The sequence below is a fragment of the Rhinoderma darwinii genome, chromosome 12 (genome assembly GCF_050947455.1).
Source record: "Rhinoderma darwinii isolate aRhiDar2 chromosome 12, aRhiDar2.hap1, whole genome shotgun sequence".
NCBI classification, from domain to species: domain Eukaryota; kingdom Metazoa; phylum Chordata; class Amphibia; order Anura; family Rhinodermatidae; genus Rhinoderma; species Rhinoderma darwinii.
This window is the reverse complement of record NC_134698.1, coordinates 77991376-78109888: the sequence shown is the minus strand read 5'-3', so window position 1 is coordinate 78109888 and position 118513 is coordinate 77991376. Positions and strand designations below refer to the sequence as shown.

Genomic DNA, 118513 nt, shown 5'->3' with positions numbered 1-118513 from the left:
TTCTTGTATAGAGGGGCAGTATTATAGTAGTTATATTCTTGCATATAGGAGGCAGTATTATAGTAGTTATATTCTTGTATATAGGGGGCAGTATTATAGTAGTTATATTCTTGTATATAGGAGCAGTATTATAGTAGTTATATTCTTGTATATAGGAGGCCGTATTATAGTAGTTATATTCTTGTATATAGGGGGCAGTATTATAGTAGTTATATTCTTGCATATAGGAGGCAGTATTATAGTAGTTATATTCTTGTATATAGGGGGCAGTATTATAGTAGTTATATTCTTGTATATAGGGGGCAGTATTATAGTAGTTATATTCTTGTATATAGGGGGCAGTATTATAGTAGTTATATTCTTGTATATAGGGGGCAGTATTATAGTAGTTATATTCTTGTATATAGGGGCAGTATTATAGTAGTTATATTCTTGTATATAGGAGCAGTATTATAGTAGTTATATTCTTGTATATAGGGGGCAGTATTATAGTAGTTATATTCTTGTATATAGGAGACAGTATTATAGTAGTTATATTCTTGTATATAGGAGCAGTATTATAGTAGTTATATTCTTGTATATAGGGGGCAGTATTATAGTAGTTATATTCTTGTATATAGGGGCAGTATTATAGTAGTTATATTCTTGTATATAGGAGCAGTATTATAGTAGTTATATTCTTGTATATAGGGAGCAGTATTATAGTAGTTATATTCTTGTATATAGGGGCAGTATTATAGTAGTTATATTCTTGTATATAGGAGCAGTATTATAGTAGTTATATTCTTGTATATAGGGGTAGTATTATAGTAGTTATATTCTTGTATATAGGGGGCAGTATTATAGTAGTTATATTCTTGTATATAGGGGGCAGTATTATAGTAGTTATATTCTTGTATATAGGGGCAGTATTATAGTAGTTATATTCTTGTATATAGGGGTAGTATTATAGTAGTTATATTCTTGTATATAGGGGGCAGTATTATAGTAGGTATATTCTTGTATATAGGAGCAGTATTATAGTAGTTATATTCTTGTATATAGGGGGCAGTATTATAGTAGTTATATTCTTGTATATAGGGGCAGTATTATAGTAGTTATATTCTTGTATATAGGAGCAGTATTATAGTAGTTATATTCTTGTATATAGGGAGCAGTATTATAGTAGTTATATTCTTGTATATAGGGGCAGTATTATAGTAGTTATATTCTTGTATATAGGAGCAGTATTATAGTAGTTATATTCTTGTATATAGGGAGCAGTATTATAGTAGTTATATTCTTGTATATAGGGGGCAGTATTATAGTAGTTATATTCTTGTATATAGGGGGCAGTATTATAGTAGTTATATTCTTGTATATAGGGAGCAGTATTATAGTAGTTATATTCTTGTATATAGGGGCAGTATTATAGTAGTTATATTCTTGTATATAGGGGGCAGTATTATAGTAGTTATATTCTTGTATATAGGAGGCAGTATTATAGTAGTTATATTCTTGTATATAGGGGCAGTATTATAGTAGTTATATTCTTGTATATAGGAGCAGTATTATAGTAGTTATATTCTTGTATATAGGGAGCAGTATTATAGTAGTTATATTCTTGTATATAGGGGCAGTATTATAGTAGTTATATTCTTGTATATAGGGGCAGTATTATAGTAGTTATATTCTTGTATATAGGGGCAGTATTATAGTAGTTATATTCTTGTATATAGGGGCAGTATTATAGTAGTTATATTCTTGTATATAGGGGCAGTATTATAGTAGTTATATTCTTATATATAGGGGCAGTATTATAGTAGTTATATTCTTGTATATAGGGGTAGTATTATAGTAGTTATATTCTTGTATATAGGGGGCAGTATTATAGTAGTTATATTCTTGTATATAGGGGCAGTATTATAGTAGTTATATTCTTATATATAGGGGCAGTATTATAGTAGTTATATTCTTGTATATAGGGGTAGTATTATAGTAGTTATATTCTTTTATATAGGGGGCAGTATTATAGTAGTTATATTCTTGTATATAGGGGCAGTATTATAGTAGTTATATTCTTGTATATAGGGGTAGTATTATAGTAGTTATATTCTTGTATATAGGGGGCAGTATTTTAGTAGTTATATTCTTGTATATAAGGGGCAGTATTATAGTAGTTATATTCTTGTATATAGGGGTAGTATTATAGTAGTTATATTCTTGTATATAGGGGGCAGTATTTTAGTAGTTATATTCTTGTATATAAGGGGCAGTATTATAGTAGTTATATTCTTGTATATAGGAGGCAGTATTATAGTAGTTATATTCTTGTATATAGGAGCAGTATTATAGTAGTTATATTCTTGTATATAGGAGCAGTATTATAGTAGTTATATTCTTGTACACAGGGGGCAGTATTATAGTAGTTATATTCTTGTATATAGGGGCAGTATTATAGTAGTTATATTCTTGTATATAGAAGCAGTATTATAGTAGTTATATTCTTGTATATAGGAGCAGTATTATAGTAGTTATATTCTTGTATATAGGAGCAGTATTATAGTAGTTATATTCTTGTATATAGGAGCAGTATTATAGTAGTTATATTCTTGTATATAGGGTGCAGTATTATAGTAGTTACATTCTTGTATATAGGGGGCAGTATTATAGTAGTTATATTCTTGTATATAGGAGCAGTATTATAGTAGTTATATTCTTGTATATAGGGGCAGTATTATAGTAGTTATATTCTTGTATATAGGAGCAGTATTATAGTAGTTATATTCTTGTATATAGGAGCAGTATTATAGTAGTTATATTCTTGTACACAGGGGGCAGTATTATAGTAGTTATATTCTTGTATATAGGGGCAGTATTATAGTAGTTATATTCTTGTATATAGGAGCAGTATTATAGTAGTTATATTCTTGTATATAGGGGGCAGTATTATAGTAGTTATATTCTTGTACATAGGGAGCACTTTGGTGAGCCAGATATTCTTCCTCCTTAGGGCTTGGCCAGACGTGGCGGAATTCCCAATATACATCAACCTGTAAAAAAAAAATAGAAGTTCATACTTACCGAGAACTCCCTGCTTCTTCCTCCAGTCCGGCCTCCCAGGATGACGTTTTAGTCTAAGTGACGGCTGCAGCCAATCACAGGCTGCAGCCAATCACAGGCTGCAGCCAATCACAGGCCAATCACAGGCTGCAGCCAATCACAGGCCAATCACAGGCTGCAGCGGTCACATGGACTGCTGCGTCATCCAGGGAGGTAGGGCTGGATGCCGAAAGAGGGACGCGTCACCAAGACAACGGCCGGTAAGTATGAAATTCTTTTACTTTCACTAGGGAAAGTGCTGTTCCTTCTCTCTATCCTGCACTGATAGAGAGAAGGGAAGTACTTTCACCTCAATACGCAGCGGCCAGTCCGCATCAATTTAATGCCCATTTTGGGCAGATCCGCAACAGAATCTGCAACGCAGATTCTGTGCGGCATTGATGCGGACAGTTGCGGAAGAAATACGCCACGTCTGGGCCATGCCCTTAGAGCTCATGCAAACTGTGTTATTAAGCTGTGGGTAACATTGAGTACAGCAGAAATCACCTCCCAATCGTATCCATCTAGCCCTATTTTTTTTTTACTTGTGAGTCCTGACTCTATGGGTATGTTCACACGAGGTCATCACGTCCGTAATTGACGGACGTATTTCGGCCGCAAGTACCGGACCGAACACAGTGCAGGGAGCCGGGCTCCTAGCACCATAGTTATATACGACGCTAGGAGTCCCTGCCTCTCCGTGGAACTACTGTCCCGTACTGAAAACATGATTACAGTACGGGACAGTTGTCCTGCAGAGAGGCAGGGACTCCTAGCGTCGTACATAAGTATGATGCTTGGAGCCCGGCTCCCTGCCCTGTGTTCGGTCCGGGACTTGCGGCCAAAATACGTCCGTCAATTACGGACGTAATGACCTCGTGTGAACATACCCTATCACTCATACCTGTGCGGACTGGAATTGCTCTTTACGCGCCAAAGTTCTTAACTAATAATATTTTTTTTACCTTGTCATTCTTATCTATTTATTTTAAATTGCATTTTTTGACTGTATTTCACAGTGAGCACATAATATTTTCAGATATTTTTGTACTTTGTATTACGACACTGTTTTAGATGCCGGGTGCAGGTCAAGTCCTGACGTTAAATGCACACGTTTGGTAGATACCATTTGGGGGGGAAAAAGCTAGAAAATTCAATTAAGTGAATTGGGCATTTATTTTGGCTCACGGCGGGGATCGCGGGTGCGGTGACATGTTGGTTTGAGGTTTTGGAGCTGTGTGGAAAATTAAATTACATTTCTGAACCCGTGAGCTGACATCCATACCTCTGCTTACTGGGAAGGACGCAGAAGTCACTATGATGCATAGCGGCACATTACCTTATAGGTAGAAAATGTACTTTCAGTGAAAGATGTTTCTAATGCTAAAAAATATTTATATTTGTATTGCAATAAATATTTTTTTTTAAAAACAATCATTTTTTGGATTTCTCCCCATTTGTGGTATACAGATTTATGGAAAATGTAGGCCCTGTTCACACAGAGTAATTTGTAGGCAGAAAAAATCTGCCTCAAAATTCTATTTAGGAATTTTGAGGCAGATTTTGACATGCCTGGACTCTTTTTCCGCAGTTTTCGCACCGTTTTTCGCCCACGTCCATTGAGGACCGCGGGCAAAAACCACAGTGAAAAATGCGGCAAGAAAGTACATCCTGCTTTTTTTTCCAGCGAGCGGCTAAGAGGCGCTCAGGTAAAGTACGCCTCCGCCTCTGATTGAAATGAATGGGAGGCGGTTTTAGCCGTTGTTTGCCGCTAATTCCGACGCGGTTTTTGCATTAAAATCATCACCAAAAAGCTCTGCGTTAACTAAGCAGGGATTTATTTCAAAAGCTAAAATTTCATTTTTGTTTTTTTAAATGTATGACCTCAAATAGTTATTTTCCCACTCACTTTTATATTTATTTCTTAGATAAGCTGTTGTGAACTTTGGAGAAGTAAAATTCTGTTAAATATAAACGTAATTGAAGTAATTTATTTCAGTAAAACCAGGTTTAATTAAATTGGAGAATGCGTTGGAAAGATTAAAGAGTTTCGTAATTTGCCAGCTGGCAGCGTTGGCAAATAACATAGTGGTGCAGCGCCGTAAAGGTTCAGGCTAAAGACTGTACAATACAGTCGGCCCTTTTGTGATATAAGCTGAGGCGGCCATTTTCCGTCATATTCCCACCATGCAGGAGTCAGGCTGCATACAGTGGTGTCAGCCATTTTGTAACATAAATTGAGCCAGCCATTTTATTTCATGTTCGCATCATACAGGAGTGAGGCTTCATACAGTGGAGTCAGCCATTGTTTGATACAACAATATACAGAAGTCATCCATTTTATAATATAGATGGAGAAAGCAATTTAGTATTGTTTTCTGACATAGGAATTAAAGTGGTTTCGCAAGTGAATGGGGCAGAGGCGGTGCTATTTCTGAAAAAAAAGGAGACCCTCTTTTTCAAATCTTGTACAACCCCTCCATTGAATCAGTCAGCTGTTTAGTTATACGACTGGACAGCCATTTTACTTAATCCTACAAAAGCTATAGACATAATGGAGGGAGATTCATCAGTTGCCCATAGCAACCAATCAGATAACTTCTTTCATTTTCAAAAGGAAAGTAAGAGCTGGAATCTGATTGGTTGCTATGGGCATAATGGAGGGAGATTCATCAGTTGCCCATAACAACCAATCAGATAACTTCTTTCATTTTCAAAAGGAAAGTAAGAGCTGGAATCTGATTGGTTGATATGGGCAACTGTTCCATTTTCCTTTGCATCAGTTTTAATACATCTCCCCTAATATGCTCATGCACACAATACTATGATAGGCCACATTGTAAAGGGTCTTTGGGCTATTCATGGTCCGTGGGCAAATATTATCTATAATGTATTTCTGTTACTCCATTTTTTTATTATTGGGTTGTGCCACCTATTATTTGCATATGGTTAACCATTAAAGCTCTGGCCTGGAAGCAGTTATTCACCTCTGTAGTTCTATACTGCCCCCTAGAGGACATGGGGTAAAGGCAACAACCTCCTAACCTTTTTTTGATGCCCCCATAAATATTAAAGGGGTTATCCAGGATTTTAAAATTGATGGCCTATCTTTAGTAGGGGTCCGACACTTCCGAATCAACCGTTTGAAGGGGCTGTGGCGCTTATATGAGCGCTGCGACCCCTTTATTGTATACATGGACTTCATTTTTGTTCGCACTTGCACACGACGTTTCTTTCGTGTCGGCGGTGCACGGTATATGGCAGCGTTGTCATATTTACCATGCATACAATTTCAGTTGCTCTATCATTCTGGATTATCATCATGTTACACTCGACAAATTGTTTTTAATCAGTAGCCAAGCGATGAGCGATGATAAGTGCAATGAAGATTCGAAGATTGATGATGCTCAAAGATGGACGCCAGGCGCATTAATCATCATCGATCGCTTTACTGACACATTCCTGGTTTAGTCCATCAAATATTTACTTCAAAAACATTCACATTCATATTTTAAAAAAAACATTCAGACACCGTCTACTGTCAAGTTGTTATATCTGTAGCTTGGAAAGCTGGGTAATGTTAACCTGACCTCCATTGAAGTTATTACCACCTATTCTGAATGGCAAACCTGCCTATTGTGCATTCATCTTGCCCTGCTGCAGATTTTCCGTTCAGTACTTTAGAAAAGCTGTGCGATATGGGTTCTGTTACACCTCCTGGAAGGGTATTCACCCAGCTTTACCACACGACTGAATGGCAAATTTGTGTAGCTGGAGATATATCGCTGCATAACGAGGACAATTTGCTTTTCTGGAGCCTAGGAAAGCTGGGTGGCAAACCCAATGGTAGTTGTAATAGTGACCATATTAGTTGGCACCCAGCTTTCCCAAAAACTGATATAACTAGGAAACTGCTGAATAGAATTAGAAGAGTTTTTTTCACTTTCTCGTTCCCTGACATCTGCTACTATGTAACTATAGTTACAATTACGTTAATTTTCTCTATACGATATAGTCGGCGCCGCTCATTATTTACCAGGCGTTTCACATTGGCGGGTGGGGAGACGTTATTAACAGTTCCATTATAGCACTTTGGCAAAACTAATGTCAGCCAAAATAAACATGTTATTGCCAGCGTTCTCCCGGACAGATGCTGCGGAGCACGGAGCGCTCTGTACCTCAGCAAAAACGTATAAAAACTCAGCAGCACAATCCAGACGACTTCTGAGGAACACAAATAAACCTTGTGAAATATTAATATCATCAGTAATAATATCAGTGCCAAGATAGAACAGGCGGTGGATTGAAAGTGCCCCATTATTTCCAACTACATAGTGGGAGTGGGCCTTTAAGACTTCAATACGCAGCTATGTAAGGCCTCATGCACACCGCGGGACAAACGTAGTCCCTATGTTTCCATATTACAAAGCCTGGGACTCTGTGTGCTGCCGTCGCAATGCTGCCAGTAGACCTTGCCCACGAATATGGCATTCAATAGAGCGTGCCTTATAAAATTGGAGTTATACCGAGTAACAGTAGGGGGAGCTAGTGGGGGAGAGGAACAGCCGCCACTTGCCCACTTATATGGTGGGGCCTACTGCCAGAGACGTCGCTAGCACCGGGCATAAGCCTCGGTTTTTTGACCCGGCGCCCCAGGGACCACCACTTTCAACTGCGTCTGCAGATACAGTATAATACAATTGAGCTCTTATAGGCTACAGGCCACTTCAGGTCTGCAGCCCATGAGAAGCCAGGAGAGGACCCATGTGCATGCCAGTGTAATGAAGTGATGTCATGACATCAGGGATGCCATGCCAGCGTCTCCTGGGCTGCAGACCTAAAGGGACTGAGAAGCTCCGTTCGGCACGGTAACAGGGCCAGGTGAGTATTCGTTTTTTTTATTGGGCTATTCCTGTGTAAGGAATACTAAGGGGATGCCCTTACTGAATGGAGGACAGGATTACTGAGTTTGGGGCACTATGAGGGCAGCATTACTGAGTGGGGGCAGCATTACTGAGTGGGGGCAGCATTACTGAGTGGGAGCAATATGTATCACCAATAATGAGTAAAGGCACTAAGGGGCACCTTACTGCGTGTGGTCAGCATTACCAGGTGAGGGGCACAATAACTGCGTGGAGGGCACTAAGGGGCACCAACACAGGGGGTCACTTTTACTGATTGCGCAGGCATTATTACTGTGGGGGCACACAGGGGTCATCATTACTATGTCGGGCACACACAGATGACATTATTTCCATGTGGTGCACTAAAGGAGGCAGAAAACTCTGCAGAGATGAGTCATGGCTGGGAGAAGTCATTATGGCGGCTTGGGCCCAGATAGAGAAGAAAAGAGACATGGAAAGACGCCATTTAGAGAAGACGTCACCTGTGAGTTGCTCGATTTCACTGCACTGTATTCAATTTTCACCTTATAGAACGGGTATCTGTCAATTATTTTGCGCTATACCACCATACATAGAAGTGAGCTGCTGTATCTAAGCCTGCCATGTTATAAAAGTTTGTCTTGGGGTTGGACATCATTCACATATGATTGTCGTTTTTAAGCGATTGCCGGCTGAGGAACACCATTTGGGCGCAGTGAAAGAAGCTGGCTATGCTATCATGGGAGCCAGTTTTATTTCCGATCATTATATAATAGCGAGAGGACCAGCACCCCAATGGGGACATTGAGTAAAATTGTCCGCCCGAATGGGTCATCTCTGTTGAGCTTGCAGCTGCTGAACGGATTATCTCAGAGAATGAAACCTGATAAGGGAGATAAGCGACGTGTTGTTATCTTATCTCTCAGTTGAATGATACATTGTGCCCTGCAGTCCACCTTGCCCAGCAGGTATGGAATGGGGACAATAGCCCACCCCTCCCCCATTATCTCCCCAATCAAATAAACCTAATGTATATTCACGAAATTCATTTAGACAGTCCCAAATTCTTGTGCTAAGTAGTTAAGGTAATTAATCGCGTCAATAGGGCTCTTCAGTACTTTGTCATATAAGGTAATCACTTTGCATGGGATATGGTAGAACCTGGAGGTAATGGAGAATCCTGATTGACCAGCGAGAGGACACAATGGGTCTTGAATGAACTAATTAAGTAACTCACAAATGTGGGAGTCATTTACGGTTTGTTTTTCTTCATTACACATTGTAGAATTGCCGTTCTGCATGTGTACCATGGGATACATTTGGGTATTTTGGTGTTTATATATTAGGGCTGCCATAGAAAGGAAGATGTTGGTGAGTTATCTATTCATCATGGAACCCAGCAGATGGCACCTGTTCAAGAACCACATGTGGGCCACCTTGAAATAGAGCACCTCGCTCATAGTCCCGGAGCATCATTAGTAGGACTAGGAGACAGGTGGTGGAAGAGTCTTGTGACTTGGTTGGGTCTTCATCAGGCCAGACTGGGCTTAAAGGTGCCCGTACAAATTAGATGAAAGTTGGGCAAACAACTCAATAAAAAGTATGGCCACCTTAATATATAGAATATATAGAATCTTTCATTTGATATGTCGTGGAGACATAGTAGAAGAGAAGCGACGATCCTTGGTCTTGGAGAACTAGAATAAGGAGGCAAGAGCACCAGGGCCCCTTCATTTTAGCAATTGGGGGTGGTGGTCCCCACTCATGGACATGTCTCTATGACTTGTCATAAGATAGATTTGTTGACCGAAAGATCTTGACTCTATGGAGGGGTTACTACTCTCACCGGAGAAGAGGACCCGTATGAAACATAGGAATCTCCCCGTTCTTCATTCCAGAAAACCCGCAAGTGGGCATGGTCTTCCCTTGGTAGTGGTCATCGGAGTAATCAAGGACTGATAGTGGGGGCACTGTAGGAATGTTCGGAACAGGTGCGGGAGCGGAGTCTGAACTAAGTCAGGGGTGGATACCGGGAGAGGGGACAATGATGCGACATGTCAGAGGAGAAGACGGAGACATAACCAGGAGATGGGCCTGGAGATGGATTAAACCATTGTCTTCAAGAGCGAAGACAATGGTTTAACCCACAGACAAGGCGAAGGTCAGTATCAAGGTCAAGATGTAGGACTAAAAAGCTATTTATAAGGAATGTACGGCTGTCATGGAGGCCCGACCTGGCTGGCGGCTGTGAGCAGGGAAGCGGTGGCTGCAATCGGGAGATCGGCACAGGAGCGGGATGAGGTCAGTGCAGGAGGTAGGGAGAGGAGAAACATCTCTGGTGCCACATATCTTGGGAAAGTCATAGAATTGGACAGGAAAGATCCAACAAGACATTGGGTTAAAATTATGGTAGAACAATAAACATTAGATCGCCAACTTATCCAATCTGTGAGATCTGACACAAATTTTTTCAAGTCTATTGCCAACCTAAGGACCACCATTTTTATGAATCCCCTCCATGTGATCCAGTTGTTTGCAGAAGGTCCATTTCAGACACAAAAAGTGCCACGGACTCCTTAAGGACAACTTTGGTTTCTAGAAGAGTTGATTTTTGGTCTTATAGCTGTGTAGTGATGTAAAGCCGTGTTTGTGTAGGTGAGAGGGTCTGTTTGCGGACAGTTTACAATGTTCTTCCCACCGTACACAGAGATGATCCCTCCAGCAAACAAGTCAGATACAAAGTCCTTAAACGTTGATAACGACACCCGGTCCCATTTGCTTGCATATTGATGGACAGTGATGGTTCCTGCACATTCTGGGGTAATCTGTCCCATCTTTCAAGGGCTTTACAAACAATACAATATCAGAAGCAACTTAACCAACATTTGCTCGAAAAAGGTCACGATGTCAGTGAAAAAGGTCACGACGTCAGTGAGATACGACAACAGAAAATTCATGTTCTGTAAAGATGGCCACTGAAGAACCATGGGAATCGACAATTTTATGGGACTTGTTTTCAAGTCTTGATTCGTTGAGCATCTTGGAGTAACCATTGAGTATTTGGTGGTCAACTTCCTACCATATACCCTGTTAGGACATATGTGGCAATCAAGGGGGTCCCCCAATCTGTGCATTACATTCATGTCCATTGATTTCACCATATATTTTGGATAAGGGTAAAGCTGGTATTAGATATTTAGTGTTGGATCCATCAACAGTTTCGGTTGGATCCATCAACATTCTTATCTGTACAGGGGCTGCCCAACACTTGCCTTATGTCGAAGGAAACTTAAATTAGACAGGTTGGACTTTTCTTTCCTTCGCAACTGTTTGCACCAGTGTCCGGCAGCCCCTTATCTCTAAAGACTTGACACTCCTTCAGCCAAGCCGAATGTCTTGTGGTGTCTTTATGGCCAACATAGCGCCCCCCCCCCCCCATCTCATCTGCTGCTTCTCCTCATCTCAACAGGTTCCTGTCACCCCATCGCTCCCCTTTTTTCTTCCACTAGGTCCGTTTGCGATAAAGTAGAGAACGCTCCACGCTGTGTCTTTCATCTCAGTCATTCGTTTTCCGGCTGCACATAAACCCCGGCTAATCTGATAAGGAATTCATGCATAATCTCAGTTAGATGACTGTAGTTGTAGCTTTGGGCATAATATGTTCCAACCTGACTCATAGATTTTAATTAGATTTACCTGGAAGATTGTGCATATGTCTCTTTAATTTCCACCTATAAGTATAGACCTCCCTCCACCATGGGATAATGAGATTTATTTTTTTTTGCATGGTAAACATATGCTAAGGGTATAAGGGAGTATACAGTCATTTCACTACAAGAGGTTGGAGAAACCTCTTCCATAATGTAGATTTATAGTATGGCTCATGGTTAATGAATAGAATGCCAGTGAGACAGTGAAGACTGACACTTACACATGAAAAGCAGCAGGATGGAGGGAGACAGTATAATGTCACTCTACATTACTATGCAGATTTTTACAGAACTCAAAGTTTGGGTAGAGCTGCTATCGGTACTGTAATAGTGAGAGTGGTTGTCATCCTGAATTTATTGCAGGGTCGCCAGCTCATGTATTCTATTTGGAGTCTTGGCATATACTGATATAAAGAGATTGCATGTTTTGCATTTTCTTTGCAGTATCCCTTATATAAAGGAATACCTGGGTGGCAGATTAACGTTGACCATTTCCCTTTAAAAAAAACATAAGCATCAGCAGACATGATTGGTCTCCCCTTACCTCAATGACCCTTGCTGCACTTTGACCCTAAGGGTTGCGGCCTCAAAAAATCCAGGTGTTCCTTTTCTCAGAGCGGACAAGAAGATTCGGACTGGTCACTCGCAGCATGAACGAAATGCAACAATCAGTCCCACACGTCAATCATGATTTATATATAAATAATTTATCCAACAACATTTAGAAAAAAAAAACATTGGTCTGCCGTTATACACATGTGACGCCGCTTATCTCCAGGAACAAATGTCAAGTAGGTGAAAATCCAACCCATCCTACCCCTGTCCTTATAGACATGTGACTATGGCCAATGTATTCTGGGCGAGATAGCACAGGGTCATACAGCTATAAATAGATTGCCCCCTAGTGGTGTAAACAAGCATCAACATTTTTTAGGTTCACTTTAAATATCTCACGAGCCCTTGACTTTACATTCCTTTAGCGTTTAACCATCTGTTGGGTGTTAAAAAGTGAAATTTTTACATTTTCTACAGATTCTTTAAAGACAGTGAAGCAGAGCGGCAGCGATGGCGACTGATACTTCACAGACCTGACGTCATCTAATATAGACCAATCAATCACATCAAAGAGACAAAACGCATATCGTACAGAAACGCAGTCCGCTATATGTGACAAGATAGAGAATGTTTGGAATTGACCAACTGGGACATCAGAAAGTTATCAGCTTTATAGTATATATAGTATATTGTCATAACATAGTCAAATCAACCATATGTTCAATGTACAGCGCCATCTAGAGGCTAACATTTTAAGAAGAATTATAGCTGCCATATACTTTAGAATTTTGTCTGCAAAATCCAAATATAGATTGTCCAGGATTAAAAAACTCTGGCTGCTGTCCTCCAGAAACAGCGCCACACCTGTCCATGGGTTGTGTCTGGTATTACATCTTCTATTGAAGTCAATGGGGCTAAGCTGCAATGCCAGACACAAACTGCGGACAGGCGTGGCACTGTTTTTGGAGGAAAGCAGACATGTTTTTCTAATCATGGATAACTCCTTTTTCCTTGAAATAAGCGGCGCCAGATGTGCCAAGCCAAACAAGCACATATGCCTGGGCTGTAATATGGGCATATAAATTCAATATTATGGCCACAAGTCCTGGACCCTCTATGGTGATCTAAGTTCAGCTCAGGAAAAACAGACTGGTTAGGGGACTGGGGGTTGCGGCCATAAACTGACATTAATGTTATGTATTATGTAGATAATGGCCCACATTTTCTCCTTGACTTGGAGATAGATTTAGCCAGTTTTAGCAAATGTGGCCCATTGATTGGGAGTATTATTTAGGCATTGTAGGGCGGCATTATTTAGGCATTGTAGGGCGGCATTATTCAGGCATTGTATGGTGGTATTATTTAGGCATTGTATGGCGGTATTATTTAGGCATTGTATGGCGGTATTATTTAGGCATTGTATGGCGGTATTATTTAGTCATTGTATGGTGATATTATTTAGGCATTGTATGGCGGTATTATTTAGTCATTGTATGGTGATATTATTTAGGCATTGTATGGCGGTATTATTTAGGCATTGTAGGGCGGCATTATTTAGGCATTGTAAGGCGGTATTATTTAGGCATTGTATGGCTGTATTATTTAGGCATTGTATGGCGGTATTATTCAGGCATTGTATGGTGGTATTATTTAGGCATTGTATGGCGGTATTATTTAGGCATTGTATGGCGGTATTATTTAGTCATTGTATGGTGATATTATTTAGGCATTGTATGGCGGTATTATTTAGTCATTGTATGGTGATATTATTTAGGCATTGTATGGCGGTATTATTTAGTCATTGTATGGTGATATTATTTAGGCATTGTATGGCGGTATTATTTAGTCATTGTATGGTGATATTATTTAGGCATTGTATGGCGGTATTATTTAGTCATTGTATGGTGATATTATTTAGGCATTGTATGGCGGTATTATTTAGTCATTGTATGGTGATATTATTTAGGCATTGTATGGCGGTATTATTCAGGCATTGTATGGTGGTATTATTTAGGCATTGTATGGCGGTATTATTTAGGCATTGTAAGGCGGTATTATTTAGGCATTGTATTGCTGTATTATTTAGGCATTGTATGGCGGTATTATTCAGGCATTGTATGGTGATATTATTTAGGCATTGTATGGCGGTATTATTTAGGCATTGTATGGCGGTATTATTCAGGCATTGTATGGCGGTATTATTTAGGCATTGTATGGTGATATTATTTAGGCATTGTATGACTGTATTATTTAGGCATTGTATGGCGGTATTATTTAGGCATTGTATTGCTGTATTATTTAGGCATTGTATGGTGGTATTATTCAGGCATTGTGTGGTAGTATTATTTAGGCATTGTATGGTGGTATTATTCAGGCATTGTATAGTGATATTATTTAGGCATTGTATGGTGGTATTATTCAGGCATTGTATAGTGATATTATTTAGGCATTGTATGACTGTATTATTTAGGCATTGTATGACTGTATTATTTAGGCATTGTATGGTGGTATTATTTAGGCATTGTATTGCTGTATTATTTAGGCATTGTATGGTGGTATTATTTAGGCATTGTATGGTGGTATTATTTAGGCATTGTATGGCGGTATTATTCAGGCATTGTATAGTGATATTATTTAGGCATTGTATGACTGTATTATTTAGGCATTGTATGACTGTATTATTTAGGCATTGTATGGTGGTATTATTTAGGCATTGTATTGCTGTATTATTCAGGCATTGTATGGTGGTATTATTTAGGCATTGTATGGTGGTATTATTTAGGCATTGTATGGTGGTATTATTCAGGCATTGTATGGTGGTATTATTTAGGCATTGTATGGTGGTATTATTTAGGCATTGTAGGGCGGTATTATTTAATCATTATATGGCGGTATTATTTCGACAATGTTATATTTGGTCATTGAATGCCAATATTTTGTGGATAATATATGGCAGTTTTAAGTGGGCCCTATATGGCATTTTTATTTGGATACTATATTGAGGTATTATTTCGGCATTGTATGGCAGTATTATTTTATTTATGCAGTTTTTGCAATTATAAGAAAAACTATCTATAAAACCGGCTGATAGAAATAGAATAGAAAGATGGAAACTGATAAAGAAGCCATTTAAGAGCTGCGAGTCTTATTGCGCACATTGAGGGCACAAGTGCTATTTTAGGGTACACTCATCGCCCTGGGCAGCACCAATTATATATATATAGCCTAGCGTCAGTGACAACTCAACCCCAACTATGATGTGTAGACTGGTCTCTGCATTGTAGTTGTATCAGCTGAAGTCTCACAGGCAAATATTGACAAGGCAAACGCTTGTCAGGTGTGAGGATCCCCAGGCGACTGTATATATTCATATCATCCCACTGTCAGAGCTGGGGAACACAAACAAACAATGGGGTCAAGGCAAGTAACATGTGACAAGTCAAACCCGGCTGGAGAGATGACATTTATAGGCTATAGCTGGGAAAATGAAAGACAAAAAATGTGAAAAAATATGTTGTTCCATAGGTGGCAGTAGATAGCTGGGAGTATTTGACTAGCGTATGACCTCACCTGTGTTCTCTGTCTTCATCTCTTGTTAGATTGTGTGTGTCTTTTTAAGTAGGAAGGAATCTTTTTAAGCCAATCCAAATATGAGATTGATTACAGCAGCAGGAGAGGAGTGTGCTGATCTTGTGGGGGGCAGTGACTTGTCCACTCATGTGATGATGTTAGTGAGGACAGGGCTGCATGCAGCGTTTTTTTACTTTTCACCAAGTGAGCGTTGTAAAGTAAAGTGTATGACGCTGACCAATCATTATCATACACTTCTCTTCATTCCAGGCCAGCTTGATCCACAGCACAGTGTGATCTCGTGATATCACGCTGTGACGTCAATTCATCCCGCAAGTCCTTCACCGGAGCGATGGAAGACTGAACAGACATCGCCTCCAGCCGCTGCATATTCAGATAAACGTCCTGGCACGGCTGGAGGCGATGTCTGTTCACTCTTCCGTCGCTCCGGTGAAGGACCTGCGGGAGGAAGTGACGTCACAGCATGATCTCGCGAGATCACGCTGTGCTGTGGATCAAGCTGGGCTGGAATGAAGAGAAGTGTATGACGCTAACATTTTTTTTACAACGCCCACTTGTTGAAAAGTTTTTTTAAAAAAACGCCCAGTTGGGCATAACTTGGTCAAGAATAAACGTTTTTTAAAAAACAAAAAAAACAAAACAAACAGTAGTTATCTACATTAAAGCGCCTATTAGATTAGGAGATAGGGCAGTGATAAACTGGTGACGGCCTCTTTAAGGGGGTTTTACACTGGGCAATTATCGGGCAGATAATTAGTTCATATAACGGCTCCTTCCTCATAATTGCTCTGTGTAAACAGGGGAATGATCAGCAGATGAATGAGCAAACGCTGGATCATCTGCTGGTCGTATCGTTTTAAAAAAGTTAAATATTATCGTTGTCGGCGGCACATCTTGGTGTGTAAACAGGGAGACGCGCTGCCGACATGATGATAATGTATGGCGGCGAGCGATCGGAGTAATGACCGCTCGTCCCCATCCAGAGCTCCGTGTGACAGGAGGAAACGAGCGCCGATCAACGAACGCTTATCGGCCGGTGTAAAAGGGCCTTTATAGAAAGTCACAGACTGATGATGAGTATTTCAGCAGAGTGTGGTGACTTTGCAGGAGACAGTGACTTGTGCATTCATGCAATGATATTCATGAGGATAGGGCTGCATGTGACAGGGGGCAATGTCATAATGTGAGGAGGAGGATGGAGACAAGTATGAGGTCGCTGACTGAGTTGCATAGCATAAGGAGCAGTGTCCCCCAGCAGAACAGAGTATTTCTGAAGAGGAGTGTATTGATTTTGTTAAAGACAGTGACTTGCCCATTCATGCGCTAGGTCTGCATGTGACAGGGGCAGTGTCATGATGTAAGGAGGGGGATGGAAACAAGTGGGAGGTCACTGACTGAGTTGCATAGTATATGGAACAGGCTCCCGAGCAGGGCAGAGTATTTCAGGAAAGGAGTGTGCAGATGTTGTGGGGGGCTGTGATCTGTCTGCTAATGTGATGATGTTAATAAGGATAGGGTATGCGTGACAGGAGCAATGAAAGGTGGGAGGTGAGTAATAACGAGTAGTAGGCTTCCCAGCACAGAGTATTTCAGGAGAGGAGTGTGATGACCTGTGCAGTCATGTGATTGTTATTGTCAGGATAACATAGGACAGTGTCATCATGTGATGTAATGAATGGACACGAGTGAGAGGTCACACATTAATAAAGAAGGAGCAGTGTCCAAAACAGCGCAGAGTATTTCAGGACAGTTACAGACTTAGAGTCTACAAAGTCGTAAAACACATCATAAAGGTCTCATCCCTGCATGGTCAAATTCCAGTGTGCCATGTTTGCCAGACTGGTTTTACCCGGGCTCCTTCATGGGTGGCTGGCGCAGATATTCACCTTTCGCTGCAGGTGAAAGAAAAGAAGTTTTTTAAAGGAGCAGAATAAATGTGCAGACACAGGACCGGGCATCTCGCCGTCTCTGCCTCTTCTCACCCACACGTCCATGATTGGCCAGGAAGGTGTTGTAGTCTCTGATGTCCGCACACGAGGAGGGTGATTCATCCCGGCAACACCCAACTTTCCTGGCAGATCTTCACTTGGAATATTAGTTCTGAATATTTTATTGGCCCCGGGAACATTTGGTTTGGAGAAAAATTAACCCCCCGGTGACAGCGATGATCTCATGGCGTCAAATCTGTCTGTAAGAAACATTTACCTAAGGTTCCTTGAAAGTCTAAGACGTGGGACGTCTTCATCAATGGACCCACCATCTACTGCCGGGAGTGAAGTGATCGCTAGGAAAGTCATCCCTCTGATCAGAAACAAATAATTATTAGGGAACAAGTAACGAAAACAAGAGAAATGCATCAGAAAACGGCATCTTGTTCTTTTCATGTCAAACTGATAGGAGTCCAGGAAGCTGAGATCTGGGGAGCTGTTTGCTGGGGTTCTGATATTGTAGAGCTGATATATAGCTGGCCCTCTACCTGACAGTGATATGCCCACAATGTCTGCCACCGGCAGCGCAACATGTATAGCCAAGTATGCCAACTCCCCCGAAATGTCCCAGAAGAGCAACCAAATCTCCCTGGTGCAGCGTCCTGGGGAACGAGGAGAGGGGAGTATGGTCTGGGGTCTGTAATTATTTAGGAGGTCTTGGGTCTGTATTAGGGGGGTCTGGACTTGTGTCTATTTCTTTAGGGGGTCTGTATTGGTTTTGGGGCTCTGGTCTGTAATTGTTTAGGTGGTCTGGTGTCTGTTTAGGGGGTCTGTATTTATTAAGGTGTCTGGTGGTCAGGGGTCTGTATTTCTTTAGGGGTTTGGTGCCTGTTTGTTTAGGTTGTCTGGGGTATGTATTTGTTTAGGGGCTCTGGTCTTGGGTCTGTAATTAGGGGGTCAGTATTTATTTAAGGTGGTCTGCTGTCAATTTGTTTAGGTAGTCTGGGGTCTGTATTTGTTTAGGGGGTCTGGTCTGGGGTCTCTAATTATTTAGGGGGTTTGGTCTGGTCTGGAATCTGCATTTGTTTAGGCGGTCTGGGGTCTGTATTAGTTTAGGGGTCTGGTCTGGGGTCTGTATTAGTTTAGGGGGTCTGGTCTGGGGTCTGTATTAGTTTAGGGGTCTGGTCTGGGGTCTGTATTAGTTTAGGGGTCTGGTCTGGGTCTGTATTAGTTAAGGGGTCTGGTCTGGGGTCTGTATTAGTTTAGGGGGTCTGGTCTGGGGTCTGTATTAATTTAGGGGGTCTGGTCTGGGGTCTGTATTAGTTTAGGGGTTCTGGTGTCTGTATTAGTGTAGGGGATCTGGTCTGGGATCTGTATTAGTTTAGGGGGTCTAGTTTGGGGTCTGTATTAGTTTAGGGGTTCTGGTGTCTGTATTAGTGTAGGGGATCTGGTCTGGGATCTGTATTAGTTTAGGGGGTCTAGTTTGGGGTCTGTATTAGTGTAGGGGGTCTGGTCTGGGGTCTGTATTAGTTTAGAGGTCTGTATTAGTTTAGGAGTCTGATCTGGGGTCTGTATTAGTTTAGGGGGTCTGGTCTGGGGTCTGTATTAGTTTAGGGGGTCTGGTCTGGGGTCTCTATTTGTTTAGGTGGTCTGGGGGTCTGTATTAGTCTAAGGGGTCTGGTCTGGGGTCTATTTATTTAGGAGGTCCTGATCTGGGGTCTATAAAACTTGGTCTAGTCTAAGGTCTGTATGATGAAGGGGTCAGACGCACTACTTGTAATACAAATGCCTTAGTTTGGGGCGTGCTCTATATAAATGGGATTAATAAATCGATTCTCCATGTTGTCATTTCTGGAAAGTTGGCAAGTATGTGTATGTCCAGCACCCCAACATGCGCCACCCACATTCCCCAATAGGTGCATGCAGCCCCCTAAATGCATGCCACCAGCTTACCCAACATATGCCACCAGCAGCACTAATGTACATCCAGCTAAATGCTAAAACCTCAACGTGGCACCGCATCCCCCGACACGTGCCCGCAGCCGTATGATGTGTTTTACAGATGTGTATTTCGCAGGTCACTGTTGGTGGTTGATGTCATGAATTACGACGTGTGGAGAGAAAGGCGGATGCGTGTTCCAGCGTGACAACGGTTGTAAAAGCACGTCAACAGCAAATACAACCTGCAGCCCATGATGTTAATGCTGGATTGAAGTCAATAAAAGGAAAAGACGAAACACCCAAAAAATGCAACGGTACATTAATAAATCTCATTCACTAACATTGCACAGAAAGCAGCAGCACAACCAGTGTGTGAACCCCGGCCTAAACCTAATACACAACATCAGTGGCAGACCATAGAAGAAGACACACCAGAGCTATAGGGCCTGTGTGGGAGGGGCCTGTGGTAGGAGGGGCCTGGCACATAAGGGCTTCCCCTACTTACTGCTACCTGCAGCCACCACTAGGGGGAGTTCACCGCACACAGATTTATACATCTCCCATTACGTCCAATACTAGCTGTCTAAATCCATATGCACTGAGCTCCCTCTAGTGGTGACTTAATGCAGCCAGAATTATCTCATTGATCAAATTCTGTTTGCTGTCAGTGAATAGAAAGTTTAAGGGGGAATTCACACTAAGTTTTTTGCCGCGGAATCCGCGTCGGAAACCATGCCAGAAAAAGGCCAAAAAATGCCTCCCATTAATTTCAATGGGTGTCGGAGGCGTTTTTTCCCCGCAAGGGGTAAAAACCGCTCGTGGGAAAAAGAAGCGACATCACCTATCTACAGGCGTTTACATCTCTGACCTCCTTCAATGGGAGGCAGAGAAAGTGGTTTTCGCTGCGTTTTTTGCCTGCGACGCTCAATGGCCGTGGCCGAAAAACGCTGTGAAAAACGCGGCAAACAGCGTGCAGGCAAATCAAAATCTGCCTCAATATTCCTGAAGGAATTTTGAGGCAGATTTTTCCGCCTGCAAAAAACTCTGTGTGAACAGGGCCTAATTGTTTAAATTCTGAGCCTAAAAACCTGTTCTGAACTAGTCCTGCTTGTGCAACTGAAACTTTGCTACAGTGTATCAGTTAAGGTATGTGTTTAAGTAAATGTATGTATGTACTACTAGTTCTTAAATTGCCCATACATATAAGAGTAATGTGATCTGTCGACATTGTAATATGTATAGGAGACATCCCAATTTTAACCTGAGACGGCTGTTACCAGAAATGTCGTGGTTTTTGAGCCTGCAAGTTAATGGGGAGGTCGGGGGAGATATATGTTGGCCAAACAAGTGCTATCCTATGTGTATGGGCGCTGCCAGTCCAGTAAAGATTCAATTTACTGGTACTGTGGACGATGCTACAGAACGGTCCAGGACCAGAAAGGGTTAATGCCGCTTGCTCATTGGACTGAGACATCAAAGCCAAGATACTAATTCTCTGTAATTGTTTAACCAGCAGCTGTTAGGGAAAACGTATTACTCCATCACCTAGCAATTACCTGCAGGACGGCTTCTGGCCACGGTGATCTTCCACGCGACCCCAGGCTGACATGACGCAGAAATTTATTGACCGAGCAAATCATAGACTTGGGTGACCAGAAACCAACAATAAGTTCTTGGGTAACACAATCCCCTTGGGCCAGTATACAAATGAACAACCAAAAGAGAGCACAATATTTTAAGGAACACTCCATGAAAAACGGATCCACTGTGTTAGGCTTTATTCAGGGTATGTTCACACGGCAGCGTCCATAACGGCCGAAATTACGGGGCTGTTTTCAGGAGGAAACATCCCCGTAATTTCAGCCGTAACGGCATGTGCAGGCGCTTGAACGCCGCGTCCATTACGGACGTAATTGGCGCTGCTTTTCATTGGAGTCAATGAATAACGGCTCCAATTACGCCCCAAGAAGTGACAAGTCAGTTCTTTGACGCGGGCGTCTATTTACACGCCGTCTTTTGACAGCGACGCGTAAATATACGCCTCGTGTGAACAGACAAACGTCAGCCCATTGCTTTCAATGGGCAGATGTTTGTCAACACATTCAAGCCGTAATTTCGGACGTAATTCGGGGGTTAATACGCCCGATTTACATCCGTAATTAGTGTGTGTGAACATACCCTCAGACGAACGGGAATTACGTCCGTGCAACGCGCGTGATTTTCACGCGCGTCGCACGGACTTATATTAGTCTATGGGGCCGTGCGGACATGTGCGTGATTTTTACTCAGCGTGAGTCCGCTGAAAAAAAGTCACGACATGTCCGTTCTTTCGGCGTTTTGCGCGAATCACGCACCCATTGAAGTCAATGGGTGCGTGAAAACCACGCATGCCGCACGGAAGCACTTCCGTGGGACGCGCGTGATTCGCGCAACAGCTGTCAAAAGGATGAATGTAAACAGAAAAGCACCACGTGCTTTTCTGTTTACAAACATCCAAATGGAGTGTCATAATGATGGCGGCTGCGCGAAAATCACGCAGCCGCGCACCATATGCTGCCGCCACACGGAGCTGGTAAGTGGTTTATGCGCACGCAAAACGCCGCGTTTTTGCGTGCGCAGAAACGTCACGCTCGTGTGAATCCAGCCTAAGGGTCAGTGCACACTACGGTATTACAGCTCCGTAGTATAGCGCCGTAGCGACTCTGCGTGTGCTATACACTACAGTATACATTATACCTATTGCAGGGGCTGAGGGGGCGGTGCCTGACACAAGAATTTAAAGAACACAAAAGAGAGAATTCCTGTGTCATGCTCCGCCCCCTTTGGCCCTGCACTAGATATAACACAGTGTATCAGTTTTACTCAGAGTTTTCCTTTAAAGATGTTAGGCTGTGGTTACACTAAATACTTAGAAGTCTAGCTTGTGGGATCTCGGGTCAAAGCAGACTCTGTGCCAGGCCCCTGAATGTCACCAGTAATTTATAGCACCGCTTATCTCTTATGTGGCAGATGACTTGCCAATGGTGAGGTGATGGCTGCAGGTCAAGTATACAAAGTATTACACAGCACCTACTGAAGTCAATGGGTGTCCATGTAATGCTGAATCCTCCATAACAAGAACCAGTCCCTGCTCGGACTAATGGAGGGTGGTCCTTGGTTGGGGACCTCTTTCCTCTATGATGCCCATAAATCCTGAGTGTATAGACCTAAAATAAATAATAACGTGAGAAGGATTACAGATATCAGCTGCTGTGCATGGTAAACATTGGGAACTTTTAGGAAAAAAATGTTATGAGAAGAGTTCTCTGTTTTTAAACGTTCTAATATACTTTGTGTTTCAAGATCTCTGCTTGCTGTCAGTAAATGAAAACATTCTTGTTTACGTCCAGAGGCTGTAAAACCATCCTGGCCAAGTCCTGATTCGTTCGTTATTTAGGCTATCCCTTCTCCTGTCCTGGATTCCAACTGTTAACTATACTTATACATTGTAACAAACCCATTAGCTGTGTGAGCAGGACTAGGTCAAGGCAGATTTAAAGTCTCTGAATGTAAACAAGAATGTTCCCATCCACAAAGAGCAAGCAGAGATCTTCAGAATGGTGAGGAATTGAAACACAATGTATATATGTTAGAATGTTGTAAAACTTTTGAGTATCCAAAGATAGACACAATTTCATTTGTATCATTCATACTGTTTTGGTTAGTCTATAATAACATACAGCAGTAATTGCGTTACAGGGTACTAGAGGTAGCCAATGCAAAATGAGAGGATACAGCTCACCTGCAGGTCTGATATGGTACTGCAATATGTACGGTAACAGGTAACTGTAGCTTATATCCTCCTTTACCTGGAATAGGTACCGTAATTTACCAAGGTCGTTATATTTAACGTCTTGTCTTGAACCCATGACCTTGTCCACCTCGGCCTGGACCATGTGCATGCAATGAAAAGAGTATTGACTGTGCTGTCATTTCTGCCAATTGCAGTACCACTATTCACCACCGTTATTCTTGCACACAATTTGCATAGACTTCAATGTAACAGCGCCCCCAGCTCTATTTCTATAAAGTGATCATTCACTTACCTGTCTAGGAAATAATCATGGATAAATTCATTATTTTTGGTCAGCTTTAGTATTATTGGATTATGGCCCCAAAAAATTATGTGTAGTAAAAAAACAATATTCCATCGTTGGAAAAAAAAGAAAATGCATGTAACAATTTAAAAGTGTAATAAATATAACATGAAATTCGTCTTAAAGGGGAACTTTGAAAAAATGGGGACCTTATAGTCCTTGATATCCCCTCAGCTCTATCTGTGCCTCCCAAGTGGTACTTTTTGACATGTTTAATGAGTAGAATTGTGCCCACTAGTGTCATGGGGATACAGGATCTGCCTATTCTGGTGACGCGGTCACTTTAAAAAGCGCAGAACACCTTGAAGAAAATTGTTTCATGAAGGAATCATAATTAGAGAAGTGATTTGGTTCATAGTTTATCATTAAAATGCTCAGATGACTTAAAGCAGTGGTCTCCAACCCTTGCCTCACCAACTTTTACGAAACTACAACTCTCAGTATGCAGCATGCTGGGAGTTGTGGTTTCAAATTAGCTCAAAAGTCACCGGGTAGAGACCACTTTGGCATCTGGAAAATCTGCTTTATCATACATTAATATCTTCTTCACTGTGAGACAATAAATAGGTAAGAATCGGCTGCTGACTGTCAGTAAATTTACTTACAGCAAAGTAATAGGCAAATTTCTATACGTCAGTATCAAAACAACATGGAGTATATTTAAAGAGCCCCCTTAAATTGTAAAATAAATGTTTACCCCTCTGGGGGTTCCAGGGATCTGGGCGTACTTTACGTGGAAAAACCTTTAAATTAAAGAAATCCCAGTGCTTGATTTGGAGCGCTGCGCTACTGACCACAACAACTCCGGTACATAAACCTTTATGGAAACCATTGTGTCTATATACAATGTTAACAGCAGAATTCTGCAATTTAAAAAGTCCTGCAAACAGATGGAGAATGAAATGAATAGCTTGAAAAGATGAAATCCCCAATTTAGCAGTATGGTGCTGCCATCTTTTGGTCAATAGAGGAACTGCACCAATTTAAAAATGTATATGAAGTATCTAAGACAGTGATTCTCAAAAACGGAGCCGCGGACTAATAACGGGCCACGGATCATTTGGTACCGGACCGGTGGCCGCAGGGAATTTCGAGGAAAAACCGGACAAAACTGTGCTGCAGTTTTTCGCTTTTAATGTCTGCTGCGGAAAACTGCGGAGCATTTAGCCGGCCAGGAGGAAGAAACACAGACTTCTGGGTAAGTATACGTTTTATTTGTTTGTATGTTTTTTCTGAGTTGTGTTTTTACAACTAAACACAACATCTGCTATTTGTTGCGGGTTTTACCTCCCCAATGAATTCAATGGACAAAACCTGCAACAAATAAGCAGCGATTACGCAAATACAAGTGACGCGCTGTGGAATAAAACTCTGCACCGCAGGTCAGTTACTGAGCGGTTCTTACGCAGCGTGTGGAGGAGATTTGTTCTATCTCATCCGCTTTGCTGCTACTGTATTATGCTGCGGGTTTTCCGTAACGAATTCTGTTGTGGAAAGTCCACAGTATTTATGCAACGTGTGAACTGACCCTAACCCCCCACCCACCCCTAGCCGGTCGCTGGAAACATTTTGTGGCATGAAACTGGTCGGTATGCTGATGCACATCCGTAGCCGTCCGTATTTACGGAAGCGCCCATAGGCTTCTATGGGAGAGTCCGTGCCGTGATTACAGACAAGAATAGGAGGGGTTCTATCATTTTTTCAGCACGGACTCCCATCCGTAAAAATGCTGAAATGTGTCCACGGCCAATAGAAATGAATGGGTCCGTAATTACTGATGAAATATACTGTCGTGTGCACGGGGCCTTAGTTGCAATGATGAAATAGTAATCCAAGGTGACGCAAATAGTAAAACTGGCCACCAGCATTACAAACACATCTCAGCAGAGAGGCACAGTCGCTTTAATTATATTACACGGAAAAATGGCGACAATGCGGGCAATGGTGGTTTACCAGCTGGGATTTCTTGGACAGAGCTTCAACTCCTACCTGTTGCTGGGGTAGGTCCACTTTTGAGGAGTTGTCTAGGATTAGAAAAACATGGCTGATTTCTTTTAGCAACAGCGCCATACTAGTCTACAGGTTGTGTGTGGTATTGCAGCTCAGCCCCATTCACTTTAATGGAGCTAAGCTGCCATACCAGACACAACCCATGGACAGATGTGGCGCTGTTTCTAGAAGAAAGAAGATATTTTTTTATAATCCGGTACAACCTCTTAAGACTCAGGCCCTGTCTCTCGCAGCCTGAACTCCATTAGGTAGGAACAGTGGGCTTTTATACTTAAGTGCCGGCCCCTGTATGAGGCACGCAATGTTACCACGCTGTACGTCTTCACCAATGTTCTAGAGCAGTAAAATGTACTCACAGATGGCGTCTGGGCCGTTTCTCCTGGCACCAGCAATAAAAAAGGCCACCATTGCCTGAACAGTGTTAAGAAAGTAGTGAGCTTTGCCGGTGAGGACCTGCCATCTCATAAAATGTGACCACAGGTCCTGTGCACATAATAGCACAACACATAATAATGCAGCCTGGCCACTAGGTGGCAGTATAGCAATGGAAATATGCACATTATAAAGCGATGCTCCTTCTACAGGATCTGTATCTGTGAAGAAAGAACATTCAGAGCAACAAAAATCAATAGAACATCTTCCCTGCTCCAGATTCTATGTCTTTCTTCCCTGTTGATACCCGTCTCACATACTTCTTGCTTTTCCTCTTTGCTGGTCCTGTTACTTCCCACAATGCCCCCGTAACAGTGTCAGTCACATGGATATTGCCAGTCAGTGAGCCCCCATTAATATTACCAGCCACAGTGCCCACATTAAAGGGGTTATCCAGTCCATAAAATTTGATGGTCTATCCTCAGGATAGGCCGTCCATAGCGGATGGGTTGGGGTTCCACTGCTGGGACCACCACCGATCAGCTGTTTTGAAGGGGGAGCAGCGCTGGTACGGGCACTACGGCCCCTTCAAAACAGCTGATCAGTGGGGGTCCTGGCAGTCGGACCCCAACCGATCAGATATTGATGGCCTATCCGAAAGACAGGCCATCAATTTTTAGGGACCGGACAACCCCTTTAATGAGATCCTAAATACCCCCTAGTGGCGACTGCAGGCAGCCAATATCTCATCTTTTATACTTATTCTCTACAGGGGATTTGGAGCTCTGTATCAGAAAAATGGAGGTTAAAACGGTATAAAGGCATAATAATAAATGAATTAGCACAGAATTTTGGACCTAAAACGATATGATGATAAAAGACGGAGATTCACTTTTAGGTTGTATGCTGATATGGTAGGGGATCCATTGAAATTGCGCTATTTGCACTCCCTATAGCATCTCAGGCTTTGTGCCTTGCACCTCATCTGTCTGCAGAACACTGACTCTGTCCTCTATGGGCTCGTCTACACTCTGCGCAATTGCGGCATTTTTTTTCGCCCGGAATTGCGGATGGAAAAAAGCAGCAGAAAACAGTAAGAGCACAGTGGGTGAGATTTAACAAATCTCATCCACACGCTGTGTCAAATTTCCGACCAGAATTTGACCTGCGATGCATACGTTTCGGACCGCAGCACATCAATTCCTGCTGCGGAAAGTGGCCAGAAAAGCTGCGTTTTTCAGAGGAGATGTCACCGTCTCCTTGCATTGTGAGAAACGCAGCAAAATACGCACCATTTTCTGCCATAAAAACCACAGGAAATGGTGCGTTTTTTCCACAGCGGAAAGTCTGATACTTTCAACGGAATCGCTGCAGAAATTTTCTGCAGCAATTCCGTTGTGTGTGGACGAGCCCTATGTCCTCCAATACTGATCCTCATATAAATAGGAAATATAAAGCACTGAACAGCCAAATCTCACCTGGCATCAATGACCTGCTGCAAGGAATGGCGCACAATCCACCCAACTACAGGTCACCTTTCCGCTCACCACCTTCTTATTTTTAGATTCCCCATCAGTAACACAATTACTCATCTCCTTCATTTTTATCACTTTCACGTCTAGTAACCCAAACAACACCTCCCACTGCGTCCAATCGTCTCTCGCGTCAAACATGATTCTCCCTCCGAGAAGCGAATCTCATTTACGCTTTATTACCTTCATTTGTTCAGCAAGAAAAACAAATTAGATGCAGTGAGCGCTGAGCTGGCGGCGAGGATCCTGTCATGTTCCCTGTGTTGTTACTTTTCTACTTTCATTACTTCTGATGGATGATACAAGCTGCGGGAATGTGGTCGTTACCCAGATACTGGGCACAACCCTGGGGAGGCACAGACAGGAGCCGGGGCATGCAGGCTTAAATGGTCACTAACCTTTCAACAAACTTTGCATAAATTAATAGTACAACCAAATCTAAGAAACTTTGTAATATATCTTATTAGAGAAAAATGCATCTTTCTCCAATTATTAAGCACTGCCCCCCCCCCCCCCTCACTGATTATTCACTCTTAAGTCACTTAATTCTATTGAGAGGGGAGGAGTAGAGCAGGATCAGAGTGAGAGGGAGAGAGACTCTCCTGCAGCTTCTAGTAAGTATTCTATCTCCCAACAGTGCTGGATTCTCAGCTACACTGGTCAGTACTGCTCTATAATGTCCTCCATGCTACTGCTTCTGAGGGTGTGCTACAAAGAGATTGGGAAGCAGGGATTGTCTTCTCTATGTGTACAGAGTATTGCAGACATGATAGCAGTTAGGCTTCCTGTAATCTGGACCTCCCCCCCTATAGCAGCAGTCTGGCTGTGTAGTCTGAATACCCCTATAACAGCAGTCTTTGTAGTCCGGACCTCCCCGTATAACAGCAGTCTGGCTGTGTAGTCTGGAGCCCCCCTACGATAGCAGTCTTGCTGTGTAATCTGGACCTCCCCCTATAACAGCAGTCTGGCTGTGTAGTCTGGACATCCCCCTATAACAGCAGTCTGCCTGTGTAGTCTGGACCTCCCCCTATAACAGCAGTCTGGCTGTGTAGTCTGGACCTCCCCCTATAAGAGCAGTCCGGTTGTGTAGTTTGGGCCTCCCCCTATAAGAGCAGTCCGGCTGTGTAGTTTGGGCCTCCCCCTATAAGAGCAGTCTGGCTGTGTAATCTGGACCTCCCCCTATAACAGCAGTCTGGCTGTGTAGTCTGGACCTCCCCCTATAACAGCAGTCCGGCTGTGTAGTCTGGACCTCCCCCTATAACAGCAGTCTGGCTCTGTAGTCTGGACCTCCCCCTATAACAGCAGTCCGGCTGTGTAGTCTGGACCTCCCCCTAAAACTAAGTCCTGGGCATCCGGTGACATGTTGTCCCAGTTTGTCCATGGTGTCCAAGATGTTGTACCCCAGTCAGTTCCTGGTAGTCATGAAAAACAATGTACCTCTCATTTGACAGCCTTTACCTTCTTAAAGATCAGTCTTAACCAATTGCTACATTACGTTCAGCAAATACAGCGCCTACAAATGAGGCAGGGCTAGATCTTGAGGATGATATTGCAACCCTTACCCCTTCTAGGACAAAGCCCCTTAATATAGGGAACCCCTAAGATGTCCTAGGAAACCCCCACCCCAATGTGCTGCTCAAGGGGCCTCCATACATAATTTTGCACTAAGCCCTATCAGCCAATCAGAAGGGACCAAAGGACCGTTAGGACGGAACTTCCCCACCCACTAACAAAGTACTGGGAACAAATTAAAGGGGATTTAAGTGAGGCCTACTGTGATTGGCCAACAGGGCTCAGTGAGACTTGTGGTTTTTACTATTTGTATATAGTGTACATGAACTTGCCCACAGTGAAAAGTGTTTTATTGGTGTCTGTAAGGTGTGAGGAGGGCAATGTGACCCCGGTAAGAGTTAGGGTGAGCTCTGGGCCCCGCTTCTCCCTAGACACTGCACCGAAAAAACGGAAAGGGGCAACTGAACCGAAGGTCTTGGTGCCCATTTCTCTGTCCTAGGAAGGGGGTGTAGTGGGGTAAACCAGCATTGGGAGGAGGGGCTGTATTTTGATTTATGCTTAGGATCCCCGTCTCCTCTATGTATGTGCCCCCTCAGAGTCGTAGCTGGAAGCTCACAGGACCTGGATATAAAGCAGCGGGGCAGACATCAGAGGAGCGGAGGCAGATGATGGAGGAGGAGTCGCTCAGATTATAGATGATGGGATTATGATTACAATGAGCAGACACGTCATTATCATTAACACATCGGCATAATCTGGAGACACCCCCAGTGTAAACCATCCCCCGCTGCTCGTATTGTCCCATCGCAGCACGGAAATGTCAGAGAACTGCAAAATAATAAGACCCGGGATCTCTGTCACGATAAAGAGCAATAATATAAAGACATGGAGGTCATCATCATGTGCGATACTGTGTGCTGAGCCAGTGTATCTAAGCCTCTCATGTGTGATACTGTGTGCTGAGCCAGTGTATCTAAGCCTCTCATGTGTGATACTGTGTGCTGAGCCAGTGTATCTAAGCCTCTCATGTGTGATACTGTGTGCTGAGCCAGTGTATCTAAGCCTCTCATGTGTGATACTGTGTGCTGAGCCAGTGTATCTAAGCCTCTCATGTGTGATACTGTGTGCTGAGCCAGTGTATCTAAGGGCATGGCCCCACGTGGCGGTTTTCCTCCGCAGCTGTCCGCATCAATGCCGCACAGAATCTGCGTTGCAGATTCTGCGGCGGATCTGCCCAAAATGTGCAGTAAATTGATGCGGACTAGCTGCTGCGGACTGCGGTAAAAGTTCTTCCCTTCTCTCTATTATCAGTGCAGGATAGAGAGAAGGGACAGCACTTTCCCTAGTGAAAGTAAAAGAATTTCATACTTAACGGCCGTTGTCTTGGTGACGCGTCCCTCTTTCGGCATCCAGCCCGACCTCCCTGGATGACGTGGCAGTCTATGTGACCGCTGCAGCCTGTGCTTGGCCTGTGATTGGCTGCAGCCGTCACTTAGACTGAAACGTCATCCTGGGAAGCCGGACTGGAGACAGAGGCAGGGAGTTCTCGGTAAGTATGAACTTCTATTTTTTTTACAGGTTGATGTATATTGGGATCGGTAGTCACTGTCCAGGGGGCAGAAACAGTTACTGCCGATCGCTTAACTCTTTCAGCACCCTGGACAGTGACTATTTACTGACGTCTCCTAGCAACGCTCCCGTAATTCCGGGAGCCCCATTGACTTCCTCAGTCTGGCTGTAGACCTAGAAATACATAGGTCCAGCCAGAATGAAGAAATGTCATGTCAAAAAAGCAAGACGCATCCGCAGCACACATAACATGTGCATGACAGCTGCGGACTTCATTGCGGAATTTAGAATCTCCATTGAAGTCAATGGAGAAATTCCGCCATGAGTCCACAACCAGTCCGCCACACATCCGCAACATCCATTGTATGCTGCGGACACCAAATTCCGCACCGCAGCCTATGCTCCGCAGCGGAATTTTCCGCCTCGTCTAAACGAACACTACTAAAAAGAAGTGGAAGGCAATGGAGAAACGGCTCCGCTGCGGATTAACGCTGCGGAGTGTCCGCAGCGGAATTCAAGAGCAATTCCGCCACGTGGGGCTTTGCCCTTAGCCTCTCATGTGTGATACTGTGTGCTGAGCCAGTGTATCTAAGCCTCTCATGTGTGATACTGTGTGCTGAGCCAGTGTATCTAAGCCTCTCATGTGTGATACTGTCTCCTGAGATGTGTATCTAATCCTATTATGTCTGATACGGTCTACTGAGCTGGTGTATCTAATCCTATCACATGTGAGACTGTCTAATGAGCCAGTGTATCTAAGCCTATCATGTCTGATATCTAATCTTATCATGTGATACTGTCTGCTGAGCTGGTGTATCTAATCCTATCATATGTGAGACTGTCTAATGAGCCTGTGTATCTAAGCCTATCATGTCTGATACTGCCTGCCCTGCTGTGTATCTAATCCTATCATGTGTGATACTGTCTAATGAGCCAGTGTATCTAAGCCTATCATGTCTGATACTGTCTACTGAGCTGGTGTATCTAATCCTATCATATGTGAGACTGTCTTCTGAACACAGTATCTAATCCCATCATCTGTGATACTGTCTTATTAGCCAGTGTATCTAATCCTATCATGTGTGAAACTGTCTTCTGAGCTGTGTATCTAATCCTATAATGTGTGATACTGTCTGCTTGGCTGCTGTATCTAAGCCTCTCATGTGTGATGCTGGGTGATGAAGATTGGGGTGACGTCCATTACTGGGTGATGAAGATCGGGGTGATGTCCATTACTGGGGGATGAAGATCGGGGTGACATCCATTACTGGGTGATGAAGATCAGGGTGACGTCCATTACCGGGTGTTCAAGATCGGGGTGACGTCCATTACCGGGTGATGAAGATCAGGGTGACGTCCATTACCGGGTGTTCAAGATCGGGGTGACGTCCATTACCGGGTGATGAAGATCAGGGTGACGTCCATTACCGGGTGTTCAAGATCGGGGTGACGTCCATTACCGGGTGATGAAGATCAGGGTGACGTCCATTACCGGGTGTTCAAGATAGGGATGACGTCCATTACTGGGTGTCTCCTGCGGTCAGTAACGTGCAGTCTCCTTATCTATAAGGAGGATACATTTCTAAGACTCGGAGGAGATTAGTAACCGTGTCCATTATCCCAGCATGAGAACGCAGGGCCGGAGTATCCGCCTCATCCCTCCCATCAATCAAGTAAAGGCCCTATTACACCGGCCGATTATCTGCCGATGCAGCGAGCGCCGATCAACTGGACATCGGCGCTGGTTTTCTCCTGTCACGCGGAGCTATGGATGGGGACGAGCGCTCGTTACTCCTATCGCTCGTCCCTATACATTATGATCATGTCGGCAGTGCGTCTCCATTTACACACCAAGATGCGCTGCCGACAACCGGAATATTTCACTTTTTTTAAAACAATACGACCGGCGGATGATCCGGTGTTTGCTCGTTCATCTGCTGATCGTTCACACAGGACGACTATCGGCAACGAGCCTCCTATAAACGCTCGTCTGCCCGACAATCGCCCAGTGTAAAACCCCCTTATGCATCGCCTGACTGTACACTATCTATATGTGGAGGAGCTTTTATTATACTTTAAATATACAGAACCTTAACATCCCTTCCCCTGTAATATAAATTCCTCGATCCCGTTTCTTCTGTTAAAGGAACACTCCAGGATAAACTGATCATTAGTGCAGGACCTGAGGGGCGGAGCATGACACAGGGAGTCTCTCTTTGGTGTTCTTTGAATCTCTGTGTCAGGCTCCGCCCCCTCAGTCCCTGCTGTAAGCGTAACACAGTGTATCATGGAGTGTTCCTTTAAACATTTTATTGAACCATTTCACTTATCTAGATTCCTGGGAAAGCTGGGTAACATCTATTATGGCCACCATTACAGGGGTTGCCACACATCATACCCATAGCCCTGAATGGTAAATCTGCCTAGCTATGCAGCCAAATGGAAGCTAGGGATATATCGCTACATAACTAAGTAAATATGCTGTTCAGAGTCTGGGAAAGCTGGGTGACAACTCCCTTTGTTGATGATGATATCACTTTGCACAGACAGAGAAGAACATCTGTCCAGGGCCGCCGCAGCGGATATCGGGTCCACAACTTGTTAATGAATATTTAGGATCGGTCTTAAAAGGCCCCACCACTATTAATATTACATGTGTGTCTGCCGACTAATGGGAAATGGAAAATCCAAGGGGAGGGGAGATCAAATTATATCATCCAATCCCGTCCCTCCCTGCGACGAGTATCGTCCTTATCTCTTTTTTTTCTTGGAACGACGAGTCCGGACTACAGCTGTTTGTCAGGCAGAGAACACACAGCGTTACGCTGAAGCTCTGAACATTTCCTCTGAATTCCTGCAGCGCCCATTCCCGGGATGTCGGACAGTGAAGGGCCGGCCGTGAGTAAGTCACATTTATTTTTACCTACACCGGCCGCACAGTTTCATATTTCACAGCCATATAACTATATGTTGGCCGGGCAGAGGCCTGGAGGCAGCGGGGCAAGGAAACGAGCGGGCGGGACAGTGAGCAAAAATAAAATTAAGAAAAGAACGGGGCCCCTTTAAGAGCCATAGACAGCAGCATGATCAACTATATTGATCATAATCATCCGTATTTCGGGGCTGTGTCTTGTTCTGGGGTGCGGAATATATGAAAATCACGCACGTAGCAGCGTCCACAAATCATGTCCGCGTGCGGTCAGCGCGGACTAAAAATTGTTAGCGTGAGTTTGCAGGTTATATTACAGATTAGACCACAAGACTGCGTCACCATTAACATCGATTATTAACGGTCCTGCGGTTTTTCAGTAAATCTGCAGTATCACAAGCACAATCGCGTGGCCGTTAACTATATACTGACCAAATATCAATTTCATACAGTCCGTAAATAATACTGCCACACACTAGTGCCAACTAACAGCATTATACAGTGCCCACATAATAATGCAATTTAAAACCTACATAATGACACACAGTGCCAACATAATACTGCCATACAGTGTACACATAATACTGCCATACAGTGCCAACATAATAGTGCCATACAGTGCCAACATAATACTACCATATTGTATGCGCATAACAGTTCCATACAGTGCCCACATAATACTGCCATGCAGTGTACACATAATAGTGCCATGCTGTGTACACATAACATTTCCACTCAGTGCCCACATAATACTGCCATGATGTGTACAAATAACAGCGCCATACAGTGCCCATATAATACTGCCAAATAGAGCCTACATAATGCCACTCAGTGCCCACATAATGCTGCCGTATAAAGCCTACATAGTGCCACACAGAGAGCACCTAAGAATGCCCAAACAAGGGAGACCACATGCCATAGGGACAGGGTGGTGGACAGGGGGTTGATGATGTCAGGGGGTCTTCAGGGCATTTGAAGTTAAAAGGGTTTAATACGGTATTGTAGCATGTGTAAATGATACCGCATTGTTTTGCACCCCCTTCCCATATTGCACTTTTTGGGTTCATTTAGAGGGTGCATTTCCATTCTCTAGTTTACCAGTAGTGCCCAGGACAAATGCCCCTATGTACAGGGTCCGCCTTGGTCTTATCTTTACAAAGTGGGGGTGATCATTTTGGCCAACGCAATGTTTGCAATTTGGTGCCCAATACCCGATCCAAAGGGTCCAGGACTACAGGCGCTGCTGTGTTGGTCACATCCACAGATCAGAAAGAACTGGAGGATTCACTTTTTGTAAATTAACATTTCTCATTGTACAGTGATTGGTTATCCAACTTTCTCCTAGACGTCATGTTTTATTTCTTAAGGGGACCCCTCACCTCTCCTGACATGTCTATTTCACTAAATACTCCATCTAATAACATTTCTAAAGCATCTTTTCTGCGTTGTGCCGTTCCTCTGTTATTCCGCTTAGAAATTTATCACTAAATTGACAACTGGGTGTTACTATTCCCCTTGTCAAAGAGGTGTGTCCCTACACAGTCTCACTCTGCCAGCCCTGATTGGACAGTGTCATTCTGTGTAGGACACACCCCCAACTGGCAACACCCAGTTATCTATTTATTCATACATTTCTAGGAGGAATAACAGAGGGACGGAACAACATAGGGTTCCAAGAAAAGCTGCTCCAGAATTGTTATTTCATGGGAAATTGTATTATTTACTAAAACAGACATCTCGGGAGAGGTCACATGTCCTCTTTAACATCTCTGATTGCTGTCACTCAATGGGAACATTCAGAGGCAGGAAACCTGTACAGACGTAATACTTCTCACAGCTGAGGGTTTGCTTTTATTCTATTGAGTCTAGATTCTATAAGGGAAACATATCAGCAGCGCAAACCTGTCTCCTATCCTGATAGTTTGCTACAATGTATCAGTGCAGGTAAAATGGAGTTAATGCTGTATAGCTGACAGAGGAGTGCCTAGAGTAGATACAATTGTAAGGGTTTGTTCACACGGCTTATTTTCGTCCATTTTTCGGGCCATAATCGCCCGAAAAACAACCGGAAAGTCGGAAGCAGAATGCCTCCAAACATCTGCCCATTGATTTCAATGGAAAAAACGGCGTTCTCTTCCGACAGGCCGTTTTTTTACGCGGCCGTTTTGAAAAACGGGCGCTTAAAAAAACACCCGCGAAAAACAAGTGCATGTCACTTCTTGAGCTGTTTTTGGAGCTGTTTTTCATTGACTCTATAGAAAAACAGCTCCAAAAACGGGCGTAAAAAATGCAGCGAAAAACGTGAGTTGCTAAAAAAAAGTCTGAAAATCAGGAGCTGTTTTCGAGGGAAAATAGCTCTGTATTTTCAGACGTATAAGCGTGTGAACATAGCCTTATTGTGTAGCCAAGGACACACTATTGTCCACTGTTATCAGCTGGTACGGGCTGGGAGGATGACTACTCTTTCCCTCGCTGGCAATCATTTTCAGGGCGTCTACTGTTTCTCTCCACAATGACACCTGTATATGTGGCCTCTACAAACCTTCCTGATCAAATTGTCTATGCAAATCTTGGCTGCTATTTTGCAAACCAACATGAAGCTTCTAAATGTATAAAACCTGTTATGGAACGTTAAAGGAAAACTGACAGCAGCCGCCCCTATTGTAATCCTGACACCCCACCTCTGACAGCAGCCGCCCCTATTGTAATCTTGACACTCCACCTCTGACAGCAGCCGCCCCTATTGTAATCCTGACACCCCACCTCTGACAGCAGCGGCCCCTATTGTAATCCTGACACCCCACCTCTGACAGCAGCCGCCCCTATTGTAATCTTGACACTCCACCTCTGACAGCAGCCGCCCCTATTGTAATCCTGACACCCCACCTCTGACAGCAGCGGCCCCTATTGTAATCCTGACACCCCACCTCTGACAGCAGCCGCCCCTATTGTAATCCTGACACCCCACCTCTGACAGCAGCCGCCCCTATTGTAATCTTGACACCCCACCTCTGACAGCAGCGGCCCCTATTGTAATCTTGACACCCCACCTCTGACAGCAGCCGCCCCTATTGTAATCTTGACACCCCACCTCTGACAGCAGCGGTCCCTATTGTAATCTTGACACCCTACCTCTGACAGCAGCGGTCCCTATTGTAATCTTGACACCCCACCTCTGACAGCAGCGGCCCCTATTGTAATCTTGACACCCCACCTCTGACAGCAGCGGTCCCTATTGTAATCTTGACACCCCACCTCTGACAGCAGCGGTCCCTATTGTAATCTTGACACCCCACCTCTGACAGCAGCGGTCCCTATTGTAATCTTGACACCCCACCTCTGACAGCAGCGGTCCCTATTGTAATCTTGACACCCCACCTCTGACAGCAGCGGTCCCTATTGTAATCTTGACACCCCACCTCTGACAGCAGCGGTCCCTATTGTAATCTTGACACCCCACCTCTGACAGCAGCGGTCCCTATTGTAATCTTGACACCCCACCTCTGACAGCAGCGGTCCCTATTGTAATCTTGACACCCACCTCTGACAGCAGCGGTCCCTATTGTAATCCTGACACCCCACCTCTGACAGCAGCCGCCCCTATTGTAATCTTGACACCCCACCTCTGACAGCAGCGGTCCCTATTGTAATCTTGACACCCCACCTCTGACAGCAGCGGTCCCTATTGTAATCTTGACACCCCACCTCTGACAGCAGCGGCCCCTATTGTAATCCTGACACCCCACCTCTGACAGCAGCCGCCCCTATTGTAATCTTGACACCCCACCTCTGACAGCAGCGGTCCCTATTGTAATCTTGACACCCCACCTCTGACAGCAGCGGCCCCTATTGTAATCCTGACACCCCACCTCTGACAGCAGCGGTCCCTATTGTAATCCTGACACCCCACCTCTGACAGCAGCCGCCCCTATTGTAATCCTGACACCCCACCTCTGACAGCAGCGGCCCCTATTGTAATCTTGACACCCCACCTCTGACAGCAGCGGCCCCTATTGTAATCCTGACACCCCACCTCTGACAGCAGCGGCCCCTATTGTAATCCTGACACCCCACCTCTGACAGCAGCCGCCCCTATTGTAATCTTGACACTCCACCTCTGACAGCAGCGGTCCCTATTGTAATCTTGACACCCCACCGCTGACAGCAGCGTTCCCTATTGTAATCTTGACACCCCACCTCTGACAGCAGCGGTCCCTTTTGTAATCTTGACACCCCACCTCTGACAGCAGCGGTCCCTATTGTAATCTTGACACTCCACCTCTGACAGCAGCGGCCCTATTGTAATCCTGACACCCCACCTCTGACAGCAGCGGTCCCTATTGTAATCTTGACACCCCACCTCTGACAGCAGCCGCCCCTATTGTAATCTTGACACCCCACCTCTGACAGCAGCGGTCCCTATTGTAATCTTGACACCCCACCTCTGACAGCAGCCGCCCCTATTGTAATCTTGACACTCCACCTCTGACAGCAGCCGCCCCTATTGTAATCCTGACACCCCACCTCTGACAGCAGCGGTCCCTATTGTAATCTTGACACTCCACCTCTGACAGCAGCCGCCCCTATTGTAATCCTGACACCCCACCTCTGACAGCAGCCGCCCCTATTGTAATCCTGACACCCCACCTCTGACAGCAGCCGCCCCTATTGTAATCCTGACACCCCACCTCTGACAGCAGCGGTCCCTATTGTAATCCTGACACCCCACCTCTGACAGCAGCCGCCCCTATTGTAATCCTGACACCCCACCTCTGACAGCAGCGGTCCCTATTGTAATCTTGACACTCCACCTCTGACAGCAGCCGCCCCTATTGTAATCTTGACACCCCACCTCTGACAGCAGCCGCCCCTATTGTAATCTTGACACCCCACCTCTGACAGCAGCGGTCCCTATTGTAATCTTGACACTCCACCTCTGACAGCAGCGGTCCCTATTGTAATCTTGACACCCCACCTCTGACAGCAGCGGCCCCTATTGTAATCTTGACACCCCACCTCTGACAGCAGCGGCCCCTATTGTAATCCTGACACCCCACCTCTGACAGCAGCGGTCCCTATTGTAATCTTGACACCCCACCTCTGACAGCAGCCGCCCCTATTGTAATCTTGACACCCCACCTCTGACAGCAGCGGGGTCCAAAAAAGTCCTGCAGACAGTAATGGACCCTGCAGAATTAGGTCCCCTAGCAGAAAATGAGGCCATATGAAATAATTATAGAGCCGCAGGAGGCAACTCATTCACAGATATTGATTATAATAAACCGTATTTAGCAGCTACTTCTTGTTCTATGATGTGGAGAATGAAATAAATATTCAGTTATTATTCACTACATCCAGGGTTATATCAATGCCGCTGGATAAACATCTGTGGAGCCCCTCCCCAACCCCAGTTTTTTAATAATACTATACAGTGCCCACATAAAGCTGCCACACCCACAGAGTGCCCACATAACACTGCCACATAGTGCCTACATAATAATGCCGCACAGTGCCCACATGATGCTTTTATATAGTGCTTACATAAGAATGCCATACAGTGCCCACATAATATCGCCACATAGTGCCTACATAATAGAGCCATACAGTGCCCACATAATACTGCCACTTAGTGCCTACATAATAGAGCCATACAGTGCCCATATGATACTTCCATATAGAGCTTATATAATAATGCCACACAGTGCCCACATGATGCTTTCATTTAGAGCTTACATAATAATGCTATACAGTGGCCACATAATATCGCCACATAGTGCCTACATAATAATGCTATATAATGACCACGTAATACTGCCACATAATAATGCCAAATAGTGTCCATACTGTACTTCCATAAAGAGTTTACATAATAATGCTATATGCCATAGAGTGCCCACAAAATACTGCCACATAGTGCCTACATAATAGAGCCATACAGTGCCCATATGATACTTCCATATAGAGCTTACATAATAATGCCACACAGTGCCCACATGATGCTTTCATTTAGAGCTTACATAACAATGCTATACAGTGCCCACATAATATTGAAACATAGTGCTTACATGATAATGATATATAGTGGTAACATAATACTGCCACTTAGTGCCTACATAATAAAGTCATACAGTGCCCATATCGTACTTCTATATAGAGCTTACATAATAATGCCATACAGTGCCAACATAATACTGCCGTAGGGGGCTTACATACAAGTGCTATATAGTGCCTAGTTGAACATTTTGGGTAGATTTCCGCGTCCTTGCTAGAGTTTTAAATAATGAAATTAATTTTGGTTATTATTAATAATGCCATATAATCAGACAACCACAGACAGTGTTATTTTCTGCCTGGAAGGACGGATCTGTCTCACTGCTATGATCACTGCGCGCACGTTGGGCTCTGCTGTGAAATAAACACGAGTTACTGACACCTCATCCATCAATTCTATCAAGTAATAACAATCTGCTGATGCTAAAATATAAGATCGGGGATTATTATTTATCACCTATATCCTCCACGATCCAGGGGGATAGGTGTCATGTGATATGCAATGAGTAACAGTGGAAGAGCGCCACCCTCATGCTATAGTAAGAACAGCAAGCAATAGTTAAGCTCAGGTAAGAATATATAATTATACACAAGGGTCTATATACCATAGAAGTAGCCCCTATGGATGCTAATAAGCCTGTGGGGGGCAGCTCTTCCCTATAGGCTGTGTGATCTCCAATCAAGTGAATAGCCCCAAGGATAATGAATGGGGGAAGGTGCAAATAAAGGCCAAAGCAAGGCGTTAAGTGGAGGGGCCCTTTTGATTTGACTATGGGCCCCTCTCCTCCCTCTGCCCAGTCCCTTATCTTTAAAGCAGTGGTGCAGGTTTATAAAATCATGTCTGCTTTATTCCAGAACAGCGCCACACCTGTCCATGGATTGGGTCTGGTATTGCAGGCGAATAAATTCCCTTAGATTTTGGATGTGCTGCCATTTTTCTTTGGTATTGCAGCTTGGCTCTAATGAAGTGTATGGACCTGAGCTGCAATACCACACACAACCTGTGAACAGGTGTGGCGCTGTTTTTAAAAGAAATTAATTTTGATACAATGTGGCAACTTTTAGAATGTACACAGGGATAGCAGAGTTAACAGAACGCCGGGCACCATGTATAATCGCCTGAGATCAGAAACTTCTCCATTAGTGACAATTACTGGAATTCTTGTTAAGAGCTGCAAATCAACCTCCATTAATAATTCAGCGTCCATTCCTCCTGTGGACCCATCTTCCCCGGTTGTTGACACAGCATAGATTTGCTACACGTATTACATTACATTCCCATAAATGATGGATGGAAGGGGCTGGGAATACACCGCCTGTCCTGTGCCACGAGGGTGAATGAGTCCCTGTGTTAGTGCAGGAGGTGGCATGGATGGGGGTGTAAGGCTGGAGTGAAGAATTACAGTAAGTGACGCAGGGCCCAGACTTGTTCCACAAGGAGTCTATTACATAACAGCTTTCTATAATGCCCCCCATATTGTACAGATAGATAAAGTCTAAATATGACAGAGGGGCCCCCAAAATATAAAAGGGACTATGAGTGATCATCAAGAGCAGACGCAACATAATGGCAGAATATACGGCTGCTAAGGGGTCCCTGAATCCACCCGGGTCTCCCATCATGGTGAGGGATTTGTTGCAGAACCAAGAGAGAGGTGATTAATGACAAGCGCTTCAATCTCATTGGGGACAAAGGATTCCCCAAGAACTGTTTGTGCACAAAAGTAGGGATTCACTGATAGATAGATAGATAGATAGATAGATAGATAGATAGATAGATAGATAGATAGATAGATAGATAGATAGATAGATAGATAGATAGATAGATAGATATGAGATAGATAGATAGATAGATAGATACTGATTTGTTCCCTTGCTCTGATACCGTCACTCGCCTTAGACTTCCCTGTTCTGCCCCGTCTGCCTCTTTTGCCCCCTCATGATCTATGGTGATGGGTGTGGGCAGGGCCGGGGGGCACATCTGCCCATATTGAATGCTCTGAACTGATACAATTTGAGGATTTTAGGGCAAATGCCTTTTAATGGTAAAACTTCCTTCTGAATAACTTAAACCCCTTTAAGGATTAACACTTCCATTAGCAGATGACTCGATGGTGTCACCCCCCACAGTTCCCAATCTGTTAGGAGCCTGAGCCGTCCCAGACATCATGTTCTATATGGGAATTAGATGTGACAAATTGTAAGATGGGGACAGCCGTTACTATAAGGTGTCAGCCAAATGAAAAGCACCACTGACTGGACAGATCCTTAATAACTGCTTCCCTGCACAATTATAATTGTTTACCGGGGTCCTAAACTTGTTTTTTTTTTAAAATAAATAAAGTCGTTTATATATGAAATTAAAAAGGGCGTAGTTTCTACTTTGCATCTTTCTCAGCCTGCAGTGTAAAGGATGGGGGTTTTAAATTCTGGTTGCCATGGCTACATCCAGGGACATGTATGTATTTTTTAAGCGCACCTAACATTAGGGGTGTTTCCATCAAAATTGGGCCCAAATTATTTGCTCTTAAATTTCATACTGTATCTTTATATTGGTTTCGTTTTTCTGATACAGAGCTCCAAATCCCCTGCATAGACTCCCTACAGCTGCCACTAGGGGGAGCTTAGCTCATTTGGACAGTTAGGGCTGTATCAATATTTATATAACTGTATGGATACATATTTCCCAAGTGGTGGTTGCAGACTGTCAACACTATATTGTTATTCACTGGCAGCAAGCAGAGATTTTAAAAATAGTCATAAATTGAAAACATGAATATAAGAAACGGTGGCTTAGTGGTTAGCACTGCTCCCTTGCAGCGCTGGAGTCTGAAGTCTTTCCTGCTGCCAATGAGAGTAGCAGTAAGGCCCACTGTCCCTATGATAACACTGATGGGCCAGAGCAAAGAGTGTTGTCATGGGGACACAGGAGGTTGTAATTTCGTTGCTCTCCTGTTTTTCACAGTGATAAGTGATAAGATTACAAACAGTATTTACTTCTCAGAACACAAAAGAAGAACCAACATGATCCGAGATATTTGTCATGCAAATGAGATCAGTGACATTATTTAAATACCCGACCCAACGACCTTGTAATCCTAAACCGCTTGAGTGACATCATCATAATACTGCGGCTTAAAGGGGCATTACTTCGTGGAACAGGTGTGTGATAAGTGACTACCCCAGCTGTAACCATTTACATAACCTCCCTGGGAATACAGGTCTATGAATTCTGTACATGACCCTGCCCGGACCACCATGAAGTCCATTCCTGAAGAGACCTTCCAGGGCGGCCAAGGGGGAGCCCACGAGCCCCGAGCAGGTTACTAGCCATTGTATCTGTATAGTCCACAATGTAGCCCATGTTTCTCACTGGTCCTATGTCATAGTATAGGAATAGACCCTAGAGTCACGTGGGGGAGGGGGGTCCTGCCTAGTATATAATATATACTGTGAGGTCAGGGGTCAGGGCCTCTTGATTGGCTCTTTGCATTATTCAGCTGGGGCTGATGATGAATTGTTACTATTGTTATTTACTATATTTATTATTTTGATTGTAATTTGCAACTTTGTGTATCAGTTCCTCACTGTTTTTACAAGATCTCTGTTTGCGGTCAATGATTGGAAATGCATTTGAGAAGCTAAAGAATACGGGGTACGATTAGCGCTGTGGTCACCACGATTGACGCTTCAAAATCTTGTTAAGTTAAAGCTTTATTTAGACCAGGATCACACACACAGTTTTGATGCAGTTTTTGGATCAGTTCTTTGAGACAAACACAGAAGTGGACACAAAAAAAAGGAAATGCATCAGTCTTTTCTTTACTTCTTTTGTCCTGTATGTTGGATATAGGGAATATTGCACAGTACCACTTCTTTTGTCCTGTATGCTGGATATAGGGAATATTGCACAGTATCACTTCTATTGTTCTGTATGCTGGATATATGGAATATTGCACAGTATCACTTCTTTTGTTCTGTATGTTGGATATGGGGAATATTGCACAGTATCACTTCTTTTGTCCTGTATGCTGGATATAGGGAATATTGCACAGTATCACTTCTTTTGTCCTGTATTCTGGATATAGGGAATATTGCACAGTATCACTTCTTTTGTCCTGTATGCTGGATATAGGGAATATTGCACAGTATCACTTCTTTTGTCCTGTATTCTGGATATATGGAATATTGCACAGTACCACTTCTTTTCTTCTGTATGCTGAATATAGGGAATATTGCACAGTACCACTTCTTTTGTTCTGTATTCTGGATATAGGGAATATTGCACAGTATCACTTCTTTTGTCCTGTATGTTGGATATAGGGAATATTGCACAGTATCACTTCTTTTGTCCTGTATGCTGGATATAGGGAATATTGCACAGTATCACTTCTTTTGTCCTGTATGCTGGATATAGGGAATATTGCACAGTATCACTTCTATTGTTCTGTATTCTGGATATATGGAATATTGCACAGTATCACTTCTTTTGTCCTGTATGCTGGATATAGGGAATATTGCACAGTATCACTTCTTTTGTTCTGTATGTTGGATATAGGGAATATTGCACAGTATCACTTCTTTTGTCCTGTATTCTGGATATATGGAATATTGCACAGTACCACTTCTTTTCTTCTGTATGCTGAATATAGGGAATATTGCACAGTACCACTTCTTTTGTTCTGTATTCTGGATATAGGGAATATTGCACAGTATCACTTCTTTTGTCCTGTATGTTGGATATAGGGAATATTGCACAGTATCACTTCTTTTGTCCTGTATGCTGGATATAGGGAATATTGCACAGTATCACTTCTTTTGTCCTGTATGCTGGATATAGGGAATATTGCACAGTATCACTTCTTTTATCCTGTATGTTGGATATAGGGAATATTGCACAGTATCACTTCTTTTGTCCTGTATTCTGGATATAGGGAATATTGCACAGTATCACTTCTTTTGTCCTGTATGCTGGATATAGGGAATATTGCACAGTATCACTTCTATTGTTCTGTATGCTGGATATAGGGAATATTGCACAGTACCACTTCTTTTGTCCTGTATGCTGGATATAGGGAATATTGCACAGTATCACTTCTTTTGTCCTGTATTCTGGATATAGGGAATATTGCACAGTATCACTTCTTTTGTCCTGTATGCTGGATATAGGGAATATTGCACAGTATCACTTCTATTGTTCTGTATGCTGGATATAGGGAATATTGCACAGTACCACTTCTACTGTTCTGTATGCTGGATATAGGGAATATTGCACAGTATCACTTATTTTGTCCTGTATGCTGCATATAGGGAATATTGCACAGTACCACTTCTATTGTTCTGTATGTTGGATATAGGGAATATTGCACAGTATCACTTCTTTTGTCCTGTATGCTGGATATAGGGAATATTGCACAGTATCACTTCTATTGTTCTGTATGCTGGATATAGTAAATATGATCAAGCTGCAATACCAGACCCAGCCCATGGAAAAGAGTGGTGCTGTTTCTAGGACCTTTTTTTTTAAAATATAGGACAGTTCCTGTTAAATGTTGGTGGTGTCCTGGGGTGGGGTCCGGTCATCACATTTGGACAATCACTTGCACTGAGTATTGAATGACTGCGAATATGTCAGTATTTGAGGTTCTTATCCCAGAGATATATAACAGGAAGGCAGAGCAGATGGCTTATGAGTGAGCGCTAATGTCATTACTGGTTCACCGGGTGATAAGAACGGATTGTACTTCTCTGTTATCTCCGGACTACAACCAGCATCATGCTTCCTTGCCGTCTGTTCTATCCACTTTCCTCAGCACTTGACTCGCGCTTTGACGGTTTTGTAATTAAATCTGATACATTACAATGGGAGAAAGGACTTCACATTTTATTTCTAATAGATGTCTGCAGTCCCCCAGAGCCAAGAGTCCCATTATACTGTATATGGACACGCACCTCACCCTTAATATAGGGGTGACCTTAATTTATGGACCCCCCCCAATTATCCCTCAACATGCTCTAAAAGGAATATTGATCTATAGTTGATACTCTATTTAAAGGGATGTCTTGTTTTATATAAATAAATCTCAATTCCTCACCATTTTCATGATCTCTGCTTGCTGTCAGTGAGTTAAAACAGTCCCTCCTGACCTAGTCCTGTTCACACAATAGATGTTCTTGTTACAATTTATCAGAGTAGTCAATACTCTCCAAGCTAAACAGAAATACAGCAGCAAGCATCTCTTGTCTTAAACTCCAGGAACATTATATATATACATACACACACACGCACATTGTAACAAACTATTAGTCATGTCTGCGGGACTAGGTTAAGGATGGTTTTCAGCCTCTTAATTTAAACAAGCAGGTTTCCATTCACTGATAAGTTACAATGGGCTTTCAGCCAAAATAAGAGTGTTCCATTCACTGACAACAAGGAGAACTTTAATATTAGTGACAATGTATATCAGACAGTTGCATAACTTATACAATGAGTAAGTTTTATTGATATAAGACCGGACAGCACACATCCGATACATGTTGTTGGATATTATATCCAGGTCTGGATGTATACACTAGACGCCAGTAGTCTCCTTATAGCATATGGGGCAAATCAAGAGGGTGGAGTTGTCCTTTATAGACACTGTAATGTATAGATCGGCAGAACAACATAGGTGGAAGTCAGGAATGAATGGAGATGTCCGAAGTCTGTCTACTAGTTGGCAGGAAAATAAAAATGTTTAAAAGGTGCAGTACCCCAAGTAACCACTAGGTACTGCACAAAGACCTATAGTGGCATTATAATGTCCAGTCATTTGTCAATTGAGGACAGGATAAATATATGCCATGCTATCACAGTATTATATGTTACTGTTCTATATATTACTGTATTATATATTACTGCATGTAGTTAACACCTAATATATATATATATATATATATATATATATATATAGTTTAGAAATTATGAAAGTAAAAGGAAGAGTAAGTGACTATAGAAAATTGTCCCCCAATCAATATTACCCCCTCCCCATCCCACCCCAGAATTAACTTCAGTCTCCACCTAGGGCCTATATGAATCCAGCAGGTTATATATATGTAATTATAGATTACAACATTGAAATAAGTGGGTTACAATATATTATCTTTTGTGTTGAATGCCTTATCATGATCAAGATATATGCTTGCTGTCAGTGAATGGGAAATCCTGAGACTGTTTGCTACATTTGTATCCAGTCTTTAAAATCCTCTGTGTGCTACATACATCCACTGTACACATCCCTCTCTGGTTCTGAGGGTTTGCTACCGTGTATTAGTGCAGGTAAAATGTATGGTACCCAGGCTGGCAGGGCTCCCAAAGGATTGCTTAGAGTCGACACTGTAGTAGTGTATAAGTATTTGGTCTGTAAATGTATTAAGTCTCTGGATGAACATAAGAATGCCTCCATTCACCGACAGCAAGCAGAGACTGCAATAGTTCAAACCACTATCAACAGGAAGTCCATGAAAATCTCTGTTGGCTGTGGGTTTAATGGCCCTTTAGACAGAGAGAAGAGCAGCACGTGAGCCATAGCTAAGTGGTTTGCATAGTCCCATTAACATCTCCATTTTGCTTGTCCAATGTGCCGCAGCCCAGCACTGACCAGTTTAGTCGGAAAAACCTGTTTGCATTCGATTGATACAAGTTTATGACGTGACCGGTTTAATGTCTGTAAGTGTCTTATTGACCTTATGTAAGTAGCAATAGACTATGCGAGTGAGTGAAAGCACCTGGATAAATCCCATAAGACAATATAGAGAAAGTAAGGCCGGCTGTTCACCAGCTTCTATGAAACCAGTAAAGAATCTCTCGTTTCATATTTGAGACTTATGAGCAGAAATTCTAAAAGCTTCTTTAGTGTACATTAAAAATGTGAAAACCGTTTCTTAATATCTTTCTTCTAGGCTGAGATATGATGTCTTGAAGTTACAGGCCCAATGCCTGAGGCTGCACTACTGAGAGATGCTGATAAAAATATGTCCTCTGCTAAATCCAAATTAGTATCCATATCAATGTTTACACATATACACACACAAAGCTGTCACTATCTAAGTTGGATTGGATGTAGATATTAATGTAGATGGTGATTTGGATCCACACCTGGTCCCTATGACAACACTACACCTGAAAGAATTCAACAAAGGACATGTTGTCATCAGAATCTCTCAGTAGGGCAGCCCCAGGCTCTGAGCCTGTAAATTCAAGTGATCAGATCTTAGCCTAGAAATAAGATATTAAGGAACGGTTTTCACATTTTTAATATGCATTAAAGGGGCTTAAGGTCTACTATAAGGTGGGTTATTAATTAATTGATAGTAATTAAAGAGGGCCAGTCAGCTCTCCTGTGTGATGGAGTAAAAAGGAGCCGTCTGTTCTTCTAACATGTCTGTTGTAGTAAAAATTTGTATTCCTCATGAAATTACAATTTTTGAGCATCATTACTTAGGACTTTGGGCTGTGCCGTTCCTCAGTTATTCCTCTTGGAAATGTATGAATGAATTGCCAACTGGTCGTTGCCATTCCAGTTGTCAAAGGGACATGTCCCAATGTATTCTGACACTGTCCAATCAGTGTTGCCAGTATTAGACTGTGTAGGTAATCTCTAGTTTTCAATTTATTCATACATTTCCAGGAGGAACAACAGAGGAAAGATACAAAGCAGAGTTCTAAGAAAAGATGCTCCGGAATTGTTATTATAATCGTTAAACCAGACATGTCAAAAGAGCGGATCATCATAATGTCTATAGTAATCACTGGTCCTTTTCCATTGGTTTAGGATTTGTTGCAGCAATGCACATGTTCAATATTTGCAACAACGGGAATCAGGGATTGTCGCTCTGGATACATTGTTAGGTAAAGATTGTACAAACAAGACGTAACTAAGGTAACATGTGAGCGGCAAACAGAAGTATATGTGTAATTGGTCCCTATAGGACTGTAGCTGGCAGTCAGCATAACACACAGCGTCTCTTGTAGGTCACAGGGACAATTACTAAAGGGATCGTCTGGTATTTTAAATAACCTATTCTGCAATAGTAGAGGGGGTCTCACATTCAGGACCCCCATCTATTAGCAAAAAAGAGTGTCTCTCTCTTTGGAGGACTCAGCATGTCCATATATAACACGGACAGCCCATTGATTTAAATGGAGACTGTGTAATGCTTCATTTTCGCTGTGGTGGCGCTGCAGGGAAATTGAACACTTGCTGCTGGATTCAATCGCAGATTATACCTGATCACTGGGGGTCAAAGCAGCGGGACCTGCTGGATTATGCTACAACATTTAGCCAAAGTCACATGGGCCACGTAGGAAATCTAGTACATGGTCTTATAAATGTGTATATGTCGTTATATACTCATTGGTTGGAGACAGTCCCTTTAAGTACAGACAACTGAATGGATTGAATACTTGAAGAGGTTGTCTGGGATTAGATAATAGGCTCTGGTTTTTTTTCAACATGAACAGCGCCTCTCCTGTCCACAGGCTGGGTCTGGTATTGCAGCTCATCCTCTTTCAAGCTAATACCAGACCCAGCTCTTGGACACAAGTGGCACTGACATTTCAGCTCTGGTTGTGACAGTTTTGTACTTGCTGTCATCTTGTAAGGAACTTCTTGTCTTCTATTTCCTGAGCAATGTTAAACAAACAGACGGAAAAGAGAATAAAGCTCCCGCTGTTCTGTAAAGTAACTGACGGGGCCGTCCAAAAATATCCCGTTTTATGAGATGGAGGAGGAATAAAAAGTGCCAAGAACTCAGCTCTGCAAACTGAAGGAATGAAACACAAGGAAGGGATTTTCTCAAGCACAAGGTTGTTGTTTTTTCTATACAAAATCCCTCAATGTGACCTTATGTGTAAATGGTCTGAGAGCCGCTTATAAACATACACAGTGCCTTGTCCTTAAAGGGGGTCTCCACTTTGAACAATCTCTACATGTTAGAACAGTCCCTTGAAAATAAAATGATCACAAAGTATCCCCCTGTTGGGACCCCCGGCGATCAGCTGTAATCTGTGGGGAAACCTAGCAGTAAGTATTCAATTCCAAGCAGCGCCGCCACTGGGCAAATTAAGCATTACACAGAGCCCATTTATATCAATTGTACAAAGCTCCCAATATCCTACATAGAGAATCCTGACTTTTTGCAGCCACCACTAGGGGGAGCTTACTGCATACTGTTTATACATTGATACATTGAGCTCAAGAATAAAACAGTATACAGCAAGCTCCCCCTAGTGGCATCTGCAGGCAACCATAATTTAATCATTTAGCTCTATATCTTTAATCACTTGATCACAGCTTTCTCTTCGTTCAAACAATCAGTTGGGGTCTAAGTTCAGATACATTTACTTCAATGGAGCTGAGCTGCAATACCATACACCACCCATTGGCAGGTGTGGCGCTGTTTCTGGAAGAAAGCAGCCATGTTTTTCTATGTCTGAACTGCTTTAAAGAACAATTCCACCCTAACCTATTCATAAAGGAATACAATATATACATCCAATTATAAATGCAGCAGAGTATTGGAGATGGGAGTTAGCGCTCCAGACTCACAGGGGGCACATACTTCATTAATAAATTAAATTGTGTCCCCTTGAGAAAAGCTCTTAAGGAGGTTGCAGGATTTATACTTATTTCCTGTACAGGTCAAATGAACACAAGTAACAAATGAGGCAGAAGATCTATTGGCCGTCACTTGTACGGCGAGAACGAGATTATCCGGTTACAGTAATATAAGAGCGAATTCTGAATTCTGAGAGCAGATAATGACATCACTGCCGCAGTGTCCTGCACCTCGTCCCATACAAACCATATGTTCATATCTGACAGTGTCAGCCCCCGACTGCAGGACGATGACTAATGTGTAACAAAGATCTGCAGACCCTGACAAAAGTACAAGAATCCTCATACACAAAATGATTATCTGACCTATTATACTAGCGCTCTATTACATAAACTCCATAGATTCACATTGTCATTTTTATTATATTCTTGTACATAGGGGGCAGTATTATAGTAGTTATATTCTTGTATATAGGAGGCAGTAGTATAGTAGTTATATTCTTGTATATAGGAGCAGTATTATAGTAGTTATATTCTTGCATATAGGAGCAGTATTATAGTAGTTATATTCTTGTATATAGGAGCAGTATTATAGTAGTTATATTCTTGTATATAGGGGGCAGTATTATATTAGTTATATTCTTGTATATAGGGGGCAGTATTATAGTAGTTATATTCTTGTATATAGGAATAGTATTATAGTAGTTATATTCTTGTACATAGAGGGCAGTATTATAGTAGTTATATTCTTGTATATAGGGGGCAGTATTATAGTAGTTATATTCTTGTATATAGGGGGCAGTATTATAGTAGCTATATTCTTGTATATAGGGGGCAGTATTATAGTAGTTATATTCTTGTATATAGGGGGCAGTATTATAGTAGCTATATTCTTGTATATAGGGGGCAGTATTATAGTAGTTATATTCTTGTACATAGGGGGCAGTATTATAGTAGTTATATTCTTGTATATAGGAGGCAGTATTATAGTAGTTATATTCTTGTATATAGGGGGCAGTATTATAGTAGTTATATTCTTGTATATAGGGGGCAGTATTATAGTAGTTATATTCTTGTATATAGGAGGCAGTATTATAGTAGTTATATTCTTGTACATAGAGGGCAGTATTATAGTAGTTATATTCTTGTATATAGGGGGCAGTATTATAGTAGTTATATTCTTGTATATGGGGGGCAGTATTATAGTAGTTATATTCTTGTATATAGGGGCAGTATTATAGTAGTTATATTCTTGTATATAGGGGGCAGTATTATAGTAGTTATATTCTTGTACATAGGGGGCAGTATTATAGTAGTTATATTCTTGTATATAGGGGGCAGTATTATAGTAGTTATATTCTTGTATATAGGAGGCAGTATTATAGTAGTTATATTCTTGTATATAGGAGCAGTATTATAGTAGTTATATTCTTGTATATAGGAGCAGTATTATAGGAGTTATATTCTTGTATATAGGGGCAGTATTATAGTAGTTATATTCTTGTATATAGGAGCAGTATTATAGGAGTTATATTCTTGTATATAGGGGCAGTATTATAGTAGTTATATTCTTGTATATAGGGGCAGTATTATAGTAGTTATATTCTTGTACATAGGGGGCAGTATTATAGAAGTTATATTCTTGTATATAGGAGCAGTATTATAGTAGTTATATTCTTGTATATAGGGGGCAGTATTATAGTAGTTATATTCTTGCATATAGGAGCAGTATTATAGTAGTTATATTCTTGTATATAGGGGCAGTATTATAGTAATTATATTCTTGTATATAGGGGGCAGTATTATAGTAGTTATATTCTTGTATATAGGGAGCAGTGTTATAGTAGTTATATTCTTGTATATAGGGAGCAGTATTATAGTAGTTATATTCTTGTATATAGGGACAGTATTATAGTAGTTATATTCTTGTATATAGGATTTGTATTATAGTAGGTATATTCTTGTATATAGGGGCACTATTATAGTAGTTATATTCGTGTATATAGGGGCAGTATTATAGTAGTTATATTCTTGTATATAGGGGCACTATTATAGTAGTTATATTCTTGTATATAGGAGGCAGTATTATAGTAGTTATATTCTTGTATATAGGGGGCAGTATTATAGTAGTTATATTCTTGTATATAGGGGCAGTATTATAGTAGTTATATTCTTGTATATAGGGGGCAGTATTATAGTAGTTATATTCTTGTATATAGGGGCAGTATTATAGTAGTTATATTCTTGTATATAGGGGGCAGTATTATAGTAGTTATATTCTTGTATATAGGGGGCAGTATTATAGTAGTTATATTCTTGTATATAGGGGCAGTATTATAGTAGTTATATTCTTGTATATAGGGAGCAGTATTATAGTAGTTATATTCTTGTATATAGGAGATGTATTATAGTAGTTACAATCTTGTATATAGGAGCAGTATTATAGTAGTTATATTCTTGTATATAGGGGCAGTATTATAGTAGTTATATTCTTGTATATAGTGGCAGTATTATAGTAGTTATATTCTTGTATATAGGAGCAGTATTATAGTAGTTATATTCTTGTATATAGGGGGCAGTATTATAGTCGTTATATTCTTGTATATATGGGGCAGTATTAGGGCATGACCACACGTGGCGGATTTCCTCCGCAACTGTCCGCATCAATGCCGCACAGAATCTGCGTTGCAGATTCTGCTGCGGATCTGCACAAAATGTGCAGTAAATTGATGCGGACTAGCTGCTGCGGACTGCGGGAAAAGTGCTTCCCTTCTCCCTATCAGTGCAGGATAGAGAGAAGGGACAGCACTTTCCCTAGTGAAAGTAAACGAATTTCATACTTACCGGCCGTTGTCTTGGTGACGCGTCCCTCTTTCGGCATCCAGCCCGACCTCCCTGGATGACGCGGCAGTCCATGTGACCGCTGCAGCCTGTGATTGGCTGCAGCCGTCACTTAGACTGAAACGTCATCCTGGGAAGCCGGACTGGAGACAGAAGCAGGGAGTTCTCGGTAAGTATGAACTTCTATTTTTTTTACAGGTTGCTGTATATTGGGATCGGTAGTCACTGTCCCGGGTGCAGAAACAGTTACTGCCGATCGCTTAACTCTTTCAGCACCCTGGACAGTGACTATTTACTGACGTCTCCTAGCAACGCTCCCGTAATTACGGGAGCCCCATTGACTTCCTCAGTCTGGCTGTAGACCTATTAATACATAGGTCCAGCCAGAATGAAGAAATGTCATGTCAAAAAAGCAAGACGCATCCGCAGCCACATAACATGTGCATGACAGCTGCGGACTTCATTGCGGAATTTAGAATCTCGATTGAAGTCAATGGAGAACTTCCGCAATGAGTCCGCAACCAGTCCGCCACACGTCCGCAACATCCATTGTATGCTGCGGACACCAAATTCCGCACCGCAGCCTATGCTCCGCAGCGTAATTGTCAGCCTCGTCTAAACGAACCCTACTAAAAAGAAGTGGAAGGCAATGGAGAAACGGCTCCGCTGCGGATTAACGCTGCGGAGTGTCCGCAGCGGAATTCAAGAGCAATTCCGCCACGTGTGGCTTTGCCCTTATAGTAGTTATATTCTTGTATATAGGAGCAGTATTATAGTAGTTATATTCTTGTATATAGGGGCAGTATTATAGTAGTTATATTCTTGTATATAGGAGGCAGTATTATAGTAGTTATATTCTTGTATATAGGGGGCAGTATTATAGTAGTTATATTCTTGTATATAGGGGCAGTATTATAGTAGTTATATTCTTGTATATAGGGGCAGTATTATAGTAGTTATATTCTTGTATATAGGAGGCAGTATTATAGTAGTTATATTCTTGTATATAGGGGCAGTATTATAGTAGTTATATTCTTGTATATAGGAGCAGTATTATAGTAGTTATATTCTTGTATATAGGAGCAGTATTATAGTAGTTATATTCTTGTATATAGGGGCAGTATTATAGTAGTTATATTCTTGTATATAGGAGGCAGTATTATAGTAGTTATATTCTTGTATATAGGGGGCAGTATTATAGCAGTTATATTCTTGTATATAGGGGGCAGTATTATAGTAGTTATATTCTTGTATATAGGAGCAGTATTATAGTAGTTATATTCTTGTATATAGGGGGTAGTATTATAGTAGTTATATTCTTGTATATAGGAGGCAGTATTATAGTAGTTATATTCTTGTATATAGGGGCAGTATTATAGTAGTTATATTCTTGTATATAGGGAGCAGTATTATAGTAGTTATATTCTTGTATATAGGGGGCAGTATTATAGTAGTTATATTCTTGTATATAGGAGCAGTATTATAGTAGTTATATTCTTGTATATAGGAGCAGTATTATAGTAGTTATATTCTTGTATATATGAGCACTATTATAGTAGTTATATTCTTGTATATAGGGGCAGTATTATTGTAGTTATATTCTTGTATATAGGGGCAGTATTATAGTGGTTATATTCTTGTATATAAGGGGCAGTATTATAGTAGTTATCTTCTTGTATATAGGGGGCAGTATTATAGTAGTTATGTTCTTGTATATAGGGGGCAGTATTATAGTAGTTATATTCTTGTATATAGGAGCAGTATTATAGTAGTTATATTCTTGTATATAGGAGCAGTATTAGGGCGGGTTCACACGTGGCGGAATTTCACTTAAATTCCGCTGCGGACACTCCGCAGCGTTAATCCGCAGCGGTGCCGTTTGTCCATAGACTTACACTTTGATTTAGCAGTGTTCGTTTAGACTAGGCGTAAAATTCCGCTGCGGAGCATAGGCTGCGGAGCGGAATTTGGTGTCCGCAGCATGCTCTGTCTGTTGCGGAGCAGTGGCGGACTCATGGCGGAATTTCTCCATTGACTTCAATGGAGAGTCAAAATTCCGCAATGAAGTCCGCAGATCTTATGTGTGCTGCGGAGCGTATTCGTTTTACTACCATGACATTTCTTCATTCTGGCTGGACCTATGTATTTCTAGGTCTACAGCCAGACTGAGGAAGTCAATGGGGCTCCCGTAATGACGGGAGCGTTGCTAGGAGACGTCTGTAAATAGTCACTGTCCAGGGTGCTGAAAGAGTTAAGCGATCGGCAGTAACTGTTTCTGCACCCGGGACAGTGACTACCGATCTCAATATACATGTATCTGTAAAAAAATAGATAAGTTCATACTTACCGAGAACTCCCTGCGTCTGTCTCCAGTCCGGCCTCCCGGGATGACGTTTCAGTCTAAGTGACGGCTGCAGCCAATCACAGGCCAAGCACAGGCTGCAGCGGTCACATGGACTGGCGCGTCATCCAGGGAGGTCGGGCTGGATGCCGAAAGAGGGACGCGTCACCAAGACAACGGCCGGTAAGTATGAAAATCGTTTACTTTCACTAGGGAAAGTGCTGTCCCTTCTCTCTATCCTGCACTGATAGGGAGAAGGGAAGCACTTTTCCCGCAGTCCGCAGCAGCTAGTCCGCATCAATTTACTGCACATTTTGTGCAGATCCGCAGCAGAATCTGCAACGCAGATTCTGTGCGGCATTGATGCGGACAGTTGCGGAGGAAATCCGCCACGTGTGGTCATGCCCTTATAGTAGTTATATTCTTGTATATAGGAGCAGTATTATAGTAGTTATATTCTTGTATATAGGGGGCAGTATTATAGTAGTTATATTCTTGTATATAGGGGCAGTATTATTGTAGTTATATTCTTGTATATAGGAGCAGTATTATAGTAGTTATATTCTTGTATATATGAGCACTATTATAGTAGTTATATTCTTGTATATAGGGGCAGTATTATAGTAGTTATATTCTTGTATATATGAGCACTATTAGGGTATGTTCACACGGCCTATTTACGGGCGTTTTTGCCCCGAATTACCCCCGAAAATAGCGCCTCAATAGCGCTGACAAACATCTGCCCATTGAAAGCAATGGGCAGACGTTTGTCTGTTCACACGAGGCGTATATTTACGCGCCGCTGTCAAATGACGGCGCGTAAATAGACGCCCGCGTCAAAGAAGTGACCTGTCACTTCTTTGGCCGTAGTTGGAGCCGCTATTCATTGACTCCAATGAATAGCAGCGCTAATTACGGCCGTAATTGACGCGGCGTTCAAGCGCCTGCACATGCCGGTACGGCTGAAATTACGGGGATGTTTTCAGGCTGAAACATCCCCGTAATTTCAGCCGTTACGGACCCCCGCCGTGTGAACATACCCTTATAGTAGTTATCTTCTTGTATATAGGGGCAGTATTATAGTAGTTATATTCTTGTATATAGGGGCAGTATTATAGTAGTTATATTCTTGTATATAGGGGCAGTATTATTGTAGTTATATTCTTGTATATAGGGGCAGTATTATAGTAGTTATATTCTTGTATATAGGAGCAGTATTATAGTAGTTATATTCTTGTATATAGGGGCAGTATTATAGTAGTTATATTCTTGTATATAGGAGCAGTATTATAGTAGTTATATTCTTGTATATATGAGCACTATTATAGTAGTTATCTTCTTGTATATAGGGGCAGTATTATAGTAGTTATGTTCTTGTATATAGGAGCAGTATTATAGTAGTTATATTCTTGTATATAGGAGCAGTATTATAGTAGTTATATTCTTGTATATAGGAGCAGTATTATAGTAGTTATATTCTTGTATATAGGGGGCAGTATTATAGTAGTTATATTCTTGTATATAGGAGGCAGTATTATAGTAGTTACATTCTTGTATATAGGGGGCAGTATTATAGTAGTTATATTCTTGTATATAGGGGCAGTATTATAGTAGTTATATTCTTGTATATAGGGGGCAGTATTATAGTAGTTATATTCTTGTATATAGGGGCAGTATTATAGTAGTTATATTCTTGTATATAGGGGGCAGTATTATAGTAGTTATATTCTTGTATATAGGAGCAGTATTATAGTAGTTATATTCTTGTATATATGAGCACTATTATAGTAGTTATATTCTTGTATATAGGGGCAGTATTATTGTAGTTATATTCTTGTATATAGGGGCAGTATTATAGTAGTTATATTCTTGTATATAGGGGGCAGTATTATAGTAGTTATATTCTTGTATATAGGAGCAGTATTATAGTAGTTATATTCTTGTATATATGAGCACTATTATAGTAGTTATATTCTTGTATATAGGGGCAGTATTATAGTAGTTATATTCTTGTATATAGGAGCAGTATTATAGTAGTTATATTCTTGTATATAGGGGGCAGTATTATAGTAGTTATATTCTTGTATATAGGAGGCAGTATTATAGTAGTTACATTCTTGTATATAGGGGGCAGTATTATAGTAGTTATATTCTTGTATATAGGGGCAGTATTATAGTAGTTATATTCTTGTATATAGGGGGCAGTATTATAGTAGTTATATTCTTGTATATAGGGGCAGTATTATAGTAGTTATATTCTTGTATATAGGGGGCAGTATTATAGTAGTTATATTCTTGTATATAGGAGCAGTATTATAGTAGTTATATTCTTGTATATATGAGCACTATTATAGTAGTTATATTCTTGTATATAGGGGCAGTATTATTGTAGTTATATTCTTGTATATAGGGGCAGTATTATAGTAGTTATATTCTTGTATATAAGGGGCAGTATTATAGTAGTTATATTCTTGTATATAGGGACAGTATTATAGTAGTTATATTCTTGTATATAGGGGGCAGTATTATAGAAGTTATAGTCTTGTATATAGGGGCAGTATTATAGTAGTTATCTTCTTGTATATAGGGGCAGTATTATAGTAGTTATATTCTTGTATATAGGAGCACTATTATAGTAGTTATATTCTTGTATATAGGGGGCAGTATTATAGTAGTTATATTCTTGTATATGGGGAGCAGTATTATAGTAGTTATATTCTTGTATATAGGAGCAGTATTATAGTAGTTATATTCTTGTATATATCGGGGGCAGTATTATAGTAGTTATATTCTTGTATATAGGAGCAGTATTATAGTAGTTATATTCTTGTATATAGGAGCAGTATTATAGTAGTTATATTCTTGTATATAGGGGGCAGTATTATAGTAGTTGTATATAGGGGCAGTATTATAGTAGTTATATTCTTGTATATAAGGGGCAGTATTATAGTAGTTATATTCTTGTATATAGGGAGCAGTATTATAGTAGTTATATTCTTGTATATAGGAGCAGTATTATAGTAGTTATATTCTTGTATATAGGAGCAGTATTATAGTAGTTATATTCTTGTATATAGGGGCAGTATTATAGTAGTTATATTCTTGTATATAGGGGGCAGTATTATAGTAGTTATATTCTTGTATATAGGGGACAGTATTATAGTAGTTATATTCTTGTATATAGGGAGCAGTATTATAGTAGTTGTATTCTTGTGTATAGGGGGCAGTATTATAGTAGTTATATTCTTGTATATAGGGGGCAGTATTATAGTAGTTATATTCTTGTATATAGGGGACAGTATTATAGTAGTTATATTCTTGTATATAGGGAGCAGTATAAAGGCACGTTCAGACGTGGCAGAATTTTTCCACTGCAAATGTTGGTGCAGATTTGGGGCAATTACGCAACAAATCTGCAGAAACATTTGCATATTTGACAGATAATTCAGACGTTGCAGATATCACAGCGGACTTGCCATAAATTTTAGTTTTTGCAATGCAAATGCTGAAATCCGCAGTGAAATTCCACTGCTTCTCCGCAACGTCCGAGCTGCTGCGGAGGGGAAAATCTGCACCGCAGCCTGATTTCCGCAGTTATTTTTCGCAACGTCTGAACTAAGTTTCCTAAAAATGTATAGAAACAAATGTAAAAAACGGCTGCTGCAGAATCCCAGTGCGGTCTGTCGGCAGCGGAATCTAACTGCAATTCCGCCTCGTCTGAACGTGGTCTTATTGTACAGAAATTCCATTGTCTACGCGTCGTATCGGTACAATAAATTGCAGCCCTATAACTTCCTATAATATCCGTCTTCATCAGTCCATATTCATCCGCTGAGCCGGCATCTTCTCCATGCGCCAGGTTTGCAGGGATGAGCTGGCAGTCATAATTAAAGGGGAAGCTCGGTCCCTTGTTAGTGATTAGTGGTTAATGAAAGGGCGAGTTAATTTTCCACACCAGAAACTTTTCTGAACTCTGTAATTGTAGGATAAGCCGTAGTTTCCCAGGCTTTGCCTCGTGGAGCAGACAGCACCCCTGCCCTGGTCCCTAACCCGTTTACTTTACCAGATCACTGGCTTGGGGAGTTTTATTTTGTAAAGGGATCCCAGTCCTGGTCTTGAGTTACTTATGACGGGGAGGACGTAGGCGGATCAGCGGTAGATGCAGTATCATGTAACACCCCAAGTTTCCCAGCACTTGATCAGACGAGATGGAGGGGTGCCATAATTGGGGGTCCTCCTCCGTTCGCCAGGAGACTATTATGGTGTGTGCATCCAACATCGCTCTTATTGATGGCTCCCCTGTAATTAATAGCTAATCAGGAGAGAAAAAGCATTTTAAAAAAGTTTGTTCCTGGAAACCATCAGCAAGCAGGTTTAACTACAATGTGCACCTTCGGACACAAAATGATCTCTTCTGAAATATTAGATATCCTATAGATATGCCATAAATGTCTGTGATAGGAAAACTCCTTTAAGGGTCGAGTCCAGGTGCTGAGTCCTCCACCCATCACTCAAATGAATGGTCTGCAGCACACGCCCCTTCACCCCCACTCAGGAGAGTCTGTAGCCCACAAAGTATGGTGCCGCAACCCCTATAGTCCCCCGACAAACTTCTGGCATGTGTCTACAAAATGTCAAAATATAGGTGCACGTTTACTTTAACCTTCTTGTTGATGGTTTCCAGGTATAAATATTTTTTATGCTTTTTCTCAATAAACTGAAAGAGAACAAGAAAAATGTGAACATTAAAAACATGGCGGATAGATTGTTGCGCACATTTGCTTTAAGCTGGAGGGGGGTCCAAACACAAGAGGGAAGGGTCTGTGAGGCCCTTCCGATCGCGCCTTGCCCTTTTGACCTCTCATGGGAGAAACCAAAACCCTTTTCCTTAGCCTGCTTGTTGATGGTTTCCTGGACACAGATGGTGGACTTCTTATTTGCAGACTACAGAGCTCGTCCACTACACCATATTATATTATAACGTGAATATTTTCCTTCTTTGTGTCGCTGAGCTCCGGCCTCTTGTTCTGTCAGTTGCCCCTCATACCCCGGTGTGGGGCACTTTCTAACTCATCTACCCCCCCCCCCATTTCGGGACTATGTGCTCTCAGGTATAACGAGGGGTTAAGCGGGCGCCCGTCCCTGTGTCTGAAGAGACGTCTCTGAGCCGGGAAGTATGGGCGGGGCTAAGCAAGTTCAAGTCCTCATCCCAAAATCCCGCCTCCCCTCAGTGCGGCGGCGGTTGTGGAGTCGGTGGAGGCTGAAGAGACGACTGGAGCCGGGACGGACGGGGGCAGCGGCTGGGGCTCTGCGCGCTCTTTAGCTTTTCTCACACTCTCATTTTGGGCGCCATGAGAACCCCCTCAGAGCGGTTGTCATGGTAACCGGGGGCGGCTGCAGGCCGGAGACAGCACCCCAGCACCGGGGAGAAGGAGGAGGTTACTGACCCTGCAAGAGGGGGTGGGGGTCGCTAGAGAAGGGGGGGTATAGCAGACATTGCGGGGAATTGGTGAGGAGGATCACCCAGGATGGAGGACGGGTTCTCCAGCTACAGCAGCAGCAGCCTCTACGACACCACCTCCCTCTTCCAGTTCTGTAATGGTGAGTGGCTTTTTTTTTGGGTGGGGGGGCTGCTAACCTTTATCTGTAGAGGTGTTACAACCTGCGGAACTACACATCCCAGCATGCATTGACCGATAGTGGCGGGCCTGTCCACATCTAGGGGCGGCTAGAGCATGCTGGGATTTGTGGTCCCTACTACTTAGCCTCTATATGGAATTTACACCCCTGTGGAACTACAGATCCCAGCATGCCTTGACAGCTAGTGGCGTGCCTTCCCACATCTAGGGGCGGCTAGAGCATGCTGGGATTTGTGGTCCCTACTACTTGGCCTCTATTCGGAATTTATAACCCTGTGGGACTGCAGATCCCAGCATACCTATACAGCTGGAGACATGATGGAACTTCTAGTTCTACAGCAGCTGCTTGTACTAGGGTTGTAAGGTTTTTGTCTCTGTGGGATAGGTGATTTCATAGGCTGCTTTTGGGACTACAGATCCCAGCATCCCTTGTCTGCTGGTGAGGTTGTTCTTCTCTGTCTGAAACTGCTAGAGCATGCTGGGACTTTTAGTTCTTCAGCAGCTGCTAATTCAGGTGGCTTTTACCAAGGTTATATGTTTTGCGCCTTGTATGTGTGTAGGTGATTCATCCATTGTAGACCTCTTATAAGAATTGTCCATGTAGCTTGATGAAAAGTTCTGCAACTTACTGTGTGTTTCAAGTCCTCACATTTTCAAGATCTCTGCTTGCTGTGAATAAATAAGAACCGACTCTCACAGGTTTGTTACAATTGTATCCAGTCTAGCCAATCCCCTGAGATAAACACTCCAGACTGATACATGTAGCAAACTATCAGGACAGGAGAGCGATTTATGCTCCTGATCTGATGGTCTAGACTGGATATAACTGTAGCAAACCATCTGATGTGAGAAGTATTCGATCTGTGCAGGTTTTCAGCATCTGGATGTTAATAACGATGTTCCCATTTACTGACTGCAAGCAGAGATCTTGAAAATGGTGCGTAATTGAACCACAAAAGATGGTAAGTTGCAGACTGACTTTAAGGACCTGCGATGGTGTTGGAGAAGCTCCTTAGTAATGGGGGCACATACTTCATCACCAGAAGAAAGTGCCGTGGCCTTATTTAGGGGTTGTCCAGGGTTAGAAAAACATGTCTTCCTCCTTCCAGCAGCTCGGTCACACCTGTCCATGGGTTCCGTCTGGAATTGTAGCTCTGCTTTAGGTGAATGAGGCTGAGCTGCGATACCACGCACAACCTGTGGACCGATGTGGCACTGTTTATTTATATAGGTTTGAGTCCATGTTTGTGTAAGAAAGTGACCAGATCACCGTGGATTCCAAAAAGCTCCGGGGGCTCGGACTCCAAAGTATCTTGTGAAGAGAACTTGCCTGGCACGACTAAGCCTTGGAGCCCCGTATTAATGAGGATCTGTCATTGGTGCTGCCGACCACTGCTTGCCCTGTATTCTAAACGGCATGAACCTCTTGGTTGATTGGCTAAGATGGATCATGTGGCCATTAACCCGTCACTTGTATGTGAAAGTTGCGGAGCGTTAGCCATGTGATCCCTCTCTGCCAATGCGCAAGCGAGAGATGCGCTGTATTCTAGTAAAAATTGGGAGGAATGTTCTAGGGATGCTGTAGCACCCCAGTTTAAAGGTGTAATCCATTGATGCTGTGTTATGGCAAGAGCTGTGAATGGCGCAATCCTGTGTCGTGCTCCACCCCTTGTACAACTTTTAACCCTTTTAAGTAGGGCATCTAATTGCCACCCTAGTATTAAGGGCCACCTCTCTAAGTATTAATTTATGGTCAGGTGATGACTTTTCGTAGACCAATTATAGTCCTAGGGGCTGTCATGTGACGCGTAAATACATTAGGCTGACCAATCACTGCGGACTGTCGCCTTCAGGCCATCCAGCGCTGCCGCACTCCAGAGGTCAATGAAAACTTCCACCCTCAGGTGACTTTTTCCATTGACTTTTATGGCAAGAAAAAAAAGCAGGTGGCAGTACTGGAATGGTATACAAGTCGCCTCCCCTGGCACCAGGCTGAAGTGGTCTAGCCCTGGCCGTGCTGCGCTTCTGTTACATTGTGCTGCTGGGTGTTAGACGTGTGCGTGGAAGTGATTGCATTTGTTGGTAAACTCTGGCACAATATTGGACTATGATCCTCTGGCGGCGGCAGCGTTGTGTAATAATTAATATTCTGCCAAACACTCAGCTGCGGAGACGGGGGGGGGGGGGGGTGCTTTCACGTTCTGCCAGGATTTTGCACGGTTTGCTGGGATGTCACAGCGCAGACTGTACGTCTCTATAGCACTGACTGGGCGCTCCTGTCACGGCGGGACGCCTCGGAGGACTAATTCCTTCAATGTTACACGTTTATTATTCCTGGTGTCCTATATCCGTGTTAATCACATGCGGCGATGGATCCGGTGTGCGCCAATGTGTGCTAAATATTGTATCAGCCCAGGCATTACTGGGTTAAACCAGGGCTGTCAATGATTAACGGAGACTGCAGGGAATGTCTGGGGTATTAAACAAGGTTCCTATGAGAAGACGTCCTCATTATCTAGCGCCGGCGATCACACACCGCGTTTTTCATCCATTCTTACCCACCTGGAAGAACGGCTGCCGTTAGGACAAACCCCCCTGTTAGAGCGACTCTAACCCCCATGTGCCTAATTCGTTGCAATAAATAATGTGAAATTCCTTTAATCCAGCATCCGATAATTTAGAAAGTCTGATAATCCAGCACTTCTTTTCTTTGGCGCTCAAGTGCATGACGTGACCCCCTTCATTGTTTATCCAGGTATAGCTGCACATACCACCCCTTCGTTCTGCTGATCGGTGGGGGTTGGGGTATTCTCATCTTGGGCACCTATGACATATCCACAGAACTAGAGTCCACCAGTTATAAGCTGCTTTTCTTACTGAAATAAACATAGAGGTAATGCCATGATTCCCATAGACCCACTTTGAACGCTGCTCTGAAGGAGAGGGATGCCCCCAGCCGAGAACCTGGAAAAATCCCCAGAGCCAGGTGACCAATGTGCAGAAAAATCTGCAAACTTTTTGGATAGTTTTCTATTCAGGTCTATGAAACATTTGGCCATTAAGGGGCTCATAAAATGGTCTTTCCTTGCACCCAAAATCCCCCAGTCAGGGGGCCAGGACTTAAAGTGGTTTTCCCATAATCAATATTTATCCCCTATCCGCAGGGGGTCCGACTGCTGGTACCCCTACTGATCAGAAGATTGGGTTTACCTTACCGTTCATGGGGAGCCCCGTAGAATTAGAGCGGTAGTGCACATTCTTGGCCGTTGCTCCATTCATTTCTATGGGGCCGCCGAAGACAGCACTCGGCAGCCCCATAGAAATGAATGGAGCTGTAGCTGAGCATGTGCAGCACCAGGACTGGCAAGGTAAGCCTGTTCTCGTGATTGGTGGAGGTCCCAGGGGTCGGACCCCCACCGATCAGATATTTGTCACCTATCCTGCGGATAAATAATGATTATGGGAAAAACCCTTTATTGTGGGCAAATACTGAGCGTCATGGTCTTGTATGAGTGGAGTGATGAGTAATATAGCAGGGGAGCAGCGGTGGGTATTCATATAGCAGCAGGCAGAATATAGGCTACTATAGAGGGTTGTCTGTATTCTGCTGAAAGGATTTGCTTTCTTTCCTTTTAATATTGGACTTCTCCTATTATGGGACTCTCTACCTTTGTGAATAAGGGGGCGAAGGGAATTGCTGATGTCCCGGGGCAGGGCCGGCCCTCCATCCCTCTTTATTTCTATATCGTCTACCTTCATGATCTTCCTACTTCCTCTATAACGAGTGGTTTATCCAGCCCAGGGCGTTGGTGGAGAGATGTAGAACCCGTGTGGGAGAGTTTATCCAACTTCTTCCTGTGAATGTTTTCTGCAGTCGGGACTCCAATGAATCTGTCGGCCGCCCGCGTTCTACCGGGACTAGATGGGGGTAGGGAGAATTCATATCTGCAAAAAAAAAAGGGGGACAGCTTCATTCTGTATTGTCCCAGCAGCTATAATTTGCCTATTGTCGCTGGAGAAAGGCACTTTCTTCTATTAGAAGTGAGGGGAGTGGCGGACACTGGGATGCTGAGTGGACAAACCAGTTTAGTTAACCCTTTAAGTTGCATGAATGAGCTGCCGTCTGCGGCTGCATTCACATAAGACATTGAATGATCAGGCCGTTTTTAGGTTTTTCCCTCATCGCCTTCCCAGGGCCTTAACTTTTTTTCTTTTTTCCCGTTGACGAGTTGTAGTTTAATTTATTGTACCATATAATGTACTGGGAAACGTCTAAATATTATTTTGTGGGGTGGAATGAAAAAAACCCCCAGTAGTTTCACCATTGTGTTTTGGGTTTCGGTATTAGGGCATGACCACACGTGGCGGATTTCCTCCGCAACTGTCCGCATCAATGCCGCACAGAATCTGCGTTGCAGATTCTGCTGCGGATCTGCACAAAATGTGCAGTAAATTGATGCGGACTAGCTGCTGCGGACTGCGGGAAAAGTACTTCCCTTCTCCCTATCAGTGCAGGATAGAGAGAAGGGACAGCACTTTCCCTTGTGAAAGTCAAAGAAATTCATACTTACCGGCCGTTGTCTTGGTGACGCGTCCCTCCTTCGGCATCCAGCCCGACCTCCCTGGATGACGCGGCAGTCCATGTGACCGCTGCAGCCTGTTATTAGCCTGTGATTGGCTGTAGCCGTCACTTAGACTGAAATGTCATCCTGGGAGGCCGGACTGGAGACAGAAGCAGGGAGTTCTCGGTAAGTATGAACTTCATTTTTTTTTAAAGATAGATGTATATTGGGATCGGTAGTCACTGTCCCGGGTGCAGAAACAGTTACTGCCGATCGCTTAACTCTTTCAGCACCCTGGACAGTGACTATTTACTGACGTCGCCTAGCAACGCTCCCGTCATTACGGGAGCCCCATTGACTTCCTCAGTCTGGCTGTAGACCTAGAAATACATAGGTCCAGCCAGAATGAAGAAATGTCATGGTAGTAAAAACAATACGCTCCGCAGCACACATGACATGTGCATGACAGCTGCGGACTTCATTGCGGAAATTAGAATCTCCATTCAAGTCAATGGAGAAATTCCGCCATGAGTCCGCCACTGCTCCGCAACAGACAGAGCATGCTGCGGACACCAAATTCCGCTCCGCAGCGGAATTTTACGCCTCGTCTAAACGAACACTGCTAAATTAAAGTGTAAGTCAATGGACAAACGGCTCCGCTGCGGATTAACGCTGCGGAGTGTCCGCAGCGGAAGTTAAGTGAAATTCCGCCACGTGTGAACCCAGCCTAACTGCGTTCACCCTGCGGTAAGAATGAAATGTTCACTTTATTCTCCGGGTCAATACGATTACAGCGATGCCAAATTTATATAGTTTGTTTTATATTTGACTACTTTTACAAAATAAAAACATTTTGTTAAAATGTACCTATACTTTCATAAAACTTTTGGACATGTCATAGTGACAAGTCAGAAGTTTTGATTGGTGGGGGTCCGAGCACTGAGACCCACACAGCTTGCTAAAACAAGGCGGCAGAAGCGCTCTGGTGACCTCTCGGACCCCCAACGATCAAAACTTCTGACATGTTAAGGCTTGTCCACATATAACGAAATTGCTACGAAAAATGGTGCGGATTTTGCTGCGTGTTTCTCAATGTTGGGGGATGGTGACGTCTACTCTGAAAAACGCAGCAATTCAGTCCACTTTCCGCAGCAGGAATTGACGTGCTGCGTTACGAAAAATACGCACCGCAGGTCAATTTCTGGTCGGAAATTTTACGCAACGTGGATGAGATTTGTTACATCTCAACAGTTTTTTTTTTTTTTTGTTTGTTTTTTTTTTATACATCATTCACCAGGCAGTTTAAATAATGTTGAATTGTAATTTAGACTTTTACAAACGTGGTGATACCAATTATGTTTACTTATTTTTTACAATACTTTTTGGGGAAAAATGGGAAGCGGGTTTTTATTAAACGTTTAAGATTTTTTTTGTATTTATAAAAAAACACTAACTGTATTTTACTAGTCCCCCTAGGGGACTTCAACCAGTTTTTCTTGGCTCGCTTGCATAATATACTGCAATACTTATGTATTGCAGTATATTCTGTTCTTTACAGGTTCCAATTAACGGGTAACGAAATGTTCCACAAACTGCTGATGTTTCATAGTGACGTGTCAGAAGTTTGAACGTTTAGGAGCACAAAGATGGCAGATCTGGTGGCCTTCGTTAAGCCACCAAGCTGCCGTGATCTCTATCTGCACCCCGCTTTTTAATGGCTTAGATGCCATGGTCACTGTTGACTGCGGCATGAAAGTGGTTTAGCAGCTGGGATCGGAGTTCTTTCCGATCCCAGCAGCTAGAGCGGGGTGTTAGCTGTAATATACAGCTGACACCCGCAGCATATGATGCAAGATCCACCCGTGAGCCCACTCCCTACAATACCTCTCCCCTACGACATATGTGCAATGCTTGGTAGTAAATGGGTTAATGGGGACTCTCCATTCAATTGTATCCAGTATAAATTATCCTCTGTGAGCTGAACAGTCCGATACTACACTGATACATTTTACCTGCACTGATACATTGTATCAGTCTACCAGGGCAGGAAAGGACTGTCTAGACTGGATACAATTGTAGCAAACACTCAGCTGTGAGGAATTTTAGGTCTGTACTGGTTTTCAACCTCTGGATGTAAACAAAATGCTTCCATTCACTGACCGCAACCATAGAACCCTATGGTGATGTAAGGGTGGGCAGGGTATGGAGTGGCAGTAGGTGTACGATTTCTTGAATAGGAAGCGGACCCCGTACTATTTTAATCAGGAGAGTTGCGAGTTGCGAGTGGCGTGCTTTCCTTCAAGATGTCATCAATTCTATCCAGGGAGCTGAGATCTGAGGAGATGTTTGGCGTCCTGTAGAGCTGCTGTAGTCCCGAGCTCCATGTCGATATTATCACAATGACTCATTTTCCCAAATCTGAAATAGCGGCGCATGATGCAGCACGTACACGATTTCTTGCACCCGCCACCATTGGCTAATATTACCAGTGGTCACTCGTGGTATCGGACCGTGATCTTCTGCGCCGTATATCGCCATGGAGCCCGGGCTTTAGCTGCCCCTGTGCCGGCCGGAGGCGGAAGATGTTTCTCCAGGAAAAAAAAATCACTGATGACCCCAACCAGTGTTAACTCCATGTCAGAGGCAGCGCTTGTCCAGGATTAGAAAGACATGGCTACTTCCTTCCAAAAACAGCACCACGCCTGTCTTCTGGTTGTGTGTGGTTTTACAGCTCAGTTCACTTCTAATCAGCTGCAATACCAGATACAACCTGTGGACAGGTGTGGTGCCGTTTTTGGAAGAAATAATATTCTGGATTTGAGTGGAGTCCAGTTCTGGCTTAGATGTTGTTAGTTACGACCTTTTCTTGCCTTCTATTTATTTTTCCTCAGTGTTGGCTGCTTTTTGTTTTTGCTCCGTTATCTTCTAACTATGACGGCATATTAGCTGTATTGTCTATTGGAGTCTAAAGTAGTGAGAAATCCACCTCCTGTTTCATCAGATGCTCCGGCTTCTGCACTGTCCTTCCTCCATGCTTTATACTGCAGTACTTCTCACTCAGATTGGCTGCTGTATATATTCGCACATGTTCAGTGACTTCCACTATAGAGCCGGACATCATAGTATATTGTATAAAAACCTGTGTACGGGGCAAAATGGCTATGGGCATATTTTACGATAAAACGGCTGCATATGAAAGTGGGTTCTATACGAGGGAAACGACTAAATTACTGAGTCAAGGACAATGAGATCTTGGATCCGATGAGACTTAATCAGAGTAATGGCAGCCGGGTCTTTGCTGTATTGATTATGAGTGCGCCACTCTCCGTTATTACTGGTGAGTCAGCAGAGAAGACGGAACTCTATAATTGATATGATGATAAATTTCCAACCATTAAGAGGATTGAACATTCCAGCGATCGCTGTAGTTCTGGTCCTGCGTGGACGATACACATGCATTTATGACGTACACAGCTCTGTGACTCACGGCAGCTCTCCTGGCACTTCTCCGGTGCCACCCGTGCCCTCACATTTATTGCAGCCTTGTAGGACTTTGTCACTGGTTCAACCCCAACACTGCAGCGAAAAACATGACCTGTTCCCTTACCAAACATGTCTCCTCTCCAAGGAGGGGTTAAATATATACAAAAAAAAAATTCTTTAAAGGGGTAACCGCAACCCGTAAGTGTCTGATAGATGTGGATCTGGCTTCACCAGGCAGTATGGGTGTCAGGTACCCCATTCTTGATAATAGGTGCAGGTCCTAGAGCGATCAGACATTTATAGTATATCCCATGGATCTAACATAAATGTCTGAGTAGGGAATACCCCTTTAGGCCTTGTTCACACAGTGCAGATTTGCTGCAGATTTTGCCATAATATGTTCTGGTTCCTACGGGCACCAACTGGTGCAGCATTTGCACCAAGTTCACATTAAAGTCTTTGTCCGCTTTGGGGAACCCATTCCATACATCCCGCACACGGTGGTAATGGAGAAGAGGGAAGTTACTGTTATCGAAGGCTGGGAACATCCTCACCTAGTCCTGCTCACACAGCTGATGTGTTTGTTACAGTGTAGCTAGGCTTTCCTAATCCTCAGGCGAAGATCGTTTGCTGCCCTGTAACTAAATACCCTGGCCAAGGCAAAGGGGCTTGTTGGCACCCCAAAAACCCAGAGCACATCCCCCCCCCCCCCCCCCACCTCTTCTTTGTGCTAAATGCAGCACCAAGTTCTCTCTCCTGTCCTGGACAGCAGGCTGATGGCTTCAACCTACACTGATCCATTGTAACAAACCCATCAGCTGTGTGAAAGTAGCACTAGGCCAGGATAGGTTTTCAGCCTTTGAATGTGAATAGGAAAGTTTTTATTCCATGACAACAAGCAGAAATGTAGAAATTGGTGGGGAAGTAAAACACAAAGTATATTAGAATGTGGTGGAACTTTTCATTATATCATTGAGCTTTTATTTGCAATAAATTACATATAAAGTACATTGTCCTATTTTGGTGCCACTGAAACAAGTCCTCCCCCCTGCGTTATTATATGGCCGGCTCATTGTCCTTGCAGTGATTTCTCCTGATGGTCTTGCCAAGTTGGGCTGGGCACCTGTAGTGTTAGTGCTTGGCATGAGAGCAAGTATCCTGGTACAAGGGATTGCAGATCTGGCCTCCAGTTTGTCATCCGTGTCTGTCTAGATTTGGTACTTGTGACTCCAGCGTTGCAGTAAGGGTATGTGCACACACACTAATTACGTCCGTAATTGACGGACGTATTTCGGCCGCAAGTCCCGGACCGGACACAGTGCAGGGAGCCGGGCTCCTAGCATCATACTTATGTACGATGCTAGGAGTCCCTGCCTCTCCGTGGAACTACTGTCCCGTACTGAAAACATGATTACAGTACGGGACAGTTGTCCTGCAGCGAGGCAGGGACTCCTAGCATCGTATAGAAGTATGATGCTAGGAGCCCGGCTCCCTGCACTGTGTTCGGTCCGGGACTTGCGGCCGAAATACGTCCGTCAATTACGGACGTTATTAGTGTGTGTGCACATACGCTAAGAAGCTCCAGCCTTGTATCTGTATGGAAGTACCAGGATGTCGGCATCAACCAAACTAGTCCCCTAATGAATTTGGACTTGGCGCAAGCATGTATCACAAGCTCACCCGTTTATGGGCGCCGTGTAATACTTCATTTCCCCTGTGGAGGATGACCAGCTGATCGCCGAGGCGGTGTGCTTTGGAGACGATTGTCCAGTTTACGGTCTCCAACATTATAGAATATTTATAGTGCTGCCTTCCTCTATTTAGTATTGTACCAAATCCGCGCATCATACGCCACCCTATGGACTCGGCGACTTTCTGATTGCCAAATGGCGCCATATTCTTAGACAGAAAACTGTTGGCACGGTGCTACTTTTTCATAAGTTTTGATGAGCGGTATTGGGCCCTGGCGTACGTGGTAAACATGTCCATAGGGTAACCATATCCGACAGTGGCCAAAAGACAGCCCTATTGGCCTCCGTCTAGCCGGTATATTGAAAAACGAACCTATTCGATACAACGGAATCCAGTTCAAAAAATGTATACTGCGTTGTTTCCATTTTTTTCACATGGGAGGTTGGCTGAAAGATTCCACTACATGGCATACGGCACTGGCCTATGGTTTAATGTATAAATCATGTGCTTTTTATGACGTCTACGTTAAACGGAACCATTATAGTCAACGGCAACCTCCAAAACACCAGCTGTTGTAAAACTACAATTCCCAGCATCCCGTGACAGCCTTTGGATGGAATATTAAAGCCTTTGGCTGTCAGGGCATGCTGGGAGTTGTAGTTTTATAACATCTGGAGTGCCGATTTGTTGCTGACCCTGATTCGTGGTGACTGATGCCACTGTTGGGGCATCTGTCAAAGCCTCGTTTACGTCGGGAGCTTTTCTTGGTGTATACGGTAAACGGAGACCATAAACCTGATGTACACAAGGCATCGCTACATCTGATGCCAGCCAAGTAGAGGAGATTACACTATAGTGCCAGCAGAGTGCGGTGCCCATGATCACAGATCTAAATATACTGCAGTGTATATATTCTTATTACATTAATGTTGCAATGAGAATTATTTTCGGTCATCCCAAATGTAATGAAAGATGAGCTCAGCACGGGAGAGGCCAAGACCCTGCGGCTCCCTGTGATTTACTGCCATCCGCTGAAGCCAAATTCCTCCCGTGCTATACATAGTACATCTTGCTCTTGTCGCTCTGGTTCAGGGAATGAGTAAATCGTTCCATTCTCTCTGCTGGTGGAAAACTTGAGTTTGGACAAAGATCATAAGACAGATTCCTGTGTCTCATTTATGATCCGTGACCGTGGGGCCGGGTCAGATTGTAAAACGAGCTCTACGGCCAAATGCACACGATGCATATTACGTTCAGATTAGCAGCGCATATTTTACTGTGGCAAATCTGTAGCGCAATACAGTACCAGCAAAGGGTACGATTTTTACATAATCTCTTCTACAACTTTTTCCGCCAGTAGATTGACCTGCGGTGCAGATTTTAAAATTCGCCGCAATTTATTTATCTTGTGTCTCCGCCTCAGCATTGTATCTGACAAATTTGTAAAAACAACAAAACAAAAAACCACCACAGTCTGCAGCATAAAACTGCACCTATTTCCACATCAAAATGTTTAAAAATGCGCCGTTAAATGCAGATTTTACCCTGTGAAATTACCTGCGTTTATCTACCGTTTTGTTGCATATTTTCTGCACCAAATTCGACAATTCGGGCACGTACGCGGCTGCGTACGGCAGATGTGCGATTATAGCTTTACCAATTATATAGAGCCAAATGACCCAATACCTATGTTGTGGCCTCATTAATTTGGTGAAATTCCTGTAATCCGGCATCTGATAACCCAGAAAGTTTTATAATCCGGCACTTTTTACTTTGCACAGACCTTCAGTATAAATGGAGACTGAGCGGTGGGAACTGGTTAGTCAATTCCTCTGAATACAACACCCCTGACATAGTGACCCCCGATATATAAATCCGTATGTGGTTTAGATATGCATGCTGGATGGTCGACATTATTGGCCTTAATTCTTGCATAGATGTCATCAATGTATCTCCAGTTTTCTGTCTTCCTGGATAATTACCAGTTCCAAAAAGTGCAAAATATTTTCCGCTCTTTTCCTAGGAACTAGAACTGTTAAACTATTCAGAAGTCGTGCTGTATAAATGCTGCATTATTACCTACGGCTCGGAGTTGGTTAATATTTGCATGGCTCTTGCGTCAAGGATACGTTGCAATCTCTGTCCCATTAGTTAAACGCTGATCTCTGGGTCAGATACATTGTTACGAGACACATAGTTATTCATTACTGGTCCATTGCTCTGGGGGTTAATGATCCTGGGTCAGTATGAGCAGATTCCAGCCTGTGTGATGCTTCTCCCCAGTTGCTGTAGATCACACATTGCGTTGAATGTTGTATGAAACCAAATAGGAGGGGCCACAGAGAAAAAAAGGAGGAGACAGCAGGGGCTGTGCATTTCTATGGCGTCTGGGTGACTGCGTGACTAACTGATGGCTCCGTAGCTGCTGAAAATGATTGAGAGGTCAGGAGTCTGTGACGTAGGAAGAATCACAGCACAAAGTTATAAAGCAAGAAGTGGTCTTTATCTATCTGGCTGCAGTGTGTGGGAGTCTGGGCACAATGATCCGCTGTCTGATTTATTTATTTGAAGATTGTTATGTTCCTTAAATGTCACTTGTAAATGTCCCGGCTTGTGGCCGGCTACCATAGAAGGAGGAAGATTCCTGCAATAAGTCTTTGTTCTTTTCCAGCCATTCCCATTATGTAGCTGTTGACGTTCTCGCTAGATGACTGTGATGGCGGCTCCAAAATCAGCCAAGTATGAGATCGTTGCAGGACTAATTTACTATAAAATCCCGTCCACATGTTGCGGTCGATAAACTTGTGGTTTTTAGTACATTATGAGGATTTTTCAAACCGTAACGTTACCGGTTTCCCGGCTTTTACCCTATTTGATCCACTATGAATAGGTTCTTAAAGGGGTTGACCACCCAAGACCACCCCTGTTTTATCAGGCAGCCCTCCTGATGGTGAGCATGGGGGCTCAGTGGTTAGCGCTGGGTTCAAATCTGACCTAGGAACCTCTGCATAGAGTTTGTACATTCTCCCCGTGTTTGGTGGGTTTCCTCCCACACTTCAAATACATCATTGGCTTCCTATTTTACTGGCAGTATTAAAGGGGTAATCCCACCACATCAACAGTATAGTCAATAATTGTTTGATCGCTGGGGGTTCCACCGACCAAGAGGACAAGGGTCCCGAGTCCCCTGAAGGAACGGAGCAGTGGGCGCGCGTGTACGCTGCTTCTCCGTCCATTCTCTATAGGGCCGCCGGACATAGCCGAGCACTGTGGGACCCCCAGCGATCAAAAGCGTATCCCCTCTCCTGTGGATAGGTGATACACTGATGTGGAATTACCCCTTTTATGTGTCTGAAATAGATGGTGAGCGCCACTGGAGACCGGGACTGATGGGAGCAACGCTGCAGGATATGTGTGGGCGCTACATGGGCAATAGGAAAAACATTGTCAGAGGGAACATGCCAGCGCTGCAGGGAAAATGCGGTATTAAATGGCTCCTACCGAAGTCCATGGCTGACTGTTGTCCGGAGTCGTACAGAGCGAGTGGTACACACTGCAGCGGCTCTCTAGGCTTATGAGGATCATAGAACGTGTGTGGACCAGGATTATTAAAGGGAATTTGCCATCTGGCCACGCTCCTTTCGTGCCTCTTAGGACTTTTGCAATCACTAAAATGCCCTTGAAACCTGATTGAGGGGCCAGATAATATCAGGTCACATACTCCCATGGTTGGTACGTTTAAAGGTATTGTCTCTCCAACCTCCGTTGCAGGGGAAATGTAGTATTACGTGGCAGCCATACGGATGAGTTCGCCAGAACGGGAAGAGCATCTCTTCTACCTGGGTCATAAAGAGGGTCCTAAACAAGACGTCTGAACAGGGGTTTTCTGAACGCGACCCCTTTAAGGCCACGTATATAGTTCTTGCTGAAGCTTTTGTGACCGGTTCTCTTTAAGAGAAAAATCCAGTGTGAGGGTATGCTCACACGGCCTATTTTCAGCCATTTTTCGGGCTGCAAACGCCCCGAAAAAACTGCTGATAACACGGGCGCTGAATGCCTCCAAACATCTGCCCATTGATTTTAATTGGAAAAAGGGCGTTTTGTTCCCACGGGGCGTTATTACGCGGCCTTTTGTAAAAACGGTGCGTAAAAAGCGCCCCTTAAAAAAGAAGTGCATGTCACTGCTTGAGCCGTTTTTCATTGTCTCAATAGAAAAACAGGCGTTAATGCGTTAAAAAACGGCTAAAAATCAGAGGCTGGTTTCCCTTGAAAACCGCTCCGTATTTGACGGCCGTTTTTCGTTTGCCGTGTGAACATAACCTAAGATCTAACGTCAGGAATGGCGTCTACTTGTAATGTAAAGAATTCGGATCACATGCGATTTCCACATAGGAAGACGCAGAGGATTTTCCGATATAACTCCCTGCCGATCCTTGATCTAGATGATGTCATACAATGAGCTTATGTCTTCCTAAATATAGGCTGTTCATGAATATTTATAAGTGCCCAGAAGGTGAAAAGCTGAAAATAGAACAGATGCAAATAACTTGTGTTTTCTGTGTGGGCTGTGAGGCGGCAGGTTCCCTTGACTGCGTTTTTAGATTCTTAGGCTTCATGCATACGACCGTGCCCGTAATGACGGGCACGGCCGGCTGCGGGCAGCCGGCCGGTTTTTTTTCGGGCCATGCTCCCATTATAAAGTATAGAAGCACGGTCCGTGAAATAGAACATGTCCTATTTTTTTTCGGCAGGTTTCTACGGCACGGAGACCCTCCTGTAGACCTACGGGAAGGTGTCCGTCGGCCATAGAAATGAATGGGCCCGTAATTACGGGCGATTTTACGGTCGTGTTCATGGGGCCTCACTCCTGGTAAATGTTACAGACTGTGCAGGTCTAGAAGACTTTAATTTTTCCCCCGCTACCTATAAGATACTGAATGATTAACCCCTGGGTCACTGATACTATGTAACATCTTATGATTCAGAATGTATGGACTGTGTTTGAGTTTGTAGTTAAATCCCTTTTATCCGGATTATCAAGTGTTCTGGATTATTGGTTGGTTACAAAGTATAGAAAAGTTCTCGAGTGATGAGAACCTCCTGCGACCCAAAATAAAAAGCAAACGTGAAATCTGCTGCTATCGCTTTGCAAAATGTATTGATGGGCATTACCCTCGTACAATTTTATATATAGTGTTGGAGCAATAAGATTCCCACTAGGTGTACACCACCAAATTTTGATATAGTAATCCCTTTGCAAAAGAGTCTTATCTTTTCTTATATCTGCACAGTTTTGTAATCTGGTCTAGAAATAGTCCAGATTATTTTGGTCAATTGTTAGACTGTTGGAATTTCTGGATTATTAAATGCTGGATTAAAAGATTTTTACGTTATATAAATTTAATGGGCAATAAAACTGTTTATAAATCAAAGTTGCAGGATGGCAATAGATGGTAGTCCTAAGCAGTTAGGCTGGGTTCACACTGAGGTTTTTGACGTGGAAACCGTGCCGCAAAACTCACCAAAAACTGTCCGCAAATGCTTCCCATTGATTTCAATGGGAGGTGGTTTTCTCCCGCGAGCGGTTAAAAACTGGCTCGAGGGAGAAAGGGCATGACCCTTCTATCTTCACGCAGTTACGCCTCTGACCTCCAGTTGACCTCAATGGGAGGCAGAGAAAGTGTACTTCGCGGGGGATTATGGCCGCGGGCGAAAAACGCTGCAAAAATCGGCGTGCAGGCAAAGGAAAATCTGCCTCAAACTTCCAAACGGAATTTTGTGGCAGATTTTCCGCTTGCAAAAAACTCTGTGTGAACTCCGCCTTAGCCCCCATGCACACGAACGTGCTTTTGCGGCCGCAATTCCCCCGAAAATCCATGAGAGAATTGCGGCCCCATTCATTTCTATGGGACCATGCATACGACCGTAGTTTTTACAGTCTGTGCATGGCCCGGGAGCCCGCACCGCAGAAAGAACAGACATGTCTTATTACGCCCGTCTTCTGCGGTCCGGGCTCATTGAAAATAATGGCCGCGGCATGTGCATTGCCCGTGATTTGCGGGCGGCTTGCGGCTGACAATCTGCTGCCGGCCGACCCCCAAAATCACGGCCGTGCACATGGCTACGGTCGTGTGCATGAGGCCTTAATGGTGCTGTAGCCATATTTTATGGGTAGGGAGTGCAATACTGTCACCATAGGGATATTTTATTATATGTAAGTCTTTATATTTTGAGTCAAAATAGAAGTGAACAATAAAAGGTGTATCTAGCACTCGATATAAAAAATTCATGGTTTATTTGGTCATTTTAAAACAGAAAGATTAAAACAAAAATCCCAGGACCACGCTTATGCGTTTCAGACTGCTAGGGTTCTTAGTCCATAGCTATGACTAAGAACCCTAGCGGTCTGAAACGCGTAAGCGAGGTCCCGGGATTTTTGTTTTAATCTTTCTGTTTTAAAATGACCAAATAAACCATTACTTTTTTATATCGAGTGCTGGATACACCTTCTCTTCACTTCTATTGCCTTGTATACCTGCTGTCGACACAGGACTTCGTTGGGGGTATTTTCGAGCACCTGCAGCATTTGGATAAAATCAACTTGTACGAATTAACGCTGTGGAAACGCGGTGAGCGAACTTTTTGTAAAATATTTTTTCTATTTTTTTCACTTTATATTTTGAGTGCTTGTATTGGAGACAGTCGCCAGGTTTTTCTTTGAAGTTCGACCCCCCCCCCCCCCCCCCCCCGACGACGGGGCCCCTCTTGCTCTAGTTAAACAGCATGGCTGCGGAAGTCTGGCTGGAGCTGTTTACTTTCAGCCTTGCACGTCTAATACAGCTTGTATCTATTATACCCCGAGCTGGCGGGTCAGGTCACAGCCCCATCTACTTCGTCATGTCTCCCTTTTAATGAAATTCTACCAGTGAGCCCTCTAGTAGCCAGAAGTGGGGGGAATGGGCCTCTGGTGGCATGTCACCCTGGAGAAGATGAGAAACCCCTGAAACTGATCTGAAGAGCGTCTCCACCTTATGTGCGTTTACATACAGACCCAATCCACATCTATGAATCCATGTAATGTTAGGAGTGATAAATCTGTAAAAAGGACCAAGGTCTAGGATAAGGAGGTGAGGGGGGAAGAAGAGAAAAGGGGGCATAAAGTACTAGGAGAATAATCCGAATTGTGCTCCTGTATTCGTACTAACTCCATAACATCACTAATGATCCTGGGGGGCTTCCAACCATGGATAATAAAGGATAAACTCTCTAAAACAGTCACTGGGATCGCTTGTTTTCCTATGACTTCGTCGGGGACTAATCGCCATGTATACGACAAAGGGGGTGTCTTACCTCGGCTTTGATTTCTCTTTTGCCCCGACCTTGGCTTTCCTTTTCCCAATTTTCTGCCCCACATCCAAGATTTAATGACACCCCTCTATCTCCTGTCCAGTGCTTTCTCCCAGCTCTCCGCGAATCAGACTTCTTACCGGAGTGGCTGCATTTTATAAAAAAAACACACACACACACACACACACACACACACACACACACACACACACACACACACACACACGTCTCTAAAGAATGACACCATTGCAAGTACAATTTAATATAGTTGAAGCTTAAAGGGGTTGTCCAGGATTAGAAAAGCATGACTGCTTCCAAAAACCGCGCCACAATTGTCCATGGGTTACATGTGGTACTGCAACTCCGCTACATTGACATTAATAAGGCTGAGCTGCAATACCAGACACAAAATGTGGACAGGTCTGGTGCTGTTCTTGGAAAAAAGCCGCTATGGTCTTCTAATCCTGTAAAACCCCCTTTAAGGGCTCGCAACCACTGGATAGAAGACTGATACCCCCTGAACTGTGAGCGAGGCATTAGTGATACCCCAGATATGTGACCCCTGTTCTATATCATGGCATGTATTCTACACATTTTCCGAAGTGGCAGAAAAAGCTCCATGAATGTTTATCCAGCGATCTTCTCATTCACTGTGTGGGGAATGCAGGGGAACAGGAAATTAGATTTCTAAAAATAAATAATATTTTGTCTTTTGGCTTTAATTAAATAAACATTGTTAGAATTTCCATAATATTTCACCTGCGAAATGAAAAGAAACCAAAAAAATATACAATGTATTTCCTGTTCGCTGATGTTTCGATGCAATTTAATAACTGATGGACTTGACATTTCTTTTGTCTCACAACGGATGATAAATGTCCCTTCTCTCGAGTCCGGAATACAGGCTTGAATGTCTAACGCTGCGCTCGGCTCCCCAATATACCCGAAAGCAGGTGGAGCTGTAGCTTCAACTTCTGAGCTCCATACAAGAGCGACCTGTCCTGTTCTATATAGATCCTATGCAGCAGCGGCCTCCAGCTGCTGCAAAACTACAACTCCCAGCATGTCCGTGACAATGACCCAATAGGCAAAGCAGCAGGAGTACAGCAGAGAGTAGGGGGTCTTCATTCGGGATTTTCTGCACTCTGCAGATCAATTTAAGGACTCTTTTTCCCCAAGGTGAATTTCCTAATGGGATTTGCAGAACGTGATTGAGTGCTGGATGAATATTAAGTGAGCCAGAGAAATGATGAGAGGTATAATAGATGCAGGAGATGAGGAGTATGGATAATGACATGTGCAGAGCCCTATAGATTATGCAGAGATTAGATGGAAGCGATGGAAGTTTTTTTGCATAGAAAAGCCAAGTGACCTGAGAGCTGTAGGGTGTGAAATAAAGCGGCTCATACTATTGCCTCGTTAAAGGACCCCTCTGCGGAAGGAGGTTGGCGTCTGGCTCAATCTGCTGTAAATGAAGTTCTGAAAAGGGTTGAGATGCCATGCAGGAAGCAGCAGCCCCATTAATTTGTAAAGCCGCAAAATAAGGACCCCCACTCTCTGTTAAGATGTAATAAGGTGGGTTTCCCCTTTAAAGAGGATCTGTCACCTCTCCTGAGGACTGTTGTACTAAATAATGGTAACCCCCATGAAATAAGAATTCTGGAACATCTTTTCTTAGAACTCTACATTGTCATTCCTCTGTTATTCCTCCTAGAAATGTGTGAATAAATGAGCAAGTGGGTGTTACCAGTTGTGGGTGTGTCCCTACACAGACTGACATTGTCCAATCAGTGCTGACAGTGAGACTAGGGACACGCCCCCCAACTGGTAACGCCCAGTTGTCAATTTATTCATAAATTTCTAGGAGGGATAACCGAGGAATGGCACAATGCAGATGTTCTAAGAAAAAGTGACAGAATTGGGGAATACACGGTTCTCTTTGATGCTACGTTGTACTTAGTTTCCTGACCGGTTCAGAGTCGTAGGTGCAGGTGGTCACCATGGTTGGCGTCGCACAACGATACACAAATGCTAACTACCAGGCCGCCATTCACTTTGAGATCGTGTCGTTCTATTTGGACTTTTAAAGGGGATTTAAACTTTTTATAAAATCTATTTTGTCATTCTATGTAAAAAAAACATTCTCACCATGTGTAAAACATTTTTTTTTCCCAGTTATCTGAATGCAGTGTAAAGCATGGAGGTTTTTTTTTATTCTGGTTGCCATGGCTATATTCAGGGACATATATAGATCTCTACCGTAGCTCTTTCATTTACATTTTTTTTTTTTTATATATATATATATATTATTAAACATCCTATTTGATTACTAAATGTCTTTTATATATGAACGTATCTAGATAAACAGTAGAGGAGAAAATGTCCTAAGCATCTACGTGAACCTTGTTAAAGCCATGGCCCCCAGAATAAAATCCTCCATTCTTTACACTGCAGGCTGCATTCAGATAACTGAAAAAAAGTGCAAAATGATATTAAAACTTGGCCCCGCATGACTTTGTTTTAAGAACGATTGGACTTGGTCCATTTTCTAAGTCTGCAAATTGAATTGCCATTATTAGCTTTAGTAGGTCATCATTTAATTAAAAGCGGAGTCCTGGTACACCAAGAGCACATTAGATTTTCCTTCATCCCGGGTTTACTAAAAGTGCCCCCCGCCCCCGACAGGGCATAGTTTATTCTGGGTCATCCGCAGGGGGATGCATTTAGCTAATGACCCCCTCACCTGGCACATTGGAGCGTGTACGGCGGCGTCTCTCTGTTTACATGATGTCCTGAATCTTTGCTCTGCTCGTGTTACAGATGACAGCGCCTCGGCCTCCAGCAGTATGGAGGTGACTGATCGCATTGCATCACTGGAGCAGCGTGTGCAGATCCAAGAGGATGAAATCCAGCTGCTGAAGTCTGCCTTGGCTGATGTAGTGCGGCGACTCAACGTCTCCGAGGAACAGCATGCTTTGCAGAACCGAAAAGGACCCACCAAAGGTGCGTTACATTGTATCCGGTCTAACTCTTCACCAAAATAAACATCAGGGTTTTTTTTTACAACGTAGAGTATAGTGTCAAACCACCCACTAGCGATGTAATGGCGCATATTTATGGCCCACACGTACAACAAATTTGACCGTGCCTCCCACCAAAAGTTCACACTGCGGATTTTCCATAACGGGTTTAGTTGCGGAAAATCTGCAGCGTAATACAGTAGTGGATGAGATTTGAACGAGTCTCATCCCCCAACCTGCGGTGCGTTTTATTATTCCGTAGCACGTCAAATGTATTTGCGGAATCGCTGTTTTTTTGTTGCGGGTTTTCTTCATTGAATTCAATGGGGAGGGTAAAACCCTCAACAAAATACAGATGCTGCGATTTTTGCGGCTGAAAAGCTGCAAATCTGCCGCAAAAAAAAATCTTCTACTTACCCAGAAATCTGTGCTGCTTCATTCAGGCCGGCCTCCTGGGATGACGTTTCATCCCATGTGACCGTGGCAGCCAATCACAGACTGCAGCGGTCACGTGGAATGAAACATCATCCCAGGACAGCGGTCTGAAGGATGTCAGAGGGGAAGTATGCGCGGTTTTTTTTCTCTTCTATTTTCTGCAGCGGACATTCCAGCCAAAAAACGGCACCACAATTTGGTGCGGTTTTTCGCTTGGAATTCCCTGCGGATACGCTGTGTACTTTTACGCGGCGTGTCTGCCCTGTGTGGACTTTGCCCTAAATGTGATGGCGGGAGACGTGGCCAGGGGAGTTGGGGAGTCGTGTCACTTATTCAACCATACAATACCGGAAACCTCTTCTACCGAGCTCCTTCACAGTCGAGGCTTTCAGCCGTGCACCACCCGTTCTCCTGGCCGTGTTTCCTGCCATCACTTTCTTAAACTTCTACTGGGAGACGCGATCAGCTGCCAAACTGGGGGGTAACCTATAAAAAAACTGACATACGTTTAGCTAAAGACGATAAGTGATAGGCTGATGTGTTTTTATGGGAATACAGGTGAGTCACTTTTAGGCCAGGGCTCTACGGGGATATATGTTTGCTGAGGAGTTGCGTTAAAATCGCGGCATTACCGCAACTCACGTTTCCCTATGAGGGAAAAACGTTGCAAGTGTTGTACCTCCATAGAAAAAGTTTGAGGTTGTGGGTAAGTCACATGACTTCACCAGAACACGTGGGAGACCTCGTGCTGCTGTGGAGTCAGAGCTTTGCTTTGATTTAGATCTTCAAATTTAAAGGTGATCCTATAAACACAACGCTTGTCCCTGTACATTCTTAGGGGAGTCCCTTAATCGGGGCCACGCTATGAGACGGTTCACACTAGGTTATTGCTTCCCTTAGGGGGTATACGTTATAAGATTTATAGGCGTACATTGGTAAATATTTCTCATAGGACTCCACAGTAAAAACAAAAAAAATATTCTAATTTGTGGTATTTTTTTTTTTTTTTTACTGTATGCATCTCCCGGGAACAAGTGGTGTACTGCTCTACTCCATGCAGCGATATAGAAGGTGTGCCGACACATACTGACCCATCATATATGCCAAAAGGACACTGTTTTGGCATACGTTGGGTAAATGGGGCCCTATGGATACACTCGGAAAGCTGCTCGAAGTGTGAACAGAGCCTGAGGCACAGCGGCCGGACGTCTCCTGCTCTGACCTACCTAACCTGTCTATGTATTACATGGTCGGCTACTGATTTGTACAATATGGCTAGCTGAAGGTGGGATTTCTAAACCCAGGGGCGGATGTCTTTATAGAAGGGGCTGTATTTGAGATGGAAAGCGGTTTTTTTTTTTTTTGTTTTTTTTTCTTCTGCCCTGCTGTAGCATTGTCCTCTCCCTCCACCCTCCTACCACAATCTAATCATCCACCTGACTGATCTTTTTCGGAGGTCCACAACATTTCTAGTAGATCGTTATTTTCTGGTATCCAGCGTGAAGATGCGACGACTCGCTGGCTGTGAGGTGATGCCGCAGCTCCACTCCGCAGGCCCAGTTTTTAGCAGAGCACTACAGCTGGCTGTTGTGTTACATTGCTGGGTGCTCTCCGTTTTTCAAAGGACCCCCTCCCCGCTTTTCCACCATGCAATTATTTTACCGGCGCTCGCTCTTGGCCTATGTTCAGTTGAGAAGATTTACTAAGCACACCAAAAAAAATTTTTTAACAGGAAAAAATAAAACCTCGCAATCTGCAAGTGATCGCTTGGCTTGGTAAGAGTAGATCGAAGGATCATAAGCGATCGAGTCCCTTCTAAAGGGTAGGGGACTAGTCATTTATTGCCGGTTACATACCAGATAGTCCTATGATGAACTGCCTTCAAAGAACCGGAATATAAATTGGTTTTATGAGTCTCTTGTTTAATTGGAGGTTTCCATAGGCTGCCCGGCAGGCTCAGCAGGAGGAAGCAATAGAGAGAGGACGACTTGAGTTTAAATGGCTTGTAAATTCTTATGTGGTCGAGGAGTCTGTGCCGAGCTATAGGTGACGTCTACCGGCAGTGCAGCTGCAAAATAGCTCTCCTTAAAGGGTCGGACGTGGACTTACAAGATAGTTAGTTTGTTTTTGTTTTTTTCCCTATTTTGTATACGGCTTTCCAAGGAGCATTGCCCGAAAGACTCCCTACCAGCTGAATCCCTGCAAGGGGAATGGGTGCCTTCCAAGAGGGAGCAGTACAGCTGGAAAGAACTTAAAAAAAATAACAAATATATATATATTTCTTGCATGAAAGCAGTGCCATAGCGCAACATAAGGGTACAGCAGTGCTGGAAGTGTTCAGCTACGGACCTGGGATGATGTCATCACACTAGATAATGGGGTTTGGAGAGGATGCCCACAGGTTCCCCTACAACATCAGGGTACAGCAGTGCTGGAAGTGTTCAGTGACGGGCCTGGGATGATGTCATCACACTAGATAATGGGGTTTGGAGAGGATGCCCACAGGTTCCCCTACAACATCAGGGTACAGCAGTGCTGGAAGTGTTCAGTGACGGGCCTGGGATGATGTCATCACACTAGATAATGGGGTTTGGCGAGGATGCCCACAGGTTCCCCTACAACATAAGGGTACAGCAGTGCTGGAAGTGTTCAGTGACGGGCCTGGGATGATGTCATCACACTAGACAGAACTATCTCGCTGTACATATTATATTCATCCTGACTAGCAGGTTAATGACATCACCAGGGAGAGATTTTCCTGGAGTGACTGCGCGCTGGCGTCTCACCCATTGATGTATTGAGAAGTTTCTTACTGAGCAGAAAACGCTCCAGCTTTATGCATGTTCAGGATAAATGTCGCACACGAGGACTGATACGAGTCCTAATATAGAGTAGGACTTGTTCAAACTTGGTTTTCTACCCTCCGTAATATGTAAACCCCTTTAAAACCCTTAGATCAAACCACACATAAGAGGTCAGATCCCGATAGACATTGCAGCTCCGCAGGTTCAGGTAAGATAGCGAGGATTAACCCTGTGTGCGGAAGAAGCTGGGATTGTGGCACATGCTTTTTAATCTTGTTTGCTTTATGCCGTCGGCTCCTGCTCTGTTTTTATACCATCCTTAGGTTATGTTCACACCATACGGATTTGCCCTAGGCGTATATCCGCAGTCAATTTTCAAGATTAATCTGCAGCAGAAACTCGTGACTCCGCATGACAAATCAAACATTGATATTTCAAAAAAATTTCAGCATGAAATCTACGGCAATAATAAAAATTCTGCAGATTTAAAATCTGCGGCGCGTTCATTATTCCTCACAATCCACTGTCTGGATATTGTACCTGCACTGATACATTGCAGCAAACTACCAGAATAGGTGACCGATTTGTGCTATGGCTTTAGCTCCCTAAGGGTTGTCTAGGTCTCTACAGGTTTTCCGCCTCTGTGTGCAAACAATGCATGAGAGCAAGCAGAGATCTTGAAAAACCGGGACAATTTGAATTATGAAGTTTATTGTAAAGCTGCAAAGATTAAAAACCTCTAATAGACATTATCAAGTTACTGGTGCAGTGTGACGTCGTGGTTTAGACTGTGGACGCTCTGCATTATTTGGGTGGTAACTTTATTAGATTTTAAGATGTAACCTTCCAGAAGACTGATCTGTTTTTATATACAGCGTCCGGGCCCGGGAAGGAAAAGCAGAAAGGTAATTCTATATGAGCTGCGTCCTGCGTTGTTTTTGTGGATTGCATGCTAGGAGCGAGGAGGAATCCCGCTATGCATTGTATACTTGTGATAATCTACACTAATAATGTTAACCGGTTGGGTTGTGGGTTCACCGACGCATTGTTTTGCAGCGGGTTCGGTTAATGCTCTAAATTGTTGGGATCCAGCAATGTTCACACCGGTAAGAAGATCACACATGCACTTCATCACCCTGCGGCCAAGTGGCGTCGCCTTCCTCGCACAGGGTGGCATTTGGTGAACCTGGTCTTATATGAGGGAATTGCTTATAGTGCAATTCCATAAAATATATATTTGTGCGGGGCCCAGCTGCATCAGTGACTGCTCAGATTTCGGAGATCCTGCGGATTATCTTATGTCTGCCGGTTTGTATGTGAATTGTGGAGACGTTGCGTATAACCTGTCAGATGGGGCTGGATTCGCTTCAGCTGGTCATAGATATGAGATTTTTTTGGGGTACGGATCCTGTCAGCAACCCCTGTTCCCATCACCTCTTCTTGAATAGGTTGGATTTCAACCTATCAAGTCCAATTGTTTTCAGAGATAAGTGGCATTAGAGGTGTCCGGCATCTGCTTATCCTCGATTCCACCATGGCACAATTTGCTTGACCCAATGGCACTGGTAGGTGATATATCCAACAGTTCTCTCATGTCTATGGCCAGTATTCAGATGGCGGCTTCGGCTTTCTATAATGGAGAGCAGCAGACGTTAAAATAAAGTGACCATAGACCTAGAATAACAGTCTCAATTCCTCCTTTAGGCTCGGCTCAGCGCTGTAGAGCAGATAGGATAAGGAGTTGTCAGACATCTTTTGCGCCGCTTATCTCTGGGAAAGACAAAAGGACAGCAGCTCCATGCCAGGCTTTATAGACATTAGATTGTTGGGCAATAAAAGTGGTCAGGGGCTTGAACTAAGGTCGATTACCGGTAGGGGAGGGGACTGGATCGGTTCCACGTGATGACTGAATGGACAGTCCAGTTTTATAGAAAAGTTCATGTAATCCTAAAGGCCCTTTTACACGGGTCATTGATCAGGCAAACGAGTTCATTTGAACGCTCCTTCCCGATCGTTGCGCTGTGTGAACAGGGCAACGATCAGCCGGTGAATGAGCAAACGCTGGTTCGTCGTCTGATCGTATCGTTTATGTAGCACAAAATATTATCCTTGTCGGCAGCGCATCTCCCTGTGTAAACGGAGTCGTGCTGCCGACTTGATGGAAATGTATGGGAACGAGCGCCGATCAACGAGCTGTCTCGTTGATCGGTGCTCGTTGTTACGGTCAAAATTGGCCGGTGTAAAAGGACCCTAAGCCTTGCTCTATGATGCCCCCATAGGCTAGTTTGTGTAAGTGCCACCAGTGTGAACATCGCCTGCTCCTCCTGCATCACGTAATTTTTGTGTTTTACGATAACTTGCGTTTCTAACATTCTCCGGTAACAGGTTTGATAACAGAGCGGCTGGGAGGAAACTGCAAAATAAACCATGAAATAATTTAGTCATTTCTTACCTTTTTCCCACAGCGAGACCCCTGGTCCAGACATTGCCGCTGAGAACGACCGTTAACAGTGAAACCATCTTACCAAAGAAGCCGAGCAGTTCTCTACCGTCACCTTCCGGGACCAGGAAAGATATCGTTCCGCTAGGATCCAAAAGGTAAGATCGGTCTTCATCTATGGCCGGGGGTCTTTCGGATTGTCCGCTCCTCAGATAAAGGACATCTTCACTTGCTGCTCTCCACATATATTCTATTTGAGACCGGGAATCTCCCCCTTGTAGACCTATAGATCGTACAAAACTTGTCCTGGGTTTAGTGGCACCGAAGCCATAAGAACGTGGCGCTTAAGCTACAGATGATGGTAGCCCAATTAGAGGAAAGTTGTCTGAACCCGTCAATTTCGGGAAGACCGGCCAGCTAACTAATATGTATGGAGGTGTCCCCACTCTCCAGGAGACGGCGGGGGAAATGAGGATCATTCATGTTGGATTTCCTGTGTGAGATGAGAGTGGAGTCTAGCAGCGGCTTATTCCCCTCTCCCTATTGAAAACACATACTCGCTCGGCTGAGCCGAGCGTGTATGGGGGAGTAGGGAGGAATAGCTGTCGTCCAAACGAGGGTTCGGCTGACCTCTATTGGGCATGCTGTAAGTCGCTCGCGCAGTCCCCTTAAGTGCAGACAGTGCTTGTTGAGAAGAGCCCTGTTAGTCAGCGACTATCCTTCCGTCAATGGTGCCGAGACATACGAACAGCATCACTAATTGGCGGAGGGTTCTCATCCAAAAGCGCCGTCTCCACATCCTATAAGACTAAGCAAGCAGCATATATGTTCCTGTACCTAAATTACCACTATCCCATAAAAACTCTCCTCCTATAAGCTGTGTTGCCCTGGTCAGACAGAAACCTAACACCCGGTGGCTGCAAAGCAACCATGTCAATTAGTCGCCACCCCGCATCCCCAGCAATGGTCTATAATGTGCATTATATTTACATTTCGTCTCATCGTGTCCTCCAGACTTGTGACGGAGTCTGCGAGACGATGAGAATCTTTAGGCCTCATTATCAGAGTGTCTAACAGGAAAACTGGCCTTGTTGCCCATAGCAACCAATCAGAGCTCAGCTTTCATTTCTCAAACTGCTCTGGAAAAATGAAAGCTGCTCTGTGATTGGTTTCTTTGGACAGGGCCTAGTTTTTGTATTAGATTTCTGATAAATGAGGCCTTGTGTCTGTGTTCATTGTTGTTTCTCTTGCCGGCACTGACCTGTTTTCACCCGTTTACACTCTCTGCTTCTTTCCTGCATCATTCTGGCTGTAGCACGTCTGTCCGTCTCTTGAATTCATGTAAAATAACTAAAACCACCACCAGGTAAATCCTCTTCAGTTTATCTAATAGCAAGTTTTTCTAAAGTTACTTATAATGCTGGACAGGACCGGAATCACCCCTGACGTTTTAGCTGTCAACCTCGTACACTTTCAATCAATTCGTACATTACAGATAAATCCCTCTAGTCACTGCCAAAGCTGCACTCGAGGCTTATTTGAACATCCGTTCGTTCCCATCTAATTGTGCATTACACAATCAGATCGAGACGATCACTGGTGTCCCTATAGGAATCTTGAGTGCAGCTTTGACTGTGACTAGGGAAGAGGGCATAAACTTTATTTTGTAGAGACTGTCTTTGCATGTATTACTATTAAAAATTAAGTTCCATATCGTAGTTTCTGGAAGTTTTTCACGCTATTCTGATTGAGCCTGTATGGCTATTGGTCTGCAGTGGACCCCGAGCCAGACAGGCAAATGTCACCGATCTACTGTCTCCACTGTCACTATCCACTCCGTCAGTCCTATAGAAAGTGACTGGAGCGATAGCACGCATGTTTGACCGCAGCGCCATTCAAACTGGGGAAATGGGACCCCTCGTTCTGGTGGGAGTCCCTGTGGTCGGAGCCCCCACGATCCACCAGTTATCACCTGTCCAGTGGATAGGTGAAAACTCCTAACATCCGGAATACTCCTTTAAGACCGAATAAATAAATATTTGGAGGATTTAAGGCTATTTGTATATAAGCTGTAGGAATACTTATCCTGCCGGATTTACCGTATTCGTGGCATTTATTACTTTCTTTATTTCTAGTAATGTCAAAAGAACAAATTCTACTGAACGCATCTCTCCTGGTGGCCGAAGAGAAAGCGCCGGGGACGCCAAAGGCAGCAGGAACCGCGCTGGATCTACCAGCAGCTCGTCCAGCGGCAAGAAGAACTCCGAAAGGTAGGAGATCACTGTTATAACGTCACGGAAGTGGCTGCCATGCAGGCAGAACCTATAATCCGTGGCAGCCTGGACGCAGCAACTGCAGCTCGGTCATTCATGATCAGTCCTGATCCTACACCGCGGCTTCCGTATATCGAATAAAGCCCAAAGACTTCATGAGGAAATTCTGGTTTAGTCTTTGTGCTCACAGATTTTTTTTTGGAACAAAAACATGGGGGTTCAAATACTGTATGTGTGGTAGCGGAGCCCCCCCCCCCCCCCCAGTCGTATCACTATGGAGCGTATGAACCGAGAATCTCTCAGAATAGGGCCCTTTAAAGGGTAATCCCCATCTAAGACCTTCATCCCATATACACAGAACATGCCATGAATGTCTGATAGATGCGACTACCAGCTCTGGGACCCGCAACTATATCCGAGCTGGGACCCGCATCTATTAGACATTTATGGCATGTCTTCATTGGGAATACCCCTTTAAGTTCGGCCATAAAAGGGGCTAGGGACATTCTTTGAGAGGCATGAGATTTATTTTTAGTCTGAATCTCCCTCCTTCTCTTGTAGAACTTCCTGTGAACTTGTTTGTATTTGACTTTTGAAATATTTTGCGTTTTGTGTCCAGGGATCGTCCTTATCAGGGACTTGCATTTATAGTGTCCTGTAATCAGGAAGTGAGATATTTGCAGGGTTGTGAAGTGGCGGCTCCAGTAAAGTACGGCCCATTGTGTATTACAGGGAGGGCAGTGCGGAGGTGCGTGTAATTGTTCACAATGAGATCCTGTAGGACATTCCCTGATCCTTATGACAAGAGCTCAGGGGTCGTAGTTAACAGATGTGAGCGGCGGTGGAACTTCTCTACAGCGATAAGTCTGTCTAGGGGAGCTGACTCCCACATGTCTAGAGGGGATCACATTTAAGGGGTTCTCCTGGACATTAATGGCGAGCACAGCGTCCCCTTCATTGTTTACAGTAGCTAGTCCATATGAGCGCCTGTACCTGATACTGCAGCTTGTCCCATTCTTTTGAATAGGACAAACTGCAATACCAGACACAGCCACTTGTAGGAACTTGCACCTCTGCCCTTTTTATTGTGTTGATCGATGGGTCTACTGGAGTACAGTTAGTTTGTACTACATCAGATTACTAAACAATACCTCGTGTAAAGATGACACTGCACAGAGCTTGTGCCAGTGATTTTTGTTCTGTGAAAACGCTGAACAAGTAGGGAATGTTGGACGTTTTCAGCTTTAAAACCTGTGTGAATTGTGAGTGCAGCTCTGGAGTATAATACAGGATGTTACTCCGGATCAGTACAGGATATGTAATGCTCCAGAACTGCACTCAATATTCTGCTGGTGGTGTCACTGTGTACATTCATTACTTATCCTGTACTGATCCTGAGTTACATGCTGTATTATACTCCAGAGCTGCACTCACTATTCTGCTGGTGGAGTATAATACAGCACATAACTCGGGATCCGTACAGAATAAGAAATGAATGTACACAGTGACGCCACCAGCAGAATAGTGAGTGCAGCTCTGGAGTATAATACAGGATGTAACTCGGGATCAGTACAGGATAAGTAATGTATGTACACAGTGACTCCACCAGCAGAATAGTGACTTCAGCTCTGGAGTATAATACAGGATGTAACTCAGGATCAGTACAGGATAAGTAATGTATGTACACAGTGACTCTACCAGCAGAATAGTGAGTACAGCTCTGGAGTATAATACAGGATGTAACTCAGGATCAGTACAGGATAAGTAATGTAATGTATGTACACAGTGACTCCACCAGCAGAATAGTGTGTGCAGCTCTGGAGTATAATACAGGATGTAACTCAGGATCAGTACAGGATAAGTAATGTAATGTATGTACACAGTGACTCCACCAGCAGAATAGTGAGTGCAGCTCTGGAGTGTAATACAGGATGTAACTCTGGATCAGTACAGGATAAGTAATGTATGTACACAGTGACTCCACATTTTATGAAGATTAATGCTGTATATAAACTGCAAAATGGAAATCAAAGATGTATTTGCACTTTAACGAAAGAGCGGGCAAAAACATTGGAGAAATTTTAGTTTGGGTGGAAATCTGTAATATAATGATTGTGCAGCTGATTTTCTATACAGCTTACAGACTGTCAACCCTTCTAAACCTCCACATTCGTGTGTAGAGGGTAAGTCCTCTCGCTGCACTACTTCCTGCACATCATTGTTGCACTGAGGTCACCCCTTGTACTAGATGAGATATTTTCCAGGGCATCCGCCAGATACTAGTTGTTTCTGAGAGCCGCAGTTTCTCCGTTGGGTGTTGTTGTTCTATCCTGTCATAACCCGATTCCTTGTTCAGAACCTGCAGACGCTCTAGTGGAGGGGAACAAACTGCATGAATGACATTCCTCTTCTGCAACAACACCTCTCATCACTTCATGGAGCAGTTGTTCTATTCGGCACTGAAAAGCGCTGGTCCGATGCAGATTTAATTTTCCATCTTCAATCTTTTAATTGGCTGTGAACAGACACATGACCTAATGCTCTGAATGATCCAAATCAAAGCACGGGCCTCAGCGTGCTGGACAGGCTGCGTCATGGGGGTTACAAGCTGCCAAAATTGCTTAGATACCCATGTGTAGCCGAGCATTCATGCATAATAAAAAGTTCAACAACTTTCTTTTAAATGGGAACATTTAATGCCTACATTCAGAGGCTGAAAACCTTTCCTGAACATGGGCTGCTCACACAGGTGCAGGGCTTGTCACAGTGTATCAGAGCTTTCTTTTGCACCGGTTTTCAGTTCTGTGTGATCAGGGCAGATTACCAGCGGCTTCTATTCACTGACAGCAGGCATGATCATGAAAATAGGGAGAAACTGCAACGCAAAGTCTATTAGAGAGTTGGATTGGAAAACAACCACCGCTTGAGATCAAAGTCCCTAGTTTTGCTGAAGCTGCCGCCATGCTTTATACTGCTATATTAGCTCCCCCAGGTTTCTGTCCTCAGTATTTAAGTGGCCGCTTCTGCAAACAGGTAACAATATGGGAATGCGAAATGGTTCCCCAGAAAGGAAGAAAACTGTCTCTAGTGCCGCCTATAGGTGAATACCCTGTAAGTCAATGTCCGAGCCGTTTAAAGAACCTTGAAACATGACTCTGGTTAGTAGCCAAACCTGTAGACCGCACTGTTACGGATTTGCTGCTCCTCGTCAGTACAGAGTAGGGTTCTGGTTGGCTCAATGACATGCCTTCTGACGCAGCTCTTGGAAGGTACTGATTCTCCTTGTAGAGATCCATCTAATAGAGAGTCTAAAGGCAAGTCTTCCTGCTAACGTATGCAAAATAGCTCCCTTCTAGAAGAAAGAAAACGGTCTTTCTAGTGCTACCTATAGATGAGATGACGACTACCCTGCAAGTGCATGTCCAAGAGTTGCATGAAAGGCATCTCACTCAGCCAATCAGAACTCTGCACTGTACTGATGAGGAGCAACAAGTCAGAAATACACATCTGTAGACCGCATCTGTTTCGAAGTTGGTCATTAACGCAAGTCATGTTTCAGCGCTCTATATTGATTTACAGGATAGTCACCTATAGGTGGCACTAGAGAGACAGTTTGCTTCTTTCTGGAGGAGACCTATTTTGCATACTTTTCCCACAAAGCATTGCCCTAAAGACTCACTAACAGCTGGATCTCCACAAGGAGAATCAGTAACTTCCAATATATGGGACTGGTGATGACAGATCATCTGAATTACCTCCAAGACTAGGACTAGCATGTTATAGATTACACTGCTGTGATAGGAGTATAGGAAGTGGCAGATACAACTGGACGCCCAATCCTGGAGCAGCATTGGGGCTCAAGAGCCTCACGCTGCTGCTCCTCTGCTGCAATGTATATGTTTTTTACATGGTTGGCCATGATATATTGTACTTCTTCTCCACTTCTATCATTTTTTTATTTTTCTTTCAGCAAACCCAAGGAGCCCATGTTCAGTGCCGGTGAGTCCATTCTTGCTTTAATTCAACTGCGGTTACCGTGTTGTTTTTATTGGCTATGATAAACCCATGTTGTCCTCCTGCAGTATTCTCTCCTGATCTCTAGTGGGCGCTCCTTCCTTCATCCTGGCTGGTGGTATAAGATGGTTATATACATGGGAATTCCCAACTGACTATGTGATATGCTTCGTTTTACAGGGCACGTAGTAGGAGTATACAGCTGGAGATGCCATAGGCACCATTATTGTAAATGTTGTGATTAACCATTTATGGGGGGGGGGGGTCTCCTTTCACACAATTCTGAGCCAAAATGTCTGGTAAGGTCCCATGCACACCACCGTAGTTTTTATCTGCAATTACGGATCTGTAATTGCGGATAAAAATACGGATCCATTCATTTCTATGGCCCACGGACACATTCCCTTACATTTACGGGAAAGTGTCCGGGCCGTAGAAATGACCCACAAAAAATAGGATGTGTTTTGTTTTTTGTTTTTGTTTTTGTTTTTTTTGTTTTTTTTTTGAATTTTCAGTCCATGCTCCTATACTTTTTAATGTGAGCACGGGTGACAGTCCGTGCCAGTTATCATAGACCGTGCACTCCGTATGGGTTTGTTTTTTTTCTGTCTTATTATTATATTTTTTTTTTAAAATTTTTTGAGTGACTATATAAAAGTTCTTTGTAAGAGTGTGGGGAAGATTGTCACCCATGGATCACGTCCTAATTGATATCTATTTATGTTTCTACTTATTCAAAGGGAAAAAACTTATCGATGGGATATACCATAAATGTTTGACCAGTGGGGGTCTGACCACCGGCGATCCAGAGATCAGGAGTAGGGGCTACATGTGCATGATCGCTCTCTAATGTAGTCTGTGGAAATATGAAAGAAGACGACCACACAGCTGTGTCCATATCTCTAATCGAGTATGTTGGAGAGGGACCGCGCACTAGCGGCCATCTGAAACCCCTGATCACAGGATCGTTGGGGTACGGCCAGTCTAATCCCCCCTCCGCGGCACTGATCACATTCTTATGGCATATTTTATTGGTAAATAGTTTGTGGTGGGAAACCTGACTCTGGAGGGTAGGGGGCACTTGCAATGTGTGACTGTGCTGCCATAAACACATCTTTACCTAGAATTCTCTTTCTGTCTCTGTAATCACAAGGGAAGCGGCGGGTGACACACTGTAAAGGTAGGATTCTGGCACTAGGCCTGGCAAGCTCTCTAAAGCAGCACGGTTGCCAAGTTGATGGAAGGTCCATCGCCAATGCTTTCAATGTCGCACTGCGTACCCCAGACGAGACATTGAAAGGCCGACGACCAGCCCCCTTCCATCATGCTGACGTAGTATCCCGCCGACAGTGGAGGCCTCCATTTTGCAGCCTGTATGTTGGATAGGAATTGGCTACACGATCTCAACTGACTAGGGGCTGGTTCTGAATAAATGAACGAGCCGCATTATGAAGCGTATGACGTCATCCTGGAAAATGGCTGCCTCCAGTGCTGAACTCCTAAATGAAGTCCTCCTTTTTTTTTTTTTGTAAACTCCTTAATCTTGGCAAGCGACAAATGGTGTCTGCACAGGGACTTGTATGTGTGCGTGGTGTATACTGACTGTGCGTAGAACCATTATTAATGTACTTGCTCCACTCCCTGGCTACCTCCCTAGTTTTTTATTAATTTTGTGCTTTTATTTGCTTTGCTTATTCTTGCACATTGGTTGCTTTGTACCCTAGTTTGATTGTTACCTGCACAAAACACGGCATTTCATGTTTAAAGGGCCATAGGAAGACTAAAGGAAAAGCAGCGTCCCAATTACAAATGAGAGTAATTGCATTTTGCTCTATTTATAACTCGTAGCCGTCAGTCCCAGGGGTTAAACGCTGCAAATGATCTGGGAAGAAACCAAAACCTCCCTCGCCCTTATGTCTATTCCAGTCTATACTGTTTACGAGATGAGACATTTACCCTCCCTGTGCAGGTGACTCTTGAACCTGCAGAACATCTAATTTACAATGTGTTCCTGCTTCTAAATTGGTGATTTAGCGCCCTCTACTGGACGCTCCGCAGACACTCCTGGAAGCATTAGAGAGTCCCTCAAAGATGAAACGCTATCTGTAGTGTCTTCGTATTAACGTACTATAGGCGTAGTCGCAATGTCGATGGTGTTTTAGATCTAGTAGACTTCAGTGTTCCTTTTTAGTTTTGTACTTTTTATGTTTTTGTCCCTGACGTGTTTTCTTTTACGCTGTTTAGTCACTAGTGACCTGTAGTTTCAGGCGGCAGTCTTCAACCAGTGGCTTTCAAGTTGTTCTAGGGCTACAACTCCCAGCAAATGTCAAACAATGGAAAATCACTCCACCAGATATATGATTATATGGGTGCAAGCCTTAACAGAACCTGATCCAAAGTCCTTTGATGTAATCCAAATAGAGAGACGAGACAGCGCATCCAAAAAAATTTGACATTTATTCACCCAAATATGCAACGTTTCAATCCAATAGGACCTTGATGCTTGAGAAAGGTCCTATTGGATTGAAACGTTGCATATTTGGGTGAATAAATTCCTCATTTTTTTGGATGTGCTGTCTCGTCTCTCTATTTGGATTACAACTCCCAGCAGTCACTGGCAGCCACAAAGTTGTAGTTCCGCAGCAGGTGTAGAGCCAGTAGTTGGAGACCACTGATTTTTGGGTAACATGTTTTATACGTCCTTATTTTAAGACTCCACTCGAGGTTTTTATCGTGTATGTGAATATTGCAAACTGGTATTTTATTTCATATTTGATATTCCATCACAGCTGCTCCCAGTCATCAAAGGGTCTGGTACTGCACTATCCGGCAGCAAAGGAAGGAATAGCATCTCAAAGAGGAGCGCCTATGCCCAGGAAAATTCAGTATGTGCTTCATTAATGTACACAGTGACTCCACCAGCAGAATAGTGAGTGCAGCTCTGGAGTATAATACAAGATGTAACTCAGGATCAGTACAGGATAAGTAATGTATGTACACAGTGACTCCACCAGCAGAATAGTGAGTGCAGCTCTGGAGTATAATACAAGATGTAACTCAGGATCAGTACAGGATAAGTAATGTAATGTATGTACACAGTGACTCCACCAGCAGAATAGTGAGTGCAGCTCTGGAGTATAATACAAGATGTAACTCAGGATCAGTACAGGATAAGTAATGTAATGTATGTACACAGTGACTCCACCAGCAGAATAGTGAGTGCAGCTCTGGAGTATAATACAGGATGTAACTCAGGATCAGTACAGGATAAGTAATGTATGTACACAATGACTCCACCAGCAGAATACTGAGTGCAGCTCTGGAGTATAATACAGGATGTAACTCAGGATCAGTACAGGATAAGTAATGTATGTACACAGTGACTCCACCAGCAGAATAGTGAGTGCAGCTCTGGAGTATAATACAGGATGTAACTCAGGATCAGTACAGGATAAGTAATGTAATGTATGTACACAGCGACTCCACCAGCAGAATAGTGAGTGCAGCTCTGGAGTATAATACAGGATGTAACGCAGGATCAGTACAGGATAAGTAATGTCATGTATGTACACAGTGACTCCACCAGCAGAATAATGAGTGCAGCTCTGGAGTATAATACAGGATATAACTCAGGATCAGTACAGGATAAGTAATGTATGTACACAGTGACTCCACCAGCAGAATAGTGAGTGCAGCTCTGGAGTATAATACAGGATGTAACTCAGGATCAGTACAGGATAAGTAATGTAATGTAAGTACACAGTGACTCCACCAGCAGAATAGTGAGTGCAGCTCTGGAGTATAATACAGGATGTAACTCAGGATCAGTACAGGATATGTAATGTCATGTATGTACACAGTGACTCCACCAGCAGAATAGTGAGTACAGATCTGGAGTATAATACAAGATGTAACTCAGGATCAGTACAGGATAAGTTATGTATTATATGTAAAATGGTGTCTGAAGGTGGACAGAGGCTTTAAAAGGAATGCAATAAATTGAAGCAAGTTCTAGAGATACTGAAGCCTGGGCATAGAATATTGAAGGCCCTACACCCCACACCAGGACATAGGCAGAACTGACTATTTTCTCCTTCATAGTTCATTCCAGGGATGTAAACCTGCAGAACAGATCTCATTATAACATGCATGACCATCACCTGAATATGTGCAGCTCTGCTTCCTAAACTCAAAGCGTCCGGTTCCTGTTTCCAAATGCCAGGATTTCTGCAATGATGTAATTCATACCCATGTATTACTGAGGCCGCAGGGATAATCACCTCTTGTGTAGTATTAAAATAAGCCTATTGTTATAAAGGTAAGACCCAATGAGGACCACATGCTGAGTGTTCCACCACCGCTCTTACTCAAGCTTACATTTCTTCTCATTATGTCTTATATTTTCTTACACTTGTGCCCCAATACTTCTATCCCACACTGGAATGTCAAAGAAAAAAATCCTCATACATGTTATGTGCAGGGGAGCTACGGTCAGCCCTGATGTGAGCAGATCGGTGTCCAGACTCTGAATGATGCAGCTCTTCCTGTCTCACTCAGAGCAGGAAATCCCAGCAGTCATTCAGCAGCTGAGTAACATGCAGCCTGTATACACAGCCCTGGTTCTCTATATGTGTACAGCTGGGTGATATAACCTCAGACACCTTATCACCTCCCATACGTTGAAATACTCCACAACGGCAACTACTTCAATGCTCAGAAGGGAAACTGTAACGGGGGGTTTCGGTGGTTGGAACACTTAGCATTGTATACAGGCTGTGCTTCTGTCACCTATAGATTCTTATGGGATTGACCAGTACACATTCTGTCATTTCACTTGTCAATGGTGATAATATACTGAATTGATAGGCTATTGGCCCTTTCTATGAATCGGCTGCTATGCCGGGCGTAGACAATGGAGCCTTGAGCTACTCGATCTAATGTTTGCTTTAAGGGTATAGGAAGGTGCCCCAACAAAGAGAGGTATTTGGGTATAATTGTACCCTCTATAAAAAAAATAATGTTTGTTGCATAGAATGCAAATGAAAGGGGTTCTCCTCTTTAGACCATCAATACTTGTTAGATGGGTCCCTTGACAATAAGCAGATCAGTGTTCTATTGCAATGACCCCCAGCGATCAGCTGTGATCTGTAGGGAATCCTGACAATGTGTTCATTTTCCCTGTAGCGCCACCACAGGGGAAATTAACTATTACACAGTGCCCATTCATATCAATGGGTTGTCTGTGTAATACAGGACCGGTTCTCCAGAGAGGTGAGGATCCTGAACAGAGGATCCCCTTCTAGTAACTGTCGCCCACTCTTCAATTAGTATTACCTAAATAGGGTGTATGAAAATGGGTTTGAGGGATTGGCACAAACTTCTCTTTGATGGGTCATTTCTGCTTATAAATACCCGATGTACAGCACAACCTAAAGGTCAGCGGGCCACATGCCATCCATTCACCTTTTTTATATATAGTTTTCTTTTTCTTTTGCTCCATTAACATGTACCTTGTGCCCCTCCCCATTCTTTTTTTTCTTTTTTCTTCTTCTTTGTGGTTGTCCGCTCCGTCATGTAGTAACCGTGCAGGTTTTGATGGCTTCGCAACTGCTTGACGCCTGTAAGGACCGGGCCGAATCAGTTGAGCACCTCACAGAGCCGCAAGAATTCGCTACTGAATATGGACAATTATCGCTCGCCGCCCCCAGGAATTTGTCTTTGCCACTGACTAAAAGTCCCAGTCTGACCAATATGCCCCTACCCAGGTCACCTAGCTTCAAAAGCACCAGGTCCCCAAGCGGCTACTTCCAGCTTTGCTATTAACACTTTATGTCCAGGTTTAACCTTTTTGTGCATGGCAGGTTAAGCGTGATTTGTCAGATAGGCCATATTTATGTTGTATTTTTTTTTTTTATCTAAAATTTTAGAATATTTTAAAGAAAAGTATTTTTAGAAAAGTGATGTTCCTTCTCTGCCATTTGGCTACTGGATTACAACTCCCATCTTCTACTCTCAATACAAACAGGTGCAAAAAAAAAAAAAACAAAAAAAAAAGAAAATCTGACTAGATACATTTGGTTGGGAAGTAGGTGCTACATTAAAAATATTTTCTCCCTACTGGTATATATTACTCTGGTGACCTATTTTATGTAACCGTTGCTGTCCATAGGAATGCGAGTTGTAAGTTCATGTAGGTTATATGGGATTGCGTCGCACTGCAACTTTGTTTTCCCCCCCCCATCAATCCCTATGGAAAGTTGAAATGACATGATAGTGGAGGTTCTGCATCTAAAATCCCATGAAAGTTTCATGATCTGATTAGGTGCCACTGACCACCATAGACAACCACGTGACCTGTGACATCACGGTTCTCCAGCAATAGCCTAGTGATGTCACTTCTGTAAAACGTGTCCGGAGTAGTAATTAAATGGTGGTTGTTACAGGGAAGGTAAGACATGAATCGCTACATACAAGCAGAGCTTTTCTTTCCAGATCAAGGTGTGCGTAAGACCATTATGTACGCCCGTACTGAAAAATATTGGAGATCGACATTTATTTTTTTGAGCTTTTATTTACACTGAAAATGGATTCACATTTTCTAATATATCTAGGATTTCGATACATTATTTCTATCATTAGAAGGATTTGAGCTCCTTGACCATTTGAATCTTGAAGCCAATCCGTTGCTTTTTATTATTATTATTATTATTATTGTTATTGTTATGCTAAAGAATCTGCCAAATGTTGAAGGGTATGAACATTTTTGCAACTAGTTTTTTTAATTTTTTTTAATTGCACCAATCCATCTAAAACGCCCAAAAAATGCTCTTGATTAAAGACCTCCTACTGGTTTATGTATAAAGCTCCTATGCAGAACTATGTGTCTCCATGGTTACAGACTACAAACAAGCCATGTATATAGTCTGATCCTACAGTCCTTTGTTACTCCGGTCCCTCTCCATCCTTTTCTTGATAAACTACAGACCGGAGAAGAGGCAGATGAAAGAAAATAATCCATGACTGTAGGATCAGACATGGTTTCTTTTGTAGTCTGTAACCATAGGTCTGCACAGGAGCTGTATACACAAACCAATGGTAAATATTTAATAAGGAGTGCAAAAGCTGCTCCTTATTTTTTTTCTGTGCATTGGAACAATAAAAAAATGGTTGCAAAATTTGACAGTCCCCTTAAAAGGATTGTCCCATTAGGAAAACCCCTGTCCGTATGCCCTAATGGGGCATATGGACATCATCGAGGTGGCTCCCCCACTTGGGACCCGTTTCTGTGTGCCACAACGAAGAGACTCTCTGTAAGAGACATCCCCACTCTGGCGTGAACTTTTCATCTGAATGGCCAGCATGTAATGCTACATTTCCCCTGCAGTGGCCGCTGTTTCCCCCATCGATACAAGCTAATTGCTGGGGGTAAGAGAAGCCAGACCCACGCCGATCAGTTAATCGCTGCACCGGCTTCTTTTTGAAAAGGGGTCACCTTCATAAGACAACGGCCGTACTACGCCAGGAATGAATGATGATGATGATGGCTACTATAAATGCGGATCAATACGTTTTGAGGTTAAACCTCTTCATCAGGTTTGTGTGACATCAAAACTAGAGACCTCCGCAGTGAACTTCTGTCCTAGAATCAGAGTGCCCCTTTTATTGGAGTTGTAGTCCGGGAGCCTCAGAACTTGTGTAATCTTTCTGCTATATGTCGCTTTTGATTTGTGTTTTATATTTTTTTGCATTTCTACTAATGTCCCTTTTTGTAGGTTATTAATCAGTGACGTGTATGTGCATGTTACTAATTGTATTAAAGAAATACTAAACTTATTTACTGGTCTTGCGTTTTCTTTGAAAAAAACAAAAACATTTACCCAATTTTTTTCTTCTTTTCTTGCTAGTGATTTGACAATGTAGCAGATTTATTTGCTGTGTTTACTGTTTTTGGGTTAGACGTAGTTTCTATCATTTTTATTAATTTATTTTATTTTTTTTCCAGAGGAAGGATATGTAAAAATGTTTCTTCGAGGACGACCGGTAACGATGTACATGCCCAAAGACCAAGTGGAGTCGTATAATTTGGAGGCGAAAGTGGAACTTCCTGCCAAAAGACTGAAACTGGAATGGGTGTATCCTTTTATTCAACCGTACATGTTTATCAAGAGCATTCACACTTTGGTTAATTGCTTCAATGTGTCAGGAGGCGTTTGGGGTCAGTGCATTCAGTAACTTGCAAAAACTGAGCATCACAATGGAGGACGTGAGACGCCTGGAGCAGAGACCAAGCCCACGTTTCAGGCCTCATGCACAGGGCCGTGCCTGCAATCACGGCACGCGATTGCGGGGGCAGGGCAGCGTTTTCGTGCCGGGCTCCCATACAAAGTACAGGAGCACGGCCCGTAAAAAATGAAAAGTAGGACATGCTCCATAGTTCCCGGCACTGTTCTACGGCACGGACACGCTTCCGTAGCGATGCGGAAAGGTCTCCCCGGCCAATAGAACCGGGCAGAGTGTATTGCGGTCCGCAATTACGGAGACTTTTATTTTTACGGTCGTGTGCATGGGGCCTCAGTCAGTCACTGGTCGGTCAGGTCACATGCTGCGATTCTCAAAAAATCCAGCGTGTGATCTGATAATTCGGCCGATTGTGCAAAACTATAAAAAGTAACTAATTTATTTTATATCCTTGCAATCCGCTACTGGGCCAGTCATTCGGCCGAGCTCAGACTTTGCATATACTGCGGGACAAAGCTGCAGCGCAATAGTAAAGATGGCCCCAGATGGACGCTGAATGGAGAGGTGGCCAAGTATGTGCACGGCGCTCTCCGTTGAAGACTATGAGGGTTAGGGAACCTCAATGGGGAGAGCCGAACACGTACGCAGCCACCTCTGCATTCTGGCTCATCCTCAATTCTGCCTGACCTGGCGAAATGGCATGGAAAAGTGATGCCGCAATGTCCGCAAGATGGGTGGGGGTCCCAGCAGTTGGACCCCTGCATATCCTAATGATCTATTATTGTTTGTAGTGAGGAAATCCTTTTGACCCATGACTGCTACTACATTGAAATGATTGATGGGATTGTTGCATATGATGATGACGGGTAGAAGCTGCACCGTAAGCCACAAAGTAAATATTTCTCCACCATCCCCATGTGTGGCACCTTCTATTACGTGGTCCTTCCTTTACTAGTGTTCCAGCTATGGCTACCGAGGTCGAGACTGTCGCACTAACCTGTACCTCCTGCCCACTGGAGAGACGGTGTACTTCATCGCGTCTGTTGTCGTATTATATAATGTGGAAGAACAGCTGCAAAGACATTACACTGGTCACAACGATGACGTCAAGTGGTGAGTCGGAATGTGTCGTCAGTCCCAGAAATATATGGGTCAGAGGGCGATAATTGGTAGCTAATGAGGTTCGATTTCTTTTTGTTTCCAGTGAGATAAGCGGTGTCATTTGTGTCTGGCAACAGCTTATCCCCAGCTCCATTGAAGGAACATGTATTCTCAGCCAATCAATATGTTTGTCTATGGGGGAATTGGTTCCAATAATTGTCAGCAGAGCAATCTGTTATCCAATATTTTTCCTGTGTCTTTGGCCCAACTTTGGCTAATGGAATTAAAGGGACTATCCTCTTTGGACAACCCCATATGAGGGGAGAGGGAGCGGATACATAGCTTAAAGCCACACATACCATGGGCCATACATTATTTTCTAGTGGTTTCCCCTGCGGCCCCCTCAAGCACCAGGACCCGGGTGTAATTGCTACCTATCCCTACCCGCTATAGCGATGCCCGTAAGGGTGGTGTGGTCTCTATTAGCCAGAGCAGAGCTGATGCACATAACGCCTACAGGTCTGCTGGTGTCCATGCATGAAATCTGTGGATTGAACCTTCCCACAAGCTCTGAGCATGCTGGGAGTTGTAGTTTGCTACAGCTGGAGAGCCACACTTTGAAGATCATTGCATGGACATCTATTGGTTTCAGTGGGCACGGTGTAATGCTTTAGTTTTCTCTGTAGCATCGCTTAAAAGGGGACTCTGCTCACGGCCAACCTCTAGGCTTAGGCTCTGTTCACATTTGCATCGTTGTTTTCAGCTATAACAGAAAACACAACACGTAGCCGGATCTGTTTCACAACGGATGCCACCGGCGCCCGACGGACCCACATTGACTTACAATATCGGTCGGTTTGGTGCCGTCGTGGTGTCCGTTCGTCTGAGAGTCTGTAAAAACGAGGCTCCAATATAATACATAACCCTAGGAACCATCCGTAAAACATTCAGCAATGTTCTCCCTTGGTTTGGAGACACTTGATACCACTGTGATGCTTTGTCAGACGGTCATCCTATACCCCCCCCCCCCCTCCAGGCCGATGTGACTTTTATAGTGTCTCAGAAGTCTGTATTAATTATTAACAGCCTTGCTCAGGACTACATATGTTTGTTTCTTTTTTTTATCTTGCAGCCTTGCCATCCATCCTGATAAAATTACCATAGCAACCGGCCAAGTTGCAGGTACATCTAAGGATGGAAAAGTAAGTGATCCTTTCCTGTTCACGAAGCCCAGAATAAGATCGGGAGCTCCGCAGCCGGTGTTATGTTGATACCATAGTTGTGCGTCTTGTAGAAAATAGAAATAGTAGCACGCTCCGTCGGTTCCTCCGTCGGTTCCTCCTTTTAACCTAGAAATTAAATGATAACCGGAAACGGGAGATAATCCCGCCCCCGCTGCAGGATCTTCTGTATGTTCCTGAAACTGTCTTGAAAAAAACCTGCAGAGAACACAGGGTTAATATTGTGCTGATCTCCATTTTTGGCTGGTGAATGTCTGAGTAGGTTATTCTTAGTAAGAGAGGTGATTTAAAGAGATGTGTGTTCTACCGCAGACCGGACAAAGGAAGAGGCTCCTGCTGCAGCCAGTTGTCCTACAGCCAGACGCAAGATTGTGAGGAGGAGGAAGGGAGAAATGGGTGATCTCCTGGGACACACATAGAAGATTTCTTTATATATTTCTCAGTATTTATTGCAATATGATACAAAATAGAATCAAAGGAAAAGAGGAGTGGAGGAATTGGGATATTTTTGTATGTTTAATCTTCCTTTTAAGGGGGTGTTTGAAAGGGAAGGCGCACCTTTGCAACTAATGTTATTGTTTCAATGCATATAAAATAAAAATGTAGAAACTTTTACAAATTGTCAATTTTAAAATCACCCTGTAGTTTTTTTGCATACAGGTCTCCTTGGGAAATTATAATTTTTTTTTTTTTGTTTTTAGCAATTACCACCACATGTCCGCGTTTGGGATTCCGTGACGCTTAACACATTGCACGTCATTGGCATGGGATTCTTCGATCGGGCCGTAACATGTGTTGCTTTCTCTAAATCCGTAAGTCATGGAATCTAGCGCTGCTTCATGGTGTTTACTCCCAGTAAAAACAGCGATTATCTTACAAAATAAAGGGAGTCTTAAAAAAAAAAAAAAAATTACAAATCGCTACATCGATTAAGAACGCTCGATGTCCCGACCACAATTATTCTGCTGCCTTTTCATTGGTCGTGATTCTGGTTTCAGATCGTTTTCTTCTTTGTTTAGAACGGAGGAGGCAACCTGTGTTCTGTGGACGACTCCAATGACCACGTGCTCTCGGTTTGGGACTGGCAGAAAGAAGAGAAGCTGGCGGATGTGAAGGTAACTGGCGTCATGATACTGGTCATCGGCGTTTAAGCCCGGGGCTCTACGGCGATATTTTGCATTTAGAGATGGCATTGGGATATCTCGCCTCTAGTCTTAACCTCCCGGGGGCGGATGAAATCGCATATGTTCATGCTGTTTTATGGCACTACCATTTTTTGGGTCATGAAAAAATCTGACAAGATTACATGTTCTTCGACCACGAAATTGCAGGCGCATGAAGAGCATGAACGCGTGATTAACTGTAGAGGTGGTGGCATGCGATATTGCACTGCCATCTACTTTAATTGGATATTAAGTATGTGCATAATATCGCAGTATAGACCAGGGCTATAAAACATTTATAGGGGTTGGCCAGCACCAACATAAATTTTTAGGTGTATTTTTCAGGCAGCGCTGGGGTCCTGGGTTCAAATCCAACCAAGGACAACGTCTGCATGGAGTTTGTATGTTCTCCCGTGTTTGCGTGGGTTTCCTCCGGGTACTCCGGTTTCCTCCCACACCCTAAAAACATACCAATAGGGAATCTAGATTGTGAGCCCCAGTGGGGACAGTAAGTGTGGCCCTCTGTACAGTGCTGCGGAATATGTTGGCGCTATAGAAGTAGCAGAATAGGTGCAGAGTTACCTCTTACAAGCTAAATAATCCTTTTCTGAGAGCGCATAGTTTAACCATTTCCTCTACCCTGAATTCGCTGTATCCGGTTGTGGACTACAAAAGCGACAAGTCTCACCCTGCATCTCTCCCCCCACCGAGCGCGCTCCCAATACCTCAGAGCTGCCCTGCCCAGAGGTTATTGTAGTCCCAGATCCTGTGCTGCCCATGCATCAGACTGACCCTTGTGCGGCTGCCCGGCCTGCAGTGTGACATTGCGAGTACATCTTTTGCTGGACTGAAGCATGCAGCGCCACTAGAGGGCAGCACATGACTGCTTGTGAATACGCAACTCTATTGCCGATCCAGTCCCATGATGCCCCTGTAGTCGACGTTTTTAACACGTTTCATGGACGCACCATGCTTTTCTGGTCCGCTGTTGGTCATGGTGGGCGCGCAGTCATGGCGGCTTAAAAAGTAGCCATAGAAGTTAATGTGCATGTAAAACGTATTATTTCACTATGTTGAAGGGTGCAAGGCTGGTGTACACGGGTAGATTGCTGCCCATAATGAGCGCCAATCGATGATATAACAAGTCGATCATTGCTTTAGAATAGACCCTATTACACGGGCCGATGCTTTCTGTACGGGGACAAATGATCATCAATACGATTGCTTGATCCCTATGAGTTTGCATTATTGTCAGCGGCGCATCCCCAGTTTACACAGGGAGATTTGCTGCCGACGACTATGATGTTATAGCACAAACGATGTGATCACCCGATGAACGAGTGTTCGCGCGTTTGTTGGCTGATCGTTGCCCTGTTAACACAGGCCAATAATTGTCCGTCCGAGCATTCTTCGGAACGATGGTTCCCGATTTTATTGGCCCTTGTAAATGGGCCTTTAGTTAATAGTGACCAATCCCCTTAAGGCACCCGGACCTTCCTTCTATGAAAAAGTCGAAGTAACCTCAAAGACGTGATGTCGCTTGAAATCTGAAACTTCGAATGACTGGGGTCATGACGGGTCAGTGGTCTCCAACGTGTGGCTCTTCTGGAACTACAACTCCCAGCATGCCCTGAGAGTAGCTGTCAGCACATGCTGTGAGCTGTAGTTTTGCAACAGGTTGGAGATCACAGGCACAGGTAATGTTACCCGGGGAGTAGGTGGGCGATTGTGTATCCTGTGTCATAGTAAAATATTACATTTTTGGAAGTCTCTGAACTCTGACGTTTTGTTTTTTTTTAAAAAAAAATTTTTTTAGTGCTCAAATGAGGCGGTGTTTGTGTCAGACTTCCACCCGACCGATACAAACATTATAGTCACTTGTGGCAAATCTCATCTGTATTTCTGGACCCTGGAGGGAAATTCTCTGATCAAGAAGCAAGGATTGTTTGAGGTAATGAGAGTATTATTAGTAGTATTATTATTATTTCTATTCGCTGTTATGGAGTGTGACGGTTCATGCCTACACAGCCACTTCAATGCTGGAAACCGGGACTGGGCACTCCCAGTCTCCAGATCAGTGGCGGTACCTGATGTTTATGGCGATCTACCGTATACATCGACGATTTGAAAAACTCATTAAAGCTGAATTCCACTTTGATACTTTTATTATTAGGATTTATTTCTAAACGTTTCCATTCTCATTTCCTTCTTTACAGAAACAAGAGAAACCAAAGTTTGTGCTTTGCGTCACCTTCTCGGAAAATGGCGACACAATCACTGGGGATTCAAGTGGAAATCTCCTGGTTTGGGGCAAAGGTAAATGAACCAAGAAAATGTTTTGTGGGTTTGCATATAGTAAGGTAGGAGGAGGCCACCATTGACTAATCCTGGCCTTACAGGGGTTGTCGGCCGCTACCCAAATGACTTCTCGTGATCCTCTCTTCTAGCCACAGTTGAGCTCCCCTGCAGAAAGTGGCTCCTACTCTAAAGGACCCGGCTCATCAATGCGTTACACGGAGAGCCCGCTGATTTCAATAGGTGTCCTGTAATGCTTAACCCTTGCAGCATTGACCACTCTCTTCCCCAGTGATTACCACCCATGAGCAGCTTACCTTTGTTGGAATTTCACACAATGAAGGGTTATTCAAACCGGACAACCCCTCCTAAGGACAACTAGTATCTGGCCATACACTTAGATGGCTGTCGGCTGAACGATCTGTTCCTCCTGACTCCCCCTTATACAGGCACGCTCAGGGAGAAGGTCGAAAGCCGCTTCCAGACTCCTGCAGTGGCTTATTTACTAATGGACAAAAGGATCGGGCATGTTGAAATTCAGCAGCCTGATCCTTCTCCACACCGACATGTGAAATCGGGGAAGAGTCGGCACGGCGCCATATACGTTAGATGGTTGGGCCGACCTACATCTAATATGTATGGCCAGCTGTAAAAGCCTCAATGGCAAAAACTGTCTGTGGGATGTCTTAAGACCCCTGATTGGGGGGGTTTCATGCTAGTTAGATTTTCTTTCTTTTAACACTTGATTGTCTTTCATCTTTAGGTACCAACAGGATCAGCCACGCAGTCCAAGGAGCCCACGACAGCGGTATTTTTGCACTTTGCATGCAGAGAGATGGCACGTTGGTGTCCGGAGGAAAAGATAGGAAGCTTATATCCTGGGATGGGAATTACCGGAAACTCAATGTAGTAGAGGTAAGGGGTTCATCTCATAGGAAGTGGAGATGGGACCAGTGGAGGGAAAATCCTGAGCGAGTACCACAGTTATCTCTGTGTGAATAGATTATCTCTTCTATTTTCTGCACAAAGTATAAAAGACACAGAAATTCTTATTTGACATTGGGGTTGGGTTGGACTCCGTGTCGTAGATGCAATCGAGTCTCTGCGGGCATGTTACACGTGGTCTTGTCCTGGTCTAGGGGATTTTTGGCGGGATGTGATTCAAATTATCAATGAGGTCTTTCAGGTTGACGGAGACCTGACCCCGCGGGTGTATGTGGTCTGGGATATGTGAAGGATCTGGCGACCATGGAGCCTGGGCAACTGGCAATTGCCAAAATTTTATATATGGCGCGCAAACTTATAGCGCAACATTGGATAAATGTATTGAGCCCTTTGAGACCAGAATTCATTGATAAAGTTAATTGGCTTCTCAACCTGGAGGAGGGCGTATATAGGAAGAGGGGGACATTGTTCAAATTTGAAAAGGTTTGGGCTCTCTGGATAGATAATTCTAATTTGGTGTCCAGAGAATTGCTGAGGTACCGTATGGGGCTTTTGTGAGTCCCGTCTGTAGCATTGCTGTGATTCGGTGCTCGTGGGGTCCTCATGTAGAATTGGTTGGGCATTTTCTTACGACTTGTTCTGGGTTGGGAGTGGGGGATTATAGGATTATGACTGTTCAGACCCGATTCACATGAAATACGCTGGTGTTATAACTACTAATTGTACTTTTTTTTTTTTATTCTAGGTCTATATGGAAAGATTTGATTTTTATAATATATTGGAATATTTATGGGAGGGCGGGATGGGTTGAGTTTTTGAGTTCTTTTGTATGTTTTTTTGTATTTAAATGCCAACAAAAAGTTACTGAATAAAAGCAAAGTGTGCACATGATCAGGAATAAGATCTATAACCAGGAAAACACTAAATCTGATGATTTTATAATCCAGCACCTGTCATGCCCCAATAATTCCAGATTAAAGGAATTCCATTGTATATGCAAATAAACAAGATCTATACCAAATTCAGCAGTAAATAATATAATTTTTGCGATCTATCTCTTGTAAGATTCCGGAACAGTTTGGCCCGGTGCGGACCGTCGCAGAAGGAAAAGGCGATGTTGTGCTGATCGGCACTACAAGAAACTTCGTCCTCCAGGGAACTTTATCTGGAGACTTCAATACAATAACCCAGGTAAGATAAAGACTACGGGTCCTCATACATGGTCCGACGTGGGCCGTGTAAACGAGCGCCGATCAACCAGACAACTCGTAGATCGGCGCTCGTTTGCTCCCTTTACAAGTAGCTATGTATGAGGATGAGCGCTTCTTACTACGATCGCTCAACCCCCCTACATTTCTATCATGTCGGCAGCGTGTCTCGCTGTTTACACGGGGAGATTTGCTGCCAATAGCGATAATACTTTAGGCCTCTGAAACTACACGATGAGTCGATGAACGATCGGCTGATCGTTGCCCTGTTTACACAGGGCAATGTTTGGGTACGCGCATTCTGTGAACGCTGGTTTGCCCGATCATTGACCCGTGTAATAAGGCCTTAATGGACAATCCCGTGATACCATATTTTACTTAAAAAGGGGTTTGCGTTTAATTAGTTAAGTTTAATTCTCACAATGACGAGTTCTGCAAGTTTCTTTTATACTTAGTTTAAATTTCTCACCGTTTTAAAGATCTCTGCTTGTTTTCAGTGAATAAAAACCTTCATTGTTTATATTCCTGTACTGATCGAGCCATTCATATAACTGGTATTTTATGGTCTGCACAGGGTCATACTGATGAACTGTGGGGATTAACTGCACATTCCCAGAAGCTTCAGTTCCTGACGTGTGGTCATGACAAGCAGATAACGTTATGGGATGCCGTCAGTCATCGTCCAATTTGGACCAAGATCATTGAGGTGTGTGTATTGGGTATCCGAGTGAAATCCTGGTAGTAATGCAAGACCTAGATTTCCCGGGCTCCTGAATGCCTCGTTGTTTAGTATTACATCCTCTGGTCTCCTATCACATTGCCATTCAGGAGTCTAGGAAATCTGCGTGACAACCCATGTTGTATCTGTAATGGCGGCCATATTGATGGTCACCCAGCTTTCCGAGAAACCGATATAATTGATAAGAAATATTTTTTAATAACATGACAGAGAACGGCTTAAGGACTTTTTTTTCTCTTACTTTATTTATTTTAGGATCCCACCCAGTCCGCTGGCTTTCACCCCAGCGGTTCTGTTGTAGCAATAGGGACACTGACGGGCAGGTATGTAGCCAATATCTGAATAGCTCAATATCTTTTAGGGGCATTATCCAAAATAAAATCACGAACTCCAGGAAAACTGCTTTAAAGGGGGACACTCCAGGCAAAACAAATACAATGCGCTTTACCTAATGCAGGACCTGAGGGGATTGGAAGAACATCAAAGAGAATTATTTTGTCATGCTCCGCCCCCTCAGGCCCTGCACTAGGCAGAACACTGTGTCCGTTTTGGCTGGAGTGTGTCTTTTATTATAATATGTGACCTCTATCCCCCTCTAGTGGTCATTTATGTAATAACGAGTGTCATTATATCAGCCCTGGTGATTCTCCCGTTCTTCTTTCATCAAGCAAACTCTTCGTTTTTTGTTACTGCTTGACGGCAGCGCTGTAATAGATTATCTGTACAGTAGTAAATGATGTCTGTCACACATGCTGCGCTGCCCCCCTCTCGGCTAACTCTGTATTTTATTTATTTTTTTGTCAGGTGGTTTGTGTTAGATACAGACACCAAGGACCTGGTCACTGTACATACAGATGGGAACGAGCAGCTCTCCGTCATGTGCTACTCTCCAGGTTCGTATCCCTTTCATCTTCGTCTTTTGTGTGACTTCTTCAAATAAAGGTAAAGATGTTCAATTTTAGCTCTTCCTGGAAGAGCTGGTCCGAAAACGTCACAATTATCCTATTTAAAGAGGCTCTGTCACCACATTATAAGTGCCCTGTCTCCTACATAAGGAGGTCGGTGCTGTAATGTAGGTGACAGTAATGCTTTAAATTTAAAAAAACGATCTTTTTTCACAAAGTTAGAAGCGATTTAAGTTTATGCTAATGAGCTTTCTTAATGCCCAACTGGGCGTATTTTTACTTTCGACCAAGTGGGCGTTGTACAGAGGAGTGCATGACGCTGACCAATCGGCATCATGCACTCCTCTCCATTCATTTACACTGCACTAGCGATATAGATATATCACTATGTGCAGCCTCATACACAGGCCCTAACATTACTACAGTGTCCTGATAATGAATACACATGAAATCCAGCCTGGACGTCATGTGTACTCAGAATCCTGACACTTCTGACTCTTTTTTTTTTTTTTTTGTGAGATTCCGGCAAGTGACACCAAATCTTGTTTAGCTCCGAGATCTCGCGAGATTTCGTATCCGTTGCTGGAATCTCACAAAAAAGAGTCAGAAGTGTCAGGATTCTGAGTACACATGACGTCCAGGCTGGATTTCATGTGTATTCATTATCAGGACACTAGTAATGTTAGGGCTTGTGTATGAGGCTGCACATAGCGATATATCTATATCGCTAGTGCAGTGTAAATGAATGGAGAGGAGTGCATGATGCCGATTGGTCAGCGTCATGCACTCCTCTGTACAACGCCCACTTGGTCGAAAGTAAAAGTACGCCCACTTGGGCATTAAGAAAGCTCATTAGCATAAACCAAAATCGCTCCTAACTTTGTGAAAAATCGTTTTTTTAAATAAAAAGCATTACTGTCACCTACATTACAGCGCCGATCTCCTTATGTAGGAGACAGGGCACTTATAATGTGGTGACAGAGACTCTTTAAAGGGGAAACTGTCAGCAGAGCAATATAGCGGCTCGCACTCCGATTCCTTGCTGATCTTGCATGTTTCTTGGTTATTTTTCTTCTCACTTGAGTTCATCGACCTTAAATAGGTTTGCGCTCCTGATATTTCTAAGACTATGTTCACATGTTCAGGCTGAAAAATACGCAGCTGATTTCAAGCGAAAACGCCCTCTGAATCCAGGCATTTTTGGAGATTATTTTTACAAGCACTTTTGAGACGTATTTTGAGGTGTCAATGGGAAATCTAAAAAATACTCTTGTAAAACGCTTTTATAATTGACATGTCGCATCTTTTTTACAAAGGTGTTTTTTAAATCCACTGCGTGAAAATACTTTCTATGAAATATACAGCGCACTTCCTATTGAATTCAACGGGCAGCTGTTTGCAGGTGTATTTCAGAGCGTAATATGAGCGTTATAACGCTGCGAAATATGCCGTGTGAAAATGGCCTTAAGGTCTGTTAACATCTCGTTATTTGTAACCAGCATATGACAAGACATTTGACATTCACCGAGCTGGTACGCATCAACATACCCAAATCAAGATGTGAACAAAGCTTAAAAAGAACCTGTCACCAGGTCATAGACGTTAAACTGATTTACTGACCTGAATAGCACGGTCTCCCTGATTCCAGCGCAGTTTTTCTTTTTTTCCTGGACCCTCCCGTTCCAGAGATATGGCCCACTGTTGTGTTGGCTCCCTCTATGCTAATTTGCTGTAGTTAGCCAACGGGGCATGAACTACCCTCAAGCTGCCTCGCACTGATTGATCAGCATCAGAGGCAGGGGAGCTAGCCCCACCCCACCAGCAAATTAGCATATAGGGAGCCAACACAACAGTGGAGCATATCTCTGGAACGGGAGGGTCCAGGAAAAAAAGAAAGATAGCGCTGGAATCAGGGAGACCACGCTATTGCGGTGAGTTAAAAAGTTCAACTTCTATAACCTAGTGATAGATCCAGGTCAAGAGGAAGTAGGACCCCAGAACAAGCCGTTATTAATAGGAGTCTGCTGGTGAGTTCCCTTTAAGAGAGAAAGCCTTGGGCTGTGGAAATGTCATAACCAGAAAATGCAACCTATTGAAAATAGATGCAGTACCACGCACAACCTGTGAACAGATGTGGCGCTGTTTTTGGAAGAAAGTTTTTCTAGTCCTGTACAACCCCTTTTAAATACGCTTTCCCTGAGCTGTGATGAGCACATAACCAGCCGAGAACGATGGGAAAGTTGTTCCCAGGGTTTTCTTAACCTTAAAAATACACAAGCAGAAATCCTATATGTTGTAATGAACGAGGCGCGCGGCTGCGGGTCCTCGTCTTCCTGCTGACTCATATCAAGGAGCATCTTCCCATTTTTTTATATATTTCGTCTCTTTCTGAACAGATGGAAATTTCCTTGCAATCGGTTCCCATGACAACTACATCTATATTTATGGTGTTAATGAGAATGGAAGAAAATACAGTCGCATTGGCAAATGCTCAGTAAGTTGTTCTGTTTTTTGGGGGGGTTTTTGCTGATGCATAAAGTGACAATGGAGAAAATCACGACTCAATATAAAAAAGAAAAAAAAAAAGAACATTAAACGCAGGAAATAAAAAAAAAATCTGGTGCTTAAAGGACGACTCCAGAAAGAACTGACACATTTTGTTATGCTTAGTGCAGAGGCTGAGGGGGCGGAGTATAACCGGTTCATGACTAGTGCAGGCCTAAGGGGGCAAGAATGGCAGGTTCATGACTAGTGCAGGGCCTGTGGGGGCGGATTATGACCGGTTCATGACTAGTGCAGGCCTAAGGGGGCAAAAATGGCAGGTTTAGGACTAGTGCAGGGTCTGAGGGGGCGGAGTATGACGGGTTTAGGACTAGTGCAGGGTCTGAGGGGGCGGAGTATGACGGGTTTAGGACTAGTGCAGGGTCTGAGGGGGCGGAGTATGACGGGTTTAGGACTAGTGCAGGGTCTGAGGGGGCGGAGTATGACACCGGTCCATGACTAGTGCATTCCCTGTCATGCACCGCCCCCTCATGCCGTGCATTAGCCATTCCAGAAGTCCCTGTGTCATGCTCCACCCCCTTGGGTGACATAAGACAAGGTATGTGTTTCTCTAAAGGCCTTTATGGCCATTGTTCTAAGATGTGCCCACGACAATGCCCACTGCTGAGCCGCAGCCTTTTAGAGGACCTGATCCCATTCATGATAAATCCAGTGTGACATAAAGAAATAATTCTTCCCAATCAACTCCTAATGTTTAAAAACAATTTCTGATGTATCATTTTAAATATGATATAATTCTCGTTAACTGTCACCGGGCCTGCCCCCCCCCACCACCCCCCGCTGCTTCCGGATGTCACCACACAGTGACTGCTCATCTTCCGATGTCACATGATAGCGTCAGCCAATCACACGCTACAGTGTTTGTCCCTACGGACGACACACCCCCCCCCCCCGTAGCCCACAGATGGCTGCCATGATTACATTGCACTGGGGGACTCCAGCGACTGGTGCAACAGGAGCTGTGCTGAATTTATTGTGAATATATTTTTTTTATTTTTTTTTTAATTATTTTGTTTGTTTTTTTTAAACATTTGGAGCAACATAGAATTTTATTTTTTTTGTGGCTTTTTAGGGGTCGTAATAATGTCCGCACCTGCATATAAGAGTCATTGATGTGAATGATGTATTCAGCCTGTATTTAACACACTTTTTTTTTACTGGTTTTTTTTTTTTCCCCCTCCCCTCTTTAAGGGTCACTCTAGTTTTATCACTCATCTGGACTGGTCGGTGAATTCCCAATATTTGATGTCTAATTCCGGCGATTATGAAATCTTATACTGTGAGTGTCTATAACTTTCAGTTTGTGACCATTCTGTATGGACTTCCTGTTAATGTACGGAATATATATATATAATGTGTAGGGGATAAATTCCCCGGCATTCTCCTTTTAAGATGCACATAATGTAAAACTTGTACTTCTCCATCGGTGTGGAAATGAGAGGATGTTGGAGTGAGTAGTTAATCCTATTCTTACATCATGTGATCTCTCTGTCACAGGGATTCCCACGGCCTGCAAGCAAGTAGTCAGCGTTGAAACCACCAGAGACCTCGAATGGGCGACATACACCTGCACGCTTGGATTCCAAGTTTTTGGTCGGTAAACCCGTAGCAAGAGCGAACACCCAATACAGAAGAAAATTGCTCAGTTCTACCAGCCTATATATATATATACACACACCCCTGTTTGCTCCATATATTTATATATCTAGTAAAGATTAGAGGAGAAAGTGTATTTAAGAGTATACTGAATATAGCTGGGGCACCCAGACTGGAAGCCTCCATTCTTTACACTGCAGGCTGCATCCAGAGCAATGGAAAACAAAGCAAAATAGAAATAAGATTTATATTACAAAGTGAATTGTTTTATGACTGTAAACCGCTTTATTAATAAAATCTTCTGCAGGAGTGTGGCCTGAAGGGTCGGACGGAACAGACCTCAACGCAATCTGCAGGTCAACCGATCAGAAGCTTCTGGCTACGGGAGACGATTTTGGCAAAGTCCACCTCTTCTCGTATCCTTGTTCACAGTTCCGAGTAAGTGACAATGAATTGGCACAACCGGTTAAATTCCTAAAATGAAAACCACTCCAACATGCCTACTGGTTTGTGTATACAGCTCCTATGCAGACCTATGTGTGTCGATGATTACAGCCTGTGTGTAGTTGATTCTACGGTCCTGTTACTCTGCCGCTTCCTTTTTTGCTAGCCTGCACACAGAAGAGGCGGCATCTGCGTTAGAGCTGTATACACAAAACGGTAGGAATTTCTAATTAAGACTTATTTGCGGAGGTGTCCAGAACCTTTAAATAGAGGACCAGCAATGCACATAAACCATATTTGTAACGCTAGATCTTGCGATCTATGGCCGGCTTCATCCTCTTGCCTTGCTCACTCATTGTGTTTCTGTTTTGCAGTCATCCGGCCACGCTTACGGCGGGCACAGCAGCCATGTCACCAATGTGAGCTTTTTGCACGAGGACAGCCATTTGATCTCTACCGGCGGGAAAGACATGAGTATCATGCAGTGGCGCATTCTCTAGTCACCTGACCAAACCTTGAAGACACCAAGAGAATCCCGTAAAACCGACACATGCCTTCCTATAGCGAGTACGGGCTGCTTCTAGACGAGTCGTGAAGAACTCAGGAACCAAATCCCCCCCCCCATCACAGTCAATCCGACCTCCCAGGTCAACCCCGCGGCTTCTTACAGGGGGGGGGGGGGGACTGTCTGTGCTCACTCTGAATCCCGCAGAACACGATACGCATTACATTGTATCACAGCTTGAAGTTCTTCTATTCTATTCGGACTCTTTATAATGTACGTTTTTAGATGTCATGAAAATATTAAACTCGCCTCGTGTATTTCTTGTTTCGCCATGAACAGTATTCGAACAATGAAGGTGACCTGAGCTGGTACGTTGCATTAGTCTTCACACCCTAGGAACTATAAATGTTCATTGTTTTGTTTTTTATGGGTGTCGGTACTTTCGGCACTTTGTATTTACCTGTCCTCGTCCTCTCTCACCGGTAATCCGCTCTGTTAGGATTGTTCTGGGCGTTGCCATCCTCTCGTTCCCGCAGAATGTACTTTCCCTATGTTTGTGGCCTCGGTGTGTGTTTTGGATCTGGTGAGGTGTGTATAACCTGCAATAATCTTTTTGTTTCTTTGTAGGATTTCTTTCAGTCGTGTTATAGGATCGCAGCTCTCGTGTTCAGGACTTGAGATTTCTTATGGTTCTAATTGGACTTTTTGCACGGAAGCATTAAAGGGCTTGTACAGGAATAGAAAACATGGCTGCCCACGTCCACAAACAGTGCCACACCTGTCCACAGGGTGTGTGCGGTATTGCAGCTCCGCCACATTCACTTTAATGGAGCTGATCTGCCCATGGGCAGGTGGGGCGTTGTTTCTGGAAGAAAGCAGCCATGTCTTTCTAATCCTATAGAGATGTCACACAGGTGGCCAGATGGGGGGGGGGCACATATATTTCAGTGGGTTCCTAGTGTCCACATCCAAGCAGCTCTTCCACAAGGTGGATCAGGGTTTGTTACCCATAGGGCTCAGGTAGAGACGTCACATTAGAGGGAGGGCAGTGTGATAAAGTAGAAGTACTGGAGGTGCTGCTAAAACGAATGTGCTGGACATGTGAGGGTCAGAGCGAGGATCTTGATGGCGGACTGTTCGATAAGAGACTGTTTGTCCAGTCTATAAATAAAGCTTTATCATTGTATGAGAGAAAGCTACTCCATTTTCTAATACACTTTGTGTTACAATTTCTCACTATTTTCAAGATGTCTGCTTGCTGTCAGTGAATTCAGTCATTTACTTACATCTAAAGGCTAAGACTGGAAACCAAATACTTCCAACAGCTGACTGTTTGCTACAGTTGATTTCAGTGATTGACTCTAGGCTGTACTGATACATTGCAGCAAACAGTGCGGGAGAGAGATTTGAGCTGTTGATATGTTTTAGAGGATTGGATACAATTGTTGCAAATTCAGCGAGTAGGTCTCAGAAAGTTTACATTCACTGACAGCAAGTGCTGATCTTGAAAATGGTCAAGAATTTAAACACTAAGTATATTAGAAAATTGCAGCGCTTTTTCTATACAATGATCTTTATCCAAGGCCGGGAAACCCCCTTTAAGACTTATTGTAGATGTTGAGTCTACAGGTTCTAGATTGTCTCTTGGGTTGGAGGTATAGACAGGCTGCAGGAGGTGATGATGATGATGATCAAGAAGCCTTTGCTGGTCTGGCAATATCATGGGATCCCATGGGGGGGGGGGGGGGGGGTTGCAATATGTTCTGCTCTATACAAGTCCGACATTGTGATTGGACTGATTGTGATAGGACTGGAATGGTACCTTTTTAGTCCATGGGGTAGTATTGATGCATATTCAACCCACCCTGAGTCTTAAAGGGATTATCCATTCATACCAAGTGACGTCCTAGAACTAGGGTATTGTCTGATCTATGGGACTAACTGCTCGGGGGGCCCACAACAAATGCTAGAATAAAGGGGCTGTGGAGCACTGCGGCTACTTCAGAACTCTTTCTGCAAAGCACTACAGTCGTCCAGGTGCTGTGCAGCCCCATTTACTATAGGTGGGCTGCTTTTTTATTATTGTGCTGCAATAGTGGTAGACGTGCTCTCTAGGGCTTTATAATACGGTCCTTAAAGGGGATTTCTACTTTCAACAAAACATTTTTTGTTAGATTCTGCCCAATGATAAGCTGATCACAAGGTGTCCCATTGCTGGAATCTCCAGTGATCACCTGGAATCGGTTGGTGAAACTGGCAGGAAGTGTTTAGTTTCCCTGCAG

General features: G+C 43.4%; 1 protein-coding gene across 6 annotated transcripts; it reads left to right on the top strand.

Annotated features, from left to right (window-relative positions):
* The first annotated feature begins 33607 nt into the window (after window positions 1-33607).
* EML1 (EMAP like 1) lies at window positions 33608-117976 on the top strand. 6 transcript variants are annotated; one of them, XM_075844216.1, is made up of 24 exons: window positions 33608-33722; window positions 81124-81306; window positions 87028-87160; window positions 88318-88368; window positions 89138-89272; window positions 93246-93274; window positions 94443-94469; window positions 101292-101421; window positions 102491-102640; window positions 103761-103830; window positions 104571-104681; window positions 104889-104984; window positions 106849-106983; window positions 107249-107348; window positions 108091-108242; window positions 109338-109463; window positions 110055-110186; window positions 110475-110542; window positions 111024-111112; window positions 113521-113618; window positions 114878-114965; window positions 115184-115279; window positions 115590-115720; window positions 116101-117976. In XM_075844216.1, the coding sequence occupies exons 1-24, from the start codon at window positions 33695-33697 to the stop codon at window positions 116224-116226; spliced, it is 2484 nt and encodes an 827-aa protein (XP_075700331.1). In that variant the 5' UTR covers window positions 33608-33694; the 3' UTR covers window positions 116227-117976. The 6 variants fall into 6 exon arrangements, with proteins under 6 accessions (XP_075700331.1, XP_075700329.1, XP_075700332.1 ...); XM_075844214.1 differs by lacking the exon at window positions 33608-33722 and adding an exon at window positions 60777-61181; XM_075844217.1 differs by lacking the exons at window positions 33608-33722; window positions 88318-88368 and adding an exon at window positions 60778-61181.
* Window positions 117977-118513: the final 537 nt, after the last annotated feature.

Coding starts and splice junctions, on each gene's coding strand:
- EML1 (XM_075844214.1), top strand. CDS start 61,109: ATGGAGGACGGGTTCTCCAGCTACAGCAGCAGCAGCCTCTACGACACC. Junction 81,307..87,027: donor CCGAAAAGGACCCACCAAAG/GTGCGTTACATT, acceptor TTTTTCCCACAG/CGAGACCCCTGGTCCAGACA. Junction 110,543..111,023: donor ATAGGGACACTGACGGGCAG/GTATGTAGCCAA, acceptor TTTTTTTGTCAG/GTGGTTTGTGTTAGATACAG.